Source organism: Bactrocera tryoni, unplaced genomic scaffold (genome assembly GCF_016617805.1).
Source record: "Bactrocera tryoni isolate S06 unplaced genomic scaffold, CSIRO_BtryS06_freeze2 scaffold_7, whole genome shotgun sequence".
Classification (NCBI taxonomy): domain Eukaryota; kingdom Metazoa; phylum Arthropoda; class Insecta; order Diptera; family Tephritidae; genus Bactrocera; species Bactrocera tryoni.
In genome coordinates this window covers 11304150-11448328 of record NW_024396366.1, presented here as the reverse complement: position 1 = coordinate 11448328, position 144179 = coordinate 11304150, and the positions used below count along the sequence as shown (strand labels likewise).

Sequence of the window (144179 nt, the reverse complement as noted above, 5' to 3'; positions counted from 1 at the left end):
ACAATAAAATCGCTGTCGATCCAGCAAAAATACAAGCTATAAAAGATTTTCCCACTCCTACATCACTGAAGGAGCTCAGATCTTTTCTAGGTCTCGCAAGTTATTATCGAAAATGCATAAGAAATTTTGCAGCCATTGTTAAACCATTTACCACCTTTTTCAAAGGAGGCAATGGTGGCATTTCAAAGAATCAAAGCGCAATAATTAAAATCAAATTAGATGAACCTGCAATAGCCGCATTAAGTCGAATAAAAGAAGAACTTCAAGCTCAGGTTGAGCTTTTCCAACCAAATTTCAGCAAACCTTTTGAATGAACCACAGACGCTGGTAATTTTGAAATAGCAGCTGTATTATCGTAAAATAAATGAAAAAGAGTTACTCGCAATTGTGTGGGCCTTACAGAAAAAATTACAAAACTAAAAAAATGAAAAAACTTCATTCAACAATACGGCGCTAAAATCAGTTACAAACCTGGAGGTTTTGTTGCTGATGCACTTTCCCGTCAACAAATTAATAACATATCTAATTCTGATAATTCCCAACATTTAGCACAATGCTCTCCTATACAAAAAATTTAAAGTGTAAAACAACCACTAAATTGCTTTAAAAATTAAATCGTTACAAAACAATCAAATGTAAACCCCACTGTTGATTTCGAGTAAGTTCCACGCACTCACCGTTCGGAAAATGATATATGTAAATAAGCAACACACAATTTCGCAAGAAATTTTACAAAATATTTTTTATTATATCCGCATGAACTTTATATACAAATTAAATTAAATCGTATTATAAACGGCGGATGGTCGCACAATATGCAAAAGTTGGAATTCGGTATTAGCAGAACACGGCTTTTCGATAGCGGATCGCAAAAAAAGTGACGAACGTAGTTATGAGTGATGTGGGTTGTAGGTTATGTCGAGATGAGTGTGGTGAATGTAGCGTGTTAGTGACGTATATTTTAATGCGGTGAATGTAGAGTATTATTAATGCGGGATTATTGCTGTGGTTAGGTGTTTGGTGTTGAAATGGCGCTTGCGGATTATATGTTGTGTGGGACAGGGAACTAAGGATCATTTAGCCATCCCGACCCCCCTAGGCGAATATTTCAGCCTAGGAGTCGTTGCAGTTGCTGGAGTGTGGCTACAACGGTGCTGAGGCCTGAGTTGTGGCGCGGACGCGGCCTTTGTTGCTGGCGTCGTGTCGACGTCCCATTCTGTGGCCGCCAGATACGGTATGATGATGTGGTTGGCTGTCGACGGAATCATGCACCACGGCTTATTAGCGGTCGTCGTACTGCGCCGCGGTGGTGGCCACCAAAATGTTGACCGATGTCATGTCTGGTGGTCCGGTGCAGCATGGTATGATGAGGCCACATACTAATCTCTAACACAGGTTTTCCGGTGTACACTCCTGGGTGTTGGCGTCGGAACGGGTGGCATGTCTGCATCCATGTTAATCTGTTTGGAAGAGTGCTATTTGAATTATACATTTGTTGAATAGAGTGGAAATGGGTGTGGCTGCCACGTTGTGTGGCATAAGTGGGTCGTCAAGTTGATCGACCATTTAGGTTAATTTGTTTGTTATTTTTAAATATTTATTATATCTGGTTTATTTGAGGGTTTTATCGTTTTCGTTTCAAAGGTACTGGCGGTCGGTAAAAAGCATAGTTTAACGAGCGGTCTTGTAAACATTCTTGCTTGCGTACGGAGATCGACTACGCGAGTATGACCGTCGGAAAAGTTTCTTTATGCGGCCGAGCCGCCAACCGGTGGAGGAGAAGCATTAGTCACGAATCAGGTCACAATCTCCAATCCTTGGCGCATTTTCTGCAGTTGAGAACGATTTTAGTTAATAATGTTGTGAATTCCTCATAATGAAATTTGTAGCTGCTTGCTACAATTCAAACTCTTTAAAGCTGATTCCCATAAACCAACCACTTGAAGAGCACTTGGGGTATAAATTGCCAATTGATACCTTGGGGTGTACTTTTGTACGATTTCAGGTGACACTTGTTTAAAGAAATCCACAAACTGTTTTTCTGTGGCTCGTGGAGCTCCAATAAATGTTTTGCCATTATCGCTCATGATTTTTGATGGGAAGCCACGTCGAGCGACGAAGCGAGCAAATGCCGCGAGAAAAACCTCTGTCGTCAGATTAGTACATAGCTCAAGCTGTACTGCCTTTGTAGTGAAACATACAAAGACAGCCAAATAGCCTTTCATGAGAGTGGGAGACCTTAGGGAGCGTTCAAGTATTACGTAACGCAATTTTTGAAGATTTTTCACCACCCCCCTCCCCCCTCGTAATGGACCTCCTCCTCTTGAAACGTCACATAACAATTAATTTTTATAATTTGCCCTAAAATCGCAAAAAGTTATAGTTTTTATCTTTGGTTTTAATTTAATTGCCTTTGCGGTCTATTGAAAACAATACGATTAAAATTACTGCTCCTCTGTCCACGGGTTTGCTAGCCACTCAGATTCTTTCATCACTGGCATCTGGAGTGCATACAAGGACGGTTCTGGAATTGTTAAGCCAATGGCATCAAATTCGTCTTCATCGAGCCAGTCAGCATCCTCAGACGATGTTTCATAACTACGCAGCAAGGCGCTGCGGCCGTACTCTAGTTTCACAATAGTCTTGGACAGTCTTGCCATGCACGTAACGACAGTGCATTTGAACACTCTTGTGAGATGTGAAACAGATCCCACAGGTGGGACATACTTTTTTCTTTAAGTCGGATTGTACAGATAAACAAAAGAAGTCGTAAGGCATCTGCTTAAACCCTTCTAGAGGAGGTGACAGATCAAGGGACAACCTCACAAGAAGTGGTGAAAACTTGGATGTTCCTTTGTCTAGCAAACTGGGTACTACAAGCTTGCTTGGGGTTTGAAGTATGAAGATGAGAACCAAAATGTTCATGAGGCAGAATGACGCCTGCCAGTCGTTTGCTGAGGGGAGCCATGCGACGCTCAACTCGGTTATATGCGCTCCGCCCAGGAGCATTAGTCGCTATAAACAGGGCGTCCAAGTTGTATTTTTTAAAGTGTTCAATCGCAAAGTTTTTGGCTTTGCGATAACGCGCGTTTTCGTCCGGCCCACCATCTACAAAGATGATGATCACTGGCTTCACGGTGTTCAATTCTGTCATCATTAAGGGTTTGAATGAAGGTTTTGATAAAAGTGATTCCAAACCTTAAGCATGGGTGTTCGCTGTGGAGGATGCATGTTTCCCGCTTCTTATGGATATGTATGTCGGCCCGCTGTACCCAACAGCTTCTTCCTTACCGAAATTGTTAGGTTCCACGTTGACGGCGGCATATACAGAAGGAATAAGTTTGTGCCGTTCTGCCACGACCCAGTCATGATCAGGTAAAAGTATTCTGTATTCCATATGCATTAAAAGAGGGCTTGACTTTTCACTGCCAGTAAACCTATTGGTACACGTGCCTTATCGTCTTGTGAGAGAACGAATATTTGCTGCGGTCCCAGAAGCGATTTGAGAGATTCCAATGACCTGATTGTAGCAATGCAAAATTCCCCGACCTCGTGCTTTTTGTGCATCTCGGTCTGTGGTCTTGCTAACTTTACGGGTACGGTACGTACGTGCCTTCTTCCCTCTGGAGTGTTAGAAACGCGTGGGAGTAAATGAAGATATATGCCGCTTCGAGAAATTTTGAATCCCATTAACAACAGCCTCTCATGCAGGTCGGACAGAGTGAGACAACTCCTAATCATCTCTGTTCGGCGGCGTTCATCAGCAGCGCTGCCATGAATGGCAATATTAATTATGGTCTCTAGCTCTAGGAGAGTAGGTTGCGAGTCAACTAAGGGGGCTGTCCAGAGCTAGTTCGAGGTTGTGCTGCAGGAGGATTGTTTCTCTGACGTTCAGTTTTCTCCAGTTTTTCTTTGGCTCGAAATTTTTTTGCACGCTTAGCAGAGTCTCTTTTTTTCTTTAAACATATTTCTTCTTCTTTTAACACTTTGCGTAGCTTTTTTATTTCGTCGTGAACATCATCTTTGGCTATTCCAGTATCCTTTGCTTCAGTAAGAACATTTATTCTCTGTTGCAGAAGACTAATTTTTTTCATAAGAGTATCTTGAGCCGGCTTGCTTGTAACATTTTTAGTGAAGCCCGAATCAATCAAAGTCGTGTGTGGTTCCGTAGAAGGTGTCTGCACAATTTCCTCATCAGTATTTTGACTTTGTTCATCGGCAGTGCTTTTATGTCCAGTGACTTCGACAATCGATTCCATATGAGATGAACACGTGGATGAAGCTACAACATCCGAATCCTATAGAAATCAAGAGGTTAACATTAGAAATAGGTAATATTGACACATGCGATAAAAAGGAACATAATATACAGGAAGATGCACCTGTTTTTGTTGAAGAGCAATTGAAGTCGACGGAACCTTGGGCCTTAGCGTGCCTGGGCGTGGTGCTGGCGTGCTTGATGTTTTCATAGGTAGCTAGAAATAAATAATACTTATGAACTTATGACCACTTTTTGAAAAATCAAGATTTGTATCACATATTGTAATACTTGTCATAATTACGTTTGAGAAGTAAACTTACCTGTGTAATATAACAAAGCATTGTTGCTTTCTTCTTCGTGGCCTTCACCTTCAACTGTCGTATAACATCATTTATATGTTCTATAAACTTTTCTTTATTTTTTAGTTTTTCTTTAGCCATTTTCCAAATATCGATGGCATTTTTTTGACACAGTTGCGCTGGCAAGTTAGCATGAGATCCTCTATAGGCCCAGAACAGCTGATGATACAAAACTCCCTCTTTTGAAGACATTACAGTATTCGAACACTATGAAACACCGACTACAGAAAACAGCTTCTGCATAAACACTAATGAATACTGACAACAAAAACTACATTAATTTTTTTTTTATTCAAGTTAAATTTACAATCTGTCTTAATGTTAATAGACAATAAGTAAATGTGCTGTTAAGGTACAAACAAATTGTGAGTGTTTTTTCTAAAAATTGATCAAGGTTAGTTGTTTTTACAGCATCAGCATACTAGGCCATGTTGTTTGTTTTGCTGTTGAAAAATAAATTTTGTTTTTGCAAATTTGTGGATTCTGTGGCATTATAAACAAGCGGGCTCTCCATCGTGCGTGCTTTGCTAGCATTATATTTGGTTTTCAGTGACTGGTGTACTTGACACCCGCGATAGTTAGCTGGATGTTCGTGCTGGCAGTTTGCGCATTTGGCAGGAGCATTTCTGTCTTTGGTACATTCGGTAGTGTTGTGATTAGAGCCGCATTTAACACAAGCATTAGATTTGTTACAATAACTTTTCGTGTGCCCAAACTCTTGACATCTGTGACATTGGACAATGGAATTAGTTTGCTTTGGTGGTACCACCTGAACGACTGCATTAACTAAGTATCTGATGTCATAAATGTTTTTGTTGTTCTTAGCTGGTTCAATATCGCTATGTTGCTGACTCTTCTTACACGATTTCAGATGTAGGATGAAGATTTTTAATCACTACCCGAAAAGATCGCTCTTGCTTGATCTGGTATGTGTGAAATTCCATATTCTTTTCATTCAAATATTTAACAAGAGAGCGGTAAGCTTCAATTGCTTTTGTAGTTATTCTTGTTTGTCCATCTGCTTGTGTTTTGTAGTAGAAATTAGCTTTGTTTATGACTTTGGAGAAAGCAAGAACCATTCCACTAATATTTGACACATTTGGTATTATGATTGGCGGTGGTCTGTTTGCTGATTCAACGCTCACTTCTTCGTTACTATTGGTTACATTGTTGTCATTGTTGTTGTCGCTTTCCTTATTACTAAGTATCTCAAACCGGTTTTCGTTGTTGTTGTCAGTATCGATATCCACTCTGGCTAGTTTTCGAGAAGATGAAAGAGGGTAGTTAGGGGCTGCTCTTCGTTTACTGTTCACTGCCATCCAGTGTCAATTGTCGACATGGTTAAGCTAATTGCACTGCTTATGCACTCAAACCGCAGTCTAAGACAGTAAGAAAAATTCACTATGCGCGCACTTGTTATTCGGCTCGCTGACAATACTGCACTCAAATTAAATTAAATTTATATTTCTTTGCAATAATATATTTTAAGAAATTATTGAAATTTTTGATGAGCTTGAAAATTTATTTGCTTCTGTTTTCAACGCCTATTATTTTGATCATTAACTACATTAAATGACGTACAATACAATCTAGGGATTCCCCGTGAAATACTTATAAACGAAAAGGTTTGTCAACTTGCGAGAATGACGACCAGACTAATATAATTGGTGGATTCCCCGTAAAACGTAAACGAAAAGGGTTGCCATCTTGTGAGTTTTAATTCGCTATTTTATTATTTAACAAAAGAAACAATTTTACGTAACGTGTTGTAAGAAAGGCCCCCTCCAGGCCCTGTAACACATCGTAACGTTTTACGAGACCCCCCCAAATTGCGTTACGTAATACTTGAACGCTCCCTTAGCATGGACGCCTTTACTTGAAAAGGCCCAGCAAAATCGACACCTGTGGTGGTGGAACGCAGAGCGGAATTGCAGCGTTCATAATCTGCGTTCGCATTTTTATACCCTGGACAGGGTACATTAAGTTTGTCACAAAGTTTGTAACACCCAGAAGGAAGCGTTGGAGACCCTATAAAGTCTATATATATATAAATGATCAGTATGTTGAGCTGAGTCGATTCAGCCATGTCCGTCTGTCTGTCCGACCGTCTGTCTGTCTGTATATATACGAACTAGTCCCTCAGTTTTTAAGAAATCGCTTTGAAATTTTGTAAACGTCATTTTCTCTTCAAGAAGCTGCTCATTTGTCGGAACTGCCGATATCGAACCACTATATCATATAGCTGCCATACAAGCTGAACGATCGGAATCTAGTGCTGGTATGGAAAACTTTTGCATTTGACAAGATATATTCACGAAATTTGGTATAGATTATTTTCTAAAACAACAATGTAATCTCCGAAGAAATTGTTCAGATCGGTTCACTATAGCATATAGCTGCCAAGCAAACGAAATGATAAGAATCAAGGGCTTGTATGGAAAACTTTCGCATTTGACGTCGTATCTTAACGAAATTTGACATGGATTACTGCTTAAAGTAATAACATAATCTCCGAAAAAATTTTTCAGATCGGATTACTATACCATATAGCTTCCATACAAACTGGACACATAGTTACTAAAAGAAATGCACCTGTGAAGGGTATTTTAGCTTCGGTGCAGCCGAAGTCATTATCATCCAATATTCTGTGATAGGTGTCGAATTTTCGACTTTCGGGGGCAATTATGTTGCGCATTGGCGATTGTGACGAGAATCGGGTGATTCTGTTAACCATCTGGGGCCATTCCACCTTTGGATGGTGGTGGAGAGATGCAGGTGTTTGGACCCTCTTGTACCTAGATCAGCAGGATTGTGAGCACTGGTTACGTGTCGCCAAGTGGTTGATCCTACTAGGTCAAGTATTTGCGACGTTCGATTGAAAATTTAGGCTTTCCACGCGTGCGGTGGCTTTTCTAACCAGGCTAGAACTATTTCGGAATCGGAATTTGCCATGTTTAAGTAGGTCTGCACTATGGAAGCTAGTTTTGCTAGTGGCAGAGCGCCACAGAGTTCAAGTCGTGGGAGACTTAGTGTTTTTGGGGCGCAACTTTTGCTTTTGCCACTAGTAGGTGGGTTGTAGTTGCGGTATCGCCTTGTGTGCGCACATATATAGTGGCACAGTATGCCTTTTCAGAGGCGTCGCAGAAGCCGTGTAGTTCAACTTTGTATTCGGGGGAATAGTTTACCCACCTAGGCTTATCTTGACTGACCTAGTATACATTTACAAAAATATTAGTTAATAAAATTGAAACTTTAAAAAATTAACTTATGCCAAATATCTAGAGGCCCAAAAGACCATTCAACTTTCTTGGTTCTGCACTCAAATTTATAACTGGTACAACAGATCATGACGATCTTATCGAAATAAAAACGGCAATTAATATGCTAATAGAAAATAATAACAAACAAATGAGCACTAATTCACAGTTTGAAAGAATAATTGAAACTCTCGATCCTAAACCAATAAATGAGAATTTAATTTAGAAGAAATTTATAATGAATTGCAAACAATAACAATTAACCATGAGGAGTTTTTTTTTGCGGGTGAGGGGGTGGAAAATACCTTCCGCATCATCGGTGCTATCGTCACAGCAGCGGTATGTGCCACTTGCAGGTCACTAGAAACCCCCCTCTAAGGAACCGTCGCCCCACCCTGGGACCGCATTTCCACAATGTCATCCGCGTAGCCAATTAAATATGATTCGTCTGGCATTTTTAGTTTTAATATAGCGTCGTAGCTAATGTTCCTTAAGTCTGGGCCTAGAATGGATCCCTGTGCTGCTCCTGACGTAACCGCTAGCTGTCGTGACCCTTCTTTAGTTTCATAGAACAGTTTTCTGTTGCTAAGGTAGCTCCGCACCACAGCCCTGAGGTAGTCGGGTATCTTGAAGCTTTTTTCGAGAGCGTCGATCATGTCCACCCATCTAGCACTGTTGAAAGCTTTTCGGACATCTAGAGTCGCCAGTAACACTATTCTTTTATATTTATGCCATCTACGCTGCGCTGCTTCTACGCTTTCGATGATGCATTTTATGGCTCCTATTGTTGATCTGCCGGGTTTGAAACCATGTTGTCTAGGGGACAGTCCTCCAGCTTCGTTAATAGCCGCTTCGAGTCTGGGTTTTATTAGGCTTTCGTATAGCTTTCCCGCTGTATCAAGCATGCATAGTGGACGGACTCCTTTTCCCTTACTGATTAGCACCAGCCGTTGCTTTTTCCATGGTTCAGGGAATATTCCGGTTTCAAGGCAGGCGTTGTACATGTTCAGCAGTACTGCTGGGCGCTCTGCAGCAATTATTTTAAGGATTTCTGCTGGGATCCTGTCCGGGCCGGGTGATTTGTTGGCCTTGAGCTTGCCTGTGGCTAGCTGCAGCTCTTCAAGGTTGAACAGGGGGATTTGCGGAGATCTTAGTGTTTGTTCTGGATCACTAGCCCTGCTTTCGTGTGTGGGAAATTGTGCGTTCACGATGTGATCCATTTTGACAGCGGTTAAGTTAGGTGGCTTTGCTCGAGCGCCGAGTTTCTTTATAACTACTTTATATCCGAGTCACCAGGGGTTTCTGTTTATATCCTCGCGTAGTTCGTCCCATTTTTTCTTTTTGTTGTCGGCGATGGCGTGCTTCAGCTCCTTTTTTGCTGCTTTGTATTGCTCGGCTTCTTGGTGTACGGCTCATCTGGGCCTGGATCTCGTGTATGATCTGCGAAGGCGGAGGCATGTGCGTCTGAGTTAGGCGATATTTTCAGTTTACCAGTAGACTGCTGCCTTATGTTTGCTGTGGGAAGCCTTGGGCATTGATTTTTTACAGGCTGTTGTTATATTAAGCATTGTATGCTCGAAAATTTCTTTTGCATTTTGGGGGGAGCTGCTAGATGGGTTTTGGTCGTCTATTGCAGTATTTAGCTGCGAAATGTTCCACTTCCGTGTCGCAGTCTTTTTCCTGTACTGGTTAGCGTTTGTTCCAGTATCGATAGTGAAGGAGATGTACTGGTGATCGCTGCCAGTGTAATCCTCCAGGATTTTCCATTTCTTTATTGAGCCTGCCAAGCATTCTGATGATAGAGTGATGTCTGGTGTAGTTTCCTCGCGTCCCGGTCTTCTAAACGTGGTTGCATTTCCCGTGTTGAGCACTAATAGCCATTTCTAGGATGCGCTTTCCCCTCGAGTCTGTATTTGGCATACCCCACTCTACGGCTTTGGAATTTAGGTCTCCGGCGATTATTAGTTGACCTTCTATAGACCTGGCTGTGTTCTCAATATTGTCGAGCTTTTCCTGGAATTCCTGTATGCTATCGCTTGGCGTCAAGTAGCAGCTAATTACTGTAAAAAGGTCGCATTTGGCCCAGACAAAACCATTGCCGTTCCCTTTGTCTACAGTGATGGCGTTACTCCCCGGTGGTAGCCATATAGCGGCTGTCGAGCTGCTATCTTCCAGCCAGGTACCTCTCTCTTTCTTTTTGTATTGCTCGCTTATGATGATTAACTTGTAGGCGTTCTCCCTCACCATTTGCGAGAGTAGTGCGTCAGCAGCCTTGCATCTATGCATGTTGGCCTGTAAGATATTCATTTGTTTTGGTATTTCCTATATACCATACATTTTGCGGAACCCGGAATATGGTCAACTTTTTCGTGTTTAGCCTCCACGCAGAGGCAGCATGAGGGAGGCTTTGTGCACTCTTTCATTTTGTGACCTGGTTGGCCGCATTTTATGTAAACACCTTGTCCTCTTCTATCGGGCCCTTTGCAGTCCCAGGTTAAGTGCCCTGGTCCAAAGCAGCGAAAGCATCGTTTTGGGGGTTTCTTTCAGTCGCAGCCTGCAGTTAACCCAGCCGATTTTTATGCGTGTCGCATCAGTGTGTCAGCCTTATCCTCATCGAGCGTTACATATGCTCTGACCTGCTCTCTTATATTAGGTGCTGTTATGCTTATCGTCAAGTCTCCGGTGGAGTCTTGTAGCACTTTTTTTACAGCCTCTGCTACTTCCTGCTTTGTTGAAAGGGAGTCGAGGTCTCTGATCTCTATTGTGGCTTTTGATTTAAGGTCGGCCACAGTTGCGGATCCTCGGAGGGTCGTCTTGAGTGCCTCGCAGAAACTGGCTTTTGTGAATTGTCCCTTCTCCAGCTCCAGTAGTAAAGCCCCGGCTCTTGTTTTGCGGATCCCTTTGATTTTCACCTCTGCTTCTCTTAGGTTTACCTTGCTACGGATATTCTTGAGGACCTCAGCGTAGCTGTTTCCTTCTGCTGGCTTAATGATTACGGCCTCCAAATGTCGATTGGGCCTGCTTTTTGCTCTCTGGTTTGAGACGGTATTCCTCCTTTGTTATCCGCCCTCTTTTGGGTTTTTTTTCCGTTCCTTCGGTTGTGAGTGTCTTCCTTGCTTTTTTGGGCAAAACTTTCTGCCACTGGCCGTCCTTTTCGCTTATTGGTCGCACTGTTTCTCGAGGCTCCACTGGGCTTGTCGCCCGCCGCTTCGAGGTTGTTGGGTCTGGGGTCGTGATCCGTCTGCTAAGAAGTCAGCGTCTTTTCTCGTTTTCTGCGATGAGCCAGTTTCTACGGTAACTCTTTAATACATCAAAGAGTTCGTCCAGCTGTGCCGCTCCGATCTTGACATCCAAGCTGACGTTCTTTTGCTTTGCCATCGCCGTCTTTATGATTTGTACAATACTCTTACATTTTTTCAAAGATTCCTCTTCTGCTCGTCTATGTTTGTTTTGCTGGTGGTTCCTGTGTGATAGGAGTTTCTTTTAAGGCTATCTTTTCTCCCGATTTTTCCAGTTGTTTGGGAGTGATGGCCAGTGTAGGGATAGTAGATCTAAGTATCCTACTACTTCTGCGGAACACGGTCCCGTATTCCTCGTCTTGAGCCTCTTTGTTTTTTTGTTCTTTATGTTGTTGATTCTGTTGGGGTTTTTGTTGTTTTTGTGGTGTACGCATTTTAGATCTAATGGATCTCCGCTTCAAGCCGCTGTCTCCGCACGTTGTAACAGTTGCCCTTTATGAACCCCGTGGTTATCTATGCAAGCAGGGAGGCTACGCTAGGGTTGACACAAGTCCTTATGGGAACTTGTGTTCAGAGCCAGGTTTAGGCACGAATCAGGAGCTCGTCTCAACTGAACCTGTAAGGCCAAAAAATTTTTGGCGACGTGCATTGAACGTACTTGAAGACCTGCCAGGGTTTTAACGAGACGGAGGCGAGAGCAGTATTAGCCTGCCAGCCACTTATGTAAGATGTCTCTCTTACCTACTGAGGTGATAGAATACTGCCCTCACCAGCCCTTTGTCAGACTAGTCCATTATTTGTTTCCAGTATTCCATAATCAGAACCTAACTGATGGGCGTTTGCCCAGGGTTTTCGCTGTCGTCTGTGCACTTTTGGTGCTGCTCACTGTATGGTTCCCTCATCGCTTTGTTGCCTCCCTCTCGTGGGTAGGTTCTCCCTCGGTGCAACCCCAGTGGGGGTTGTGGACGCTTATTTAAAGGCGGTAGTAGCCTGAGCTCAGCCCCACCTATCCATGAAGAGTAGGATCTTCTACTAATAAATATATTGGAATTTTCTGATATCCATATTTTTTACCTAGCATGGGCTATTTACAAATACCTATTACAAATATAGACTATTTAAAGTATTTATCCCTTTTATCACAAAAGCATGGTAAAATTAATTTAGATCCTAATATAGCAAAATGTAATGATTATCAAAGAGTTTCAAAATGTAAGAATTTTTTCAAAAATTTTATTTGTAAATCAGAACTCTCTGATAATTGTACTATCAAAATATTAAACGATAATTCAGCACATTGTGAAACAATGAAAATAACGCTGCACTCAAAATCATAGAAAACGGTTACATCTTGACATATTATGAGCATTCTTGGAATAATATTACATATTGCAACCATTAACAATAACTCAGAGAAATCATACACAACTAGCACAGTGAAAAAGATTGAAGGGTTATTTGAGATAGAAATGAACCCTTTAAGGGCGGTATTCTGGTCTAGAAGCATGAATTTCAGGTAATTTTTAAAGTGTCGTAAAAAAAGGCAATTAATATTTTTAGCATCCTTTTTTTTATCAGTTATTTGTTAATTTTAGAAGAGTACAGAAAAAAATTAAAAACTAAAAGAAGTAAAAAATTTCAAAAATTATGAGCTGACGAAGTGGGGGGTCTCTAAAAATTTCCACGTGACCATACCCATGATTTCTAGTCCTAGTTATCTGAAACCACAAAAAAAAGGTTATTAATCTAGAATAATGTCGTAATGGCCGGAACTACGTAAAAGGGGGAAAATTTTTTTTCACAAAATTGCGACTGCCTGAAAAAAATGTTTTTTGGATCACTTTTTCTGACTATTTTGAATTTTTTAAAAATAATAAAATACACAAGCCTATAAATAAGACTCTATAAACATTTCAAGTAAATCGGTCCAGTAGAACCTGAGAAATCGTGGGTATCGTTCCGAAAAAGTCAGTTTTGAGAAAAACGAGTTTAAAGTTTCGCGTAAAGTCTTTTGTTCGATTAGTTTCGGCCTAACCAGTTTGGATGCCGGGTCAAAAAAGAGCCTATATCTCCGAAAATAATTTGAATTTCGAAAAATCCTCTTGTACACATATTTTTGAATAGTTAAACTTTGAATATATAAAAAAAGAATATTTCGATTTTTTGAATTTCTAGACCAGAATACCCCCTTAAAACAACAGCAAATATCAGCAAAGTGAGGACGCTTTATTTTATGAAGGAGGGGAGTTAGCGACGCGGAAAATAGCCTAAATAAATATCACACTTAACCTAAAGAAACATGAAAATTCCCAAATCCAAAATGCAGCTGACAGAATGCGATAAGAGATAAGCTGATAAGTCTAACAAAACTATATTAGTTTTAGCATGTAAGCAATAATTTTCATAGGTATAATACCTGTAAGATTGTAAAAAGTGGTCAGTAAAGATGTATAAATAACACAGGCAACACCAAAATAAGTGCACTGCCTAAAAAAATAATATATACATTCTTTTATTCACAACAAACTAATTGTTTGTTAACTCGTGCTGCTGCCAAAAGCGTCTTTGGTCATATCTTCCTTTTGTTCCGTCGAGACGTTAGCGCAAATCAGTGTTCTAATGAAGTATGTAGCTCTGATGCGAACTGTGGCTAGAATGCTAGGGCTTGGCGACTGAATCTTTCGTTAGGAATGGTTTCTACATGGCCTGTCCCGAAGACAGAAGAGAAGTAGTTTAGAACTTGTTCGTACACAATTTAATAGCGACCAAGTTGTTTTAAAACCCACGAACGCTCACAGCCACATGTCTGGTGAACAGACGCTGCAGTTAGACCCTAGCGATCCTTTCAACCGAAAATGTCCGCGTAGTTCCGCAGAAACTTACTGTGTTTTAGCTATAAACCCAGGTCCATAATCCTTCCGCAGAACCTTTCACTCAAAAACTCGTGACTTCGACTTATCAGATGTTGTCGTCATCTATGCCTCATAACAGTCCGATGTAGCAACTGTTGCTTAATATTGTTGTTGGTGTTAATACTGGTTCCAAGATAGACGAAATTATTTATTGAGCTACACGTTCAAAGCAAGGTGCTGCAAAACAAAAAAGGGTGAAAGATGAAATTTATTTCTTATAGTGTCAGTCTAATACGTTACTGCACTCGATTCTCATCATCACCTATTCAGGACAATTCTGAATCGGTATTAGAAAACAAAAAAGAAAATCCTGGCAATTTGTGGACACCTCTCCAAGCGGTATATGACGCAACGAAGAATATGACGACCCAGATCTACCAGAAAATTTTAAATCCTTGGCTTACGCAAAATGCGAAAATAGCTTAGACTAATATGAAAAGTCTCTGATCTCTGATCAATTAAAACTTATAAAATCAATTGCACCTACTCCACAACCGAGAGTAGTGCTGCCACAAAGACAAGCTACAGAGGCAAGTTCAGGCATTCACCTTAAAGTCCCAGCATGCGACACAGATATATTTCATAGAGGTTAGGAACAGTGGCCGTCCTTCCGGGACATGTTTACAGCCGGGTACATAAACCATCCAAAATTATCACAAACGCAGAAATTGTATCACCCCAAATACAAAATCAAAAGTTCATTAAAACCCAGCTAGTAGCAACAATAATTTAAATAGAACAATATAAACAAACGTCATGCGAACTATGTAGAGGGGGGCACAAGCTCAAATCTTAGGAGGAATTAAAAATAAATTTATATTAGCCATCGAAACATTTTCTTAAGAACGGAAACACTTTATACCAGCTGTTCGTCACATGCGCATACGCTTAAAGATTCCGAAAGCAAATTTAATTGCCTATACTGCCATAAAATACATCATTCAATGTTACATATAACAAATTATTTCAGCTTACCTTAAAATATTGTTAAAAGGGTCACGGGATTAATTGCAACAGCAAGTCCTGAAACAACAAACCCAGAAAGTCACCAAGAACCACCATGCTGCTCAAATTCATTAAAAACTCAAACACTACACAGCTAGAATCAAAGTGGGGTACTACTACCCCCAACAGTCGTCTCCTTCCAACACCGATCTGCTTAAATTCAGAGCCTTAATATACCCAGGATCACAACCATCTTTTATAGCGTCTAGGGTACAAAACAGGTTACGGTTGCCAACAAAACTAGCCAATTTTGAAATCACGGGAATGGGCGGAAGACTATTTCAAAACTCAAATATAATCTGTCTCATTACCCTCATTTTCCTTCAAAGCCGATAAGCGCATACAAGCAGAAGCCATTCTCTTACCGCAATTAACAAATATATTTCCTAGCTATCATATAAATATCAAGCATTGGCAAAACGTTTCACACCTAAAGCTAGCAGATCCAAACTGCAACACCCCCGCTCAACTAGATCTTCTATTAGATAGCGATCTCATACCATAGAGAATACACGAGGGTATTTAGAAAATATCAGACATACTTCGTCCGTTGTGAACTAATTACGGAACCAGTCACAACAATGACAATTCAAGTAGAGGAAATCTCAAACGAGTACCTCAATTCACAATTGAGAAAATTTTGGGAATTAGAAGAACCCATATCAGTCACAACCCCTAAAGATCAGTATTGTGAAGACTTTTACAAAGCCACAATAACTCGGTTAGGAAATGGTCGATACGTCGTACGACTACCACTTAAACACTTAAACAAAAATTTCCTAACACACTCGACTTAGGTCACAATACAGCAGTTTCTAAAGAAAGGAAAAAAAACCTACTTAAAAAATGGGAACTCAAATCAGAATATGATGGTGTGTTAGAAGAATACCTCTATTTTAGTAAACCTAGGGGAAGAAACGGCAAATACTACTCCTTTTACTTACCACATCATACAATAGTAAAGCCACACAAAAAAACAACAAAAGTAAGAGTTGTCTTCAATGCCTCAAAATCCACTAGCTCGGGGAATTCTCTAAATGATATCCTATTTACGGGACCTACACTCCAAACAGACTTAATGCTCCTGATATTGAATTTTCGTACATTCAAATTCGCATTTGTTTTCATGTTGAAAAAATGTATCGGCAAATAGTCGTCTATAAAGACGACCAATATTTTCAACGTATTATGTTCCGAAGATCCCCCTCAAGTTCACTACGCGACTTCAAATTAAAAACAGTTACCTTTGGCGTTAACTGTGCACCATATCTAGCCATTCGAACACTCCACAAATCGGCAGAAAACAGAAAGTCAGAATTTGCTCTGACAACTAAAGTGTTAAAAACTCAAACGTATGTAGACGATATTCTGTCTGGAAGTCTCTCTCACAAGCACACGAATCTTTATCACAAGTAATAAAAGCCCTCAAATCCGCAAGATTACGGCAAATCACCCTAATATTCTCAAAAATATACCAAACGAAAATTTGTTGGACACTAATTCCTTATATTCGAAAAGGAAAATACAACAACCACGCTGGGCATCCAAAGGAATGCGATATCGGACCACTTTTCATACACGACTGAGTCTATAACCGCATTATCCGCCATAACAAAAAGACAGATTTTATCCTCGGTGCCAAAACTTTTCGACTCCGCGGAATGGCTTTCGCCAATTATGATACAAGCGAAAATCTTAATACAAGAATTATGGCTAGATGCAACCGACTGGGACGAACAAGTGAAACCTCTTCGCTTAGAAAAATGGTCCCAGTTCCCAAGCAATCTGAGTGACATTTCTCAGATAGAAATTCCATTTTTGTAAAATATTCCCCCGAACGCAGAGTCGAATTACACGGCTTCTGTGACGCCTCTGTGAAGGCATACTGCGCTATTGCTACTAGCTATGTTTGTTCAAATATATTGAACAGGCTTTTCTTCGCCAATGCTGAGGCAGTACAAAGCAAATACATAAACAAACGCATAAGGATACATACATTTATATGAGACACGTATACATTTATATGCAATACGTATGCACTCAACAATTAACAAACAAACATATTTACGTAAGATAATATATTATCCTAAGATATGCATTTAGGCAATTGAATACAAATGTGCATGTACACTTGAAAACAACACCATAAACAATGTACTACATACATATAAACATGCACACATACACATATATTAAGATAGATAAGATAGTTCTTAAAATTGTATATAAATACGTGAAAATTCTGAATAAAATCAGACTAAAATAGTTCTCGTAGAATGAAACACTTCTCGTAAGAAATATTTGTTAAAGCTTGTCTTTTGTTCAATGTTTGCACACAAAGTGACAGCGCGCCAACAAGCCACTTATTAGTAGCAAAAGCAAAAGTGGCTCCTTTAAAAACACTGAGTCTATCATGACTTGAGCTATGTGGCGCACTACTACTTTCCAAATTAGTAGCCTTGGTGCAAATGCATTTTAAGAGGACAAAATGCAAATAACATCTGTGGTCCGATTCAGAAAATGTACTAACCTGGTTAGAAAAACCACCACATGCATGGAAGACTTACATTTCCAATCGAACGTCACAAATACTCGACCTAGTGGGTTCAGCCACTTGGCGACACGTAGCCAGTGCTGACAATCCTGCTTATCTAGGTACAAGAGGGTTAAAGCCCCTGCATCTCGCCACCACCACCTTATGTGGAATAATAGAATCTCCTGATTCTTGGCCCCAATCATCCCTGCGCAACATAATCGCTCCAGAAGGTCAAAAAATCGCCACCTTTCACACATTATTGGATGAAGCCAACATCCTTGAACGATTTTCATCGTTTCGGAGAGCCCTCAGATGAGTTGCTTACATGTTCCTATTTAAAGAGCAACTCAAAACGAAAGTCACCTAGAGTTACAAAAGGCAAAGGTCGCACTAATTGCATATACTCAAGCGCGCTACTTCAGCCGCGATATATCACTACTAAGAGAATCGAAGCCGATTGATAAATAGAGCTCACTCTTAGTTCTAAACCCATTTTTGGACACGAAAGTCTGCTTCGTGCCTAGAGTCGGCTTGTTAATTCAATCCTAACCTACAAAGGACGCCACCTCATAATAATTCCAGAGAGGTATCCATTCGCCATATTATTCCTGAATTACATCCACATATTAATATATTCCCCGTCTTAAGCCCCAAATCAAGAAAAGCTTCACATGCAAGATTTACACTACGCACAAGCAGAAGATGCGAACTCAGATGATGGCAGCACTTCCACCTGAAGGTAAAGGTGGCTAAGGTCTCCCACTCTCATGAAAAGCTAGGTGGCTGTCTTGGTATATTTCACGATAAAGGCAATACACCGTAATCTATGTAGTAATCTGACGACGGAGGTTTTTCTCGCGGCATTTGGTCGCTTCGTCGCTCGACGTGGCTTCCCATAAAAAATCATGAGCGATATGCAAAATATTCATTCGAGCTCAACGAGCCACAGAAAAACAGTTTGTGGATTTCCTAAAACAGGTGTCACCCGACATCTTACAAAAGTACGTCCCCCAAGGTATCAATTGGCAATTTGTAACCCTTCAAATCTCACATCAAACGAGTAGCTGGAAATTAAAAATCCTTTTATGAAGAGTTCACAACGTTATTAAATCGAATTGAAACCCCAAAACCCCTTAGATTTCACCGCCTTAACTCCAGGGCATTTTCTTAAAGGAGCACCCATTCTGGCCATTCCATTGCCAGGCGTGGTGTCGCTATCCCTAATAAATCGATGGGAAAGAATTAAAATTCATAATTTTAGTCGTCAATGGAAATACGAATATATAAAGGATCGCCACAAAAGGTAGCGTGGGAAGACTCCTGAACAAGCGCCAAAACTTGGAGATTGTGTCCTCATCCATGATGATTGTCTGCCCCTACCGAACGGCGACTTGGTACGGAAAACGGAAAGCTAACCAGATCACTTTTGAAGCTGTGCTTTCTACTAACCTCCGATGACCGCGAGAAACACGCCAAAACCGGCCATTAAAAAAAACAAACCGTCAAAAGTAACAAAGAAAACTAACAAAAATGGTCCATCAATGCGATGACCCATTCATGCCACATATCGTGGCACGATTACCAATGTAAAATGTCTGACAGATAGGTGTAAATAACCATCTCCTTTATACAGATGGACGAAGATGATAGCAACGCCAACCGTTCCACATTGGGGTAAAATGTGTCGATTTTGGAGATTAATTCAAAAATCAAAAATCAAGGTACAAGTAAATTTTTGGTATCAAACAAAAGTAGATAAAATTCTACATCACTAACTGAACAAATATTTGGCAAAAAATTTACAGTTTTCTTGTAATATTCTCTTAAAATTGCAAGTTTATTTATTTTTGTATGCGCACAGTGATATACGTGATTGTTTTTCATTTTTCGAAGTTTTTTATTTTCTTTAACTGGACAAATCCTTAAAAAATTGTAATAGAGCCTTCTTGTTCAGGTAATTTAGTAAATACAAAAAGATTTCATTTGTGTTTTTACGTGTCTCTAAGTATTTTAATTTTTTTTTTTGGCGAAAGCCTTAAAATATTGGGATTTCGACCTTTTATGCAGACATATAGTTGTGAGTTAAGCGGGGTAAAGCAAATCTTGTTTCATTCCTGTAATCTATGACTGTTGTAGTTTCTTTTTGTAAAAAAAAAAGTTGCGCCAATACTGCGCACTTTCTCAGTATATGCATTTCTTTATGCGAACTGCCTGGTCAAATATACACGAATACGTTACGATAAGCGGCAGTTTAAATGCATAAGAACATATTCCGGATTAGTCTAAAATTCGCGTTTTACTTACATATGTATAATAATAAACATCATCACATACATTTTTGAAATAAAATTTTGATTTCTTACATTTTGTAATAATTAATTAATATGGCATAAGGTTCTTATCTAAGGTTTAGGGTATATGTAAAATCATGATAACCGACATTGTTTTTTCCCGCGCAATTTTTATTACTAATATATGACATACAAAGAGTCGAGAGAAATAACAATAGTGATGTATATTTAACTGACATGATGAAAGCGATACCGACATTGACTACATTTAAAGAGGATAAAAATATTATTATCTTCCTTATAGGAACCAGTTCTAATGTAATTTGGGTTCCTCGTCAAAGTCTTTATGACATAATGAAAAACTCTGGCTGTGATAAATTTAATGAAAAATTTGAATTTTTAAAAGAGCAATTGAAAAAGCGTATTGAGCCATCTGATGAATTTATAAAAGAGTTTGATGATAGGATAAAAACCTTTATTAGTCAATTTAAAATTCGTTGGAGCAGAGCCAATAGGCATGAATAAACCAAAGTTGGCTGGATTCTACGATAGGTTTCACCCATTCACAAGGAATGAAACGTGGCTGCAAAGAACTTTCATTTGAAGAATCAAATGAGAAAACGAAGCAAAAAAAAAGTAAATTTTTAAGAGATAGTGTGCCTTTGCCTTTATTAGCTTATGCTGCACAAACGAGTTTTAGAGCTTCAGGGCAAGTGAAAGCGTCAAAGATAGTGAAGGAGGTTGCAAGTTCACCATCGAGAGCGAAAAAATTTCATAAAAGTATTGCCAAATCATCACTATCACAGCAAATGTCCAAAGAAGACGCTTTATTTGTTTTGGTGGAAGAAGGTTATCTCGACAACAGAACAATGTTATGAGGCAATCTGCTCCAGATAGGTTTCCTTGCTATTCATATGTCCAATCAGCAAAAAAGGATTGTTATCCTAGACGTGAGAGCATGCATTTTTGCGAGATTTCAGCACAAGCAAGCTTGCGAGCCCTTTTAGACCATACCACTGAGCGTATAACTTTAGCCCAAAATAACGTAATTAAAACATTGAACGATGAGGAAATGACGAATTTATGCTTATACACCCAGTGGGGATTCGATGGAAGCTCTGGACACAGCTCATATAAGCAAGCGTACCATAATCCGGGTGCAAATGATTCATCAGTTTTCATCACCTGTATTGTTCCAATCAGGTTGATTTGTGGAAGCAAAATTATGTGGCAAAATTCGCGCCCAGCTTCTACCAGGTTCTGCAGGCCTTTTAAAATTGAATTTGTAAAAGAGTCCACAGCTGTTTCTAGAACTGAAAACGAAAGAGTTGGTATAGAAATACGAAATCTTGTGAATTTGGTTATACCTTATGGAAATAAATATTTGGAAGTTAAACACAATTTAATTTTATCTATGGTTGATGGAAAAGTATGCAACGCATTAACAGAAACAACATCTACACAAAAATGTTATTTATGTGGAGCTAGCTCGAAAGATTTTAATAAAATTGATGAAATGGTGAAGAAAGTTGTGAAAACAGAAAATTTACAGTTTGGGCTTTCAATACTTCATGGGTGGATTAGGTTCTTTGAATGTCTTCTCCACTTATCATATAAATTGTCTATAAAAAAGTGCAAGCTCGAACAGAAAGCGAGAAACTATTAGTTTCGGAAAATAAAGCACGGATTCAAAAAGGATTTAAAGATAAAATTGGTCTGATTGTTGACCAACCGAAACCTGGCCTTGGGAATTCTAACGATGGCAATACAGCTAGGCGTTTCTTTCAAAATCCCGAGATGTCAGCAGCAATTACTAAAGTTGGCATAAATTTGATTAAAAAGATGCATACAATACTCGTAGTTGTTTCTAGTGGGCACGATATTGAGGTACAGAAGTTTCGTGACTACGCTTTAAATACAGCAAAATATTTCGTTGAATGTTATCCTTGGTATAACATGCCTCCAACACTTCACAAATATTTTATCCATGGTACAGAGATAATATCGCACGCTATGTTGCCAATCGGACAATTATCAGAAGAAGCTCAGGAAGCTCGAAACAAAGATTTTAAGAATTTTAGAGAACATTTTTCTCGCAAATTCAGTATAAAAAAGCAAATGAAGACATATTTAACAGACTTTTAGCCAGTTCTGACCCCGTTATATCAACCACATGAAAATTACCAAAAAAAAAAGTGCAGGATTTACCCGAAGAAGCATTAGAGTTGATCGTGATAGAGAGTGGCAATAATAATGAAGTTGATGATGACGATGATGATGAAGGCGATGATAAAAATTCAAGCTAAGACGACAATCATCATGAATATGATTACAGTGATGAAGAAACAGTTTATATATTTTAAATAAAATTTGAAGCTTAAAAAATTAAAAATTTAGAAAGCCGATGTTCAGCATATTTTGTTTTTTAAGATATAAAAAAACAATCAAAACACTCGAATTGCATTATTTTCTTACTTCTTTATGATTAATTAACTAAAAAAAATAACTTTTTCATAACTAGAAGACTTGTGGTAATTAATCTCCATTTTGAGTACCCCACTGTGCGACGGACGGATCAGCTTCAACTTTCGTGATTTCGATACGATCTCGCTGACATCAACTTTTTTGCGTTCCTGCGGTCCTTTTCAGTTGCTATTTTCTTTGGGCATTTTTTTTCTTCAACTATAAGGTGAGTGCCGCGAAAACTTCCATTTATCATTATTTATGACTTAACAAATTACCCTCGTTTTCCAACTAAATGTATTAGCTTCAGTCAGACAAACTCCCCAAGCATTATTGTTGGACGCGATTCCCCTCATGTAGTTATATGCCGTAAACATAATTGCGACGTGCCCGCTGTCAAAATTAAAACGCATTGATGGGGATTCTTCTTCTTCTTTACTGGAGGAGAAGCGCTTACGCGGTTATAGCCGTGTTAACAACAGCGCGCCAGTCGTGTCTTCTTTTCGCTACGTGGCGCCAATTGGAGAATCCAAGCAAACCCAGGTCCTTCTCCACCTGGCCTTTCCAACGGAGTTCAGGTCTTCCTCTTCCTCTGCTTTCCCCGACGGGTACTGCGTCGAATACTTTCAGAGCTGGAGTGTTTTCCTCCATTCGGACGATATTACCTAGCAAGCGTAGCCACTGTCTTTTAATTCGCTGAACTATGTCAATGTCGTTATATACCTCATACAGCTCATCGTTCCATCGAATGCGATACTCGCTGTAGCCAACGCGCAAAGGACCACAAATCTTTCGCAAAACTTTTCTCTCGAAAACTCGCAACGTCAATTCATCACTTGTTGTCATCGTCCAGGCCTCTGCACCACATAGCAGGACGTGAATTATAAGTGACTTATAGAGTTTGATTTTTGTTCGTCGAGAAAGGACCTTACTTCTCAATTGCCTACGCAGTCCGAAGTGGCATCTGTTGGCAAGAGTCATCCTGCGCTGGATTTCCAGGCATACATTGTTGATGGTGTTTGCACTGGTTCCCAAATATGCGAAACTATCTACAACTTCAAAGTTATGACTGTCAACAGTGACGTGAGTGCCAAGTCGCGAGTGCGACGACTGTTTGTGTGATGACAGGTGATATTTCGTCTTGCCGTCCTTCACTGCCAGACCCATTTTCTGTGCTTCCTTGTCCAGTCTGGAGAAAGCAGAACTAACGGCGCTGGTGTTGAGCCCGATGATATCAATATCATGCAAATGCAACAAGACAGAGGTCCGAGTCAATGTTAGGACCTCTGAGCGCGCGCACATCTAAAACACTGGAGAAGTGTCTTCCGTCTACACAATATGATCGATCCGGTTGTTGGTTTTTCGATCCGGAGACAGACAGGTGGCTTGATGAATCTTCTTATGCTGGAATCTAGTACTACAGATAACCATATTTCGGGCCCCTGCGAAGTCGATCAGCCTCAACCCATTTAGGAATGTTTCCTCGTGGAGGCTGAATTTAACTACCGTCGTGCCAAAGATACCTTCTTTTCCCACCCTGCCGTTAAAGTCGCCAAGCACGATTTCGACATCGTGGCGCGGGCAGCGCTCATAGGTGCGCTCTGAGCGCTCATAGAAAGCATCTTGTTGCATCCACTTACGGCCACTGTAGTAAATGCCACAAGGACCTAGTCGTCTCAGTCGTTGTCTCCCGTCCATCGTATTTCTAAGACGGCGGTGATGTCAGCCTTCACTCTAACGAGGACATCAACCAGCTGGGCAGCAGTACTTTCGCAATTAAGGGACCGGACATTCCAGGTGCATGCCCTCAATTCGTAGTCCATATTTCGATTGTCATGGTCGTCATCAAAAGGGGGGTTACTCATCCGAGGCTTGTTGCTTCTTTTCACGGGGGGTGTTTTGTTACGTGACTGGTCCCAAACCCAACGCACAACCCTATGTAGGAGTTTTTTCGCCTTCTCACTTTAGCTCGCCTTCAAACGGATGTTCTTAGGCTACCCAGACGATACTTGGTCAAAAACCGGAAGTCGTGAGCTGCTTGAGCCATGTGTAAAGGAATCGTTTCTGGCCACTCCCAAGTGAATGGTGATCAGAGAACTTTCCTCACTTGCGTGAACTTCTACACATGATCCCATCCTCTAAACACAGTATAGTATAAATCGCCAGTCTGAATAAAAATTTGTTTAAATGACGACACCCCTATTTATCAAGGACCGCGTCGAATGTCATATTCTGATAAATGCACCGTGGATCAGCAAATTACTGAATAGCTCATGGAGGATATTATCCAACCCAGCAATGCCGAGTATACTGGTTGCTAAAAAGGATGGTAGTAAGAGGTTACGCTCCGACTATCGTCGATTTAATGAAAAGGTGATGAAAGACAATTTTTCCATGCCGCTTATACCTGAGACAGACATGTAGTAACAATACCATAGTAAAGGTATCATGGTATTTTGTTTACTACGTTGGTGACACACACGGCAATGAAGTAAACTCAAATACTACTTTTGTTTCATAGGCATTAAATATTTAAAAAAAATTGTAAAGAGTAAATATGTAGATGTGTGTTAAGGAGAAAATAAGTACAATTATATCAAATACTGTAAAGTTAATCTATTTTCATCGCAAAAAAGCGCTTTGGTTAAAGTCTCTCTAAAATCCTCACATAAAATGAGACATTTCCTGCTTTTCCGGAAGAAAAATTGTGAAAAATATTTTGTTTTCCATTTCAATAATTAATTTTTTAAGTCATTTTGACAGAATATTTCGAAGAGCTTTTGTGTAAAAGCTTTCAGCAAAGTTTGTTACCTGTTTTTTTAGCTGTATTTATACAAATACCACAATGATAGTATTGTTCCAGCAAAATACTACATTGCTCATATGTTATTTTGATAGTATTTGGTGACCCACATATGGTATTTGTACCATATATGGTGTTGTCACTACATGTCTGTCTCGGGTATTATCGATGATGTATTCGAAATATTGCAGAGTGCTTGCATATTCACCACACTTGAGCTAAGAAATTTATTCTTTCACGTGCCTATTGAGGAGGGTTCGATAAAATGCACTTCGTTCGTAATCCATCAAGGCCAATACGAATACTTGTTTATTCGTTTATGTTCACTTACATGGACGATCTCATTATTCCCTCTAAGGATATAGATCAGGGCATAGCGAAACAAGAAGTAGTTCTGGAAAGGCCGACACAGTTTAATTTACGAATAAAATGGGAAAAATGTTAGTTCTTGCAAACTAAAGTAGACTTTCTGGAATACATCATTGAAAACGGTACATCGGAAGCAAAGACGAAGGCGATGAAAAGCTTTCCCATGTCCACTGATAAGAAGGCGGTACAAAGGTTTCGGGGCTTAACCTCTTATTTCCGTCGATTTATCGAAGGGTAAGCAGTGGTCCCTGAACCACTACTACGCCAGTTCTGAAACTTTATAATCCTAAAGCATTGACCTAAGTTCATACTGACGCATCTATTTTCGGGTACGGTGGGGTTCTTCTACAGTGAGCAGGAAAACCAAGCCGGTCGAGAAGAAATTCCACTTTTGTGAATTGGAGGTATTGACAATAAGGGAGGCACTTAAGACATGAAGGGTTTATTCAATGGGAGTTCATTTTAAAAACGGAATAATGGAGTTCCAGTAAGGGTATCTTGTTGCGCGATGATGTCATATGATTATGAGACACATGATTATGAGAACATCGCAGTTAAGTAGAGATGTATGCATTCCATTAGTGAAAAGCAGCTAAGACCTAGGCCAAGACTGGAAGGAAGAAGGGGCTTCTAAATTCCATAGCGAAAGAGGATCGGTCATTAAGAACTTTTAACCTTGATCATGTTGAACCAATGGAGCGAACAAAGAAGGCTTATAATTATATCGTGGTTATAGTAGACCGACCGGAAAACCGCGTTTACAGTTAACCTTTTCCAAAGCTACTGTCAAATAGAATTGAGCACTTGTTAATTGCAACCGGTGCGAGGGAATACTTTTTTTACGAAGTAAGTAATCATACCATTGTTATCAAAATTGTGTTCCGAGGAACCGAGTAGCTGGTATAATCACGTAGGCAAAGTACAGTAAGTCATCAGCAACACCCCGCCGCGTAGTATAAAGCTTGGGCCTTTTAGAATACTAACTGGGGTAGATATGAGAGTCAAGGGGTTGTCGGAGTTGAATGAGCTACTTCAATATGAAATAATACAGTCTGCTTTCGATGAATTAGATTCAGAACGCGAGGAAATACGCGGAAAAGCCAGAGATAAAATTGCACCGATCCAAAGAGAAAAAAATCGTCGTTTTGACAATAGGAAGAAAAAATCAGTTAATTACAGAGGAAACAAATTGGTCGCTGTTAAGCGCACTTAATTCGATAGTGGACTTAGACTAAGTCCTACGTACATTGGTCTTTATAGAGTTTTGAGGGTTTTAGCAAAAGATCGATACGAGGTTGAGAAGATTGGTGAGGGTGAGGGGCCTGAACGAACAACCACCCATGCCGAATACAAGAAGCAGATTCGAGCCTACCGTATAGTCAGGAGTTTCGATGGTTGGATTGTTGCAAAAAAACCATAAGCGGGAACACTGACTTAAGGAACGAAACGAGGACTATGAACCGTGACAGCGAACGTGAAAAGTGAAGAAACAAAAGAATCAGAACGAGACTTGAAAAAGAGCAGTCGGCAGAGACAGACGCGCTTCAGCCGACTACTACACCTAGCCATATATTTTATTTATTAAAAAAGAAAAAATTTATAATTTAAAAATAAAACGTGTTTCTTATATAAAAAATGTAAACCCACATTTATCTGCATGAAACGGCACATAATTGCGACGTGAACGGGATTTTTTGCCTGCGGATATCTTCCCGGCGACTTAAGTTTATTTATAATTTCTCCGTTGGTTCAAAGATTTCAGAGTTACATTTTCGGTCAGTTGTGACAATTTGACAAAGTAAAAACGTGCAAAAGCAAAAAAAAAAACAGTTCGCACGTGTCTACGTATTTATGAAATTATTTAGCAAAATTTAAGTGTAAAGTGTAAGTTATAAAATAATGATCCGCTGCCAAACAATACAGTTGACGGCAATTGTTTGTCATCTAGCGCCCCAACACAATTCGACATTCCAGTCTTTATGTAAAATCTTAAGAAACAAAACAAAAGATATAGCTCTAGTTTGTGTAGATGGTCATTTTCAATCTGTCTGCTTTCTTTCCATTCATATACGTTAGGTTGAGCAACGATATGTCATGCAATTCGGTCCATAACTCGTCACAAGTGTCGCAAATTATGCGTCCAGACTAGATACCGTATGCTTCATCTCAATGTACATTTTAATTATTGTATACATCATGCTGACAATTTTTATTATACGAAAAACAATTTTCTCCATTTTCGTTTTCATTTTAAAATTATTTAAAAAAATAGTCACAACGAAATACTGACAAATTTCTCGTCGCAATTATGTTCACTCGCTCGCATTTGACGCGGGTATAAATCAGATGTCAATATTCGTCGCTCCATCACAAGCTGACCCTCGGCAATTGCCTTAAGCCATAACATAACACGGAACTCTTTGATTCCAGTTCACATTTTTTATAAAATTTGACAATGGTGCCACTGCGTAAGAAAATAAGTTTTGAGATTTTTATTGTATTTCCTGGGAATTTTTCGGTTTCCATTCCACAGAGAATTAAACATAATTAAAATTGGTTTAAGAAGCAAGATATTCCATACATAATAGGCCAAATATATGTATATATTTCCATCAAAATGAACTTTCTAAGCTCAATATAAAAGAAAATAGTTTACTATTTCAAGACATTTACACCCCTATTCTGTGCTTTTGACAAATTAATAAAATATTGACAATTAACTCAAATATTTAACAAGCGAGAAATATTTTGGTATTCTGTGGCAATCTTATTAAAAGTAAAAGCTTCAATTCGTAAAGCTTTCCCCACACGTATGGTGAAAAAAATTATGTAAATAGAAAACAGCTGATTTCTATTCAAATTATTCGTTAAAATGGACAGTTCTGCAACGTAAGTTTCCAAAATTTAATTATTAACAAAATTTATAATTTAACTTTTATTTTATAGTAAACCCAAGCACGAAAGAGCTACGCACGAGCAGCTGGAGGCATATGTGTTGTTTTGCCAAGCACACCCAGAAATTAGTACGAGGAAAAATTGCCCAAAAGCGCCTCAACGGATGAAGGAGTTGTAGCAACAGCTGGCAGAGCAACTTAATTCGTGCAGAGGACCAATACGAAGTGCTGCAAAATGGAAAGAGGTAACATTTTAGTTTATTTTTCGTTTATTTATTATATTGTGTTAATTTATAGACGTTAGGCGTTTGGAAAAGCCAACTGCGCACTCGAGCAAGGCGGTTGAAAATGACTCAAAGGCTCACAGGTGGAAGTCCAAGTTCCAAGCCGATGACGGACTTCGAAGAAATGGCTTTGTCTACATTTGGCTCGGCCGCTGTAGATGGGATGCAAAATGTACAAAGCCTAGGTTTAACGCCAATTGAGCAAACGGATGAATGCGCAATTTCATCACCCACGGGTAGTCCTCAACAATTATGCAGTCAGGTAGATGCAAGCCCAAATCCCGAACACCATACAGCAAGTCCATCGACACCATCTACGTATCTTAGCTTGGAAAACCAGGTAAGTTTTCATTATGATATAATTACAAAATACATATATAATTTTTTTTGCAATTTCTTATTACGTTTTTTTCTTTTTAGGATGCTTCAACTTTGGTGCTATCACGAAGTGCACGAAATAAGCTTATCAGCACTTTGATAGCTGATATACCAAAAAGGAATGCTGCTGAGGAAGAGAGGCGACGGGAGCATCCTGAAATGATGCAGGCCACTCAAGGCCTAACTAGTTCTATAACAGAACTTATAAAATCGTTTAATAGTAATGAAAAATAATATCTAAAGTTTAATTAAAATTGAAATAACGTATGTGTAACATTTTTATTGAATTAAGTTTAGTTTTTTGTTTTATAATAGAATAAAAAAATGGAATGGAAATTTCAATTTGTTTTCTTTTAACAAAAAGGATAAATAAATAAACAAATAATGGAAGTAAGTAGTGTATTTCGAAAGTCGAATTGTAAGAACATTTATATATGTACATAGGAATATAGATTGGCTTCTGTATATATATAACTAAAGAGTTGATATATATCTTGATCTTGTTCTTTCACCTTCGCGCACGTACTGTGAAGAGTTATAATTATTAATTGGAGAATCAAAGTCTTCTGGAACCCCGTCATCTATTTCGTTGAACGTAATGCCTGCTTTCGTCATTATATTATGCAATATAACGCAAGTACTAACAAACAAAGCGGAAGTTTCGTGTGAATAATGTAGAACTCGGTGCTTCAACAAACATCTGAAGCGAGATTTTAAAACACCAAATGCTCTCTCTATGCTGTTTCTTGCAGAACCAAAGTGCCACGTGTGTTAAAAGCCACGGTTCTAGAGGATAACCTTGATCGCCAAGAAGCCAAGATTCTCTCCGTTGTATTAGTATGCTGACGAATGAGATGTTCTCGTAGGTCAGAAGTTGCCCAAATTCCAGAGTCATGTGTTGCACCCGAAAATTTAGAATTTACAAGTGTAAAACATAATCGGTGATCGCAAACCTAAAAAGCGATACACTCAAAAATTGCATTGGCATATATGTATGTGCATGCAAAAACAAAACTTACTGCTTCAACATTGATACTGTAGAATCCTTTTCTATTTAAATATAAATTAAGAGGACGTTCGACATTATTTGATGGTGGAGCAATGATAGCAATATGCGTGCAGTCAATTGCTCCCATGGTGCTTTTTATTCCAAATTTTCTAAAAAATCTGAAATATATTTCAAATAAATTAGCATATTATTATTTGTATTACAATAATACTTGCCCCGTTTTTATAAAAGTTTCTTCCTCTATTGAACTGGGAAACTTTATTTCTCCTCCCTTCACCTTCACAATAAGTTTTGCTACAGCTCGCACACTTCTCGAAAGGGATGACTGACTCATGGGCAAGTTGACGTTGTTACCTACACATTTCTGATATGAGCCGTGTCCAAAGAAGTTCACAGCTGCTAGAACCCTTACAGTTAAAGGTAGTGACGTTTTCTGATTATCATTTGGGGCCAGTTCATCAATCAGGCGGCGGCAAATTTCACGAGTTAATCTAAAATTTTGCACAAAGGTATTCTCGCTCAAAGAAAATGGATTGCTATCGTCGCGTAAACTTTTTAAATGCCGCGCGCGATTCCTATTCTCACAATTTTCATCTTCGTTTAACAATAATAACAAAAGTAAAATATCTTCCATTTTCACAACAAGATGCACAATCAAATATTTAATTCATAACGAGCACTGCTGTCAAGAGCATTTGACATCTTAACAACTTATTAAGAAAAGAGCTTTTTATTTCAGACACAGATTACCAAATGCTTGATAAATGTAAAACTTTGACAAATTAGAAATATGTTGAATTTGTCAAGTGCACAGAATAGGGGTGTTACATGTATTAAATAATCTAAGGATGAACCTTACTTCTTCCTCAAATATTTAATGAACAAATATCGTTTGATAATTTGTTCGGAAGTCAAGGTCTAAATAACATTTGCGGTCAATTCCAACCAAAATATGTATACACACCGACATTTGATACTGCAAAGTTGCACAATACTCTGCGCCTAAGTAGCAGCTTTTTCTTAAAAAAAATTTTGAATATTTGGGTGCCCAACTAATTGAGAAGCACACACCTCTGTATTTAAGTTACTAAATAAAACGCATTCTTTGCTAATAGGAAAGACGTTATAATTTATTTTTAACACAAATTCCGGTTACAATAAATGCCAAACTTAATTAAACGAAACAAGTGCGGGATCGATGCGAAATGAAGGGATGTTAAAATAGGAAGGATCACGGCTGATCCAAGGTTATGTAGAAGCGTTTTGAACTTTGTATCAAGAAAATTGTATAAACTTCTGTGGCGATAAAGAGCTTAGGCCCGTAGACGAATCGAAAGTATCTGCCCGGGTGTGTATAACGAGGTGTGTAAACGATTGTCTTTTAGATGAATGTTGATGTGCTGTTGAGAAGACGTGTAACGAAATATGTCTGCTTTCTAAACGATGTTATTGCAAACGCGCGGGATGGGTGTCTCAAAACGAAAGTGGTAAAATGAATGTTTCCCGTTTTCCATCCTTTTTGATGAGTTTGTTGTGGTATAGGCATGGTGTTGTTGTGTTGTGGTGTTCTCAGCTGTGGCGAACTAAGCTGTCTTATTAGGGTGCATCAGTTTTTCTGGGTAGAATGGATGGATGCTTAACTCATTTAAACAAATGTATTAAATCTCTTTAAATAAAGATTGTTAATATATATTAAATTCAAAAAAAATCGGATCTCTTAAATTACTCACTGATTTTGCAATTTGTTTCTGCAGGGTTATTTGATTCTTCTTTGTATTGCTTGTCGTCTGTCCAGTATCCCATAACATTTCAGTGCTGCCAAAGCACAACAAGCCCATGGGCTCTCTCAACAAGCAAAGAGTGCCTTTTCGGATCAATTTATAGGCTAGCCAGTCAAAAACGCAGAATCGTGGGTCGTGTCAGCTGGCACGACCTATCTTATGGGCGCGCAATGTAACTGCACAGTCAAAAACGCTACTCCCTTCTCTCTTTGACGTGGGATGACGTGAGAATTCACGACATTTGGATTTTTGCCGTGGAAACGTGTCAGCTGATTGCTCTCTCACAACGCAGGGTTGCCAATATCGATACACTGTAGTAATTATCAATTTTTATAATTCAATCTGTTCAATATGTTTCAATATGTTTGAAATTTTCATAAAATAACTCAAAATCAGAGTCGAATGCTATTATTTATAAATATATAAACTATGATAGTTTGTTTTCAGTTTTGGTATTTTATATTGTAATAAATTGTAATTGAAAACAAAGATGTGCTCAAAACTATATATGCGCATTGAGCAATGGCAACATTCTTCAAATGTTTACAAACAAAGATGGCTGATTTCTGCGTTTTTACCACGTTTTTGACTGTGCACACATTTTGCCGATAAGGAAGGAAACGGAAGGAAGGGAGTAGCGTTTTTGACTGGCTAGCCTTTTATCCATGAGTCTCCTAGCAGAGATAAAGAGATCTACAATTCATCTTTCATTGGAAATAAGAGAGCAATCGCTAAACGTTATTCGTTTGATAAATGTGTAATTATGGCAACACTTATTATCTGTCAACACGGAACACTTTTGTTACTGTGCATGTAATAAAATTTATGTAAAATATAAAATACTTATTTTAAGCAAATATCTAAATAATTACTGAAAAATAAATATGTAGAAACAATGTAATAAAGTGAAAGTGTATAAAAAGTCCGTTATATGAAAGAAATAATTACTAGAAATAGAGAAATTGCAAGATAAAATTTGCAAAATTTTCAACTTTAAATGCAAATATCTCTACAACTATAAGATAATTATAGCAAACATATACATTTTCTTAATCAAGAGCATCAGCCCTATCCAGAGATGAAATGATGTTTAACTCCTCTCTCACTGGAAATGAGAGAACAATTGCTAAACGTCAAAACCTCCTGAACTTTGACCGTTGATCGAGTTCAGAAGGTTTTGACGTTTAGCAATTGGAAACGAGCGATGGCCAGATTGAAATCAGAGATAAAGAGATGTTTAACTCCTCTCTCACTGGAAGTGAGAGAGCAATTGCTAAACGTCAAAACCACCTAAACTTTGACAGTTGATCGAGTTCAGGAGGTTTTGACGTTTAGCAATTGGAAACGAGCGATGGCCAGATTGAAATCTTACCAAAAAAATATGTAAACAGAGGGATTTGTTGCATCGTTCAAGACTACTTGTAAAAAATGTAAAACAATGAAAATTAAATAAATTTGTGAAATTTAAAGGTTTTTGATGAAAAGTTTTGTAATTTGAAGCATCTTGGTAATATTTTCAATGGAAAATTATTAAAAACATTTAATGATTGAGAGCTAACAAGCTTAAATCCTATTATTGGGCATTGAAAGGACAAAAGTCAGTTGTTATAATATTCTTTAAAAAGATTTAAATAGTTTCTCCATATAATAAATAACCACTATATAGTAATTTTTATTCATACTAAATGTTGGGTGTTTTAATTTAAATGCCCAAAAATTGTAATTTTGTTCAATCTGGCCATAATTTAAAATGTTATAAAAAACGCTAATTTTGAGGCGCTCTCACACTGGAATAAGTTTAACAACCCTTTATTCCTGATTGAAATCTTACCAAAAAAATATGCAAACGGAGGGATTTGTTGCATCGTTCAAGGCCACTTATAAAAAATGTAAAACAATGAAAATTAAATAAATTTGTGAAATTTAAAAGTATTTGATGAAACGTTTTGTAATTTGAGGAATCATAGTTTTATTTTCAATGGAAAATTATTAAAAACATTTAATGATTGAGAGCTAACAAGCTTAAATCCTTTTATTGGGTATTGAAAGAAAAAAAGTCAGTTGTTCTAATATTCTTTAAAAAGATTTGAATAGTTTCTCCATTTAATAAATAACCATTATTTAGTCATTTTTATACGTACTATATGTTGGTTGTTGGGCTGATAAATACCCAAAAATTGTTATTTTGTTCAATCTGGCCATAATGGAAAATGTTATAAAAGACGCTAGTTTTGAGGCGCTCTCACACAGGAATAAGTTTAACATCCCTTTGTTCCTGGCCCTATCCAACCATACCACTTTTAACCCTAAAATCGTATGATGGTACACTAAAGTTTCCCCAAAAACATTTATTAATTGAGAGCTAATAAACTTAAATGCTTAAATAAAATTATTATCACAATGGAAACGATAATTTTGCGGTGCTCTCATGCTGGAATAAGTTGGACATTCCTTTAACCCTACCCCTAGCAGGACATGCTATAACAATTCCATTGAATGTACGAATATCTTCATACGATTTTGGTCCACTTAGAGCCTTATCACACACGGCAACTTTTGTTGCGGCAACTCTTAGTTTATAGGCGAGGGGGCGACGAGGAGAGGAGAATCGCACCGAGTTTCCAGTGTTCAGCAACTCGCTTTGTGTTCTTATTCGTAACAGTTCGCTGTGACGTTTTTCGGCATTCGTGTTCTTTCTTTCGTAGTACATAGTTGCATTTGCGTATATTTTTTTGAAATTAATATTTTGAATATATATAAAAAATTTAATTTCATCTTTTGGTAAGTAATTTGCAAATATGTATACAAATATACATAATATAATATAAATATTTTAGTAAATGGAGTATGACGAAAAAATCTTATTAATTAAAGATATTGTGAAATGTATAGAGGAAGCCATACAAATTGATTCAGACGATAGTAAAAAGGGTGATATATGTTTGTTTTAATAAATAAAATGTATTTCTTAATTGACAGAGCTAATTAATATATGTGATAGAGTGGCCCAAATACCTATAAGGAAAAAGAAACGACAATGGGTTAAAGTAAAGAGTAGACAATGGGTTAAAGTAAAGTGAAAGGGAATGAGAAAAAAACTCGAGCAGAGTTGCGCAACACAAGTTGCTCGTGTGAAGGTAATGGGCGACAGCAAAAGAGAATCGCCCGAGAATTAGCAACTAAAGTTGCCGCATGTAATCGCAAACTTACACGAAACAAAAGCAATCTTATACCATGTTCAGACCGACACTTAATCACACGATTTCGGCTGTTGAATGGATTATCCCACTAATCTTAAAAATTTATCAAGATTTCGCCATACAAAAATGACAGTTCCAAATCACTTCATTGAAATGATTTGAAACTGATCCACGCTAAATCTCTCTGTGCGACTCTGATTTTGCGCAATCTACTTGGCAGCACTGGAAAACTGTTACATTATCACAGCTGATTTAGACACTACAAAGGGAAAAAAATGTAAACAAACAAATTTTTTTTTAAGCAATAAATCTAATTTCATCTGAAAATCGACTTAACAAATGAAAAAATGCTTCCATTATTTCTATTATATGGAAAATATTAAAAAAAGCCGTCTTTTTATTTCAAAATACCATATGACAATCTTTTCGATTGATAAATATTAAGCGATGTGAATTCTTGAATGACAATAACAGCTTTTTTTGATATTTCTAACGGCAGTGAGAACACTGTTGGGTTATGAAATGCTTAAATATAATCAAATCTTTTAAATTTTCGGTCTGAACATGGTATTAAATGGAATCGATCGATTATTTTGGGAGACACCATTTACATCGAAGTAATAATTTTATCTCCTCCTCGTTGTCCTTTAAGTGCTGAACACATAGAGAGCGACAGACTGCAAACGTTATCTGTCAAATATTAAAATACACACGTTCTTAAGACCACAGTTATTTAGACAGCTGCACGACTACAGCTTAGGGTTTTCTACTGCTTGCCGTTCTTGTGCTTCGCGAAATATAATATTATGTGTTTCATCTACTTCATTTTATACTTACTTGCTGTACATTTCCGTTTGTATTTTCACTTTGAATTGAAACAATTCCACAATCGAAATCCTTATACAATTTTCGGACCGGCATTGAAAACATCTTGAAAACACATTTGTGGGTTGCGGCATACATATAGGTCGTTCGGACCGATAATGTATGTTTTCGATGAGTCTTCACTGACAACTCAAAAATTTATTTGTTTTTTTACATTTTGAGCAACGGGAATGGTATGTTTTGGATGCCTTAATATTGGCCCGCGAAGAGCACTAATTTTGTTTTGCCACAATTCTATTAGTAGGGTTGCCCCCCCCCCATTACTCCACAATTTTTTTTTATTTTCTGTATTTTTGCTTTTCCATTTTTCAAGATCAAAAGAGGAATTCTCTTGGTCTTGCAAGATTGCACGATGACACTTCCTCAATAATTTAACGACGAAATATTTATTGCACGAAAATAAACATAAGTTTTGGTCTGACATATTTTACAGCCATTGCTTATAATTTTCTGTGTGGTTTTAAATTTTTTTTTGGCATTTTTTTTTAACGACCAATATGGCCAGAATATCGTGCACAAATTTTGAGTCAATTATAGTCAAACTAACGGAGTTACAGACCGGCCGTGATCCTTGACTTTGAAACTTTTGAAACTTCAAATCGATTTTCCGGAAAACGTTATTTTTGAAGTTCGCGCACCAGAGAACTGCAACGAGTAATAAATTTTTGTTTATACTTAAGTACTGATCCGTTACTCTGTCTGATTCTGCCAGTTCAGTTCATGTACACGAAGCGAACTGTTTTATTCAAATCAGCGATAGAGAACAACTTTGTATCACTAGCGATCGGCTTATACCTGATTTGTTTATGAACGTTCGTATCAGCAGAAAATACCCAAAGTGATGCAAGCTCATGCATCAATGATTGAAATGATCGACAGCGTTCGGTTTGTATTTCATACCCTAAACACTGATTTTCTCTAGTGCACTTCTGTTCTATTTCTATTTGTATACATGTATGTATGTATATATATATAAGTATGTTATATGTAAAAGGGAAATTCCATCGAGTACATACATACCTACAACAAATGTATGTATATATGTATGTATGTACATATGTACGTATTCGATGCAATTTCCATTGTTTACGCTTCAAAAATTTGTAACACGCGCACATTTTCAAAGCTGATACATTTTTTGCCACACATGAATCAAATCAGTGACATGATACGATTGAAACCGAAGCCAGCCATACGTTTACACGATCGTGATTGCCGAAGAACAGATTGTTCGTGTTGCATCAGGTCAGTTGACGCTGGCAGATACACGAATTGATTAACAATGTTGTCTATGCTGACTGAATTGATTTGATTGTGTTTTTGGCACGACTGATTGTTCTGATTTTATCATACTCGTTGCAGCTCTCTGGTGCCCACACAAAGCGATATTGCAACTGCAAGCCACTTACTAGTGGCAAAAGCAAAAGTTGCGCCTCTAAAAACCATAAGTCTACCACGACTTGAACTCTGTGGCGCTCTGCTACTAGCAAAGCTAGTTTTCATGGTGCAGACCCACTTAAACATGGCAAAATACAAATTATATCTATGGTCTGATTCCGAAATAGTTCTAGCCTGGTTAGAAAAGCCACCACACGCGTGGAAAACCTATATTTCTAATCGAACGGCGCAAATACTTGACCTAGTAGGATCAGCCACTTGGCGACACGTTGCCAGTGCTGACAATCCTGCTGATCTAGGTAAAAGAGGGTCCAAACCTCTGCATCTCGCCACCACCACCCTATGGTGGAATGGCCCCCGGTGGTTAACAGAATCTCCCGATTTCTAGCCACAATCGCCAATGCGCAACATAATTGCCCCCGAAAGTCGAAAAATCGACACCTACCACACAATATTGGATGATAATGACATCCTTAAACGATTTTCATCGTTCCCCCGAGCACTCAGAGTAGTCGCCTATATTCTCAAATTCGCAGAGCGACTCAAACTTAAGGTAAAGGGAGCAACTTGCCCCCAATGCGATACATTGACACACCAAAGCAAAGGTCGCTCTTATCGCATCAACCCAAACGCGCTACTACAGCCGCGAACTGGGGTTACTAAGAGAATCGAAGCCAATTGACAAAAAGAGCTCACTCTTAGTACTAAACCCATTTATAGACACGAAAGGTCTGCTTCGTGCAAACGGCCGGCTTGCTAATTCCAGCCTTACGTATAACGAACGCCACCCCATAATCATACCTGAGTAGTCTCCATTTGCCACATTATTCCTGAAATACATCCACATATTAATGCTACACGCCGAACATCGCCTCATGCAACATATGGTACGACAAGAGTATTACATCCCACGTCTGAAGCCCCAAATCAAGAAATGCATTTTCATGTGCAAGATCTGCACTATGCATAAGCAAAAAATGCGAACGCAGATTATGGCAGCACTTCCACCTGAACGCTGCAATTTCGCTCTGCCCTTCACCACCACAGGTGTCGATTTTGCTGGGCCTTTTCAAATAAAGGCGTCCATGCTAAGATCTCCCACTCTCATGAAAGGCTATGCTGCTGTCTTTGTATGTTTCACGACAAAGGCAGTCCACCTTGAGCTATGCACTAATCTGACGACAGAGGGTTTCCTCGCTGCATTTGCTCACTTCGTCGCTCGACGTGGCTTCCCATCCAAAATCATGAGCGATAATGGCAAAACATTCATTGCAGCTCAACGAGCCACAGAGAAACAGTTCGTGGATTTCTTTAAACAAGTATCACCTGACATCGTACAAAAGTACGCCCCCCGAGGTATCAATTGGCAATTTATACCCCCAAGCGCTCCCCATATGGGTGGTTTGTGGGAATCAGCTATAAAGAGCTTCAAATCTCACTAAAAGAAGATAGCTGGCAGCTACAAATTTAATTATGAAGAATTCACTACATTATTAACTAAAGTCGAAGCCGTTCTCAACTCACGGTTCTCTCGCAAGATCCCTCTGATTTAACAGCACTAACTCCAGGGCATTTTTTAAAAGGAGAACCCATTCTGGCCACACCTGAGCCAGGCGTGGAGTCGCTATCCTTACTAAATAGATGGGAAAGAATTAAAATTCTCCATCATAATTTCAGTCGCCGATGTAAAGAAGACTATATCAAGGACCTCCACAAGAGGTACCGTTGGAAAATTACAGAAAATGCGCCAAAGATTGGAGATTGTGTCCTCATTCAGGACGAGTGTCTCCCCTCTACCAAATGGCGGCTCGGCCGCATAGAGAAGCTTTACCCAGGCTCCGACGGTCATATTCGCGTAGTCGATCTCCGTACTCAATCCGGGAAGTTAACAAGACCGCTCGTGAAACTATGCTTTTTACCGACAGCCGATAACATCGAAACGTAAACGAAAAACCCATAAACCCGATATAATAAATATTTTAAAATATCACACAAAACAATGTAATGGTCAATCAACTTGACGTTCCACTTCTGCCACAACGTGGCAGCCATACCCATATCCACTTCATGCAACAAATTTTCAATTAAAATAACACTCTTCCATACAGATAAACATGGATGCAGACATGCCACTCGCTCCGACGCCAACCATTCGCTCGACTATCCACGTGCCACGCCCAGTGGCAGCTCCAGTTGCGGCAGCCCTAGTTGCGGCTGGCCCAGTCGCAGCTCCCCGAATCACCACATCAACGGGTCCGCGTAGTGGAACGCGAGCACTGCCGTCAACGCTCATATCAGCAGCAGAGCCGCAGTGCACCTGTGGATGCACTGCGCCATTTTTAAAGGTTTGCCACCACAGCAAAAGCGCGTCGTCCAGGCACACGGCCACTGCCTCAATTGTCTGGCACCTACCCACACTACCCAGGAGTGTACCTCGGCAAACGTGTGCCAGATATGTATGTGGCCTCACCACACCATGCTGCACCGAACCACCAGACCCGACATCGGTCAACAATCTGGTAGCCACCACCGTGGTGCAGTACGACAACCGCCAATAAGCCGGAATGAACGATCGCGTCGACAGCCAACCACATCTTCCACCCGTATTTGGCGGCAACAGAATGGGACGTCGACACGACGCCAGCAACAAACGCCCCGTCCGCGCCGCACCTCAGGCCTAAGCAACGTTGTAGTCACGCTCCAGCAGTTGCAACGACTTCTAGGCTGAAATATTCGCCTAGGGGGGCCGGGATGGCTAAATGAGCTTCAGTCCCCTGCCCCACCTGACACATAACCAACACCGAACACCTAACCACAACAATAATCCCGCATCCAGAACACTCTACACTCACCGCATTAAAATATACGTCACTAGCACTCTTCATTCACCACACTCATCTCTACACCACCTATAATCCACATCACACATAACTACTTTGCCACTGCATTTTTCACCTCAATCAAAAGGGAACAAAAGGGGCGGAGAAACAAGTTCACCACTACTTCTTTTTGCGATCCGCTAACGATCAGCCGTGCGAGTAACCCCGAGCGACAACATATTGTGCGAACATTCATTTTTTTATAATTCGAGTGAAATCTATAAATTGTACATAAAGTTAAAGTAAAATAAAATGTTTGTAAATTTTTGGCGAAATTGAGTGTTGCCTCTTTTTTATATAAGGTTCCGAACGGTGAGTGCGAAGAAATTAACTGAGAAAAACACCTTTACTATTCCCAAATGTGGATTTTCCTTGACACGTTCATATATCGCATATCCTATGATAAATACATTTGTATTTACCCTGCCAGCCATGGCTAACCACTTTTCTCAAATATTTAAATACAACTACAAATTTTTTCTCTGTGCACTAACACCAATACACATGTTCTGGTTATTTTTTTTTTTTTTTGTATACCTAGGTGCGATGAAAAAGTTTCTTTCATTTCTTCATTTATTTGAATGAGTGCGAATGAGAAAACATAATTGTCAATAGTGCCAAAATAAAATCTCAAAAAGGGTAATAAAAAAACGATAGAAAGACGCTCGTGCTCGTACAACAAGAAGGTTAGTGAATGGATTTTATGTGATTTTTTTAAATAATTTGCAAATAATTACTTCATTTGTTTTATAGCATTGGAAATCAGAATGAATTGGAAACAGCAGCAGCAGCAATATCATCAGAAGCCGCAAATATAAATTGTTAAGTAAGTATGTGAAAATAAATGTGTGTTGTTTGAAATTGGACTGGGCAGTCTTATATAATACGCAAAAATAAATACATACATATGTATTTTATGCGTTTAAGGCGGCCTGCACAATCCACTATAATATGTGAAAACAAATGTTTGTTTTACATTTTAAATTATCAGATATTGTTAATATTTCTTTCAGATATTATTATCATTTTTATATAATTAATCTTTTCTCTCAGATGCTATTATTATTTTTATTTGATTAAACTTTTTTCAGATTTTATCACCATTTTTATTTAATTAATCTTTCTTTCAGACATTATTATCACTTTATACAATTAATCTTTCTTCTGTTTTAGATATTATGTTTAAATTTAATATAATTAAATTTAATTATTCTTTATTTTCAGATATTAATAATTTTTTAATTGAACATATTTGTAATTCTGTAAAAATTGTTTATTAATAAAGAAAAATAAAAAAAACTTAAATTTAACATATTTGTTTAGAATTCTACAAAAAAATTCAAATTAGGAATCAAAAACTGCAATCCTGCATCAGCTGACGATTAGGGTAATTAGAGTAGTTCAGCTATATTTGTACATAAATAATTTATATGACACTGCTGAATGAGCGCAACAGAGATGTATGATCACATGTATACGTACGTGTGAGGGGAAAAGTGGTTAGAATCTTCACGCGGCCTATGGCGCGTTAAGTACTGGCGCACTTGTCAAAGCTAATTTTAGTTCTTCGACTGCCAAAAGCTCTTCGTCACCCATTTTAAACCTAACGCTCTTCCGAAACAAGTCCGTAAGCGACCTAGCTTTCGATGCGTAATCCGCCACAAACCTTCGAAAATATTAAGTTAATCCAAAAAAACGCTCAGCTGACATCACATTATTAGGTGTTGGTAAGTTTGACACCGCTCGTATTTTCTTCTCTGAAGGCTTCATAGTTCCCTCTTCTACTAGATATCCCAAGAAGGACACTTTTTTCTTTAAAAACTGGCATTTGTCCCAACACATTCGTAAACCATATTCAATATTATTATTATTATTCAACTTTCTGCGTATTAGTCTCCTCACCTTTTGCAAGCACAACAATATCATCCATATACACAGGAGAATTCGAAATGCCAAATGGGACGTACATATAAAAATTCATATTGACCGTGGTGTGTAACAAATGATGTAAACTTTTGAGCCTCGCGTGAAACTGGCACATGAAAGAATCCATTGGCCAGACAAAGGTTGTAAAAATCTTTGCGGTCTGTAATCGTTTTTTCACTACTTTTGAGGGTTTCAAAACCTACTGTTTCACTAGTTTTTTCTCTACTTTTGGCTGGCAGGTTACCTCTTTTACTTTACCACTAATACATATTCATGTGTAACTTTTTGTCTTGAAATGGAAAACTCTTTTGTAAGAGAAGCAACATTCATCATACGAAATTGTTTAATGTGACGCACATATTTAGAGATTTTACATAGTCTCATTAAGTTATAAGTTATAACAATCCGGAAGCATAGCGTTCAGAGTTATATTTGCGTAAACTTATTTTAGTATGCAATCCAACAACAAATTTTTTAAACTAGTATACAAATTTATGATTTGATGATTTTACGATGCTTTATGACACGTTGTGAGTACTCTAATTGAAATGAAATGTTAAAAAATGAATCGCCATTGAATCGCCATTCGAAGAAAAATTTTAAGCATCGTAAATGGTTTGAAGAGTGTCAAGTAAATTGGAAATATTTTATTCATTACAATTAGAATCCTTTCAGAACAAGAAATGATGGAAAGAAGATTGGAAGAAGAAATTTTTAATATATTTGATATATTATTTAAACTTTATGCAGCTACAAATATTTCGTCGGTAAATCTTATAACTTGCACCAGCAGTCAATGTACATGCAAAGTCAATGTACGAAATTGCGATCAACTCAAATCTGCCACAAATAGTAACAGATTCACAGGTTAGTTCAATCAGAAAAACTTAAAGATGCAATTAATGGCGTTATTAAAAAATCGTGAGATTTGTATGCTGTTAGATTTGGGGGAGCCTTTGTGTGAAATACTCGTACAGCGCAGTCGAATGGTTGATTGATGATTCGAGTTTACAGCAGGCATTAGGAATCTTGGCGAAAAGGTCGCGCAGAGTTTGGGTGAACCTGCTGCGCAATACCTAAAATAACTATTTATTTACTTAGTGTTTTTTGGGTGCTTTTAGATCACCCTTTCCAATATGCTGGTGTGAGGTCAAATAACGTAAGACTGTGTGCTTATATAAATACTTGATTATATGTGCCTAAACAATTATTGAATTGTTCATAATTACAGATAGAAATTGTGATGTGTGCAGGTGTATAGAATGTGCATCGCTTGGCCAATTACACTGCATTGGTAATGCCTTTGCCCGAATACGATTCAACAACACCATGCTTGCATATTATGTATATATATTATATTATACTAATTGCTGGTTTAATAGTCATATATAAATAAAGCACAGTGGCTAAATGAGTAGCGACGTCCCATCACATTCACATCACTTCACCACACCGAAACACACCAATCACCACAAAATCAAAAGCACGCATTAACCTCATCACGCGAGAAAACACTATACATTAACACACGCACATGCATCAAAACGCGATCCAGCATACCAATTATAACAAAAGGGAACGAGAAAGGATCTCGCGCATTTTTTGTCAACAATAAGGTGAGTTTTTTACATGGTCCTTCGAGCCATAAAGAAGGGCACTGTGGCTAAATAAAGACAAAAAAGAATTAAGATTTCGAAAAAAAAACGAAATTTTACTTGTGAAAAAGTGCGGTAATAAAACACTAAAAGTTAATAACAAGTGACAAAACCAAATCTATAAGCACACTCTCGGATGAGAGACCCCCCTTTTGATGACGACCACGGCAAACGAAATAAGGACTACGATTTAAGGGCATGCACCTGGAATGTCCGGTCCCTTAATTGGGAAGGTGCCGCTGCCCAGCTGGTTGATGTCCTCGTGAAAAAAAAGGCTGACATCACCGCCGTCCAAGAAATGCGATGGACGGGACAAGGACAAAGACGAGTAGGTCCTTGTGACATATACTACAGTGGCCATATAAAGGAGCGCAAGTTTGGTGTGGGATTCGTGGTGGGAGAGAGACTCCGTCGCCGAGTACTATCATTCACTCCGGTGAATGAACGTCTAGCCACAATCCGCATCAAAGCGAGGTTCTTCAACATATCGCTGATCTGCGCCCACGCTCCGACGGATGAGAAGGACGATGTGACCAAAGATGCCTTTTATGAGTGCTTGAACGCACTTATGAGAGATGCCCCGCCACGATGTCAAAATCGTGCTTGGCGACTTTAACGCCAGGGTGGGCAAAGAAGGTATCTTTGGCACTATGGTCGGTAAATTCAGCCTCCACGAGGAAACATCCCCAAATGGGTTGAGGCTGATTGACTTCGCCGGGGCCCGAAATATGGTTATCTGTAGTACTAGATTCCAGCCCAAAAAAATTCATCAAGCTACCTGGCTGTCTCCGGATCGAAAAACTACCAACGAGATCGATCATGTTGTGATAGACGGGAGACACGTCTCCAGTGTTTTAGATGTGCGTGCGCTCCGAGGTCCTAACATCGACTCGGACCACTATCTTGTTGCAGCCAAGATTCGCACTCGCCTCTGTGCAGCAAAAAACGCACGCCAAAAAACACAAGGAAGGTTCCACGTCGAAAAGCTGCAATCACAACAGACTGCCGAACGATTTTCTACTCGGCTTGCACTCCTGCTCTCTGAGAGCACTCATCAACAACTCGGTATAAGGGAACTGTGGGACGGCATTTCAAATTCCTTACGTACAGCTGCATCCGAAACCCTTGGTTTTCGGAAAGCGCAAAAGAACAACTGGTACGACGAGGAGTGCCGCGCCGCAGCGGAGGGAAAACAGGCTGCCTACCTCGCAACGTTACGATCGACCACAACACGTGCGGGATGGGATAGATACCGAGAATTGAAGAGGGAAGCGAGACGCATCTGCAGACAGAAAAAGAAAGAGGCCGAAATGCGTGAGTATGAAGAGCTTGATAAGCTGGCCGACAGGGGTAATGCTCGAAAATTCTACGAAAAAATGCGGCGGCTTACAGAAGGTTTCAAGACCGGAGCATACTCTTGTAGAACCCCAAAGGTGATCTAGTGACCGATGCCCAGAGCATACTTAAATTATGGAGGGAACACTTCTCCAGCCTGCTGAATGGCAGTGAATGCACAACGCCAGGAGAAGGCGAACTCGATTCCCAATCGATGACGATGGAGCAGACGTCCCATTGCCCGACCATGAAGAAGTTCGAATAGCAATTACCCGCCTGAAGAACAACAAAGCGGCGGGGCCGATGGATTACCGGCCGAGCTATTCAAACACGGCGGCGAAGAACTGATAAGGAGCATGCATCAGCTTCTTTGTAAAATATGGTCGGACGAAAGCATGCCCAACGATTGGAATTTAAGTGTGCTATGCCCAATCCATAAAAAAGGAGACCCCACAATCTGGGCCAACTACCGTGGGATTAGCCTCCTCAACATCGCATATAAGGTTCTATCGAGCGTATTGAGTGAAAGATTAAAGCCCACCGTCAACAAACTGATTGGACCTTATCAGTGTAGCTTTAGACCTGGAAAATCAACAACCGACCAGATATTCACCATGCGCCAAATCTTGGAAAAGACCCGTGAAAGGAGAATCGACACACACCACCTCTTCGTCGATTTCAAAGCTGCTTTCGACAGCACGAAAAGGAGCTGCCTCTATGCCGCGATGTCTGAATTTGGTATCCCCGCAAAACTAATACGGCTGTGTAAACTGACGCTGAGCAACACGAAGAGCTCCGTCAGAATCGGGAAGGACCTCTCCGAGCCGTTCGATACCAAACGAGGTTTCAGACAAGGCGATTCCCTTATCGTGTGCGACTTTTTCAACCTGCTTCTGGAGCAAAAATAGTTCGAGCTGCAGAACTTAGTAGAGAAGGTAAAATCATCTTTTATAAGAGTGTAACAGCTGCTGGCGTATGCTGATGATATTGATATCATCGGCCTTAACACCCGCGCCGTTAGTTCTGCTTTCTCCAGACTAGACAAGGAAGCAAAACAAATGGGTCTGGCAGTGAACGAGGGCAAGACGAAATATCTCCGTCATCAAACAAACAGTCGTCGCACTCAGCGACTTGGCTATCTCGTCACTGTTGACAGTCATACCTTTGAATTTGTAGATAATTTCGCCTATTTAGGAACCACAATTTAATACCACAAACAATGTCAGCCTGGAAATCCAACGCAGGATTGCTCTTGGCAACAGGTGCTACTTCGGACTGAGTAGGCAATTGAAAAGTAACGTCCTCCTTCGACGAGCAAAAGCCAAACTCTATAAGTCGCTCATAATCCCCGTCCTTCTATATGGTACAGAGGCTTGGACGATGTCAACAACTGATGAGTCGACATTGCGAGTTTTCGAGAGAAAAGTTCTGCGAAAGATTTATGGTCCTTTGCGCGTTGGCCACGGCGAATATCGCATTCGATGGAACGATGAGCTGTACGAGATATACGACGACATTGACATAGTTCAGCGCATTAAAAGACAGCGGCTACGCTGGCTAGGTCATGTTGTCCGGATGGACGAAAACACTCCAGCTCTGAAAGTATTCGACGCAGTACCCGCCGGGGGAAGCAGAGGAAGAGGAAGACCTCCACTCCGTTGGAAGGACCAAGTGGAGAAGGACCTGGCTACGCTTGGAATATCCAATTGGCGCCACGTAGCGAAAAGGAGAAACGACTGGCGCGCTGACATAGTTCAGCGAATTAAAAGACAGCGGCTACGCTGGCTAGGTCATGTTGTCCGAATGGACGAAAACACTCCAGCTCTGAAAGTATTCGACGCAGTACCCGCCGGGGGAAGCAGAGGAAGAGGAAGACCTCCACTCCGTTGGAAGGACCAAGTGGAGAAGGACCTGGCTACGCTTGGAATATCCAATTGGCGCCACGTAGCGAAAAGGAGAAACGACTGGCGCGCTGTTGTTAACTCGGCTATAATCGCGTAAGCGGTGTCTACGCCAATTAAGAAGAAGATAAGCAAACAACAAAAACATATATGCCAAAACCGGTTTAGTCAAGCAGCAAGTGCAGTGACCAAAAAAAAATATGGTACATACATAGATATGTATGTATATATAATATATTCTGTGCTACAAAAAGTACATATTTATAAAAAACGGTAAAAATATGTGGGTTCAATGTTATTAAAAAACGTACTTTTTTCTTTTAAACGTTTATTTTAAATATAATTATACCAGTCACATAAACATTCGTTGTTTAACTTAGAAACTATTTATCTGATTTCTATTTTAAGCTAAGTTTTCTTTTAGTAAGCGAAAAGTGTTTTCCATACTACACGCTGTTTAATAGGTTAAATCCAAAATTACACACTTTGTCCATTTCCTCTCGGTACGCCTGTTGCTGTAAGTAAGTGCTGAATGTCATTTCCTTTGCAATACTCTGCGAACGCTTCTGACGTGAACGCAGTCCCTGTCTGAAATTATTCTCCTCGGGTTATCAAATATAATTGACAATTTTACTAAACAACCAATAACTGATACACTATTTGTTGCGGAACAACTAAACAAACTTCGAGAATCTGTCGACCACAACTAATATATGTTCGTATTTTTTAGTGGTTTATTCGATCGGTCCTACATGGTCAATGCGAAAAGTTGCTAGAGATGTGTGTTTTTTATCTATTGGTGAAAGAAACCCTTCTTTTTCACCCATTTTGCTTTCACTGATAATACACTCAACGCAATTCTAAACCACTTTTCCACCTTAGAACGCAAATTTGGAATAATGAATTCTTTTTCCAGACAATCTTGAGTTTTTTATACCATAGGGCCCTTTTCTATGAGCTAACCTAATATTTTCTTCCTCCATTCCTGTTGGTACTACTATCAATTCTAATACTGGGTCTTTGTACAATAAATCATATTCCACGAAAAAGTCCGTATATTCTTCCTTCTCAAGTACTTTGCGGATTGCTTTTACCCACTCTATTGAGCTACTTTAAACTGGTGTCTTATGGAGTACTCTATCATTAAGCGAGGAATTCGACTCAAAGCATCTACGTGCCTCATTTTTGTTCCGGATCGGTGCTCGATAGTAAACGAAAAGTCTTGAAGAAAAATAGCCGATCTCGAAACCCTTAGAGCAGTGGTTTCCAAACTTATATTGTCTACTGCCCACTTTGAGAATAAATATTTTTTTAGCGCCCCCATTTTTGCACCTATTTGACAACCACTAGAACTTTAAATTAATTATTGTGACCTATATATGTATATGTCGAATCGCTATTGATTTTGTTGAAAAAAACAAGCGGCATGTGCCAGTTTTGTCGTCTCTAGTAGGACTGTCATCTCAATTGAAATATTGGCATCTCTGTTAAATAAAATGTGTATACCATTTTTGTCTCATCCTTTTTATCTCCGTCTTCTGTTTATTGTAAGAGCGAGTTCAGCAAGAGAGCAATCGCGGCGAATTCGATCAGTTGCGTTTCAGACAATGCTTGGATGATGCAATATTGTGAAGTAATCGAGGAGTAGTTGCTGAGCGTCATAGAAGAGTGGTCACGAAATGTCACAGCCGAGGAAATGCACAACTCGCAGCAATATTTCAGAGGCGGCTTTAATAATGGATAGCCACAACCCCATTCCGACATCAGAAGTGGGATCGCCTCAGCCCCAAGTCAATCCTGATGACCGTTTTTGCGCCTTGCTGGAAATGCAGCACCGCAATCTAATTGAAGTACTTAGTGCCGTGAAAAATGCGCAGGCGGCACCAAGCGCGTCCAAATCAGTTACGTTCCCGTAGTTCAACCCTGATTCCGCTGGTTCCAGTGCATCTACCTGGTGTTCTACGGTGGACCTTATTGTAGGGGAAAACCCTCTGGACGGCGAATGCCTGGCGCTGTATGGAAGCCGATTGGTGACTACTCTTATGGCAAAATGGAATACAATGACACCAGAAGAAATTGCAGTGTCGGTAGCCTTATCGCATTCGGCAACCATAGATGCTCGGTTGCAACGCACGTTGTTTGCAACCACTATTAAGACGCGCAACGAGTTGCAAAATGAGCTAAGGACATTTTCGTTTGCTAAGCGAAAGGAGCATTCCGAACCGGAAAATTTTGTAAGCAAGAAAGTGCGCCTGCAGACACCTGTTAAATGTCATTTCTGCGGAAAAATGGGTCATAAAATAGCCGACTGCCGCTCCAGGAAAAATAACATGAAGCCACAAGGACCAAGTTCGAGTTCTGCACGTTCATCCGAGTCAAAAGCTGGACCAATTACTTGCTACAGATGTGGAAACGAGGGGCATATTGCATCAGCGTGCCTTAAACGACAGCCGATGGGAAGCCAAAGCAAAACGGACGAAAAACGCGTTAACCTATGCCATGTTGCTGAGCCAATTGGAACATTGGTTTCATCCGGTGAGTCGTATCCATTTTGCTTCGATTCTGGAGCCGAGTGTTCACTCGTAAGGGAATCGGTGTCTATGAAACTCTTAGGCACACGAGTTAATAACATCGTTACATTAAAGGGTATTGGAAATAATACTGTCACTAGTACATTACAAATTTTGTCAAAAGTGATTATAAGTGAATACTGTCTTTAAGTCCTTTTTCACGTAGTACTTAACAGTTGCATTAATTACAATATAATAATTGGTCGAGAAATCTTAAGTCAGGGATTTAGTGCTACGATAACAAATGATGAAATCAAATTATGTAAGACTAAGTCTGTACATACCCTTTCAGCTTTGAAAAATAATGTCAGTCTTGCTAATGTGGATACCGAATTGTGTGATGTAGATAAAGAAAATTTGTTAGATATTTTAAATGAATTTTGTTCATTCTTGTACGATGATGCCCCTCCATGTGTTTGTGTGCTTTGTTGATGGTCTGCTGTTGCTATGTTGTATATATATGTAGTTGTAGGTAATATGAGTCATACGTGTATGGCTGGGTGTTAACTCCCTCAATTCGTAGTCCTTATTTCGTTTGCCATGGTCGTCATCAAAAGGGGGGTCTCTCATCCGAGGTTGATTGCTAATTTTCATTGGTAAGATTTTTACGTGGCGGGTCCCAAACCCAGCGCACAACCCTGTGGAGGTGATGTTTCGCCTTCTCACTTTAGCTCGCCTTCAAACGGATGTTCTTAGGCTACCCAGAGGATACTTGGTCAAAGACCGGAAGTAGTGAGCTGCTTGAGTCATATGTAAAAGAATCGTTTCTGGCCACTCCCAAGTGAATGGCGATCAGAGAACTTTCCTCACTTGCGTGAACTTCTACATATGACTCCATCCTCCAAATGGAGCTAAAGAAATAAAAATTCTTACTGATCACCAGCCACTGACGTTTGCACTAAGCAACAGTAATAACAATGCCAAGTTAAAAAGGTGGAAAGCAAGGATAGAAGAATATAATTATAAACTAATCTACAAACCAGGAAAAACAAACGTAGTGATAAAGTTTCTACACTATTTCACTGTACCAAAGACTTTGGTCATGGACAATGATGGCCCTATTTAGAAGGGTTAGGAATTGAAATCTATCCAGCACCACCTCAGAAAAGCGAAGTCAATGGTGCGATAGAACGTGCTGAAATAATCAGATGTCTCCAAGTGGAATATCCTGATTACTCTATTAAAGAAATTGTCAACATTGCAGTTGACAGATATAATAACACGACACATTCAGTTACGAAAAGGAAACCAGCTGATATTTTCTATGGAAGAACACAGAGAATCCACTACCAAGATTTAACAAACATTAAGCAAATAGCTAATTCTGACCTTCGAAATGAAATAACCAGAAACCAAAACAGTACACTAAATTATCACAACAAAAATAGGTCAAAAATAAGGAATTACAAACGTGGTGATACTATATTTAAAAAGAACAAACAAATTAAAGGGAAAACGAAACCCATTTTTAAAAAAGAAACTGTCGCTAAAGACAATACCGTCACAATAACTACTAAAAATAACAGAAAGATTCATAAATCACATTTAAAAAAACTAACTGACATTTACTCTTTCGACTCTTACCTTACTGGACAACTGCAACAGTGGACACCTACGAATATGACAGACCGCACAATTAAAACATCAACTTTCCGAGATAGATAGCTTATTAAGCCAACTGCGAACAAAAAATGCAACTATTCAAAACAGATCAATCAATTGGATAGGATCTGCTTGAAAATGGTTAGCATTGTTACTTTATATGTTTCAAGTCCACATTCTGTCTCGTACACTAATACTCTGTTTTCAAAGTAGCTTGCCACAATTCGGATAAGGTAGTACGGGACCTTTAACTCTGTCAGTTTTTGATATCCAGGGTAATGACAACGCAGTACTCTTTGTCACCCCAACGCCATCTACTCCCTTCCAGTGCTTTTCCCGCTATTTTGGTAACCGCATTTATCGCATCCACTGTGCTTCGTCCTTTCCGGAAACCGAGTTGCATTGGATTCAACCCAGAATTTCCTTCAGTATATTTCTCCAGCCGCTTACAAATAATTGTTTCGAAAACTTTTCTAGCCGTATCAAGCATACATAAGGGCCGATATGACGAGGGTTCTTCTGGAGGTTTATCACCTTAGGGGTTGACGCTTCCAACATTTGGGAAAGATCCCTTCCTTCAAGCAGCTTGTGTATGCGTTTTGGAACAATGTTGGCTTTCTTTGGATGATGCGCTTAGTAACGAAGTTGGGTATTCCGTCCAGGCCGGGTGCTTTGCCTATCTTGATTCTCTTCACTGCATGTTGTATTTCCTCATGGGATACTTCAGCAATTTCGTCTGGGTTAATTTGGAGAATTGGGACTTCTATAGGTTCGCATCTAGGAAATAAACTATGGACTATCTTACGTAAGATTGCGGGCGATATAGGTGGGGTTCTTGATCTACCTATTTTCTGCATTACGATTGGGTAAGCATTTCCCCAAGGGTCGTTATCTACCTCTGAGATAAGTTGGTTGAAGGCATTTTTTTTGCTGTTGGCTATGGCCCTATGCAGTTCTTTCCTTTTTTCCGGAACTTCATAAGGAGTTCCGCGAAATCCCCTCTTCCTCTAGCCCAGTGGTTCCCAAACTTATTTTGTCTACCGCCCACTTTGAGAATAAATATTTTTTTAGCTCCCCAATTTTTTCACCCATTTAATAACCAATATAACTTCAAATTAATTATTGTGACCTATATATGTATATTAACGGAGAATGCTAAACGAAACTTTTACTATAACCAGAAACTTGAAACCTGAGCGCAGTAGGTAACATACAACGGCGCTTAGGTCTCAAGTTAACTCTTACGGGCTCCACCTGCCAATAAGAATGATTATTCAAACACAACTTTATAGTATCGAAACAGAGAATCTTTTATTAAAAATAAAAATAAAATAATCGATCCATATATAAAAACTGATGCTGTTTAATAAGTTTGTTAATATCAGGTTCCAATTTACTCAAGAACAGTCGCAAGTCGCCACGTTCGGTAACAAGCAAACGATTTCTATTTTTAGTAAGCAGTGTTGTCACAGCACTAAATCCACGTGCACACAAATATGACGATGGGAATGCTATCAAGAATCGTTGAACGATTGATCACAATCCAGGAAACAATTGCGAGATCGGTTTTTGTAGCCAAAATTCTTGGTAACCATTTTTGAACTTGATTTTTATTTCCTCGTTTGTTGTCAATTCTATAAGTTCTTCTTCCAGCTGAGGTGACATTGCTGTGTTGACATTTGAAAACGGATCCAACACCCAGTCTGATATTTCCAAGTTCAAAATGTCCTGGTATCGTTCGGTGAAGTCAATGTGGAGGTTTTCCAAATGTTGGCAGTAGGCAAACAATTCGTCGTTACTGCATGATACTGATAAATTCGGAAAATTGTGAAACTCACGTCTGTCCAGATTCTTTTTGTGTAGAAGCAGTTTGGATGCGAAAGCAGCAACGACGTTTTTTGTTTTAATTAAATTTAGTTTATCGCCTTGCAGTTGGAGATTCATGTCGTTGAACAATTTATACAGATCTGTCATGTAAGCTATATCATTCTGTTTGAATTATAAAATCAAACTGTTTGATTTGTAAGATCAAACTTTAAAAACTCAATGAAGATTTTATCAAACCTTACCACTGGTGGGGGGAAATGAAAAGACCTTCACTGAGCTGAGAAATATTTCATTCTGATTTTATTTAGAATTTTTACTTATTTATATACAATTTTAAGAACTATCTAAACTATCTTAATATATGTGTATGTGCATATGTTCATATGTACTATATGTAGCATATTGTTTATGCTACATGGTATGGTATTGTTTTCAAGTGCACATGTTGTGTGACCTTGGATTTGTTTTAATGTGAGTACATTTACAGACAGTTGCTACAATGTATTCTAAGAACCCATGGGTTATCATATGTAAACATCTTATCCTTTGTAATGTTTGTGTTATTGTCTGTTGAATGCTATTGTTTTTTGCATGACAATGCATTTTTAGTATGTGTTTATGTTTATGTGCATGTATGTTCAATATATTTGAACATAGATATCTAATAATAGTGGACTGTATCAATAGTAAGATTTAATAATATATAAACGTTTTTAAATATAATGTTGTTGTCCATCCTTTGGCAGCAACGAACATGTTCAATTTTGAACACATTCTTTGATGTTATGAGCTTGTCTTGAAATTCTGTATCTTTAGTTTCCAAGAACTATATAACAGAGTCAAACAGGTTGTAGAATCGAGTCAGACAATTGCCTCTTGATAGCCAACGAATTTCAGTATGAAACAACAAACGATTGAAATCCTCGTCATTAGTAACACAAAGCTGATGAAATAATCTATCATTCAAAGAGCTGTTGCGGATTTTATTGACTGCTTTGATGACATATTGTAGTGATTGAAATAGTTTTTCACTTAAGTTTCTAGCAACTAAATGTTGTCTATGAATAACGCAATGTACACCAAGGACATCTGGAATTTTATTTTTTAAGTACGCTATGAAGCCTTTATGGCACCCTGTCATAGCCGGAGCGCCATCCGTAGCAACTGAAATAATAGTTTTCATAGGAATCTCTTTTTCATCGCAAAACTTTTCCAATATATTGAATATGATTTCGCCTTTTGTATCGGTCTCTAAATTTCTATCAAATAATAGTTCTTCACATATTTTCTCATCTTTAATAAAACTCACGTAAGACAACAACAATGCTTCATTAGTTGGTAAAGTGGACTCATCCAGCTGAATTGAAAATTGACTTGACCTCAGGTGATCGCACAATGATTTTTCAATATTTTCAGCCATTTCATCAATTCGTCTTTGAACAGAGTTATTACTCAAAGGAATTTTTCGGATAATATCTGCGGCCGGTTTATGAAGCACGGTAGTTATTACTTCATTTATTGCTGGCAATATTAACTCTTCTCCGATGTTATGTGGTTTGCCTTTTTGAGCAATTAACAAAGAGATATTGTAGGAAGCTCGAAGTCCGTCGTCATCTTGCTTAGCAGCCGCCGAAAATAGTTTTGCTACACTTGGCTTAGTATTATGCTTCTTTTCTAGGTCTTGAAAATATGCTACACTCTTGTCTCTCTTATCTGGATGCATTTTATTCAAATGATCTTGCAGTCTTGAAGGCTTCATTGCTTCATTCGAAAATGTTTTAGACATAGAAAACGCAAAGGCGAGGATGGGTTTGTGGGATTTTCAATGAATCCGAATTTAATGTATTCGGCACAGTTTTGCCGTCTCTTCTTTTTTACTTCCGACATTGTTTTACTTTGAGAAATATGTTTAACTTCGCGAGTAGTGTAAAGGAGGCGTAAGTAATGCTCATCTATTGCGCGCAAAACCACAAATGAATATAAAATAAATATTACATTGTTTATATAGGAATGCTTAAGCACAATTATTATATAGTAGTCCAAAAATATAAATTCTTATTCTTCCTAGAAATACATTTGTAAAAAAGGATCTTTCTCCTTGTCGTATTATCTTATTTTTCCCAGAAATACATTTGTAAGAAAGGATAAAGATCCTTTTTTTATTTTCCACATAAAAGATTTAAGGAAGGAATTTAAGCTCGAACCTACCTACCCTACACCTTTGCGCAAATGATTATATTATGATAGCAAAGCTCACATACAGATTTGGCAATGACATTAGCAATACGTTTGGCAGTTAGTATTCTATAAATTCTATCCTGTCGAGATGCCCCGTGATTATTAGGTTTGTATAACCGCGTAGGCAAAACGAATACCGTGTATATTTCTTTGTAGATCAGTGGTCGGCATTTCATAGCAAAATTTTGCAAACTAACTGCACACGTACGCTTACGCTCTATCGTTCAGTCGTTGTCGAGCCAGCAACGAATTAACATCACGCAACACTATAGCGCAAAACCAAATATGCCCTGCAAGAAATATTTTATGATTCTAAATGCCTTTGGTGCCATGCAATGCCTTTTATGTTCCAAGTCTTTTAAAGATAATAGGGAATATATCCTTAAACGACATTTTGTTAATTTTCATTATACTATTAATTATTTAGATTAGATGCTTAATTTTAATTCCAATTTCTCACTGGGCTACTTTTTTTTCGTGCTAACCAACACAGTGACAGATCCTCTTATGCCGACCACTAATATACATATATGTATATTTATATTTGCGCGCTCAGAAAAGAGCGAGAAAAGAAAATTAACAATGTGCATGTCAATATCCTCTGGACTTACGGGGTAGCAAGCATATGCCTCAATGTATTAATATTTATTTGAATGTTTGTTTGTATAAGTTAGCACAGGTAACCAAACATCCGGCAAAAATATCACTTGCACCGAATTCGCTGACGGCGCGTCTGCAACTTTACACGTTAATAATGGTCATTATGCTGATCGAACACTTTTAGCCTTGCGCGTGACAACAACAAAATAAACGCAAGACAGCAAAGAATTGGGTAAACAGTTGCTAGTGTAAGCAACTAAGAAGTCACGCGGCCAATAACTTGCAGCAACTAAAGTTAGGGCAAAGTAGTGTAGGTATTTAGACGCTAACGTCGCTCTTATGTAGTCAGTTATTTCAACTCTTCCGCTGAGACCGGCTGCCCTTGGGATTGCCAAGGGAAATAAAATTTTCTAAAAGCAAATTCTAAAGGAATTGTATTACTGGCGCCCAACGTGTGGCCAAACAAAAAAACCTTATAAAAGGACACGCGAGTTTGGCCGTGGGTTCGGACCCCACCTCCTTACTAGTTTAAATAAAACCATCAGTGCCACCATAGAAGTGCCACCAAATATTATTAACAAAAAATTTTTAAATAAAACTATCAGCGCCACCATAGAAGTGCCACCAAATATTATTTTAAAACCATCGGTGCCATCATAGAAGTGCCGCCAAACATTATGAACAAAAAATTTTAAATAAAACCATCAGTGCCACCATAGAAGTGCCACCAAATAATATGAGCTACAAATTTTAAACCATGAGTGCCACCATAGAAGTGCCACCAAATATTATTTTAAAACCATCAGTGCCATCATAGAAGTGCCACCAAATATTATGAGCTAAAAATTTTAAATAAAACCATCAGTGCCACCAAAGAAGTGCCACAATAAATAAACCGCCAAGCATTGCGAGAAAATTGTTTAAGTGAAATCATCACTGCCACCATAAAGGTACTACAGTAAAAAACTACCAAAAAATTTTGTTTGGCGAAACCTGTAGATAAGAACGTTAAGCACCACAATAAAATCATCAATAAATCATCAAGCCACGCAGAAGCGTTACTTTCGAGGGTCAATAATCAAGCATCAATCATCCACTGAAGACCGAAAGCAACTTAACATGAGAATATTTATGTATGTAGAAAGTTCAGCAGCTACTATTCTGAAAATTCCATTCGAGAGTAATATAGTATTCGAATCAGATAATTTGATAAATCTTCCACTGAAGACCGAAAGCAACTTAACATGGGAATATTTATGTAAGTAGAAACTTCAGCAGCTACTATTCTGAGAATTCCATTCGAGAGTAATATAGTATTCGAATCAGATAATTTGATAAATTGTTAAAATAAATACAATTACAAATACAAAATCAGAGATTTTTTTTAAATTCTAAACGATGGACTCCCAAACCCTCTAGATCCTTCTTAATACCGCAATCTGTACGGCAACGGAACATTCAAGGCAGGAATTCCAGACCCGCATAGATGAGTGGACAAACAGGCTAGCCAGAATTGAAACTCCAACCTAGGTCGTCCAATATGAACCAGTCACAATCCAACCAAACGTAGTGTGTGACGAATCTTTGGATCTGATAAAAACCATGCCAGAATTCAAGGGCGACCCTACCCGCTATGTATCTTGGAGGCAAGCCGCTCACACTGCCTATAAGGTTTTTGAAAATTTCCAGGGTAGCTCTTGGCACTACCAAGCCGTGGGCATCATCAGGAATAAGGTGGTAGGCGCAGCAGATGGTGTTCTGTCGTCCTTCAACACCATTTTAAATTTTCATGCAATTATTTCACGGCTAGACTTCGCCTACGCCGATAAGAGGCCTATCCATTTGATAGAGCAGGAACTCTCCACTTTGAGGCAGGGTAAACTTTCAGTGATAAGATTCTACGATGAGGTTGAAAGGAAACTGACCCTAATAATAAACAAAACCATTATGACCCATGGTGGAAATGCCACCCTAATAGAATCACTCAATAATAAGTATCGCGAAGACGCTCTTCGTGTTTTTATTTTAGGACTCAATCGTTCTTTGTGCGACATATTGTTTTCCTCCAGGCCTAGCGATCTCCCCTCTGCATTAGCTTTAGCACAAGAGCTTGAATCAAAGCAAGCTAGGTCAATGTTTGCCCAGTCCTTTAACAGGCAAACAATTCAGGCTCCCAACCAATTTTCATATTTACCACAAAACCGAACGATTCGGCCTGACCAACATCGACAAACTCAGGCACAAAGGGTGAATGTAGATCCATCGCTCTCAAGGTTCAGACAAAATGGACCCAACCAATAAACAGGAATGACGAGAGGGTCCATCAAGGAGCCTATCCAAGGGCTCCTCGTCCGGGTATTGGCAACCCCAGTGGCTTGTCCAACAGAAACACCACTCAAACCTTCGGAAAACAGGTACCAGATTTTTTGAGTAGGGAAAGGCCACTCTCAAACGGATGAGTATATATAAGTATATATACATATACGTATGATAAAAATAGTTATCTATATTAAAATATATACACTTGTATGAATGTAGCCAGTAAAGAAGAAGATGTATGTATGTAGATGAGCACTAATTCCGGTATTGCACTTGCTCTTAACGGATGAGTATATACATTATATGTATATACGTAAGATGAATATTTAAGTATATTAAAGCATATACATACATATATATTGAATTAGTGCAAATATGTAAATATGTAAATTTTGATTTGGTTTTCTTGACCTTTTCTCTTTTTTTCTATGTAGGTATATATATATATATATATAATTTTTTTTGTTTTTGCCTTTACTTTAGCTTACTTATTTAACCCTCATCGAGACCCTCGGGTCTGGCCAGGCATTTTGTTTTTAAATGTTATTTAAATATATTTAGAGTGTAGCAAACGACTTGCGCTTCCAGGTAGCTTCCTAGAATTTTATTGTCCATAGAATTCAGAAAAAAAATTCAAGGATATCGTATCGACAAGGACAAAAAAGGATATTATAATATTACGCCTTAGTGCACCAATGGTGCTTGGCAAGACTCCATATATTTTGTATGAAAATATATGAACTTTGGTATGTGTCTATCACTTCGCACGGTTGATTTATCTGTTTTTATGTTCGTTACATGTCAAAATTGGTTTGTATGTTTATCTAGGTCAAATACTTTAGCCACTAGAGCGTTTTAAAGGTTAAGAAAAATGTAATTTTTCTCAAAATGTTACATTTTTTGTGAACGCTATTGCCACGCCCCTGGTATGGATAGAAGGGAGGTTGAGGACTTTCATGAAAGCCCCAGGTGTGAACTAACTCGCAAAGTGGTTTTGCTCCCCCCCGATCCCATAACCCCCCCCTCCAACTGCAGTGAAACAAAAGGGTGGACATGGTGAAAACCCATTTTCGCCTATTGCCACGCCCCGGTGGAGCCTTAGGGGAATTATACATTTCCTGAAAGCTCTTTAAATTACCTAACCGATGCAATTTACTTGACCCACCTAGGTCAAATACTTTAGCCGCTAGAGCGTTTTAAAAGGTTAAGAAAAATTTTATTTTTCTCAAAATGTTACATTTTTTGTGAACGCTATTGCCACGCCAAGCGTGAACAAGGCAGTCAATTTGATTTCAACCAAATCGAGAGGTAAGAAATTTCAAAAATGGATCTATATTGTACATATATGAGCGTAAATACAACACGTATTTCCATACAAATGTATGTAAACACCACTTGGCCTAGCCAAGCACTATTGGTCTCGACTAAGTGTATCAGACCCTTGGTCTGGACCAGGGTTAAGGCAATCATGCAAGTGCAAGTAAAATACTTGAATTTTTGGTTTTTTTTTATTTGTTTGGGGATATTTTGTGTTTTGATACACGAAGGTAAGCAGTAAATGGCAATTAAAAATATTTATATATTTCGATATACACATACGGTATATAAATAAATAAATGTATTGTCGGTTATACCAAACTGTTTTCTTTGCAGTATTTCCGTTTTTACCAAAAGTTACTTATAACTGTTTGACAACCGGTATTTTTGTTTTTTGCAAAATCAATAAAATAAAGTGAAAATAACTTGATGAGTTACTCTATGCAAGTTAAATCAATTTGTCACAAAATTTTCATCGCAATAATATACATATATGCAGAAATTGAGAAATGAAAAATTAAATACTAAAAGGAATCGATACGACTCACTTTGATATCCGTCATGGGATTTTGGGGATTAGGGTTAGCCAATGTGCGGGTCGGTAGGTTTGTGTCCCTGTAATCCTGCCCTGGAATGGTTCGCTGGGTTCCTTGTGCTTGCTGGCTTGTTGTTATTTTTGATTTTATTCCACGCCCAATATATGTATTAATATGTAATTAATTACATATATGGCTTTTTGATGCGCGCCGGTTTTCTTTTGATTATATATATATATACTATATACATATTATTTATATTTCTCCCCGATTTGTTTTGTTTGTTATAACTGCTAATTTTTGGCACCGCACTGTTAATTATATATGTAATACGAATGATTTCTATATGTATGTATGTATATATTTTGGCTGTTTTTTTTTTTTGCACTAAACTTCGCTGAAGGGTTTGCGCCAACACGCAGTTATGACTTTTTTTTATTGATTTTCTGTACTTGTGGTATATTGCATGCACTTTACCTTTTTTTTCTTCACTTACAAATATATCATATATGTATATATATGTATATTTTTTTTTCTCCACTATGCTCTTTTTCAATTTTCGAGCATTTTAATTATGTGTTTTCTGTTTCACTGCACTTGTATGCTTTCCACTTGCGCACTTTTTCGTTATTTATACAATTATTTTGTTTTTTCTTTTTGTCACCATTTTTTTCTTTAATATTTCACCTTCTCTTTTTTTATATTTTTAGTTAAACTAGTTAGTTAGTTTTCCACAATAGTGCCATTCAGAATGGCTCGAAGGACCATAGTTACTTTATCACTTACTCACGTATGTAGATAGATAATTTATCACTTACACCTTAGCACCCACTCCGGAAAAAAGCTTTTTTTTGTTATAGAAAAATGATTGCCTTTTAATTCGTTAAGGTATTTATATACACAAGTTTTACTAATTCGTTCACAATGTCTTAAGTAAAATGTTAAAGGAAAAATCTCCCTTTTTTATAACATTTTCCATTGTGGCCAGATCGAACGAAATAATAATATTTGGGCATTTAAATTAAAATGCCCAATTGCACTTTCCACACCACCCAGGAAGTAGGCAAAACGGCGCGTTACCGAAGTTACCGAAGTTCTCAGACGGTTTCACTAAGTTGCATTTCACTATTTGAATTAGATACATGAAGATGAATTCGTCCGAAGGAATTTCATCTCCTAAATATTGTAAAGGCAGGGAGCATGTGTGCAATTTGAAAATTTTTAAAAGAAAATAGCCGCAAATAAAAAAATAATTGGTTGTGTTGCTTTCTTAATCATCTACGACCCGAATAATTTTTAAAATTTCTTCAATCTCATTCAAAAACTCTAACTGTTCAGGGGAATCTACAAACACTTTTTTAGTGGTACAACAGCCCCAACGAAACTGCTATATAAAATATCAAAGAATTTATTAAAAAACGAAACGAATTCCGCGGTATTAATAAAGCTCCTACTATTCGAGCTTAAGGCTCCCGAGCTATATGGGGACAACATACCAGAAGTAATACGGTCGACTCAATACTTGAGACGCGAATTTAACCTTCATTTTTTGGAAGGTATTTGGATAAATATGAGCATCGGTTAATTTATGCGCACACCGATAACTCGAGTTAAAGTCGGTTTCATAAAAGTGAACAATATCCGACCAAATTACGCAACAATTAAAAAAAAATGCTTTTTTTTATAATTTTGTAAACAGTTACGACTACGTTTTATCAAAAGGGGGCTATCGTAAAAAAATATATTTCCTTGCCATTAACATTAAAAAAAAAGGCCGTGACGCTGAAACACCTAACGAATTAGCGAAATTCTGAAAGTTGGTGCCCTGGTCGCAAACAAAATGGCAAGGAATTAGTCCTATATTTTGCAGTTGGGTAATGGCTTCAGGAATGTATTTCTTGAGGACATTCCCTTTGCAGGAAACTTTTACGAAAAAATAAGACAATAGATGGGACCAAGGCTCTCAACCTATACCTTGCACCATTATGATCATTGCAGTTGTTGCTAATCTTGAAGTTAAAGTAATCGTTTTAAAAAAATGTTCATATTCTAAATTGCGTCGACAATTTGCTGAACTTAACAAAATATGTTGTAATAATTATATAAAGAAAGTAAAAAATAATATTATACGTAATCCAAAATTGTTCTATAGTTTCGTCTACTCCAAACACAAGATTTCTAATTTTCCGTCCGCTATGAATTATAAGTCTAGAATGTCTACAAAATCTCTAAAAAATGTTCCGCATCAGCACAAGTTATGTCCGATTTCTGTCATAATGCACCTACCATTTCCGCAGCAGACGTCTTATAACAGTTAAATAAGTTAGAACAATCATATAATTATGGCCCAGATGTGGTTCCCTCATGCTTTCTTAAAAAAATGTGCCAAATATATGTATATACCAACCCCTAACAAAACTATTGTTGTCAACATTACCTAAACTTTTTGAAGCAATTACAATAGACGACATAACCTTCCGGATCACCCCACTAATTTCTTGTTCTCAGCACGGTTTTCGTAAAGGGAAATCTACCATAACTAATTTGCTTCAATTTGTATCACATATATCAACGGGCTTTAGAGAGAATAAGAATACTGATGTTATATACACACATTTCAGTAAAGCTTTTGATAAAGTAAACCATTCAATTCTTTTCAATAAACTTGATCTTCTTGGTATTCAACCAATCAGGGGTGTTGTCCAGGACAGAATTGCTTAGCTGTCAGAATTGCAAACCAATTCTAATTTAAAATGGTGTCACAGAATCTGATTGGATTTTCGTCTTTTCGAACATATGTAAAACCAATATTTGAATCAACTGTTTACTTATATGACAAATATTGTGAATGCAATTTGAATAAAATTTGAAATGAGTTCGGCAATATTAGCTTTCCTTTTATTAGAGAAAGAATGAAATGAAAAAAATAAACGTAAGATATTAAGAGATCATAGTAACCCACTTGATGCTCCAGAAGAATCGTAAGTATAATTTATCTTGTATTTACTTGTGTGTTACTTTACCCGCTTACTTTACAGATTCATATCACATTATCGGCTGAATAAAGACACATTTATTATGGTGTTAAATATAATAGAACCACATTTGCAGCCTTCGACCATTCCACCGATAATTCAATTGGCAGCAACACTGCGTTTTTTAGCTGAAGGAGCTTACCGTGATTTTTGTATCAGTTTGACAAGAAGCACGGTGTCGCAGATTTTAACAAAAGTGATGTGCCTCTTAGAGAATTACATTTTCGGTCAGTGGGTAAAACTTTCTATGGATGAAAGCGAAAAATTGATTTCAAGAAATCACTTTTTTGGAAAGTACAAAATACCCGTAATAGTCGGTTGTATAGATGGAACACATATAAAAATAATAAAACCACCTGATAATGAGCATTTATATTTTAACAGAAAGGGATATTTCAGCATAAATGCGATGATAGTAAGTATAAACAATAAATTAATATTCAAACATATTTATAAACCTACTTATATAAATTAACGAGACGGAGGTTTATTTATTAATTAATTTTATTAGGTCGGCACTATGTGCCTATTTTATTATCTTAAAATTATTTATGTTTTTTTAGCGGCCTTATGCGCCTGTTGAGTCTACTTACTTAAAAAGGCTAACTACACTTAACTTTAAAGTTTATAATCTAACCTATGCTTGAGCCGGCCTACGTGACCAAAGATACTTGGTCAGCAAAAAGGGTTTGCGCGTGTAGCGCTCACCTGCAGCTATTTGGTTTTGGGGGAGAAGATATGGTTGCGCGTGTTTCGCTCACTTAAGAATTTAGCGGATGCGCGTTTAGCGCAGTTACACTTTTGGTTGTAATAGGACTCCAAAGTATGCAAACGGTTTGTATGTTTCTAGCATATAATGTGGGAATGGAATTTATGTAGTAGTTCATAAAATATTGTGTTAACTCCTCCCTCCGAAATATCAATCGTCCCCGCTTGATTAATTAAAAAAATGGGATGTCGTTAAGACTTCTATGCTGCGTCCTTTTAATTACTGGCATTTGAAATGATTCCGGTTTGCTAATAATTATTTCAGGCTTTACGCGCTTTTTGCATCTGAAAATTGCAATTATGGTAAGTACTAGGGCTAATAGCCCAAAATGACTGAATAAACTGGATTTCACTAAAAGATTCGGAGAACTTATTTTTTTAATGTTTTTTATATTAAGCTCTTTCATAAGTTTTAAGGATAGAACTTCCTCGAACTCTGAATTTGAGTTTGAATGTTGGATTAAAGCAGGCAGTGGTCTCAAGCTATGTTGTTCTAAAGTTGTAAAATTCATGTTATTTATTCTTATAGCTTCATTAAAGATTCTTATCAAATATGATCCGCTTAATTTTCTAGTATTATTATTTGTAGTAATATTTCCTTCGAAATTATTTAAAAGTATTAATCCATTATTTATTTCTACAATATTTTTAACATATTCCGTATTTGTTACAGTGCACTTATATGGTTTATTCCTTATTAAATTTTTTATACAATTTTCGTTTTCCAAATTAACAATTTGGGTTTGTTTGCAAATTTTTATTTCATTTATTATTTTACAATCTTTTTCTATACCATAATATTCTTCATTACATTTCAGTATTTTTTCAAAATTTATCTTTAAAATAGTTTCGCTTTTACTTAAAGGCTTAATTATCATAGATTTGCAAATTTCTTTACCGGTTTTCGGTATTTTTATCATATAAATTAGTTAGTTTTGTTTTGAGCAATTGCAAAATTCAGAGATTCTTCTAACGAACCAAATTGCAGATTCTCTTCGATAAAAATTTTATTTATTCTATGAGCTTCTTGATTGTTAATAATAACTGAGTTAATAATGTTCGCTTTAGTTAAATGAATTGCTCTTTTAATATTTTCTAACTCATCTTTGATTATGTCAATTTTAAATTTATATTTAAGTATTAGGGCGGTTTAAAATCCGTTACTACTTCCTAGAGACTTTATTATTGAGTTGCTAATTTCTGTTGTATTGTTTATTCTTTCTAAAATGTTTTTGTTGATTATTAATTGTTGGTTGTTATTCTCGATTACTTCTTTAAATTTGCTGTTGATGGCTATTAAATCGTCATGGTCGGGGTTGCCAGCTATCCATTTCCAGGCTGATCCTATGTAGTCTAGTGATCTTTTATTTTTGTATTTAGGTAAAATGTTATTAATTGTTATGTTGATGTTACTGATTTCGTCTGTTATAAATGGGTAAAGAGGGTTGTTAGCTGGAATGTTTCGTATGAAGTTTCTGTTCAGTTCCCGTAATATTGTAGAGTATTATGTTATGTTTGTCATGTGGATAATCCGGTAGGTTCCTGTTTGAATTTTGCCAATTCCTTCCTCCATCATAACGATTTCTGACTGAGTGTAATCTAACACCTCAACCGAACCATCGCTTAAAATAAAGTTCAGGAAAAAGAGAGAACTAAAAATAATAAAAATGTTCTGAGTTAGTTTCGTATGCGGTCCTTGTGAACTATTTTCCCTGATTCTGTTAATATTGTGGAGTTCCTATTTTCTTTTACAATTTCTTCTTTGTATCGTTTGCAAAGTTTGGTACCTAGTCTTTTATTTTGTCTAACGAAAACTTTCTGTCCTGGCCTGTAGTCTATAGTGTCCTTCTTATTTCTATTATGGTATTGTAGGTCCCGTTCTTGAGCTTTTGTATAGTGGTGCAGTGAAAATTTGTATGTTAAATTCATTTTCTAGCATGAATTTTTTTGGTTGTGAACTAAATGTCTTTTCGTTGTCAAAAGCCATGCATTTGGGTACTCCGAAGTAAAATATTATGTCTCTTAATGGTTTTTTTATGTTTTCGATACTTTTCCCGTCTATATTTTTTATTACACCTAATTTTGAAAATTTGTCAATAGAAGTAAGTACTTTATGCTTGCCTGTCGAAAAAATGTCTATATGAATGGTATGTCCTGCGTACTCTGGTAGAGGTGTAGCGCCGAGTTTTGGATTGTTTGGATGTCGGTCATATTGGTTCTCTTTACATATTCTGCACAACTCATTTAGTGCAATCTGGTGGAAACCACTTTTGAGGTCAATGGTGGAAAAAAATTTATTTTTCCCTAGGTTGGACAGAATGGTGGTAATATCCGGAATGGGATATTTATCTGGGATGGTTTCTTCGTTTAACTTACGATAATCAATTACCATCCGATATTTTCTCTGTCCCGAATCATCCTGTTTCTTTGGTACTACCCATACAGGGGAATTGTATAGGATATGGGTAAGTTTTTGAGTAAATGGGCCTTTCATTTCTTGTTCTAACTTCTGCTTTGTTATTAGTGACGAAAGTCAATTTCTTGTCGGGTTCGGCGAATAGGGTTGGACATGAACTTATAAGTTGCTTTAGTTTTTCATTATCTTCAGGATTCAAGTGATTAGTCCGTAGGGTTGTATGTGTAATTGAGTTTATTGGAAGCTGTTGGATGGGATATTTGTATTTGTTAAGTAGAGTGAAATAATTTTCGTTTGTAAAAATTACTGCATTTAAATCTTTCAAGGTGTCGTTACCTATAATTGCATCAAAAGTTTTTAGGCTTGGAATGATATGAGATTTAATTTGTCCTATTTCATTTTTGAAGATATCGATATTTGCGTGATGACTTATTTTGACGGGTCCTCCAACTGAATCTGCATAAAAGGGTTGATTTGGAATAGGATTTCGTATGTAAGTCGGGTTAATATAATTCTTGTTCGAACCTGTATCTAACAATAATTTCAATTCGTTACCATTCCTCATCCTGTAAGAAAAATATGGCAGCGAAGAAGGCTTTAATCTAAAAAATTAATGTTATCGGTAGCATAGTCTGTTTGTTCGTTTTCAGAATGTGCCGCTTCTTGTTCGTAGCTAAGGTATTGCGGGTCTTCGTAGTAATATCCCTCAACATTTTCAATAGTCTCGTTTGAGTTGGATGCTGCAGTAGGATCCACAGCTTCTGTATTATAGAGTCGTTGAATTTTATTGGGCTGTTGTAAAGTTAGCGAGGGTGGGCGTTTATGAAATGATTGGGATTGTCCATTGTTTGAATTTCGTTGCCCCGGATTATGAAGTCCTTGGGGTTGTGGCCTATTCTGATAATTAACCTGTTTGGTTTGTATGGACTTGTCAACGTCCATTGGGACTGGTGGTTTGAGTGGTAGTTGTGGTCTGTAACCCTGTTGAGAATTTCCGTAAGGCGTATTGTACGATGTGGCGTATCGATTTGCTTGTGGTGTGCCGTATTGTCGATATTGTGGAGTCGGATTTGAAACGGGTTGTAGTACGACATTCCGTCCATATTGTAGGGGAAGGTTTAGACAATACCTTTGTGGAGGTCTAGGGAAAGATTCTTGCCCAAAATTGGCAAGCTCTGGGTAAAACGATCGTCCTTGCGTCTTTGCGGGGTATGTTCGTTGTTGGGAGTGGTTTGTCTGGTTTTGATTACTTATCATACGGGAAATGTTGTTGGCATGGCTTGTCCGATAGTTCATATTGTCCAATTTAAGGCACATGTGAAGGGCTTGTGGCAAGCTGGTTGGTTCCCTCACACTGAGTAAACTTGGCAGTTGCCCATTGAGACCACTAACGAAGGTGTCTAGTGCCTTTTCTCTATTGGTATTAGCCATAGCAGACATGGCTTCCTCTCCTAGCTCTAGACAATCAATCTTATCTAGGATGAGAGAGAGACACCTGTAGACCTCGTGGTAGAATTCCTCTACTGTTCTACCCTGTTGGACAAGAGTTGTCATTTGGTACTCTAATTTACTGACGTCTCTTTTATCCGAGTAATGAAGCATTAGGCACTTCTTGATCTTACTCCAATTCAATGGAGTCCGATATGACTCGAGTGCCGCGCCGGCTTCGCCTGTAATTTTGTGTCTGATTGTGTGAAGAATTGAATAATACTTTGGCGAATCCTTGTTTTGACCATGCATCAACAGTATCCTATCTACGGATTTCCTCCACGAGCTAAACTCTCCTGGTCTTCCAGAAAATTCCCTCAAAGACTTCACTACATCTGGTATTCGGTCCAATGACTCGGTATGCCTACTGAAGTCCACTCTATGTTCCTCTTCTTCTACTACTCTAGGGTGTAGTGGGCGGTAACTGTCTCTGTTATTAAGTTTGAAAGCTCTCTTCTCTGGCTAGCAGTAAAAACAGAGGGTAAGGAGGAGGTACCTGAACTGTTATAATTTCCCTTCTTCTTGCGCCATTTTGTTAACTTGTTTATGATTATTTAAATTAATTTTTTTTTTTTTTTCAGTGTTAACTTTTCTTTTGTTATAACAATAATTATTTCCTTTCACATAACCATACTTACTAATAATTTTAATATCAAACTTACATAAATATCATTTGCATTTTCCTGTGTTGATAGTGTTTCCTCCTTTGTGTGATTAATTTAGATTTCTCCTCTTGTAGTGGTATTTGTTGTATTGGTTCTATTTGATGAATTAATTTAAATCTTTCCTCTTGTAGTTGTATTTGTTGTATTTGATGAATTAGTTTAAATCTTTCCTCTAGTAGTTGTATTTGTTGTATTGGTTGTATTTAATGAATTAAATTAAATCTTTCCTCTTGTAGTTGTATTTGTTGTATTTGATGAATTAGTTTAAATCTTTCCTCTAGTAGTTGTATTTGTTGTATTGGTTGTATTTGATGAATTAATTTAAATCTTTCCTCTTGTAGTTGTATTTGTTGTATTGGTTGTATTTGATGAATTAACTTAAATCTTTCCTCTAGTAGTTGTATTTGTTATATTGGTTGTATTTGATGAATTAATTTAAATCTTTCCTCTTGTTTAATTTTACACTTGTTTAATTTATTCTAAATTTCCCCGTCACGCACTTTCCGTTCGATGTATTTGTATTTAGCTTATGCTTTTCGTTTTCGAAGGGTACTAAGTGGCCGGGTACGAAATGTTATTTAGGTTTCGTCCGCGAGTATTAAAAATATTATTATTTTTTTCTTCACGGTCCCTGCTCGGGCGCCAATTAACGAGACGGAGGTTTATTTATTAATTAATTTTATTAGGTCGGCACTATGTGCCTATTTTATTATCTTAAAATTATTTATGTTTTTTTAGCGGCACTATGTGCCTGTCGAGTCTAGTAACTTAAAAAGACTAACTACACTTAACTTTAAAGTTTATAATCTAACCTATGCTTGAGCCGGCCTACGTGACCAAAGATGCTTGGTCAGCGAAAGCGTGTAGCGCTCACCTGCAGCTATTTGGTTTTGGGGGAGAAGACATGGTTGCGCGTGTTTCGCTCACTTAAGAATTTAGCGGATGCGCGTTTAGCGCAGTTGCACTTTTGGTTGTAATAGGACTCCAAAGTATGCAAACGGTTTGTATGTTTCTAGCATATAATGTGGGAATGGAATTTATGTAGTAGTTCATAAAATATTGTGTTAACTTATATATGTATGTATTTAATTTTTCAAAGAATTTGTGAGATTTGTGAGAACGAGAATACGTGCGGTTGATGCGTGGTATCCCGGTTCAATTCATTGTGCTTTCATCTGGGGTATGAGTCACGCTAAACAATATTTCCGTACACAGTACTCGTATGAGAGTGGGCAGCGTTCCGTCATTATATTATCGCCCTGAAAAAGTGGTTAAAATTGTAAACGTCTGTTGTGCCTTACACAACATCTGCTGACGTTATAACATTGAATATAATCAGGAAGTAGTAATTCTTGCAAGTGACACTGACAATGACAATTTTTTCCAATCTGATAATGGTTCACTGCAGAGCGAAGGCCGGAGAATAAGAGAGGCAAATACTTTGTAACTCAATGGATTTATTTCTTATCTTTAAATATAAGTCTTCATAACTAAACTAAAATCAGTCTTATAAATTCAGGTACTTTAAGTATATTTCACAACCAGGATCTTTAATTAAATAATATACTTAATAATTAAGCTTTTTTTGTTTTTTATATTTTGTTGCTCTGGCGATGAGGAAGACAAATCTACATTCACCCCTGCAATTGTTATATTTAAATTCTCATTGACGGGGTTGGGTGCCAAGAGAAACGCCTGGTATGCCTTCTATAGTTTGAGAAATGCCACAAAGACGCACAATAGTTTCTTCGTGTGGAGCGAGCTGATATTAAGAAAATGGACCACCTCCTGTTGCCCGACTCTCAATTTTGTTGTGAGCTAATTTTCTTTTGATTTCGGTCTTCCACTCAGTTATAACCTATAGAAATAAGTTTGTTTTAATTGCAGTTTAATTTTCACTGAAATTTACTTACCTTTTTCCACCCGTTCACATCTTTGTGTGGAGGACCTGCAGCATTAAGGGATTCAGTTAATTCCTGCCATAACGAATCTGTTGTCGGTTTATTGCGTTTCGTATATCCTCTTAAGATATCTGGATTTTTTTCCATAAATTCAATAATGATCGTATTTTGCGTTCTGTTCTTATGTTTTCCCCTACAAAAATAAAGTTAATTACTTCGTAACAATAAAATAAATAAATTTCTTAACTTACATTTTGTCAACCGTCTAACAACACAACAATATAAACTGAGTATTCAAATCTGTTGGCGATTATCTTATTGTTTTATTTCTGATAGCAAAACCGACAAAATTGGTTTCGATGACACCCAAAACTGATACAAATTCTGTTTCGAACATCAAACCAATAATATCTAAATTCATGACACCTGCTATTTTTTTGATCGGTTTCAATTCTGATTCTGACAACTATCAGATTCCACAACACCCCTGAATATTTCTAAAATGGGTTGCTTCTTATCTTAGTAATAGAATTCAATAAGTCATATCTAGCGATACCATCTTGATATTTATTAATGACATTTCATCTGTTGTTAAGTATTCAAGAGTTTTATTATATGCTGATGATGTAAAACTTTTTAAAACATATACATACTTTAAACAGCGAAAGATGTCAGTTGCAAACAGACTTAAACAACCTAGTTTCTTGGTGTGTTAGAAATGACATGCCATTGCACCTGAAAAAATGTAAAACGATGTGCTTTTCACGTAGATCTGTAGATCCTACTTCATACGCAAGCAAGTATGCAGTTTTGTTGATCTGGGAGTAACTATAGACCCCACTCAATTTTAATCTTCCACGGTTTTTAGAGCTAAAGACGCTCTTAGTTTAGAATTTAGAGATCCGCTTACCACAAAAATTATTTTTACTTCTTTGGTGAGGCCTAAATGAGAGTATGCTTCTGTGGTTTGGAACCCTAGTTACCAAGTCCATTCGGATAAGTTAGAGTCCGTTCAAAAACAATTGATACTTTTTGCCTTAAATCATTTGCATTGGTATTCCAATTTAAATCTTCCCCCTTACAATAACCGTTTAAAACTTATAAATCTCTCGACACTCGCTAGTCGTAGGGAGATGCTTGGTATAATATTTCTTGTAAAACTCATGAATGGGCCAGTCTGTAGCCCATCTCTCTTATCTGATATTAATTTTATCGTTCCCGCTTTTGAGTTAAACGAACTATTCCGCCGTATATGTCATGATTTCAATTCTCATTCCAGCACATTTGATCTAACAGACTCACTCTTTACCATTAAAAAAATTATTTTATCTACTCTTAACAAGTAGCATTTAATAATAATAATCTTACTTTAATCTAATTCTTAATTTTGGATGTTGAAATTTATGTTTCTGTACCTGAGCAGCTTAAGATCGCAACTCCTAAAACTCTCTTGCCTTTTATGACTCGGCTAATTCCGCTCTTTCGCGGATTGCGCCCCTCGCGTCGGTTGGGATGGAGGAGGGTAATCGTTGGGTATTATTATTATTTTCATCTAACTTTTTTTTCAAAACCCTATTTAAGTCCCTCAATTTCTTCTTCTTCTTTGTACATACCTGCCTTGTTTCATCGGAAACACCTAAACGGTTGAGCCAACATTTACGCCTATTCAAAAGAAAAAAAATTATATAAAAACATAAAATAACTACATACATAAACAAGTTCAAAAATACCAAACATATAAACTTATCAATTCAAATGAATCAGTGTATTCGTTACATTTAAATATTTAAAAAATTCAATTTCAAAATATCAAAATTTATTTATTTTATTTATAATAATTCATATAACAAAAAGAGTTTTATTATATAAAAACATAAACGCAGCACTGGCTACGAGGCCTTCAGCCGATATCGAAATTTATCGGAACTTTTTCTTACACTTTTTTATTCAGCTTAATTGAGTTTAATTATTTAAATAATACATACAATTAAATATTATTTAAAAATTGCTATCAATTTCTCATTGAAAATACTTAAATGAACTGTGTTAACGTTATATTTATATATTTAAGAAATTTAATTTCAAATATCGAAATGTATCTTTAATTCTTTTCCTGTTTATTAAAAAAAGTTTTAACACCGGATTTTATTATTTCTTATTTGGTCACTTTTTGCACTTCGTTTGGAAATCTAAAAACCGCACTTCCCTCATTGCAGCCCACAATGCATTTTTTCCATATCGGTGTTTTCGGCATTTTTGGTGTAAATTAAAATGTGTTTTATATATAATTATGGTCGCAAATTACTTTAAGGCTACTTACATTTATATTTGCTGATTTATCCTTTTATTTTCAGTGATATATTAAAAAATTTCAAAATTTCACTACCTACTTCACTTTTCACTTAACACTTTTTGCTGATTCTTTTTTCTTCGAAGAAACGATGTCCGCTACGAATTCCTCCATTCTAATATTATTTTGGCGAGATTTCAATCCGGTCGTCTCTTTTCTACCAATTGCGAAATGTCAAAACCTACCCAATCCAGTCAACCGTCAAAGTTCGGTAGGTGAGCAGCTCTCACATTTCTAGTGACAGGAGAGTTGGGCATCTCTTCATCTCTGGAAAAAATATTGACAAGTAATGACTTAACATAAAACAATAATAATAAGCTAGATATAATAAAATTTCTCAAATAGTTCTGGCTACCCTACTTGCAAAAAAGAGAATAGTTCAATCGCTTTTATTAAATAGCAGACATCTCTAATACTAGTATTTCCCAAACCGAAACCTTATACTATGTTCCCACCAAAAATTGAAACTGATTAGATTACATTTAATTTTTTCACTTATCTAGCCGTTTTCACTGCCGTTGGACAGATGATAAAATTCAAGAATTCACATCGCTTAATCTATATATATAAAATTAAGTGGCAAAACTTCCTGTTCGCATACTCCTCCTAGACCGCTTGCCCGATTTCAATGAAATTTTCAGGGGCGATTGGGGTCTGCTTGGAGGGTGCACATAAGAAATTTAATGTGTGTATCATTGCACGGTTTGCAAAAAAAAAAAAAAATGATACATCCCGCCTATACAAATTCTCATGAAATAAAGTTTTGCCGCAAGATTGGCAGTCCTGTCAAATGCCTTTTACCAGAGAACGTATTGACAATGAGACGAAGCCGCGAATTATAAAGTGGAATTTCTAAGTGCTTTGGAGAGGCTTTGTATGACACCGCATCATTTGCGTCTCAAAGTTGGATCTGTCGTTATTATGTTTCGCAATATGTTTGTGATGCACCTATCAAATACATGGGGCAGAATGCTTGATTCTACGGATTTTTTTTGAGTTCTAACGATTTGCCATTTCAGTTCAAACGTATTCAGTTTCCAGGGAAAATTGTGTTTGAAATGACAATCGACCGGACACAAGGGTAGTCGCATAGTGTGTGGCATAAATTTGGAAATGCTATAATTTTCACACGGCCAGATATACGTGGCGTGCTCACGAGTTGGAAAACCATCTTTTCTGTACACCGGAACAGAAACAAAAAATTGTTGTTTATCAAGCTGCGTTACATTGAAAAACAAATGTAGAAAAATCTCAAATAAATGATAATCGACACAATATGAATTTTTGTCTTTTCAATTCAAAAGACATAATTTCGCGCAGGACAACGTCTGCGGGGTCGGCTAGTATTTATTAAAAGAAAACATCGTTATATAGTATTTTGTTACAAATGCAAAATACAAATAATGGACGAATTTTTTTTATTTTGGAAATCGATTTTCAGATGAATTCAGATTAATTGCGTTTAATTAATTTTTTTTTTTACATTTTTTCTCTTTGTAGTGTCTAAATCAGCTGCGATAATGTAATAGGTTTCCAAGGCTCATAGGTAAATGGCGCAATTCAGAGTGCACCAAGAGATTTAGAGTGCATCAGTTTCAAATCACTTCGATGAATTGGTTTTCGAGTTAACAACAGTGCGACGCCGCGGCGTCGGTCGTTTCTTCGTTTCGCTACATGGCACCAATTGGATATTCCACGCGATGCCAGGTCCTTCTCCACCTTGTTCTTCCAACGGAGTGGAGGTCTTCTTCTGCTTCCCCTCGCGGATACTGCGTCGACAACAGAGCTAGAGTGTTTTCGTCCATTCGAACAACATGACCTGGCCAGCGTAGCCGCTGTCTTTTAATTCGCTGAACTATGTCATCTTATAAAGCTCATCGTTCCATCGAATGCGATATTCGCCGTGGCCAACGCCCAAAGGACTATACATTTATCGCAGAAATTTTCTCTCGAAAACTCGCAACTCATTAGTTATTGTTATCCTCCATGTCTCTGCACCATATAGCAGGACGGGAATAATGAATGACTTTACTTCCCAATTGCCTACTCAGGCTGGTTCCTAAATAGACGAAATTATATACAACTTCGCAGTTATGACTGTCAGCAGTAGTCGCAATTGCGACGACTGTTTATTTGATGACAGGAGATATTTCGTCCTGCCCTCGAACGTCTCGAAAAGATCCTTCCCGATCCTGATGGAGCTTTTGTTATTGTTCAACTTCAGTCCACATAGCCGTACTAGTTTTGCGGGGATTCAGATATCGCGGCATAAAGACAGCTCCTTTTCGTGCTGTCAAAGGCAGCTTTGAAATCAACTATAAGGTGGTGTGGGTCGATTCTCTTTTCATGGGATTTTTCCAAGATTTGGCGCATGGTAAATATCTTGTTGGTTGTTGATTTGGCAGGTCTTAAGCCACACTGATAATGTCCAATCAGTTTGTTGACGGTGGGCTTTAATCTTTCACACAATACGCTCGATATATAGAGGATCACACTTAAATTTCAATCGTTGAGCATGCTTTCGTCCGACCATGTTTTACAAAGAAGCTTATGTATGCTCCTTATCAGCTCTTCGCTGCCGTGTTTGAATAGCTCGGCCGGCAAACCATCTGCTCCCGTCGCTTTGTTGGTAATTGCTATTCGAACTTCTCCATGGTCCTGCAATGGAACGTCTGCTCGTCATTGATTGGGGAAACGGGTTTGCTGACTCCGCTGGTCCGGTGACTTGGATGACGAGCATTACGTGGAGCTCGTTATTAGTTTAAGTAAATATTTGATTATTTTGATGTTATTATTAAATAAAGCGAAATAATAAAAAAAAACCTGAATTTCATTTAAAAGAATTGAATTTGCTAGAAGTAACAAATGGGTAACAAATAATCTTGTTACTGCTTATTCCTACTAACATGTTTATATGTTATAGGTAACAAACTGATAACGAAAATAATAACACTAACAGATATTCGGGTAACAAATACTTTTTGTTATCCATAACACATAGGTAAGCTTTGCGCTAACAAAAGAATTGCTCGTAACTACTGTGAAGAGATTTGCTAACATATGTGTGTATTCTGTTAGAACAAGGCAGCATGCGATATTTGCCATTGGTTAGATCGAGATAACCATTGAACATTAAATAGCTATGTGTTACTTTTTTCTCACTCTCTGAACAAAAGTAACAAATATTTTAAGGAATGAAAAAGTGAACAATAACAAGTCGCTTAAAGCGCCCATACACGAGCACACAAGTGCGTTCGATCGGTATGTGTGCGCTTGCGGTTTATCGTGTATGGGCTTGTTCGCGTACCGATCCATGTTCGCGAAAATGTTTGATTTTTTACGATCGGTGCGCGAACATGTTTATCGTGTATGGCGTTGTCGGCGCACAAAATCTCATTTCTCTCGTGTCGCCGAACAGTGAAGATCGCGGACAATGCCATGTGTTAATGGGAGAGCTTGCTTTCGAGGCTGCAAAAAATCGATTTTTTTGAGGATTTTTTTGGGAGGGAAAGAAATAATTGATTCAAGCGAAATTTCTAGGCTTTATAGTTCTATATTTGAACATCTTTCACAAATATTTTGGATACGAAATCTTTGATATTCTGCCTTTGGGAAGCAATTACCCGATGCATCTCGCATGTACATTTTTCGGACGGCGGGCAGGATGTAGGTCGCAATTTCTAACGGAAACAAAGAGATTCATATTTTTTATTAATTTATCTTCTAGTTAAACTAAGAAAATTCCAAAAAAAAGTGTAAAATTTAAAATTTTATTAAAAATTGAATAAGTAGTGGCTTTTCAAAAGAATTTTATTTTATGCTGTTTAAAAATATACAATTAAAACTTGACTTTTCTTAATATTTTTTTAGTTTAAATATAAGATAATTTTATGCCAATGAAAATAATTCCATACGATTTAGTTTTTTTTCTATCCTGCCCGCCAATTAAGAATAATCGTAAAAATGAAAAACCGAGAAATCACGATTCAAAGTTTTCGCTTTTTGCCTAAGCGCTCATACATAGTGTAAGAAAAATAAAAGTTGGAATAACTTATTAATGAAATACAATGAAATAGATAAAAATGCTACATTAGAAATAAATTCCAAGAAATGTTCCGCTTGCCTGTCCCACATGTTAACTCTGTGAAGAACGAACGCAAAATGGATTTGTGTGTCGTGTATGGGGAAACGATTTCATACCGATCGAACGCACTTGTGTGCTCGTGTATGGGCGCTATTACATGTTTTCTAACAGCTACCCGTCTTGTAGGGAAGCCTTCGTTTTGAGGGTTGCTTCGCAATGGTGATAAAATATGAACAATCCAGCAATGTGAACACTGTTGTATGTAAACCATATTTAATCGTACGTGTACAGCATGGTTAAGGTTTTATAAAGAATTTGAACATGGAATGGCATCTCTAAAAGTATGTTTTAAGGTTGCCTGTGCCTTGCGCGAGTCGTTGTCGATTTGGATTTAGATGCTGTGCAATTCCATATAGGAAGGATAAAGTTTTTTAATCGTTTTGTATCTTCATTTGGAGATAATAAATAATCGCTAAGTTGTTGAATACTTCTAGCAATATTTGTGTGTAATAACCACGAATAGGTAAGTTTTTTGTAATCAGTACCGAAAAATATTTTTTTTGGTGCTATTAGCAATAAAATTGTGGATTTATGGCCATTATACATTATGGCTAATATTTAAACATGTTTTTTTACAGTTTTTAGAAAAAACTGAACCTGATAAATATAGTTCCAAGAATTTAAAACCTAATATTATTCCAATTTTTAAGTATTAGGGTTACTGTTAGAAGAGTCAACTTATTTGAAAGGGTTGAAAGAAAATGATATCAAATTCAAATAAAAATGGAGTTACTGCATATGATATTTCAATAAAAACACTTCTGCAAATGGACTGTGCAGGGATTCAATTGGCGGTCGTCGTTATTTGCGTACATAATTGTCATAAAAACTTTCGATATGGATCTGTCGGGACCAACTTAGACTGCAACTTCAGAAATATTTTACACAATTTCTTCGATCAACAACATTTGAAAACCCCTTAACATAATTTGCTTCAAAATAGTTTTTTAACGACAGCATATATTTTCAACGTAGTTACTTTGCTTTTGAACTAAATCGGAAGACTAATTTTCAACGAATCGGTTAAATTCGAAGAGATTGAAAGAAAAAAAGGCTGCGATTTCGAATAGCATCCCCCGATTTCGAGGTTAAAATGGGTATATACGGATAGAGAAGGTCCTCCAGATCTAGAATATATAAATGTACATATAGTTGCCGCTGACTTATGGTTTTTGAGATATTTGCATTCAAAGTACAAAAAATCAACTATTTAAAATGCGTGTTTCTCCGATTTATAATTTATTTTACACTTATATTTTATACTTTTATATCCACTAACACTTCACTAATTCGTTTCTAATCATTTATTTTATATTAAATAGTGCAAAAATAACTTCAATTTCATATCAAACTGTAGTTCAAATCCATTTATTCATAAAATAAGAAAATGGTTGTAAACAAGCAAAACATTAGTGTTATCATATTTTGTAATGGAATAAAAATAAAAAAGAAAGATTATGATGTCATAACTAAATTCATTATCGTGTGTTAAGTTATGTAAAATCTTTCCGAATTCTCTTTATCTTGTTAAATCCCTGTGTTGGTTCGCAAAAAGGTGTTCAACGCAAACAAACTGAGCAGGCCCAGGTGTTGGTCCGACCAAGGGGTATTTTTTTGAAACGCGGCCGAAGGCCGCCAAAGCAAGAAGAAGTTCAACTCAAAAGAACTGAGCACGCCCATGTGTTGATCCGACCGAGGGTTATTTTTTTGAAGTGCGGCCAAAGGCCGCCAACGCAAAAAAGAGTTCAACGCAAAATAACTGAGCATGCCCAGGTGTTGGTCCGACTTAGGGCTATTTTTTTTGAAGCGCGGCCGAAGGCCGCCAACGCAAAAAGGAGTTCAACGCAAAAGAACTGAGCACGCCCAGGTCTTATTCCGACCGAGGGTTTTTGTTTTTAAGCCGGTCGCGCTGCCGAAAGGAATTCTATGCGGAAAACTAATGTGTTATATATTTCCTCTCATTGGGATATTGGGTGTGTTCTTTATTTCTCTCAGTTCTGTAAAATATGAACTTAAGGTAGCACTGGTTAATAGGTAGAATGCAAACCTTTTGTTATTGTATAAACAAAAATAAATGAACAAAAGTTAAATGTTGAATAAAAGTTCTTTTTGCACCATTTAGAATAAAATAAATTATTAGAAACGAATTAGTGAAGTGTTAGTGGATATAAAAGTTAAAAATCTAAGTGTAAAATGTGAGAAACACGCATTTTAAATAGCTGATTTTTTGAACTTTAAATGCAAATATCTCAAAATCCATAAGTGAGCGGCAATTATATATACATATGTATATAAATTCTTGATCTGGAGGACCTCCCATATCCGTACATACCCATTTTAACCCCGAAATCGGGAGATGCTATTCTAAATCGCAGCCGAAACGACTTATTTTACGCGGTTTAGTATGCTCTCTACCAAATTTTTAATAATGCCTTTCAAATTCGACTCCATTCTGTCGTCACGATCTTAAACGTTGCCCATGTTTGTTGGAGCTGTTTTCTTTTCACTATTGACCAAAGATTTTCAATTGAATTGAGGTCTGGGTTATGTCCTGAAACTCCGTAAGGGTGAATTTTAAAATATCATCCCATAAGGATGATATGGGTAAATTTTAGAATAACATCCGCCGGTTTCGGACTTAAAATCGCTATGTCCGTATAGAGGAACTCCTTCAAATAAAGAATATATATATTTTTAATTATCGCTGACTTATGGTATCCACGAATACTTCACTAATTTTTTTCTATCCATTTCTTTTGCAAAAATAATAAATAAATAAAAGAAATAAAACAATACTCCCAAGGCAATAGCAAATTATCGGTTTTTCGTATAGAATTACTTTCTGCTTTGGTATATTCAGAAAAAAAATACCCTGGTTGGTCCAACATGGGGGTGTTGGTGGCCTTTGTCCGCCCTTAAAAAAATAATCCGATCAGGGCAGCGCTTATTTCATACGTACTTTAAATGCAAATATCTCAAAAACCATAACTTGGCACGATTGCGATTACTTTGGCGGAGGGTAAAAAAACCGAATTTCCATATAAATGGGATATGTGCGGATAGGGGAGCTTCTCGAGGGAAGAAATATCCAAAAATAATATAAAAATAACTTTTATTTTTTAAAATATTCACGATTAAAAGTTAAAAAATTTGCAATAATAACACATGGTATTTCTCTATGTTTCACTAAACTTTTTCACATTTTTCACTCTGTATATTTAAATATTATTAAACATTGAAATAAGTTCACATTTCACTTTTAATTTCTTATATTTTACCTAATATTATTAATTTAAAAATCACTGAGTTGAAAGGGTTAGATTGTTTACAATTATGAGGAAAACGAGCTTTGCCACATTTTAAACAGCAAATATGTAGGATTTTTAACAATTTTTCTTTGTTTGTTTTTTCGCGTGATTCTTTTTTCTGTATTAACTATAAAAATAATACTTTCTACGTGATTTATGTGACTGAAGTACTTTCGCGTAGTACTCCTTTCTGCGTTGGCGGCCTTTGGCCGCGCTTTAAAAAAATAACCCTGGTCGAGCGAATACCCGGGGTGACTGAAGTACTATCGCGTAGTAATCCTTTCTGCGTTAAAATAAAAAAAAATATATTGAGTTTCGTTATAAAATGGTTAAATTTTGGTTATTATATCTGTCAGCGCTTTCCATTTATTTTTGATAATACGTCGTTTTGTATATTAAGTGACAATATATATAATATTATTATATAATATTATTGGTAAATGTTCAGGAGAGCGGCTTTTCCGAAAACGTTCACCAATTTTCACGGGAAATGCCTTAAATTTAATTCCAATTTTCGAATATATATGGCTAATTTTATGTTTTTTGATTTTGCACGATATTTACGCTATAAATGGCATCATAGTTCGAAATTCAATTGGGTACTAGTGATTCATGCACTGATCGGTTTCGAGATATCGATACTCTCGATATTCGAGACTAAACAAGAATTGATAAAATTGAGAAACTCATAATAGAAAAATAATAATAATTGGAAAAATAAAAAGAAATTAAAATATCGACATTCTCAATATACATATGAGTCTGAACGAGAATTCGTAAAAATGAGAAATACATAATAGGAAAATAATAATAATTGGAAAAACAAAAAGAAATTAAAATATCGATATTCTCAGTATTCGGGTCTGAAAGAGAATTGGTAAAAATGAGAAATACATAATAGAAAAATTTATAATTCATTATTATTGCATAAAGAAGAAGGAGTTGGACACAGAAGAATTATGAACGCCGGGGTGTTGGACCGACTAGGGTTATTTTTTTCGAACGCTCGAATTCAATTCTCGTTCAGTCACGAATATCGAGAGTATCGATAATTCGAAAACGATCAGTGCATGAATCAATAGCGGCCATTCGAATTTATAACAGGGATGCCGTAATTTCGAACATAACCTTGCCATATTCGTTGAAGTGAAGTGATTGTGAAATTTTTCATATTTTTATAAAAATAACATAAAATCCAATTCCTCTTATTAATTAACTAAACAACATCAATAAATACGTGTATATAATTGATAGAAAATATATTTTTAGCATCTAAAAACGTGTTAAGTGTAAAAGTGAATTTTTAAATTCGGGCAATACGATGTTTTTTTTTATAAAAACAAAGAAAATATTGTTTTCAAAGACACGCGCCATACATATTCGTAAAGTAGAATTAAAAACGAGTATTTTAAGACATTTCCCGTAAAATTGGTGCACGTTTTCGGAAAAGCCGCTCTCCTGAACATATACCATATTATTATATAATATTACTATATAACATGATTATTTGTTTATTAAATTAAATAAAGAACATATCCATATGAATGGATAGAGGAATTTTTGGGAAAAAAGGAATTTCAGCGAATTTCCTTATTATCCCATGGCAACGCTCCATTTCGTCGTAATTTTTAGCACACACATGATGTTCACTACGAGTGTAAAATCTAATTTTTAAAATAAAGATTTCTTCGGTAAAAAAAACTGTTAAAAGTGTAAAATGTGGATTTATTTAAAGGTTTATAGTTTAATTTAATTAATTTGAATTGAAAAATGTGAGTAAAGTGTGTTTAATGCGGTAAAATAGCTTGTTGAAATGTTCGGATTTTGGGAATTTTTGAACTTTAAGGTCGAATATCTCGTAAACTAAGCGTTTGCGGTACTATACTAAGCGTTTGCGGTACCTATATTTATTTTTTAATCAGGAGGACTTCCTCTTTCTAACGGTATCTTCAAATCGTGGCGCCAAAGAAATCGGAATTGTGCCCATAACTCAGCGGCAACTGCACTCCCGCTCAGAAAAAAAAATCGATTTGACTTAATAATGTTTACATGGTAACTTTTAATAAAAATTAATCAGGGGTCGAATCGTTACATCCGTGAAGGTATCACTCGTCGCGGAAAAGCCTGTATTTCGTATTATGACATACATATGTACGTGATCGCAACGCTTGTATTGTAATCTGGTATGATGACATACGTAAACGAGTATATAAACGCATCAGTTCGTTCGAATCGTCATTGGAACGCAAACTACCAATCGTAATAGACAAATTTATGGAAACGTGAGCAAATTTTTTTAAATAAATTTTTTTTTTTTTTAATTTTTAGTTATAAAGAACAAGAAACAAGAAACCAATGAATTTAATATCTAATTAAAAATTAAAAAAAAATGTATTTATATGAACAAAATTCTTGTATTTTAAAAATAAAATTATTTACAAGGTTAAGGACAGATACATTTTTGAATTAAATTAATTAAATAATACTTTGGACCATTGCGGTGAGGTGGTTACCTACCCCAGTGTCCATTTCTTGTATGTGGTAAGAATCGCAATTTTGAGGGCGTAATTTATTGTAAATTGTATGCAGATGTTATGTAATGCCTCCCCTTTTTTGGGTTATACCTTCCTCTCTTGCCATATCCTAAAATTCTCCACCGTCTTGTTCAACGATACATCTACACAATTTTGTTAATGAGGATTCATAATTTGTTTTTTTTTTTATACCTGCGCTATTGCTACGATCTCGTAGCTATCTTTGCACTATTTTTTATCCCCATCACTTTCACTAGAGCTCATAATGCCAATCACCGCTTACGATTGACGTATCAGGTAATTTTTATACCCTGAACAGGGTATATTAAGTTTGTCACGAAGTTTGTAACACCCAGAAAGAAGGATCGGAGACCTTATAAAGTATGTATATACAGTTGTCCACAATATAATAGGAGTGTAATTTTTTAAATTACATGTAAATGACGTGAAACAATAACGATACACATAACGGGATACTAGCATTAAAATACAAAACAAATTTTTATTGTGATTACTGCTATTCTACTTCTGCTTTGCTGGTTCTCGGAGACAATTGTTATTGCTTTCCACAAAATAATAGGAGTGTTAGATATTTCGTTTTCAAAATAGTCCTTGACATAAAAAATTTTCACAAAATTAAAAAAGTAAGTATAGTTCCATAATTTAGCAGCCATTTAAATTAGTTATTATTTTATTTAATCATTGGGTTTTTCTCCAGTGGGTAGAGGAAATCATTGTACAGAGGAAAAGCGGAAAACGATAAAAAAAAAATTGAGAAAACTAGGAAAAACTTATAAAGAGATCCAAAAAATCATAAAATACTCTCCTCAAATAATAGCAAATGCCTTAAGTTATAGAAACAAAAATGAAACTAGTAGACAAAAGCGCAAAACATCCACTGCAGACGATCGCAATATAGTACGCCACTGCAAAATTAATTCTGCATCCATGACGAACTAAATTTGTCAGTTAATACTGAAACTGAACTTAGGCGTTTTGGGCAGAACAAATAATTTTCCCGAAGGCCAAGAAAAGGACACACATTAAAAAGAAGCACAAGGAAGCCCACATACAATTTGCAAAGGAGCATGGCTCCTGACCCGCGTCTAAATGGCGAAACATATTGTGGTCAGACGACTCCAAAGTTAAGTTATTTGGTAGTACAGGCTCTAGGAACTTTGTACGACGTCCTCCTAACTCAGAATATAATCCCCGGTTTACCATAAAAACCGTTATATATAACGATGCCAAATCATGGTACGCGTTCGTTTTTCACATTGTGGTGTTGATCCGATTCACTTATTTGAAGGCATCATGGACCGAAGGGCATATGTCAAAATATTATATGAGGTAATGTGTGTGGCATGTGTCAGCCTTATGGAATATGCCATTGATATGGGTATATCAACAGGATAATGACCCTAAACATACAAGCAAGTGCGCAAAAAAATGGTTTAGGGCCAACGGAGTTGAGGTTATGCGGTAACCTGCTCAGTCTCCTGACCTCAACTCCATTGAAAACTTGTGGACAGCTATCAAGAAGAAAGTAGCTGAAGAGAAACCAACCAATTCGACAGATTTATGGCAAGTAGGGAAAAAGGCTTGGAAAGGAATACCAATAACACTTTGCCAGGATCTCATAGACTCCATGCTTCGAAGGTGTGATGCTGTGTTAAAAAAGTCGAGGTTATTCATCGAAATATTAATTATTTTAATATTCTGTGAAACTTTAGAAGCATTATTTATTAAAATTATAGAACGGTCTCGTATAGTCCTATTTTTTTGTGGAACATGGAATCTGGAAAAATTAATAGATCTTAAGCAAATTACATTGTGCAAAAAGTTTGAAAAAAAAACATTTATGTTAGTGAAAATTAACAATTCGTTTTTCTCATGTGGTCAGTCCTATTTTTTTGTGGACAAATGTATATAAATGATCAGTATGTCGATCTGAGTCGATTTAGCTATCCGTCTATATGCATATATACGAACAAGTCCTTCAGTTTTTAAGATATCGTTTTGAAATTTTGCAAACGTCATTTTCTCTTCAAGAAGCTGCTCATTTGTCGAAACGATATCGGACCACTATAACATATAGCTGCCATACAAACTGAACGATCGGAATTAAGTTCTTGTATGGAAAACTTTCACATTTCACAATGTATTTTCACAAAAGTTGGGGCAGGTTATTTTCTAAGATAATAATGTAATCTCCGAAGAAATTGTTCAGATAGGTTCACTATAGCATATAGCTGCCATACAAACTGAATGATCGGAATCAAATGCTTGTATGGAAAACTTTCACATTTGGCAAGATATATTCACGAAATTTAGTACAGATTATTTTCTAAGGCAACATTGTAATCTCCGAAGAAATTGTTCAGATCGGTTAACTATTGCATATATGTAGCTGCCATACAAACTGAACAATCGGAATCAAGTTCTTGTATGGAAAATTTTCACATTTGACAAGATATGTATATTTACGAAATTTGATATATCGGGTGATTTTTTAAGAGCTTGATAACTTTTTTTAAAAAAAAAACGCATAAAATTTGCAAAATCTCATCGGTTCTTTATTTGAAACGTTAGATTGGTTCATGACATTTACTTTTTGAAGATAATTTCATTTAAATGTTGACCGCGGCTGCGTCTTAGGTGGTCCATTCGGAAAGTCCAATTTTGGGCAACTTTTTCGAGCATTTCGGCCGGAATAGCCCGAATTTCTTCGGAAATGTTGTCTTCCAAAGCTGGAATAGTTGCTGGCTTATTTCTGTAGACTTTAGACTTGACGTAGCCCCACAAAAAATAGTCTAAAGGCGTTAAATCGCATGATCTTGGTGGCCAACTGCCCATGCATCCCGAAAAATGCACTGTTTGGTGTGGTTTGTACGCTGGTGGAATCATTGGACCGTAGTTTTTCAAAGATGCTGTTGGACGCAACGTTACGGTGAATGGCGATCGCTATCGTTCGATGCTAACAAACTTTTTGTTGCCAAAAATGGAAGAACTGAACTTGGTTGACATGTGGTTTCAACAAGATGGCGCTACATGCCACACAGCTCGCGATTCTATGGCCATTTTGAGGGAAAACTTCGGAGAACAATTCATCTCAAGAAATGGACCCGTAAGTTGGCCACCAAGATCATGCGATTTAACGCCTTATTAAATAATTGTTTGTTAGCGAAAATTAAAATACGCTGTAAAAAATAAGTTTTCTAATTTAGAAATGTATATGGAAAATGGAGAAAAAAAACAAGTTTATAAGCAACAAAACGGATTTAAATACTTTTATTTAGTATTTAATACCTTTAAAGTATTTTTCTTATATTTTTATTTGACACAAAAATTTACTTCTTTCCTAATAGTGGGTGTAGCCGCCTTATGACCTTATAACACTTTGTAGCCAAATTTGTCGAAAATTTTCTATTATTCCTATTTTGAACTGTCACTATTTGCTCAAAATTCACTATTTGTCTTATTTAGCTTTTTTGTCATGTGACTACATTATTTTACCGATAGTCTCCGCACTGTTTATTACAGTATTTGCCGTATTTTCTTTTGAATACGATGTGAAAACCAGTAACGTTGAACATGGTGGTGTCAACAGAAAAGAAAGCAGAAATCGTAGCTTTATGTAAAATAAATTATCCAAATGTCAAATAGCTCCTGAAATGGGCATAAGATATTGGAGCGTGCGTAATATAATTAAAAATTATACGTATTTTAATTGATTAGCTCGAAAAAAGGGCAGTGGACGTCCGGAAACAGTAAAACCTCGTCACGAACGACAAATTAAACGGATGTGCAAAAGTGATCGCTTTCAATATGCTGGAACAATCAATGCAACATTTAACGAAATCAATGGGGTAAAAATGTGCTGAATAATCTTGGATTCCGAACGCGACGTACAGCCAAAAAGCCACTTCTCATTACACGAATGAAGAAACAGCGATTAGAGTGGGTAAAGTTACACAAAACTTGGACTACATCAGATTGGGGAAATGTAATTTTTTTCCGATGAATCCAAATTTAATTTGTTGAAACCGGACGGAGATGCCACAGAGCGTCGTAAGAAAGGGGATCGTTTTTTTTGGAAAACTGTGTTTTGCTCACCGTAAAGCATTCGCCTTATTTAATGGTGGGTGCAGCTGTAACCAAGTTTGGTGTTGGGCCCTAATAATTCTAAAAGGATCTGTGAACGCCGAAATATAAATTGGAATTTCGAGAGAAGGCGTTTTGCCAACTATTGACAGCTGTCCGAATACGCCCAAAAAGTTTATTTTCAGGATATTTCATCCCCTGGTCATAGCACCAAATCGGCACCCAAAGCATAAAAATACAGTCTCTGACAATCTCTCGCGCTGGACAGTTATCTTTTTCGCCTACAAGTGTTCGTATTTTGTTTTTGTTTTGCAAAACCGAAGTGCTTTAATTACTACTGTGCACACAATAAAATACTATTTTCTTAGACAATAATCTTATAGTGCCACATATACAGTCCGTGACATAAAAAAGACAGGCCTCCGAGTGCCTCCAGATATTTAGCCGGGGTTTACCCCCCAACAACAACAATGTTCGACCAACCAATTTTACCGCCGGCCGGGAAAAAGAATGCTCAACCATTAATTAGTTTTAACCACACAAAAACAATTCAACAAAAACATGTGGCCCTAAGTATTTGGTTATGTGCAGAAAATTAAGTAACGATACACTCGCAAATGTGTCGCCTTTCTTAATTAAAAAGGTAATCGATTATACCGCCGGTAGTGAAGTGGAAACTTGCAAAAAACTCAGAAATGGTAACATATTAATTAAAACTAAAAACTACAATCAAGCCGAAAAATTAGTGAAATTAGTGGCACTCTCGCCCACTATACACATTGAAATCTCCGAGCACACTTCACTTAACTCAACTAAAGGGGTCATCTACTCCAACGATTTGCGCGGTATAAAAGAAGAAGAAATCCTCGATGAATTGAGAAACCAAAACGTAACAGAAGTGAAGAAAATACTTAAAAAGGAAAACAACGACTCACTGAAGGAGACTGGTCTAATTATACTCACTTTCTCTTCAATATCTCTGCCAACTGAAATGTCAATAGGGTACGAAAAAATCAAAATCCGACCTAACATTCTAAGGTGTAAAAAATGTCGACGATATGGACACAGAAAAAATATGCAAAACTGCCAAAATATGCCCTAACTGTGCTAACGAATTTCATACCAGCGAAGACAACGAAGAATGTGTAAACAAAAAGAACTGCGTCAACTGCAAAGAAAACGACATCCAAACCTACAACCACAACTCATACGACAAAAAATGGCCCATATTCGTACGTGAGAAAGAGATTCATGCGATCATAACATTGGAAAAGGTTGACAGAAGGAAAGCAATATCCACATACAAAGAGCGAAACCATCATAGCGGACCATCTTACTCAGCTGTCACCCGTAACAACTCTGCTCTATACGCACAAACACAAGAATCGCCCGCTCAAAGTAGCACCGTCACCAAACCAATAAATCAGCAACGGCAACGAAGAGAACTAGTAAGTTATGAAAGCTTACCTTCAGACGACGACGTCACTCCTTCAACATCGAAGCCTTTGCCTAAACCCACCACACAGCGTATAACCGAAACAAAAATTAAAATTTTTCCCAGAGGTATTTCAAACAAAATGAAAGCTATACTGAAATTACAGCACTCTGCAACTAGCAATTCCAAATCACCAAAACCAACCAAACATGAGCTCGACGATTCATCCGAATCCACAACAATGGAACTACAACATGAGGAAGTCCTATAGATATATATGTATTACGCTAAGCTATTATTGTGTTCTTTCTAAGAAAACAATTTATTACTCAATATCATCATTTATATTAACCCTCTTACCTAAATTGATCACAAATACCCAAAGAGTAGTCACATTACACATAACATCAAACTCTTTTAAACGGCAAACACTCTTTAACCTATGTTTTCTATTAGCATACAGTAATAATCAAACCTATCTCAATTTACCAGTAGCCAACACATACCCACACATCTCCAACAGCACCTACCATCCTCTCACCTCACAACGCAAGCTCTTAAGCTACTCTCGCAATGACTCTTAAAATAATGCAATGGAACATCAACAGCTACGTTAACACTACAACGAACTTCTTATATTAATTAAGCGATACCGACCACTCTTAATTACTTTACAAGAAACTCACCTCCATACGACACATAACATTCCAACTCCCGTCAACTATATTATGCTTAACAAAAATCAAGCAACAACAGCTTACGGAGGAGTTGCACTTCTAATACATAAACAAATACAATATGAACCCCTGAACACCAATACACAATTCGAAACAATATCTGCCATAATTCACTCTAAAATAAAATTTATCATTAACTCTACCTACATATCCCATGCCACCAGACTGGCGTCACCACTGTTGCTAGAAGCTTTTGAACCCACCCGTTTACCTCGTTTAGTTACTGGAGACTTCAACAGTTGGCACAGAAAATGGGGATCTTCCCGTAATAATGCCAGAGGGAACTTGATTTCAAAGTTTTTAGATAACTCTCATTACACCCTACTCAATGACGGCACTGCCACTCACTTCAACACACACAACACCTTATCCCATATCGACCTCACCTTTTCTTCACCTCCACTAGCTATCGACGCTAAATGGAAAGTAAATGACTACCTCATGGGGAGTGATCATTTTCCCATTATAACAACTCCATTCACCTCAAACAATTTCACGTTCAACCCCATTAAACCGAAATTCTTAACTAAGCTTGCCAACTGGGGCCTTTATTATGAGATTTCAGACCAACTTACTAGAGAAATAGAAGTAAGTGAAAACATCAACAAAGAAGCCGCCAATATGCAAAGAATAATATTAAGAAGCGCACACGTATCCATTCCCCAATCATCAGTTCGATATTTAGAGAAATCTGTCCCTTGGTGGAATCAAAATATAGAGAACTTAAAGACTCAAAAGAACAAGCTTTGGATTAAGCTGAAGCGGTCTATTACGAACGAAAGCATCTTGAACTACAAAAAAACCGCAGCCAAACTAAAAAGGGAAATAAAAATCACCAAAAGAACTTCTATATCCACATTCACATCCGCTATCAAGCCTACCACCCCTTCCAGAACAGTGTGGTCAAATATAAGGCGTTTCTGTGGCCTCAAATCTCACACGAATATACATTGCATAAGCTCGGGCAAATCCACTATCACAGACGATTTCGAAATTAGTAATTTCTTTTGTCAGCACTGGTCCACACAATCACACGACTCAAAATTCCCGCAACAGTTCAGATTAAAGAAAACATTACTTTACACCAGCGTAGCCGAATTTAGACCTAATGAAAAGGCTAAAATAATTGAGAAACCCATATCAAATATTGAATTGCATATCGCACTAAAAAAAGCAAACGGGTCTTCCCCAGGCTTTGACCGAATCACTTATGATATGGTTCATCACCTCTCTCCAAGTGCAAAATCAAGGCTTACTTCTTTTTACAACAAAATTTTTGACAACTATATACCGCAGCTATATAAACTAAGTACAATAACTCCAATACTTAAACCAAAGGCAGACAAAACCAGCATACAATCATACCGGCCTATATCTTTGAACCCTGTGTGCGCGAAGATTTTGGACAGAATTATAGCTAATAGACTATGGTGGTTTGTTAATTCAAACAAGCTACTCAATAGCCACCAAATGGGATTCAGAAAAGAGAGATCTGTTACTGACAGCCTAATTTTCTTAGACTACATGATAACAGATTCTCTCTCAGAAAAAAAAGCATATCGCAATAATATCGCTTGACTTTGCAAATGCCTTCGATAGAGTAGGAATACACTCCGTAATAGATCAGCTTATAGAATGGAAGATCGGTAAGAAAATAATAAGCTATATTATAAATTTTATGAGAAATAGGCATGATTATTTGGCTGCCCAACTTCGTAGGATGCAAACACTTGAGCTTAAATTTTAAATATTTCACTTACACTCTCGTTATGTCCTATATATGTATATATAAGTGAAAACACGGTTAATTTTGATCAAAAGGATTAGTTTATTTTAATCATAAAGCTGACAATCATTAATAAGTTAATAAGAATGTACATACATATATGCGAATAAACATATGTGCGAAGCGGTTTAACCACCGAATCAGCTGTACAAATGATATTATTGAAAACACGCCGGATGGGTGTCGCGAAACGAAGAAATGATAAAGTGAATGTTGAGATGCGAGCGGTATGTGACGAATTGTGTTGAGATCTGGCGGATTTGTCGCCGGAGTTAAAAATGAGAAATATGTACTTATGTCGACGCGGCGCAGTGTGTAAGCGAATTGGTCGCGAATTGACCTGTCGAATTGCTTAGAACGAATTATATCTGCTTTCCCGCTGTCCATCCTTTTTGATCAGTGGCTGCATAGGTATGGTGAGTTGTGTTGGTGTCATCAGCTGTGGTGAAGTAAGTGTACGGTGCCATCGGATGTGGTGTATTATGCTAACTTGCTAGGGTGCGCCAGTTTTTCCCAGGTAGAGTGAGGGGATGCTTAACTCATTTAAACATCCTGGGCCCCCTAGGCGAATATTTTGCCTAGTATTGCGTATGTATGTATATGATGTTGCATGTATTTCGGCGTACTGCTGGTAGAGTTGCCGAGGGCGCAGAATACATGCTGTAAATCCTGAAAATGCCTTTGTTTTTAAACATGATATTTGTTATTTATTTATTTTTAGTTGCGTATGGTTCGGACCTATATTTTGCGGGTTTATCCGACTTATTGTTATAGTAAACATGTGTATGCATTGTTTGCGTTTATTCATTTCTTATTTCGTCGGTATGGGGTACCGGTTGCATGCCTTTTACCTTTCTATGCTATCGGCTTATAAAGGATAGTAACCCCACGCCTGGCTCAGATGTGGCCAGAATGGGGACTCCTTAGCTCTAGATTTAGGACTTTGAGATTCGAGGATCTTGCGAGAGAATAGCCGAGAATGGAAAGTTCTTCGCAATTAATTTGATGCTTTGTATAGCTGATTCGACTAAATGTTGCGTCAGTAATCATAAGTGACGAAGGCCACCCTGGGGTCGAAAAATGACAGATATTTGAATTATTATTATTGTCAGATTGAATTCTGACTTTGGTTTTCTACCTTTATGTGGGGTATTAGAAAATTGTGGCTCTATTGGTTGTTGTACGACATACCGGCCATTATTTGATCGAGTAGTTGTGGCTTTAGAAAAGTCTTCACAATACCGATCTTCTTTAGTTTTGTTTAATATTTGGGGAAGTTTCCCTATCTCTTGAAATTTCCTTAATTGTGAATTAAGATATGGATTTTGTTGTTTCTCAACTTGAGTTGTCATGGTGATAATTGACTCTGCAATTAGTCCACTTTGTGTTTCGCTGTGCAGCGTTTTAGCTTTATGTGCCTTTGAGCAGCATGGTGTCTCTTGGCAATTTTTAAAATTTTGGATTTCGGGATTTGCTTTTGCTAAACCCATGGCTCCTTTTGTGTAAGCGCTTCTTTGGCGTAAGTTAGGATATATGCTGTAATGAAGCATTGAATGGTGTCTTTTGTGACAATGGAAGCAATTGAATTTGCTTTTGCAATTTTTATATGTATGCGCATGTGACAGACAATTTGTGCAAAGTCTTTTTGACCTGACAAAATTATTTCGTTCGTTAACTGTTAAGTTTTTAAACCTCTCGCAAGATGTAAGTTTATGCCCTCTTTTACATAGTTCGCATGACGTTTGTTTTCTTTGTTCTGTTGTGAACGTTTGTGTTTTGTAAAAGCTTTTGTTTAAATTTTTGTTGCTTCTAGCTTGGGGTCTATTTAAGCTTCCATTTTGGTCGTGTTTGTTTTTAGTTTTGTTTACTTTTTCTTCTAACCTTTCCGCAATTTCATATTGGGTGGTGAGAAAATTTTTCATTTGTTGCCACGTTGGGCACTTTTTTCGTGATGAGAGCGATTGCTCCCATAGAAGTAACGACTTTTCTGGTAATGCGGCGGTGCAAATGTTTACCAGAATGGGGTCCCAGCTGTCTGTGGGAATATTTTGTGTCGACAGAATCGACAAACAATTAGAAACAGTGGATTGTAGTGTTACAAATTCTTCACTTGCTTCTTTCTTGATTTTAGGCAAGTTTAATAGTGCCGTTACTTGCTTATCGACCAGTATTCTTTCGTTTTCATATCTAGCTTTTAGAGCTTCCCAAGCCAAATTGAAATTATCGTCGTTAAGAGCGAACTGTTTTACAATGACGCCTGCTTGACCTTTTGTCTTGTATCGGAGATGATACAGTTTTTGTGCTTTTGATAGTTCTGGATGGTTGATGTAAACGGCTGTGAACATGTCCCGGAAGGACGGCCATTCTTCATAACCTCCATAGAATGTTTCTGTGTCACATGCGGGCACCTCGAGGTGGATGCCTGAACTTGCCTTTTGACTGTCTACGAGTATTTGTGGCAGCTCTACTCTACTGTGGAGAGTAGGTGTAATTGCTTTAATGAGCTTTAGTTGATCGGAGATCATAGCTTTTGTTTCTTCGAACTGGTCTAAGCAGTTTTCGTATATGGCGTAAGCAGATAATTTAAAATTTTGTGGTAGATCTGAATCGTCAGATTCTACAATGGCGTCATGAGCCGCTTGGAGGCGAGTCCAAAAATTTTTAAGATTTTGACTTTTGACTTCTAGTAGCGATTCCGAGTTTTCGTGAACCGGTGAAGATGCAAATCTAGCGCAGTATCTTAAAAAACTGTCACTTTCTGAAATAAATTTAGCAACCTGTTTAGAGCGTGTGGCTCCTGCAGGTGCATTTTGATTTTTATTATTATTCATTGTTTTTACTGTATGGTAAAATATTTGTCAAAATTAGTTAAATTTTTCTTAGTGTAAACCGAATTCTCTTTTCAATAAATAAGAGTTTATTTCGTATAAAAGAGATTTATTATTATTACCGTTTCTTATTTACTTGCGGTTAAAATATTTTATTTACATATATTTTATTATAAAAATATTTTTTATTTAATTATTCCGATTGTAATTAGTAAGTTCTTAATGTAATTATTTAGAACCGCTCTGTTATTTACTTTATATTTCTTAAGTCCGAATGTTGTGTAATTAGGTACACCCTAATACGTGGACTTGTAAATGTGACCTGTGTTTTGTGCGATTGAGAGCTCGTTGAAGAGATCAATGCGCTATTTACTTAAGTAGGCACAACTTGTTTGTGTGTTTATGATTATTCTTAAGCAATTGAGAGCTCGTTAGAGAGATCAATTCGCTGTTGTATGCAATCCTGCTTGTTTTTGTTTGCCAAAGAACAAGGGGTATTGCCGAATAACTGCCAATATGGACTTTGAATATGTATGGGTACAAATAGTATGTACTAATATTTATTTTCTATGGTTCTCGCAAGTTCTATAAATTTCGTTGAACGTTTTTGTTTTTTTTTTGTTTTTGAGATTTTGTGTTTTGTGTCACAGGCAGATTTTGCCGTATGTTTGTTTATAAATAATACTTTATTATTTTGAAAAGGAGAGTGAGATAATACCGGAGTTGAAAAAAGGATTTTTTTCTTGATAATTTGGTGTGTTTTGAGAACACAAATTAGTATTTTTCTTTTTGATAAATTTTTAATAGCCGTTTAATCGGATTTCAATTACAGGTATATTATTAACTACGACTGTAATTTTAGGCATAGACATGCATATGTGCATAAATTGAATAAATAATGAACATAATACGCTCACTCTGTTTTCCAATAAGGGTTTTTTGGGGGTAATGTGGCTGTATATGTATGTATATATGTGTGCCTGCGGGTATTCAGGCCGTTGATGCTCATTCCTTCTCCTCCGCTTCCAGTAGGTTGTTCCCCTGTTGTTGCTGCTTTTTTTTTTTATTCTAGTTTAATTTAAATTCGCGCCCCTTTCTTTGTTTTTATTTATGTTTTGTTTTGGCGTTTCGCGCGCGATTTTCTGAGTGTTGTTCTCTGTTTCTTTTTTTTTTATATATTTGTAAATGTGTTTGTATATATTGTATTGGTAGATTTTTCACCTACGGTAATTTTCTTCTTTCTGTTTGGGCAACTGCACTTTTCGTTTTTTAATGTTAGCACACTGCGCTCTTCTGGCTTGATTGCTTTTTTGTTTGTTTTGGTTTTTGCTTTTTAATTGCACGTACTTACTTTACAAAATATTGCATGTATTCGTTTTGTATTTTGGAAATTCACCGCACATTTTTTGTTTTTTTTTGTAAAATAGTGTATGGTTTTAATGTGGCAATCTAATTTTGTAAATAAATTAAGAAAACTATATGCAGCAAAGTCGTTTCTAATTATAAGACCACCACTGTATATATATTTCGGCAATTCACTGCACCTTTGTTTTTGTTGTCGGAATTTTTTCCTTTTGTTTTATGTGTGCATTTATTGTGTTACTGAGCATTTGCTTTGTTTTGTTTACCGCACTTTTTAAACTTTGTCACCACAACTTATGTACACATTTATATACTTATGTTCTTTTCACCGCACTTTGTCACTGTTAAAAAATATACTTATGTAAATTGTTTCTGTTTCTGTTTTGGTTTTGTGTTTTTATTTATTCATTTATTTATTTATTTTATTAAATATCCGAGGTGCCTTTCCGAAAGGCTCGAAGGACCATGATTATTTGGCTGCCCAACTTCGTAGGATGCAAACACTTGAGCTTAAATTTTAAATATTTCACTTACACTCTCGTTATGTCCTATATATGTATATATAAGTGAAAACACGGTTAATTTTGATCAAAAGGATTAGTTTATTTTAATCATAAAGCTGACAATCATTAATAAGTTAATAAGAATGTACATACATATATGCGAATAAACATATGTGCGAAGCGGTTTAACCACCGAATCAGCTGTACAAATGATATTATTGAAAACACGCCGGATGGGTGTCGCGAAACGAAAAAATGATAAAGTGAATGTTGAGATGCGAGCGGTATGTGACGAATTGTGTTGAGATCTGGCGAATTTGTCGCCGGAGTTAAAAATGAGAAATATGTACTTATGTCGACGCGGCGCAGTGTGTAAGCGAATTGGTCGCGAATTGACCTGTCGAATTGCTTAGAACGAATTATATCTGCTTTCCCGCTGTCCATCCTTTTTGATGAGTGGCTGCATAGGTATGGTGAGTTGTGTTGGTGTCATCAGCTGTGGTGAAGTAAGTGTACGGTGCCATCGGATGTGGTGTATTATGCTAACTTGCTAGGGTGCGCCAGTTTTTCCCAGGTAGAGTGAGGGGATGCTTAACTCATTTAAACAAGGCAAATCAAAGTTAAAGTCAATTTCAAACACTCCAGCACATTAAACCTTTACAACGGAATCCCACAAGGATCCCCTCTCTCCGTATTACTATTTTTAATCGCCTACAATAAACTTGCTAACATATCATCAATACGCAAGGAACTAGATTTTTGCGCATACGCAGATGACTTCCATATCATCATGAAACTTATCAACATAAAAAACCAAGCGATAAATATAAATTCACTAGTCGATGAAATATTAGATTGGTGCGAGTACTCTAGAGCTGAGTTATCTCCGCATAAATGCTAACATCTACACATTTGTAGAAAACGTAATTGCAAGTGTACCGTACAATTTGGAAATATTCGGCTGAGCGATGTAGACAATCTCAAAATTCTAGGAGTAACCTTCAACTCCAAATACCGATGGCAACCGCATGTTGAATCACTTTTACTCGCCCTTGGCCATAATCTCAACATAGTCAAATGTCTCTCCAGCAACAAGTTTAATTGCAACATTAGCTCCTTCATATCCGTTATAAAAGCATTAATAATCTCAAAAATTGAGTACGGCATATTCCTCTACGGATGCACTGCCAAAAGTACCGTCAATAAACTACAGTCTGTTCTTAATGCAACGGTCCGCATAGCGTTTGGCGCCTTTCGAACCACTCGCATCAGTAATCTAATGTACGAAGCCAACATAAAATCAATCGAGACAACTAGGGACTACATCACCGCAAAACTTTCCAAATCCTTTCTCACTTGCGACACTCCAATATATGAGCTTTTATCCACTGTCACCAATCTTAATACAAAACAAAAGGTCGAATCCGTAATTTCCAAAACAATAGCCAAATGCTCTCTCTTACAGCTTCCTTACCTTTGCGACTCTTCAACCACACACAAATTTCCACAATGGGATTTTCCCACGTCCTCCATCAAAGGTTCTCTACGAACATTACCCAAGCCCTTTACCTCCATCAGAACGTACCAAGAACTTTTGAGCAAAATACAGGACTATACACTAATTTTTACGGATGGGTCTAAAACCAGTTACTCAACCAGTTACAGTGTTACAACAAGTACATCGGCTATATTCAACTCCCTCCTACCCGATTACTCTTCAGTCTTTACAGCGGAGATTATTGCAATTTTTAAAGCTCTAGACTACCATATACACAAGGAAGGAAAATATGCTGTATGCACGGACTCGCTCTCCTCAATAGACTCCATCTCCAATCCTATAAATAGTGAATATTACTCCCACAAAATCAAAAATATCCTAACGGAATACTACCCTAAATTTCTCCTAATATGGATTCCAGGACATTCAGCCATCCAAGGAAATGAACTGGCCGACCACGTTGCCAAATCAGCTCCCTCCCGTCCCCTAACTTCTACACAAAACTGGAACTTAAGAGACATAAAGAGGCATATTACACTACACTACAGACAGATCCACAGCAACAAATTTCTTGAAACATCCACATGGTACCAATCTATCAACAGCGATCATACAAATATACAAACATTTACCCAACATATCGACGATATCATTAACCGGCTAGACTTAATAAAATTCGAACGTCTACGTTTAGGATACACAAACATTACGCACAGTTACCACATCACAAATACTCCACAATTATACTGCCACTTTTGTAACCAAACCACAAACATCAATCCATATCCTAGTAGATTGTACAAGTTTCCAATCCAATAGAACCAAAATCTTTGAAGGCAACAATCCTTTAACTTTCTTGTCCACTCCAAACACAGGTAATGTAAAGAAAATCAAAGCATATCTCAAATCCACCCGGCTGTACTATAAAATTTAATTTATTTCTTTCCTTACATAAAATCTAATATATTACGCGAGCTGAAGGTCTTTGCTACCATTGCTCCTATCTTACTACTAGCCTATAATTTTAATTTTAAGTTAGTCATGTATGTATAATAATAATAATAATAATAATAGCATAAAAATATTGAAATCGATTTTTCAATAATTTATTACAAACACTTACTGGTTTCAAAACAAAAAGTTTTTTATGGAATAGAGTCTGTCACTTGGTCAGGAAGCAGACCAGATCTTAATCCAATTGAGAACTGCTGGCATTATATGGGCAAAATGATAAGAGAAAAGCGTCTTAAAGAAATGGAAAACATTATTGAAGCTGTGCGGAATGAAGAAATTAATAAAAATCATCTTCAACGCTTTTTTTAAATCCATGCCTAAACAAATAACCGAGGGTATTAGGAGGAGGGGTGTTCTACAAAATACTGAAAACTTTTTTATACAAGATATGCTATTTTGATTTGTTATGTAATCTATTGGTAAAAAAAACCATTTAAAACATAAAATATGTAAATAACTTGTTTAAAAATTACATTATTGTTCATAACAAAATTTACTTCTGTGATTTGTTATGTGTGTGTTTTTACATTTTTCACTAAAATAAGTGTCAAACTATAAGTTTTTTATATAAAAATGCTTGAAACATAAACTAAATAGAAGTGGTTGACCCTTAAAGAAAAATGTTTATCTTAGGATATTATGAACTAAGTTATGCGCTATATAAAACCACTCAGTAGAGTGCGTGGGGTTTTTTTCGCCGAGTGTAGGTCTGAAGAAATTTCACTATACGAAGTTAATTCAACCATGTCTTTGAATTTTTAAATTCTATTTGGCTTGTCGTGTGCTGTTGTTGTTTTAGCGGTTTCTCAATCCCCGATAGGATGGCAAGGGTTATCTGTGTTGTCGTCGACGTCATCTAACAGGAGGCCCAGAAAATGTGCTGTTTCGACGGGATTGGACCAAAGGGAAAAGGGTGTTAGATGAGTAGGGTTGGTAGCGCATGCAAAGAGGTGGTCAGTGTCATGCGGAGACTCCTTGCATGCAGGATATACATTGGGTATGTCAGGGTTTATTCTGGATAAGTAGGAGTTTAACCTGCTACAATATCCAGAACGAAGTTGCGCTGGGGACACTCGCGTTTCTCGCGGCAACTCGAGCTCTTCGTCTGCGATGGGTGGTGGTTTGACTCCAAGAACGCCATTCACTGGAAGGTCTCAGTGAAGGTGTTGATAGCTCCACTGTGAATGGCGGTCAGTACCTGTCGGAAGTTAGTTGCGTCCGAAGTTCGGTCGGCGTATTGTTCGATGTTGTCGACGTAATTGAGGAAACACCACCTGATGTTCTTAAGAGGTGGTTCCGCTCCAAGCAGGTGGCTGCAGGGGTGATTTCTGCGAAAACATCCCAGCAGGAACGTGTTAAACCATCCCTTTGATAGATTAAGCCCTTTTGAACAATGTCCCAGAGAGTGTTCACAAACTTGCCTCGCGCCATTATGACAATGTCGTCAGCCTACCCCTGGCAGCGAATCCTGTTGCTAGTGAGCAACTCAAGGAGCTCATATACTACCAGGCTCCATAGCAGGGGGGATAGTACTTTACCCTGTGGGCAGCCCCTTGTAGTGCCAAGACGAATCTTGCTGTCCCCCACAGTTGTTTCAGCTAGTACGAAGTAAGGTTTCTGTCCATCTGCATACTGGAGACGTAACATTCTTTTTCTCCAGTGCTTTGATCACGCTTGAGAGAGACGCATTATCAAAAGCATCCTCAATGTCAAGGGAGGCGCATATCGCAACCTCGCCATTATCCAGCGAATTCTATAGTTGGGATGTGAGTTTGTACAGAGCATTGTTAGTTGATCTGCCTGCTCTGTACGCGTGCTGGCTGGCATGTAGGGGTGCGATTTTCAGCGCTTCTGATTTTATGTGGTTTTCTATTGTCTTTTCCATCCCTTTTAGCATGAAGGATGTGAGACTAATCAGCCAGAATGATTTGGTCAACGAGTAGTCTCTCCTACTCACCTTGGGGATGAAGATTACCATCGCAATTCTCCATGGTTCTAGGATATAAGACATCGCCAGGCTATCTCTCATCAGCCTTAACAGGTGTGGCAAGAGAACTTGCATACATGTTGCAAAAGAGCTGGAAAGATGCCATCCGCCCCTGGTGACTTATAGTTCAAGAAGGAGACCAGTGCCCACCTGATTGAGTCTGCAATGAACAAATTTCTTGCTGTCAGCCAGTCCAGGTGATCTGGCCTACTTCCGAGCAATGGTGGAGTTAGGTCAGCCTGAACCATCTCAGGGAAGTGCGCTTGCAGGAGTGCCCTTGGCCTCTCCTCCGCGCTAGTCGTATAGGTCCCGTCCTGTCCTGTCTTTTGATGGATAATGCCGTGTCTGTCTTGCCTTCTGACAACGCCTTGTGGAGTCTAGCTGCCTCTGAGGGTCGAGTAGACGCTGCCACAGAATTTCCTAAAACTATTTGACTTCGCGAACCTAATCTCCTTGTTGTAGGTTGTTAGGTGTTGCCTATATTCTTCCAAGTTGCTCGTGCGCTTGGCTTTATTGAACAGCCTGCGCACCGTTTGGCTAAGTACCGAGAGTTTGTTAGACCACCAGGAATAGGTTTGTTTCCGGGTTGGCACCTTTAGTGGACAATCGCGTCTTCCATAGAAAGTAGGCTGATGCAAGGACGAAGTTGGAAGCTTCTTGTCCTTCACCTGCACTACCACAAGATCCAGCGTTAGAAACTCTGAAATACAAACAAGTCTAAATCGCCTGTGGTTGGTTCTCCTTTACTCTCTTCGACCTTGGCTGCTCCTGAGGGGTTATCTGGCCACTTTTCCTTTTTGCGGACCGACTTGTGGCATCTTGAGGTACAGCCCTTTTGCTGCTCCGTCTCTCCGATGAGGTTGCGTTCTCTAGGCGACGCCTCCGATTCCTAAGAATTAACCTTCTGGCTGCAAATCATCCAATGGACACGAAAGTCGCATAACACCCTGGATTAGGAGGTGGCACATGCGGCTTCTGCCAACCCACAGAAAAGGTGCCATGCAGCACCTCTCATGAAGGTTGATTCCAAGACGTTCTCCAGAATTGGGACTGCCTCAAACCACAACCTGGCGGTTTTTGAGAAAGTATTTGGACTTGAATCCGTATAAAATTGATTTCACTCAAAAACTACCTTGGAACAACTTGAAAACGATAACGATTTTTCTTTAAGAAATTCATCTCCGATGAGGCTCACTTTCGTCTGAGAGGTACGGTAAATAAATAAAACTGTCGATTCTGGTGCAAACAAAATACACAAATTATTTATTCACTGTGACATTGAATGGCGAAGTTGTGATTTAACACCGTTAGACTACTTTTGGTGGAGTTATTTGAAGTCATTAGCCTTTAATAATAAACCTGAAGTCAATATTGACTTACGCCTTGATTTATTTATTTATTTAATAATTTTACGCCAATCGGCATTATACAACATATATGTGACCTGGTCTACGAAAAGGGAGCTAACGTGCGAAAACTAGTTTTCTGGGAAAAGCTGTTAAAAATAATCGTCAGTTTCTCGTTATCTCATTAATTATTCTCCTTTTTTTTGACACCTAAGCCCCCTTTCCGTAGACCAGGTCACATATAAAGAAATATAATATAAATTGATTTAGACGGGAAATATAAAATTATGATATAATTATTACATTGAAATTATAGTACAGCAAGTAAAAAAAAAGAAAATTAAATTTGTCTTGACTAGGGGAATTTTAATAGACGTCGTTTTATATCAGGGATGAATGCGTTGAGTGAGCCGTTGTAGAAATCCACTTTCGTATGCAGCGAGTTGACAAGCAACGCGATGCGATTGGACCGTTGAACACGTAGTTTTTTGAGGTTTTTAGCAGGCGGTTGCGTCTTAGAAAGATACTCGTCGGTGCCAACTCGAAACAGCTGGTGATGTCCGGAGCATCAATTAATCCATTCACGACTTTAAAGAAGAACATTAGGTCAGCTACCTCACGACGAGCATGTAACTTGTTGAAGCGGTCATAGATATCTTCAGTTGAGTTGAGACCACCAGAAACATCGTGACAGTACGCCGGTAGCCTAGAAGTTTACATAGTTTCGCCCGAACTCTTTCAACACGGTTGATTGCCACGTCAGTGAAAGGTGACCAAATTACACTACCATAATCCAGGACTGGGAGGACCAGCGAGGAAAAAAGACTCAGAATGGAGTTGGGATTCTTAAAGTCTTTACTTGTCCGAGTTATAAAACCAAGAACTTTGAAAGCCTGATGTAAGATCTTGTCGATGTGTTTGCTGAATGTCAATTTGTTGTCGATGAGTATTAGGTCATCTGCATAAAGCAGATAGTCAGATCGGAAGAAATCACCGATATCATTAACAAATATATCAAAAAGAGTGGGACCCAAATGCGAACCTTGCGGCACCCCAGATGTTACGTCATGCTTGATAGAGAGGTTACCATCAACTTTCACTTGGAATTACCTGCCAATCAAATACGACTGTAACCAGTTAAGTGCGTTACCTTGGATGCCATGCTTGCTTAGTTTACTCAGTAGGATGTTGTGATCCACTCTATCGAAGGCTTTGCTAAAATCTGTGTAGATGGAATGAATTACTTTATCTTTGTTTAGAGATTCAAGCAGGTAATTGACGAAAATGAACAGGTTGGAGGTAGTGGATCTCCCACCGACGAATCCATGTTGTTACTGGTGATGATGTTTGAGAAGAAAGCAGTCAGTTGAGGAAGAACTATATTTTCAAAGAGTTTGGCAAGAGCAGATTGAATGCAAATTGGTCTATAGTTGGAGACATCTGCCCTTGGGCCGTCCTTATGAATAGGACACACAAAAGAGACCTTCCAATCAGTTGGGAAAGTGTGAGATGTGAGATGTTTACTGAGGCTGGTGGCACAACTTTTGAGAAAGATGTTTGGTAGGCCATCAGGACCAGCTCCTTTCTTGGTATTCAGAGACAATAGACATTTGTGGACTTCATTGATACTGACAGCAAACTCATCTAAGATATTAATAGCTGCAGGCTCATTGTTGGGTGATGAAGAGCTCTGGCATGGAGCCAGAATGTATACACTTTTGAAGAACGATGCGAACAGTTGTTCCAGGACATGGTTGATGGGAAATCGCTGCTGCATCTTCTTTTGTTCTTGACAAAATGCCAGAAAGCATCAGTGTCCTCTTGGACCTCTTGGACGTTCGACTTTGTTTATGTAGTTGTTGTAGCATTCAGCGCTGAGTTGCTTTCATTCACGCCTGAGCCCACTAAACATACTATAGTTCGAACTAGTATTGTGTTTCTTATAGCTAGTTGACGTTGCAGTGATAAAATCACTGAGCTTGGTTCGAAGACCTCTTACGTTCTGGTAATGGACTTGCAGACTAGGTTGGGTTTCCCTTATCGATGATCGAACGAAAAGTTTTATCTACTAATTTAGGAACACCATTGACACACTTTATTGTCTTAGATGTATCACCATTCTTCGTTAAGGTATCTAACTGCGCCCGGAGGTTCTTGAGGTGGTTTAGCTGAGATGGAGTGAGATCAGATTTAAAGATCACTTTATTAGATCCAGCAGCGGGTTCCAGCGGTTTAGATTTGAGTATTGCACGCGCTACAGTTGGAGATGAAGTTTCAACGAGAAGTGGACGAGTGCGCCCGCGCGATGGGCGGCCCAAACGACGAATCTTAAACTGGTCCACGTTACCAGTCAAGTCCGGAGGCAGAACTGAGAGGATATTAGGTCTGTCCCCTTCAAGACGGTCTTTACCGTCTGCTTTCGTTGATTCAGTGACATTTAACAAGACGACGTTCGATTCACGTCTCTTACGTTCAGCGAATTCAGCGAAGACGTCTTCTGCTGGATCAGGAACATTAGAGAAGGTTTTGAGTTTACCTTCAATAGTTCTCAGTCTGCTTTCAAGCCCAGTACATTTGTCATCCGTATGCTTGTGCTTCTTGGTTAGGTTCGAGACATCGTTCCTGATGTCAACAATATTTTTTTCGATGGAGGACTTAAAACTATTACATTTGCTATCGAACGAGGCAGCAAAAATTTGCTGTCGAACGAGGCAGCAAGTTTAGAATATTGAGCATCAAGCAGACTTTTTAGCTTACACATAGTTATATTGTCATCATCATCGCTATCGGATTCAGGGTCGTCTTCGGCGGCAACACTAACCTCTAATTTACAGGGGTCACATTTCCATTGGAAGCCTTGCAACTTGATATTATTAGCTAGTTCAGTGAATTCAGGTCTAGTGAGTCCAGTGCATTTAGAATGAGTCCATATACGGCAACCAATACATAATACACTTGGTGATTTAGCATGAACGATGGAATTGCATTTGTCACACATGTGCGTTGGCTGTGTGCTTCCTTTAGGAGGCATGTTGGTCATAAAAACTTGAATTTTCGGTAAAGATCCGTTATAAAGCAGCACAACACCACACTAAATATCAATTATGTTGTGGTTATATATTTTTGGTTAAGCTGCTGCCTGCTCCATTTACTTAGTATTTTCCTTATTTGTAGGTCCTTAGTTAAAGGTCCTCTAAGTTTTTGGTTGGCTGCATTTTTATTTTTAAATCTTATTAGACACAATAAAAACAAATATATATAGCTTTCAAAGCTTTTATAATGCTTTAAATCACTTTTGATATATATTTTATTCTTTGTACAATTTTCTTTAATCTTTACAAAAATTTAGTGAAAAAGTACTCGAAAATTGCATTTATCGAATTCGTTTTTGCAAAAGAAGTTTTGGGGGCCATTTCAATGATGTTATAATGAAGAATTGTATCGATTGTACTTCACATAAAAAAATCTTTTGAATTTCCTAATTGGTAAACCCTGTAGTTGCCGCTGATATGGTTTTTGAGATATTTGCACTTAAATTCAAAAATTCAACTATTTTAAGTACGTGTTTTTTTTATATTAAATAGTGCAAAAAACTTCTACATAAAAACAGCAAGAACTTATGTAGTTCATCGAGCATGAATGAGTTGTTTATAAGATTGTTGGTTGGGTTGTAGATTGTACAGATACAATGATTCTTATCATGGATTCGCTCTTATTTTGCTGTTTCTCCAATATTTATAGAATGCCAATAATCTTGGTCGTCTTTTAATTTATTTATTCAAATATGCAGACGCTAATCGGAATTATACAACTAAAATAAGAATTTATAAAATAGGAATATGAGTAGGTAGGATTATCTTAATTAATTACGGCTGTGTTCAAAATAATAGGAATGCCCCTGAGGAAAATATTTATTCCAAGCACTCTTCAAGAAATATTTCTAACGGTATTCTGCGAGTAAAACACAAAGCATAAACTTCAGCTGTTTACAGTATTATCAATGTTATTAGTTCATATCTGCGTCGGTCACTGAATTACGCTGTTCACAAAAATAGGAGTGTGAGCTACCTAGTGGTATAATACATTTTTATTTAAACAAAATCTATAAAAAACTAAAAAGCAAGTGCAAAAAAATAAAAACGATGGGATTTCGTAAAGGATAAGCCATTTATTTTAATTAATAGGTAGGAGAAAACACTGCAACGACAAAAAGCATGATATCATTAAAAATCTTAGGAAAAAACGGGAAAACTTCTAAAGAAATTAAAGAAAGACACGGGTGCTCTGATCAAATGATATCAAGTGCCCTGTCCTACAAAAATAAAGCCGAAACACGTGGACGAAAACGCAGAATTACTAAAGAAATCGATCGAGGCATATTCCAGTCGTCTAAAAAAGATCCCAAAGCGTCTAGAGAAATAAAAAAGCGTCTAGATCTTGATGTTAGTGTCGTAACAGTTCGTAGACATTTACTCGAATATAATTTATTTGCGCGGAGTCCGCAAAAAGTTCCGTTGTTGACAAAGAAACATATGGAAGCGCGGTTCCAATTTGCCAAGGGAACATGTGAATTGGCAACCGAAGAAATGGAGAAATATTTACTGAACAGACGAATGTAAGGTAGTTTTATTTGGTGGCACAGGGTGTAGGCAGTACATCAGTGGTCCAGCAAATACGAAATATAATCCATAATACACTCTTAAGACCGTCAAACATGGGGGTGCAAAAGTGATGGTTTGGGAAGTCTCTCGTACAACGGTGTAGGACCAATCCATCTGATAAAAGAAAGCATGTATCAGTATGGGTATGTGGATATATTGAAAAAAGTTATGCTGCCATACGCGGAATGGAATATGCTATTAAAGTGGTTGTTTCAGCAAGATAACGACCCGAAACATACAAGTAAATCTGCAAAGGAATGGATTCGGGTCAATAAAATTGAGGTTATGTCGTGGCCTGCTCAGTCGCCTGATCTTAATCCCATAGAAAAATTATGGGCAGTTATTAAAAAAGGTGTTGTTGACCGTAGACCATCAAATACAAGGGAATTATGGAGCACAGTCCACGAGGCATGGCAGCAAATCCCGCTGAAAAGTTATCGTGATCTGATCGACTCCAAGCCGCGCAGATATGCTGCAGTAATAAAAAGTGGCAATTATTTGACTAAATATTAAAGAAACTAACTAATATAATTGTCATAATGTACAATTTTTAAACTTATTATTAGTTTTATTGAATTTTGTGATGTACTCCTATTATTTTGAACACCGAGTTATTGAGGTTTTTATTTAACTAATTTATTTTCTTTTTCGTTTAAAAATGCATAAAAAGGCTACATAAAATAAACAATTCGTGGTAAAAAAAAACAAATGAATTAAATTCTTGTTTTTGTTAAAAACATAACTTTGTATTTTATGATGTGACACACTCCTATTATTTTGAACACAACTGTAAATCGTCAATTAAAAATTTATCCTTAGACTATATGGGTACTGTAAGCGAAGTAAATTGATTTCTGGAATAAATTCACTGAGCGAGCCACTAGAGAAGTTCACTTCTGCCGCTACAATAACAAAAAGTCTACATCGTTGTGCAGAGAGTTAACGAAATTGGCGATGCGGTTATGAGGGTCGTTGTATACATAGTTCTTTTATTTTGTCCGCAGGCGGGAATTCGAAACAACTATTGATGTCAGGCGCGTTAATATTAATAAGGAAAATATTAAGACAACTAGCTAACGACATGCTGAGATGATGACATTGGAGTGAGTGTAGATGTCAGTTGGCGGTAGTAATGAGTTGGTAATATGTTATTTAAGGTGATGCCAAGGTCCTTTTCGAGCTCTAGTTCACTTATTGTCTCCTTGTTTAGGTTTCCTTGTCTCTTTTCCATGTGCTGCCGGCTAGTGGCTTGAGGATTTATTTGCGGTTCTGTACCGTGGCAGTTATCGATGTCGTATGAGGAGTGAAGAAGCACGGGCTGACTAGTGTCTCACCTGAAATCTTAGGATTATTGACAGTCGATTCCATTGCCTGACCCTCTGTTGGTTGAGGGAGTTTGAGTTTTCAAGTTTTCGCGCAATTGTATCTATTTTAGGCTCAATGAAACACTGTTATGAATAATACATGTTCTGCAATTTTCATTGAGTTGGCTCAAATATTGGCGGATATATAAAGCATAAAGTCACTCATAAGTTCTAAAATCTTTATATTAGGTATATGGGGCTCACGAAAGTATTAACCCGATTCAACCCATTTTTGACAGAATGAAATAATATTGCCAGAAAAGGACTCTGTGCGAATTTCAATTTCACACATCGGTCAAAAGTCAACTATTGATATCGGGTCCACATGTTCGGTTACCAGGCGCTTGAACAGTTTTGGATGGATTTGGACAATTATTGGTCAAAAGGTGGTTAACTTTAAGGGAATTATTAAATTTTATTCCATTATATTAATTAATTCTTTATTTGTGTACTGGAAAGTGAAAGAATCAAACGAAATTTTAAATTATGTTATATGGGAAGTAGGCGTGGTTGTAGTCCGATTTCGCTAATTTTCACAGAGTAACATAGGAATATGAAAGAAATGTTACGTTCCAAGTTTTGTCGAAATCGGTCAGTCTGGTCCCGAGATATGGGATTTCACCAGAAAGTGGGGTGTGCCCCGCCCATTGTCCAATTTTCACACCGGCTCCGATAGAACCCCCTTATACCATCTATATACCACCCGTATAAAATAATTTAGCAGGATTTCCGTATTTAATTAAAAAAAAAATAAACAAAGCAGTACTCATTTTATGCAAGTGACCAACCTAATTCAATGCGCTTTTTTTTTTTTTAAAGAGGGGAAAGACGGGGAAATGTTTAAGTTTATATGTTAAGTAGAAACCCTGTAGTTTACTAAGAAAAATAATTCAAAGCTCGACTTCGCCCGACACTATAACAAAACACTAATTTCTAAAACAAATTTTGTTTTTTTAATGATTTATTGTTTTCCCGAAAAAAAACAAAATAATACATTAACTAATTTAATTTTTATATCATTAATATTAAATACATACCATGTTGTCCAGAATCCATAAAAAATATTTTCCAAAACTCACTTCACGCAACACAAAAAACCACTTGCAATTTCGAGAACAATAGAGAGTTTCGCGAATAAACACGAGCGTTCTGAACGAAATCTAGATTCCGATTACTTGTGTGACAATATACCGGGCTGAAGGTCATTCATTCATTCGGTTTATTGTAGAACGTAACTTATGTACTAAAAAAATCAATTTTGAGTACCATCGCTGAAGTTTGTGATTTTAATTTTTGTCCGGTTTTTGAAGGAAAATGCTCCAATGTGCACCGTGAGGACAAAATAAAATTAGAAAATGTAAAGGTGATCCTTCCTGATCCTTTCAAATCCTCACGCGCAATAATGGTCGAAGTCATTGCAGAATTTAGCTTAAACATGTCAAGTAGACTATTGCGGAGACGTTTAAGTGAAAATAATATGTTTGGACGTTTGAGCAGGTTTCAACGCAATCACTACTGTCGAAAAAGAATATTATAGTCCGTCCGAAAAAACGTTAACTTCTGCTGCCCCGAAACTATAATATCCTAAACAGGTGCATTTCTTATGGCAACGACATATATGCATGTATGTACTCCTGTGTTGTATAAACTCCTATAGAGTACATTAAGCAACTATGAATTGAAAGTCTTAACTTTAACATGATCTGATAAATAGTACAACTTATGTAAACATCAAAATGTTAGTAAAATGTGGAAGGTTTGAAAATAACGGCAATTTTCAACTGTAAGCACATGTTTTAATGAAACATAATATAATTAGAGAAATCAGAAATTATTTTCACTTCTAGCGGAAAAATACGAATATGTATTTTAACCAACAAAGTAAAAGTGAGTAAAATTTTTGTTATTGTGGTATTACTGGGATTAAATTTAAAACGTATTTTGTTATATTGGGCTTTAGTGAGGCGAAAATATGAAAATTTTACACCGATATTCAACAGCTTGTCTCATCGTCGGCAAAAATAATTGCAAATGCTATAGTTTTTCAAGAAAAAGCGGGCGGAAAAAAAGCTTGTGGACGACCATACCCTTTTCCGACCCTTTTCAATCGGCGAGTTAGATAAAAGCTGAACCGATAGATTTACGGTTCGTGATATGACTGTTCGAAGGCTTTTAGAAAGAAACTTAAGTGTCCGAATTCCAAAGAAAATGCCGCTATACGCGAAAAAAGCATAGAGCTAATCGAAGATAAAAAAATAGAGTATTTGAAAATGCGTAGAGATTTGCATTTCATTCTGAAAAATAGGAGAGTAAAAAGAGTACTTTTGACTCGACCGAGGTGTCAGGCATACATATAATTCCAGATACACCACGTTAAGCACGGCAAACCAAAGCTCTTTGGTTTTCATTAAGATACCTCATAGATTGACTGATAGTTTCGGTAAAAAGTCAACCAATCGGCGCTTGAATACTTATTCCAGCAATTTCCAATTTGGCATAATGATATATAATTAAAAAATCCTTTTTGGTTTTCATTAAGATTAAAAAGAGTACTTTTGATTCGACCGAGGTGTCAGGCACACATATAATTCCAGATACACCACGTTAAGCACGGCAAACCAATGCTCTTTGGCTCATTAAGATACCTCACAGATTGACTGATAGTTTTGGTGAAAAGTCAACCAAAAGCGCTGAGGTACCTGGGTCTAAAATGCTCTTTGCGTGCAGAGGTTTTTGATATATGTTTTGTTGTTGTTGCAGCGGTTATCTTCTAATCCCCGCTTGGGTGGTAAGGTTCAGGAAACTAGCTGTTTCGACGGATTCGGATGATATAGAAAAGAGTGTTTCATGAGTGGGGCGGTTGGTGTCATGCGGGGACTCATTGCATTTCTTCGTTTTTATAAAAATTCTGTAGTATTCCATTGACTGATCAGATGCGTCGACTCCGCCCATTTTAGCGTTGTAACGCTTCATGATTTGAGGGCATGGTACATTAATGTGCCTTCGTTCCTTTTTGCTCCACCTTTGTACCACTCCAACTGGGTCTTTTCCACATTCTGTGGATACTAGCGTAACGCACTTGCTATCGCGCCATTTAACTGCAACTACATTACCTTTCACAAACTGGCTTATTCTTCTATTCATATTTCGTCCTAACGGGAAATCCATCCTCTGCAAAGGAAATCGGTTTAAAGCTATGGTCCCAGTAGCCTTGTAGCCGAGTTCCGAGGTAAAGTACCGATCAAAACAGAGAAAACTCCCTTTCGGCAAATGTTTTTTCAATCTGATGACAATAGAGGGTCCAACTCCCAAGCCTGTGTCAGAAAAAGTTCCTGCTCCTTGGAATATTTCGAAATCGACGACGAGCCCGTTGAAAGTTGCAACAGCAAGGTTCTTAAGAGCTACAGGTCTCGGTTTATTTTTAACGTATTGTCGCATGGACGCCCTTCCTGTAAATGGGATCATTTGCTCATCAATCGAGTATTCCGTCATTTATGTTGCTAGTGCTTGGCATCGAGATCTGACGCAGTCTATAACCGGCTGAATCTTAAACAGTTTGTTTGTCGGAGGCTGTAGAGTATCAACAAAATGGAGGCTTTTCCTTAATGTAAAGAATTTATCTCTAAACATCGCGTTTCTTATTTGTGCTAATCCGGACACTGGGGTAAGCTAGGCAATCCATTATGATATGGAGTCCATAAAGATTTTTAATATCGGCAGCAGTAGCATTGAGGACACATCCATGCTGAGATAAGTGATACTTATCCGTGAAAAACGCGGCGTTTTGAAAATGATCTTCAGGAAAATATTTCTGAAAATACTCCATGGGTGTACCAACTAAAATATTTCCTTGATGACTTGTTTGTTGCGGTAGCGTCGAGTCAACAAAACCGACGCTCTTCCAGACTTCATCCCGAGCAGATACGCTTGTATTTACATGACTTACAGTTGGGTCTTGATTAGCTGGAAGTAAAATTTCATCTTCCGAAGAAGTTTCATTACAATCCGACTCGGATGAACCGCCCATTTGCCTATTTGGTTGTTCCCAGAGCGCGTCATCATTTGAGTCATCCGAAATAAAGTCAGCATCGGAATTTTCCAATATTTGGAGAAGTTGAAGCACGTCCTCATCAAAATTCAAATTTAAATGACCTGGAATGACACAATTGTGCGGGTAAATGAAAATGCGAGGTCAAAGCCTGAAGCGTACAATTGTGTGGTCCTTTTTTTAAACTTGTTCAAAACACTTAATTTAATTATAATTTTTTCACAATAAGACAATATATAGTTTATTTTTTATTTTTCAATACACATTTTTGCAAAACATCACTAAACTAAAACACTGCACAAAATTTATTTCAATTTACCTTTTTCCATTCTTGACAACACGGCTGAACACCTCAAAACTTTGCAAATTGTGACAAATATATACAAAAAATCAAAGCAAGCGTTAGAAATAAATGGCATAATCATTGCTTTCGGGTCTTAACACGTAGTAAAGCGGAACAAATTTTTTAACATATTTTTAGTCTTACCCGCACAATTGTGTACTGAAGGTCTGAAAGGGCTAAGAGGTGTTTAACTATTTCTTTATTATTCACTGATGGTAAATTATAAATACAAATGATTTCGGTCCTGCAACTACATAAACAACAATGAACTTTTAAAAATTTGCAGCATTGAAGATTTAGATAAAAAAATATCTGTGCCACATCAAATAAATGAAGACCAGTAAGGTGAACGACTTTTTGATGAAGAAACAAATTTCTCTCATCTTATGTTAGAAACTTATATCGGGGTACCTTTCACCCGCCAAGCGTTGAAAGTAGCGAATTAATCAAATTATACCATATATTGAAACAAAAGGTACTACTCACTTGTAGTACAATTCGGCGCCAACAGCCCTTCTGACAATTGCGCTACTCTTTTTTCTTGAACAAGGAATTTGGTCTAAAATATGTAAAACAAAATATGGTAGCATTGAAGATAGTAACTTTAAAGAGGTAACCGTATACTCTCTTGTGCGAATTCAGCTTGATAATTTTGTTATTACTTTTGAATAAAATCTTTTGGAAAAAAGAGTTGCGTGCAAATTTGACGAGCATAGAAATGGGGAATCGAAGATAGTTATTATGAGAGAAAAATTTCTCTGATATTCTTACTATGTTCAGCAACTTAACACATTTGACTTTAAGTTAGAGCGAAAATTGATGTGTTACTGATACGAAAAGGTCGTCGTTGTCATTCAAATCCATTAAAACTTTCTAACGCTAAGTAAGCCAAAGTCCCAATGACAATTAACTAGTTTTTTTGTATTGTTTATTGCATACATCGGATTCATAAGTTTGTTTCATAAGCTCATAAGTAAGTGTACGGAATTCTTCTTGCTCTTGCTAACGATGGATCGACTCGTCTTGTTCACAACATTTCCCACAGTCCCTTGGCTTAGTTGTACTACTTGGCTTACCTTGATAAGTTTCGAGATTTCATAAAATTTTATCATTTCTTGTTATTTTATAACCTTTTTATATCCTGAACAGGGTATATTTATCAAGTTTGCCACGATGTTTGTAGCATTAAAAAAGGAACGTCGGAGACCCTATAAAATTATATCTAAATGATCAGAATATCGAGCTGGGTCGATTAAGCCATTTTCGTCTGTTACCATGTTATACTGCATTTCTACTCGGTTATAATTTATAAGAGTAAGGCCCTTTTTAACAATGTATAGTTAAGCGCGTAACCAGAACTTTATCGCAACATGTTGAAAACTCTTTTTCTCAACATCTGGCTAACAACCATCTGTCAGTTAGTTTCTAAACAAAACATGAAATGTCAGCTGTAAAATCTATTAGCATAGGCGAAGTTTAGACGGTGACTCATCTGTCGCACATTATTATTATTTTTATGCACATTAGCATTCCTATATGCATATTACATAAAAAACGGGTAATAACATTTAAATATTCGAATGTCATGTAAATATTTCTTTGAGACCGAACGCTGTTGCAACCATGAAACAGATTTTAAAATAAAAATGTACGCCGAATTGCATAGCTAGTTGTTGCGGAAGAGAACACAAAGCGTGCCACCCGAGTACAAGTGGCGCAATCTCTGCATCTTTCCTCGTCGCCCCCTCGCCTCCGGAAACCAGTTTGGACAAAAAGAGTTCTCGTCTGAGATTCCCAAATTTATTTTTGAGTCTGCAGCGCTCTCAAAATTTTTAGTAAATGCCCTAAAAAAATTATGAAACTCATATGAGCTCATAATATTGATAATAACCCGTGCCGCAACGACGATTTATTTCCCATTTAAATAACATGGGATTTTCGTATTTTTTGCGGTTCATTTTTTCTTTGCAAAACCAATTGATACATTGCTGCGGCACCGAATTATTTTTGTAGGAAATTGAACGTTCTACAAAAATTTCTCTGAAATATTAAAAAAAAATCGAAATAAATCGAAATATTTTTTTTTTTTGGACAGTCAGTGATATCTGTGTCAAATTTCACATCAAAAACTTTCAGCTTTGACCTTGAATAACTTTGACGGAAGTAATTTTTTTGAAAAATTTCAGAGAAACTTTTTGTAGAACGTTCAATTTCCTACAAAAATAATTCGGTGCCGCAGCATGTATCAATTGGTTTCGCAAAGAAAAAATTAATTGTAAAAAGTACGAAAACCCCATGTTATTTAAATGGGAAATAAATCGTCGTTGCGGCACGGGTTATTATCAATATTAAGAGCTCATATGGGTTTCATAATTTTTTTTAGGGCATTTACTAAAAATTTTGAGGGCGCTGTAGACTCAAAAATAAATTTGGGAAATAACGGACACCCTAATGCGCATACATGGCTTATGACGTTTACAAATTTTTGCGTGTTTACAATGCAAACTTTGTGAATTGATTTCCCCATGCAATCAAATAATAATCAAATTATATGTAGGCACGCAAACTACAACTTGGTGAAAACCGTTCTGTCAATTAAAGTCATCACCTAGTTCAGCTACCCGTCGTTGAAAAGAAATTTAAGCAAACATTGTGAAAACGGCCATAAAGCTTATAAGCATAAACGGCTAATATTTTACTCGTGATGAACTCTGAATGTATTTAATCTGAGAGCTGTCACACGAAAATTTTTACATTTCGAAATGTTTTCAATATTACCAAACGGTAGCTTCATGTTATGGTACACTTATTTTATATTTCTTTGATTCAAGTTCATCACATTGACTTTTAATTAGCTGTAAAATTTTCGCAAATAATTACAATTTGTTTGAATAACTTTCTAAAAACAGCTGACTTGACGTTCAACTTTACGGTAAAGCCGTTTATGCCCCCGAGTTAACACGACTACATATTTAAAGATTTGTATATTCTAAGCGAGTATACCATTTAACTCGTGGCCAAAATGTTTTTATGCAAGTATGTTGAAATTACGTTTAGAATATAACCAAGTAGATATGAATCATAAGCATGGTATGTCTGTCCGTCCGTTTGTATGTTCTAGAAATAGTCTTTCAGTTTTTGAGATATCGATCTGAAATTATGCATACTCTCCATTTATCGGTGCCGCCAATGTAGGACCACTAAAGCATATACAAATGACATACAAAATTAACGATGGAAATCAAATGCTTGCTTGTTGTTTCGTTGTAACATCAATAAATATAACCACAAGTTTGATAATGTATGTAGATGTTAAATGTGCGGGGCTAGGGGGAGCAAGAAGTGGTGTTTCGGTGGGACCAGGCCTTTTTGAAGGGCCGGGAAGAGGTCGCTGATGAAGACCGTGCTGGGAGACCTGCGACTTCGAAAGACACCGACAATATGACTCGTGTGCCCAAAGTTCTGAACTCAGACCGTCGACTAAGTATTCCTTTAATTGCCCAAAGGTGCGCACTGACGATCAGAAATTGCGTCTAGTGAAAGTGTGCCAAGAAAATTTGAACATGTGTGAAAGTAACCCCCAATTTTTGAATAACGTAACAGGTGACGATCATGGATCTTTGAATATGATCCCGAAATGACCGATGAAAAGCAAGCATTTTGAGACGACGAGGAGGATGCCTGCCGTGACGCCTTCAATGCTTGAAAATCGCGCTGCATCGACGCAGAAGGAGCCTATTTTGAAGATTTTTAAATAATTGAAAGGATTGGTTCAATAAATTTTTTTTAATTGACCCAGGCCTCTTATTTTCCATACAAACCCTGAATTATCAGATAAAAAGCCCGAGTCATTCATAGCAGAGTACTGTATTCTCGTACAAAATCTTCTTGTTTAAAAAACGTTTCTAAGTAATTTAAATATAATGAAAACATAATATAAACCAATCAATATTTGCAAAATAGTTAAAAATTTATATATTGTCTTTTTTTTCTAGATTGAGAAGAACGAAATATACAAGCAGCCGTTCAAAATGAATCCTCAAGTTACTCTTCATTTGATTAGAGTCTTGGAAAAAACTGTTTCGCCAGGTATGTAAAATCCAAGACCAATGGAATACGTCAATCTTCTATTACGTCACAAAACCCGATGGTAAAGATTTTGAAACTTGTGGGGGATTACTTCTTAATATGGTATACACTAGGGGCCACATAATTAAGGGCAAAATATAGTAAATTAAAGCTCTGAAATTTCGCCTAGAGATCCACTCTAAACTGCAGATTATATTATAACTGTGCACAAAAATCTAGCACGTGTTTAAGCGCCTAAGCATTCAAACTTTTACTGAAATTCTGTTTGCTGTCTTTATTGTATTTTATTGATTGTAATTTTTTTGATGGAATTTTTAACATTCGGCTTTTTTACGACTTGAGGTACATATGTATGATATTCCCTGGCGGTAAAAAAAATTCTTACAATTTTCAAACGAACAAGACGCGTAAGTTGGTTTTCTTAATATCTGCAAATATGACGTTGCTGCTCCGATTCGTGCGAAACAATTATTTCGGCGTCAGCAACGATCGCACTTGTTAATCACACACCCCATTGTAGGGTAAGTTAACTATTTTCGGTTTTTATTTATATACATATTTTTTTTCGTGTTTAACGTGGAAATATGTTGTTTACCGGTAATAATTTAACTAAAACATGTATCAGTTAGAGGAAGAAGACTTATTACGAGCACTGACTGGAAAAGGCGATGATTGTGACACTCAGCGATCTAACTTCGTGATTATGACTCTGAGTCAAAACAAGAATAGGATGGTGATGCAGATTACATCAGTGCTCAAAGCAATGCGAATAGTGCAGCAAATGCCGACATACTGTCTTCGTATTCAGACAGTGAATGCTTACCTTTCTCGGAGTTGCAACAAGATGCTAATTTTGTCCTATATTAAAAGATAAGAAGATTAGGCACATTTGTAAAACTTGATATTTTTGATTTTAATAATAAATTCCGTAGTTATATAGGGGATAGGCCAAGTTTTCGCTTAAATTTATCTATTTTAGGCACAAAAATACACTGTTATGAATAAAACGCTCTCTCTTATTTTCATTGGGATAACTAACATATTGGCCGTTATATGCGGTACAAAGTCGGAAGTTCGAAAATCTTTATGTTAAGTATAATGGGGCTAAGGGAAGTATTGGTCTGATGCAACCCATTTTTGACATAAAGACATACCATTATAGAGGAAGAATTATCGCTTAATTTCAGTTATATACATATATCACACATTGACCGACATTTTCGATCAAAAGTCAATTATAGGTACCGAGGTCTCAATATTCGGTATCTAGGGGCCTGAAAAGTTATTGTTGAACTTAAAAAAATTTTGGTCATAAGGTGACGTACACTAAATACATTATTCGTTCAAAGTTGTATCTCGTTATATTAATTGTTTCTAGATTTGTGTACTGGAAACTGAACGAATCAAGTGGAATTTATAATTACACATAACTACATTAGTATATGGAAAGTAGGCCTGGTTGTCCATTTTCACAATGTGGAAAAAGAATGTAAGAAGAATGCCACATACTAAATTTTGTCGAAATCGGGTGATCAGGTCCCGAAATATGGAATTTCAGAAAAAATTGGGCGAAGTCACGCCCATTGTCAAATTTTCATTTCATTTATATATAATCCTATATCTATCTCGATTAGTTGAAGGTGATACGTACAACCGTTAGGTGAACAAAACTATAATACACTTTAGTAACTGGTTGCAATAGTATAAAAATCATTAGGGCAATTCAGAATCTGGTGCAAATGGTCTTGCATCTTTGTAATTGCAAATTAGCGAGCATATTTTTGCTTTTACACTATCAAAATGTATAGCGATGCACCTGCTACACCCTTGCAAATAAGCAACACTAAAACACCATTGTATTATTTGCAACACTGGTTTGCAAATTATCAGCTGCTGTCAAAAATAAAAACATTGTAAACAAAGAGATTAAATGAAGCAAACCGTGTTGAAATGTACACTCAATATAGTGGGGTGCAGCTACCACCACGTTAATTAAAATGAAAATGTCCGTTTTTTATTTGTAAACACTTTATTTTTTCAACAATTTTATTTACATCACTGAATGAATATTTTAATAATATATATAGGTATATATAGTTTGTAAATATAATCCACGGGAGGGACGGCGATTATATTACGAGAGTTATTTGCCGACGTTGGCGATCGAGTTGACGCTGATTCGTATGTTAGCGAATATGTACATACATATGTATATGTATAAACAAATGGTAATATGCGAAAAAGATCAGCGCGAAGGAACCGTGTGGTCAACGTTTCTATTCGAAAGTATAAGCGAGTGTGTCAAAAGCAGCGATGATCCAATCCTTTTGTTAATTAGATAGTTGTCATCCTGCTGTGGTGAAATGCAAGTTGTCCCCAGGTGTGTTGTATTAGTGCATGCTGTTTTCCGATGTTAAGTATGGTGTTCGTCTCAGGGGAGTTGAGTTGTGCTAGGGTCCGCCAGTTTTTCCCAAATAAAGTGGGGGAGGCTTAACTCATTTAAACATACTGGACCCCCTAGGCAAATATTTTGCCTAGTATTACACGTATGTGCAATATATGAGATTGCATGTATAGCGGAGTACTTCTGGTAGTGTACCCGAGGGCGCAGAATACCTGTAAATGTTATTTATGAGTTTGTAACTGCTTTTCATAGTTGTTATATTTGCGGTTGTTTCTTTGATAGGTTTATATTTGTTTCAAATTTCTTTACCATCTTGTTAAACTAGTTTTTTATTATTTGGCTTTTCTGCGTTATCGGCTTATGAAGGGTGGTAACTCCACGCCTGGCTCAGATGTGGCCAGAATGGGTACTCCTTAGCTCTTCAGTTAGGACTATGCGATTCGAGGGATCTTGCGAGAGAATGGCCGTGGATGGAAAGTTCTTCGCAATTAATTTGATGCTTTGTATAGCTGATTCCCATAACCCACCTATATGAGGATCGCTTGGATAGATGCGATAAGAGCGACCTTTGCTTTTTGTAAGTGTAGGTGCGTCACTGTATCGCATTGAAAATATGGTGATCACTTAACTTTCTTTTTGAGTTTTTGCTCATAATTTGAAAGTTTAGCTATCAAGCAATTGAAGATATAAGCGATATTATTTTTATTTTACCATATTGAATTAGTAATTAGGTTGTGTTCGTGGTATCGCTTTGTGTGCGCAATATAGATATTCAGAAACCGTATTGGCTTGGTATGTGGGGAATAGTTTACCCCTCGCTGTATTTATATCTGCGAAACTGTAGTTCGGTTTTATTTGTTCGTCCCGTAAATCTTGCGTCAGTAATCATAAGTGGCGAAGGCCACCCTGGGGGGTCGAAAAGTGACAGATATTTGAATTTTTATTATTGTCAGATTGAAGTCTGACTTTGGTTTTTCTACCTTTATGTGGGGTATTAGAAAATTGTGGCTCTATTGGTTGTCGTACGACATACCGGTCATTATTTGATCGAGTAGTTGTGGCTTTAGAGAAGTGCTCACAATACTGATCTTTTATAATTTTGTTTGTTGTTGGAAGTTTCCTTAACTTTTGCAATTTCCTTAATTTTGAATTAAGGTATTTGTCCTTAACTTGAGTTGGTATGGTGGAAACTGGTTCTGCAACTAGTCCACTTTGTATTCCGCTGTGCAGCGTTTGAATTTTTTGTGTCTTTGAGCAACATGGTGTCTCTTGCCAATTTTTACAGTTTTTTTCGGGATTTGCTTTGGCAATTAAACCCGTGGTTTTTTTAATATGCGCCCTTTTTTGGTGAGATAGGGGATAAGTGCTATAGTGAAGCATTGTATGGTGTCTTTTGTGACAATAGAAGCAATTAAATTTGCTTTTGCAATTTTTATATGTATGCGCATGTGACATACAATTTGTGCAAAGGCTTTTTGACCTGATGAAATTGTTCCTTTCGTTAATATTTAAGTTTTTAAACTTCTCGCAATTTTTAAGCTTATGCCCTCTTGTGCATAGTTCGCATGACATATGTTTTCTTTGTTCCGATGTGAACGATTGTATTTTGTTAAAAATTCTATTTGATTTGGTTTTGCTTCTAGCTTGGGGTCTATTTAAGCTTCCATTTTGGTCGTTCTTAGTTTTGATTATTTTTTCTTCTAACCTTTCCGCAATTTCATATTGGGTGGTGAGAAAATCTTTCATTTGTTGCCACGTTGGGCACTTTTTTTGTGATGACAGCGATAGCTGTCAGCATAGAAGTAACGACTTTTCTGGTAATGCGGCGGTGCAAATGTTTACCAGAATGGGGTCCCAGCTGTCTGTGGGAATATTTTGTGTCGACAGAATCGACAAACAATTAGAAACAGTGGATTGTAGTGTTACAAATTCTTCACTTCTTTCTTTCTTGATTTTAGGCAAGTTTAATAGTGTCGCTACTTGCTTATCGACCAGTATTCTTTCGTTTTCATATCTCGCTTTTAGAGCTTCCCAAGCCAAATTGAAATTGTCGTCATTTAATGCGAACTGTTTGACTAATATGCCTGCTTGACCTTTCGTTTTGTATCTGAGGTGATACAATTTTTGCGCTTGTGGATGGTTTATGTACACGGCCGTGAACATGTCCCGGAAGGACGGCCATTCTTCATAACCTCCGTAAAAGGTTTCTGTGTCACATGCGGGCAACTCGAGTTGGATGCCTGAACTTGCCTTCTGACTGTCTTCTTGTGGCAGCTCTACTCTCGGATGTGGAGTAGGTGCAATTGCTTTAATGAGCTTTAGTTGATCGGAGATCATAGCTTTTGTTTCTTCGTAATGGTCCAAGCAGTTTTCGTATATTGCGGTAGCAGATAATTTAAAATTTTGTGGTAGATCTGAATCGTCAGAATCTACAATGGCGTCATAAGCCGCTTGGAGGCGAGTCCAAAAATTTTTAAGATTTTGACTTTTAATTTCTAATAACGATTCCGAGTTTTCGTGAATCGGTGAAGAGGCAAATCTAGTGCAGTATCTTGTTAAACTGTCACTTTCTGAAATAAATCTAGCAACCTGTTTTGAGCGTGTAGCTCCAGGTGTACTATGATTTTTGTTATTGTTAATTATTTTAGTTGTATGTAGAAATATTTTTTAAAATGAAGTAAAGGTTTCTCAGTGTGAACTGAATACTTTTTTAAGTATATAAACTTTTTTTTTTTTCGTAAAAGACGGATTATTTGTTTTATTAATGCCGTTACTTGTTTATTTGCTATTTAAATTTGTTTTTATTTTAATATTATTTTTATTTTATATTGTTTGTTTTCAAACCCCAATATTATTTTTAAGTATTTTCTATATAGGTATATAGGCACACCCTAATAATTGGTTTGTATGTACTTGGTTTTGTGCAATTGAGAGCTCGTCGAAGAGATCAATATGCTTTGTACTTAAGTATGCACGATTTGTTTGTGCTAATGCATGTGGGCAAAGAATATGCTGTAATGTTTTTTTTTTCCAATTCCCCTTTGACAAAGAACAAGTGGGATTGCAGACTAGATGCCAATGTGGACTTTAAAATAATGTTTATGTTTAAATATATAAGTATGTATGTTTGAATGTATATTATATTGTTCAAGTTAATACTTTTTTGTATACCCGAGCTTTTTGTTTGATTGTGTTCACAAACTTATGTATATTTAGTGAAAATGATTTTTTGTATTTGTTCCAACAAACGTAATTTGTGAGTTTTACTTAACCGTTATTTACGCAGGGTTACGATTTCCTTTTTAGAAAATGAATTAAAATTAATATTTTTAATAATTTGGTAGCCGGTGTAGGGTGTAAAATTACTGGCAGATTCTATGCTGTATGATAATATGTATGTACAAATATTCGCATATACAAGTATGTATGATCGCACTTCGAAGAGAGCGCGAAAGCGAAGTGGATAATGTGCAGGTACATATGCTCCCGTATGCACTTTGTTATTATATTTTTTATATGTACATATGTAATATATCTACACTAGGTAAATATGCATATACATATGTAGGTATGTATGTTTTGTTGTTTTATATACATATATATATATATTTGTTTTTTGCGTTGCTTTTACTTATGTTATAATTTTAATGTTTGCCTTTGCTTATTTTGTTATATGGAATCTGACTTGCTGCTTTATTAAGCAGAAGGGGTATTGCCGGAAAATTTTCGTAAGTAAATGCTTGAATATTAGTTTTTCTGACTGCTAAATTGTTGGGTTTGGATACACAAAGTTAATCATGCAAGGCTATGACTTTTATGTATATATAGTATATTTGGAAATATATGTTTATATTTTATATTAGCATTTTGATCTTTTCTAGAAAGCGTAAATTCTTACCGTTTGGTACTAGTTTCGTTATTTTAACCAAACGGATTTTTTATTACAGGTTTTATGTATGATTACATAAAACTGTAATTTTAGTCATACATACATACGTGCATAATATACAATAATATTAAATGGAATCGATACAACTCACTTTATCATCCCGCAAGGGGTATTTTGGGGGTATAATATATATGTTATATATTATATATATGTGTAAATGTATATAAGAGTTTTATCGTCAATTCCTGTTATCCTCTTCTACTAGTCTTCCAATTGGCTGGCTTCTTCGTTTCTCTTTTTTCTTTGTGTTTTCTCTTTCGGTGCTCCAGCTCCTCCCGTACTATATTGTTTGTATACTCGTATTTTATTTTATTTTATTTTTTGAATAAAATAAGCCTAAAACACGAAAAGGCGAATAAAAAGTGGAGCGGAAAAGAAATCCAGAGTATACTGGATTTCTTGCAGGAAGCTCCAGAAATTTGTGCTATGGGCCGCATAAAAATATTCCTTACCTTCAATGTCCATAATTTCTTCAGCAGCTTCATCGTTAGTTAATTTTTAATGAAAACTTTTTTCGGAATATTTTCCCATTTGTGCGAAAATTTTGTTTACAAACAATGCTTTTCTTCACCGATCAGCTGTGAATTAATGGTATTTGCAAGGGTTGCACAGAAACCACAAAAAAGACGTTCATTGTTGATGGTAAATATTTGCAATTGCATAATTTTGCAAACTCGGATGATTCTGAATTGCCCTATTATGATTATATTTTTTTATTCCAAGATTACAAAGAAGAAGTTATTTCATAACTTTTATTTATTGCTAACTAATGTCATGGGATGAGTTTTAAATAACTTACGTAATCAGAGCTGAAGAGTAAACTTTTTGGTTTGGGAATTGAAAGTAATAACAACATACGAGGATGCAAGTTAAGCCACAATAGTCCAGCGGGCACCCTCGTAATCATTTCTGTTCTTCACTAACACCTAACAGCATCGCCAACACTTGCAAAGCAAGAGTAAGTTGATTGCTGGGAGAGCGATCTGTCTGTATGACAACGTAGAGCCAACAAGTAACTTTATTCTTAAGCTAATAATGAAGTTTAACATTTGCGGTTAACAAGTGAGAGAGTTCTTTGACTGGTATGTTGAGCAGAGTCGGATAACGTAACTTGTGAGTTACCTGGAAGAGCAAGGAACGATCACCTGATTCTTATTGGAATTGAATAAGTAACTACAGTTGCGAATAACACAGGAGACTGAGTAAGCGGTATGACTATTCTTGTTGGAGGTTTTTCTAATTAGAATAGCGTTGCAACTGGATCACGAAGGTCGTACTACGATAAATAAATTAAATTTATATTAATAAAAAGTTTAAGACTTTTATTTACTGGCGCCCAACGTGGGGCACGGGAAGTTACGAATAATTGAAATTAATATTCTCGTCGGAAAAACACATCCAAGAACTTGTTAAATCAGACTGAACGCTGCAAACTTAAATAAAATAATAGCTTCGGACCTTTGCTGATATTGGAAAAAAGGGACTTTGGAGAATCACCAGGCAATGGTGGTTAATTAATCAACACGTCTACCAACTATATTGAAGAACAAAACTTAAACAACGGAAATTATCACTACATATTTTGTGCTACTGTAAATAAAATCGGTGGAGTACAGCACTTTAACCTGAGATCGAACGGTGTAACCTTGGTTGATATCTAAAGGGCATATTAACTACTCATATAAAAAACCACATTTAACTGAATACAACATTAACAAACAAAAAAATAGTTAACTAAAAAAGGAGATTAAATATGTAAGTGATATGCTCAGTTATTTTACGAAATACTAAAATAATTCAAAAAATCATTAGCCTATTTCAATACATATATTTGTGAATTTTTGGTGAATCTTCTCCCTTCTTGAACTGTTTTCCCAGTTATTTTCCTATTAAGCCTGTTAAGAATTCGCTTATACAAAGGAAACCCTTTTGAAACCGCGTGTTATATTTTAAGTTTATGTGCGACCTTGAATTAGCTAACCTTTTTGATACGCTAGTTTTAGAAGGCGAAAGCGAAGTAAGTATGAACTCTAATGAGTTGACGGCTATAGTTGCTGCAGCGATGTCGGCTGCACTAAAATCACAAAAAGAAGATTTTGATGCAAAATTAGAACAAATCACAAAAAAGTTTGCTACTACATTATCTGAAAACGTAGAACCATTTGAAGAGGTTAGAATTGTAGGAAATGTCCCATGTGACGAAACCCTTGACCTTGCCAAATCGTTGCCCGAATTTGACGGCAAACAAGAGCATTATGTTTCATGGAGGCAGGCTGCGCACACGGCCTACAAACTCTATGAGAGGTATGAAGGAAGCGCAAAACACTACCAAGCGGTGGCAATAATTCGGAACAAAATTAGGGGTCAGGCAGACAATGTTCTAGCTTCCTTCAACACTGTGCTAAATTTCAAGGCCATTATAGCTAGGCTAGATTTTACCTATGCAGATAAGCGACCTATTTATTTGATTGAGCAGGAGCTTAGTACTTTAAGGCAGGGGAATCTTACGGTTATACAATTTTATGATGAAGTGGAGAGAAAGCTCATACTTCTTACTAATAAAACCATAATGACCTACGAGGGCAATTTAGCGAACTCCATAAATGAAAAATACAGAACGGATGCGTTACGCGTCTTTATTTCTGGCCTCAGAAAACCCCTTTGTGACATTTTATTTTCTTCAAGGCCAACTGACTTGCCGTCTGCTTTGGCCCTTGCCCAGGAGCTAGAAGCGAATCATGAACGCTACACCTTTGCGACATTTTTTTCAAAGCGTTTTGATAATAATAGCAGGAACCAACCTTCTGACAGAAGGTCTCTTGAAAACACCAATAGTCAGTTGGAATATTTTAATACCCATAAGAATCCACATTTCCAGCATAATTTCAATAGGCAACAAAAACGTAGTTTTACTCAAAACGGTACGCAGGAAAGACCTGAACCAATGGAAATAGATCCGTCAACGTCTCGCTTTCGTCGTCCATCAAACTTTGAGCTCAAAAATTCGCCGAGCGATACTTTAGATCAAACCAAAGCCAATAATTTTCAAGGGTCTAGGCAAAGACAGTTTCCCCAAAATACTGGTAACCTAGGACAACAACCTAAGCGTCGCTCTGATTTTGAAAGGAATACCGGGCCTAAAATGCAAAGAATTAACCATATTACCCAAGATAGGGCCGATAAATTTTCTTACGATGACTTGGTAAAGAGCGAAGTTGAGGATATTGAGGACGAGATAAATTTTTTAGGGAAAGGTCACTGCTGCCTTGGGTTAGCAGAACAATAGGAGATGAGAAAAGAATTATAAAAATGTTAATAGATACAGGGGCTTCAAAAAGTTATATAAGGCCCTTTAAGGAGCTAAAAGGAATCCTACCTTTAGCCAAACCATTTTTAGTTAAGTCAATTCATGGCGAAACTAAAGTAAGTGAAAAATGTAAGGTACATTTATTTGGAATAAATTCTGATTTTGTTATTTTGCCAACATTAATAAATTTTGATGCGATAATTGGGCTTGACTTACTCACGCAGGTTAATGCCATTGTGGACCTGAAAAAAGGTATTGTTACCCACGACTTTGGGATAGAAAAGTTATTATTTAGTGAATGTGAAAACATAAATATTATACAAATTAAACATGAAAGCGTACCCCTCACAGTGAAAGATGAGTTTTTAAAAATGATGCGTAAACGATCAAATGCGTTTGCTGATCCAAATGAGTCTTTACCATATAACACTAATATAGTCGCAACCATTCGTACAAAACATGAAGAGCCCATATACTCTAGGTTATACCCTTATCCACTAGGCGTAGCAGATTTTGTGAAAAATGAAATAAAAGAACTTTTGCATAATGGCATTATTAGACCCTCTAGATCTCCCTATAATAATCCAATTTGGGTGGTAGACAAGAAAGGCTTCGATGAGTTAGGGAACAGGAAAAAACGCCTGGTGGTAGACTTCCGAAAGTTAAATGAAGTTACCATCGATGACAAGTATCCAATACCTAATGTAACGTCGATCTTGTCTAACATAGGTCAGTCGCAATACTTTTCAACACTTGACTTAAAATCGGGCTTTCACCAGATCGAACTCGCAGAGCGAGACAGGGAGAAAACAGCGTTTTCCGTAAGCAATGGCAAATATGAATTTTGCAGACTGCCATTCGGTTTAAAAAACGCTCCTAGCATATTTCAGAGGGCCATAGACGACGTACTAAGGGAACGAATAGGCAAAAGCTGTTATGTTTACGTAGACGACGTAATAGTATTTTCGCAAACAAAAGAGCAACATATTGAGGACGTAAACTGGGTTTTAAAGAGCCTATATGATGCCAATATGAGGGTATCAGTAGAAAAGTCTCATTTCTTTAAAAACGAAATCGAGTATCTCGGGTTTATCGTTTCAAGAGGAGGTATTAAAACGTGCCCAGACAAGGTACATACAATGCTGAACTTCCCAGCCCCCGAAAATTTATACTCTCTTAGATCATTTTTGGGACTGGCAAGCTATTATAGATGTTTCATCAAAGACTTTGCCAGCATAGCCAAACCTTTGACCGACATTCTAAAAGGTGAGAATGGAAAAGTCAGCGCTAATCAGTCGAAGAAAGTAAAAGTAACATTAGATTCAAGACAATACCAAGCTTTTGATACTTTGAAAAGTATTTTAATATCCGAAGATGTAATGCTCGCCTATCCTGATTTCAAAAAACCTTTTGATTTGACAACCGATGCCTCTAACCATGGCCTGGGTGCTGTTTTGTCTCGGAATGGCAGGCCAATCACCATGATATCTAGGACCTTGAAAGGTAATGAGCTTAATTTTGCAACAAACGAAAGGGAGCTCCTGGCCATAGTATGGGCATTAAAAAATCTCAGAAACTATCTCTATGGTGTAAAGCACTTGAACATATTCACAGACCACCAACCACTAACATTTGCAGTTTCCGATAGAAATCCGAATGCAAAACTCAAGCGTCGGAGGGCATTTATTGATGAGCATAACGCAAAATTGCACTACAAACCGGGAAAGGAGAACAATGTCGCAGATGCTTTGTCGCGACAGCAGGTTAACTTGGTGGAGCAGGATTCGAATTCCGATTGTGCAACAATTCATAGTGAACGGTCTTTGACGTATACCATACAGGCAGTTGAAAAGCCCATAAATTGTTTCAAAAACCAGATTATTATTGAAGAAGCTGAGAACCCATCTAAACGAACTTTTATTGTATTTGGAAATAGGACAAGACATGTTATTCATTTTCGTTACAAAAACACTCTGTTAGGAACTATTCAAGACCTTGTAAACACAAACGTAGTGAATGCAATTCATTGCAGCTTGCCTATTCTAGCCCATATCCAACATGATCTTGTACAATTATTTCCAAATACCAAGTTTAAATATGCTAAGAAATTTGTGACCGATATCTTTGATCCAAATGATCAGATGGAAATAATAATAACAGAACATAATCGCGCTCACCGCGCAGTACAAGAAAATGTAAAACAAATTTTAAACGATTACTTTTTTCCAAAACTGGAAAAGAAAGCAAAAGAAGCGGTAGGAAACTGCAAAATCTGTTCAAAATCAAAATATAATAGACATCATCAACGGCATAAAATAGCTGAAACACCAATCCCCTCATATTTAGGAGAAATATTGCACATTGATATATTCTCAACAGATTCAAAAATTTTTTTAACATGTTTGGACAAATTTTCCAAATTTGCAGTTGTGCAAACTATACAATCTAGAACTATTGTGGATATTAAGCCCCAGCTCATGCAACTTTTGAACATATTCCCTAATGCTAAGACCATTTATTGTGATAATGAGAAGTCATTTAATTCCAATACTGTCACATATCTCCTTGCCAACAGTTTTGGTATTGAAATTGTTAATGCTCCACCTCTCCACAGTGCATCTAACGGGCAGGTGGAACGGTTCCACAGCACTTTGATAGAGATTGCTAGATGCATTAAATTGGAAAGGGGCATTGAGGACACGCGGGATTTAATTTTGTTGGCGACTATCGAATACAATAAAACAATTCATTCGGTAACCAACCAAAGGCCAATTGATATATTTCGACCCATGAATGAAAATACAAATATAAGCACGGAAATACCGGCACGATTAAAGCATGTACAGCAACTAGAGCTAAATACTCATAACAAAAAAAGAATAGAACGTAAATTTCACCCAGGCGAAAAGGTACTGGTAAAAAGAAACACCAGACTTGGTAATAAATTAACCCCCCTTTACGCTGAACAGATAATAGAAAGAGACTTGGGAACTACAGTTCTTATTAAAGGGAGGGTGGTTCACAAAGATAATTTGAAATAGGTATAAATCTTACCTCAATCAGAAACACAAAATTTGTCTTTATTGTTAAATTATTAAGATAAGTGTGCTTTATCCGGTCTAAAGCCACAAAGTAAAATTAAAATCAACGGCACAAAGCTGAGCATTTCACATTTTTGTTTTCATTTTAAAATCATTTAGTATTTCATTGAAAAGAGTTTAATACATATTTGGTACTCAACAATTCTGTTATTTAACAAATAGTGTAAGGTATATGTAATCTAGTAAGTAAGGAAAATTGTATGAAACCTCTACCGCTTACTCCACTCACTTATGATTTAAAGCAATGTACTCAATGCATACGGGTATATCATTAAGAGATCTCGCGGCGTGACGTAGGAAACTTTGTTAGCTTTGCATCCAGTTTTATTGGCCACATTGAGCTGCTACCCCCTCATACGCATTGGAGGCAATATGTCCTATCAGATTGTGGAATTAAATTTTTGCAACACAATTAAACTATGTCGCATAAATACATTACTTGTAAACGCAAATCAACACACAAGATATCCAGGACCGAGGACGTCCCTCTTTAAGAAGGGGAGGAGTTAAGCCACAATAGTCCAGCGGGCACCCTCGTAATCATTTCTGTTCTTCACTAACACCTAACAGCATCGCCAACACTTGCAAAGCAAGAGTAAGTTGAATGCTGGGAGAGCGATCTGTCTGTATGACAACGTAGAGCCAACAAGTAACTTTATTCTTAAGCTAATAATGAAGTTTATCATTTGCGGTTAACAAGTGAGAGAGTTCTTTGACTGGTATGTTGAGCAGAGTCGGATAACGTAACTTGTGAGTTACCTGGAAGAGCAAGGAACGATCACCTGATTCTTATTGGAATTGAATAAGTAACTACAGTTGCGAATAACACAGGAGACTGAGTAAGCGGTATGACTATTCTTGTTGGAGGTTTTTCTAATTAGAATAGCGTTGCAATTGGATCACGAAGGTCGTACTACGAGAAGTACTTAGCGACACCAGTATATGTGATTAATAAATTAAATTAATATTAATAAAAAGTTTAAGACTTTTATTCACTTGCATAACAAGAAAAACCGCAAGTGTCAAACAAACACTTAAAGCGCCGTATTCAATTTGGAGGAGCATTAGGTATAAAAAAAACAAGTTATGAAACCTCATTAACAAAATTTTCATTGTAGATTGGAATCTTAAAAAGCCGGTGGTGAATTTTAAGATATGGCAAGAGAGGAAGGTATCATCCCACAAAAATGGAAGATTTGCTAACGTTTGTGCGGCATTACATAACATCTGCATAAAATATAAATAAGTTATGATTTCAAAATTGCGATTCTGATCACACAAAAGAAATAGCCACCGGGGTAGCGAACCGCCTCACCGCAATCCGCCAAACGATAAGAAACCAAATAAAGTATTCTTTAATAAATTTAATTTGAAAATGTATATGTCTTTAACCTTGTAAATATTTTTTTAATTTAAACTGAAATACAAAAATTTTGTTCATATATGTAAATTTATTTTTATTATTTTAAATGCGGTATTCCATTCACTGATTTCTTCTTTTTGTTCTTTATTGCTCAAAATTATAAAAACCATATAAAATTAAAAAAAAGTTACTCACATTTTCATAATTTTGTCTGTTGCGCTCACAAATATCAATTCTTACTACTAAAGGTATAACAACCAAACAACTTGGGAACGTTGCATTTAATCACATCATACCATACTCCTGTACAACGGTATAGTTCAAAAGTACAACTCAGGAAGGAATAAATATAGAAAGGTTTATAGTACTATATATGTATGTACAACGTTTAAAAGATATTAAGAGTTTAAGTTTGATTATTTTTTGGAAAATTTTTTATTTCTCATGAATTTTATAACTCAATGAAAAAAAATTATTATGAGTGATGAAACTCACAGTTTTGTAGGAAATTTACTGCTCTATAAAAATGGTCTCCTATGATTTTTCGATTGAGTTAAGCGTTTACGAGATATTCATCGTCAAACATCAATGCATATTAAGGTGGATCAAAAAAAAATTTTTGTTTTTTCGTTTGGTACTCGGAAAAATAGGTTTCTAGACACCTCTAAGAAAGCCTCTCCAAAAACCTATTCATAATAATTTTTTTTCATTGAGTTATAAAATTCATAAGAAATAAAAAATTAAAAAAAAAAAAATTTCCCAAAAATAATCAAACTTAAACTGTTAATATCTTTTAAACGTTTGGGTTTACGAAAAAATCATATTAGACCTTTTTTGTAGAGCATTCAATTTCCTACAAAATATAAGGAACTAGATATTTTTTTAAGTAGTTGGAAGCGAGATATAAATTTTTCTATCTGATAATAAGAAAAAATAGAAAATTGTATGTAGGAGGACCTTCCCGTTACAATTCAAAACTCCTATTTTTCCGAGTACCAAACAAAACAAAAAAACTTTTTTTTTTGTAATCACTCTAATGTATATGTTGTCTTTTATTTTTCAAGAAGATGTACAATCATAATATATTAAGTTGAGTTTGAAGTCATTGATATTAAGAAAAGAAAATAGGTTCCATATCTGTATATATCATCCCACATTTATAAGAGAAATTTGTATAATGTTTGATTAAACTTTTTAATTAGTTGGTTTACAAGAAATTATCAAAGTAATCTAAAATGAACAGTATAAAACAATTACTATAATAACTCGTTACTTGAATTGTTACTATACTTCTTAAAAGGCGTAATGTAACACCTTAAATGACTAATAGACTAATTGAATTGAATATGATGGATCATATTAATATCCATATTATGAATATAAATTTTCATATTTTGACAATATGTCATTACGTACTATTAATGAAATAATTTTATTTTTACCATTTTCAATCTAAGACAAAAATGAGCTTCTATCAGCCAAAAATTTCTTGGAACAGGCGGCCGAAGAAAATTTACCCGAATTCTTAAAAGCATTGTCTGACATATTAGTCAGTATTAGCAACAGCCCAGTAGCACGTATGGCTGCAGGATTACAACTTAAAAATCATTTAACAAGTAAAGATGAAACTGTTAATCAACAATACCAGCAACGATGGCATCAGTTTCCTGAAGATACACGCGAGTACATAAAGAAAAATGTATATTGTTTATACATATTAATATTTATAAATACATAAATCATATTATTTGTTTTTCTAGATTCTCGCGGCTTTAGGAACGGAAAATACGCGGCCTTCTAGCGCTGCGCAATGTGTTGCTTATGTTGCAGTAACAGAATTACCGTCAAAAGGTTGGCCAGTTCTAATTCAAACGTTAGTCAACAAAGTGGTTGCAGATAATTCCAGTGAAATAAATCGGGAAGCTGCTCTTGAAGCTATTGGATATATATGTCAAGATATACGTTATGGCGTTTTAGAACATCAGTCCAATCAAATTTTAACTGCTATTATTCATGGTATGAGAAAACAGGAGCCTAGTAATCATGTTCGACTCGCTGCAACAACCGCTCTACATAATTCGTTAGAATTTACCAAAGCAAATTTTGAAAAAGATCTAGAAAGAAATTTTATTATGGAAGTAGTATGCGAAGCAACACAATCTCAAGACACCCAGGTTTGCGTTGCCGCTCTACAATGTTTAGTTAAAATTCTAACTCTATACTATCAATATATGGAGCCTTATATGGCTCAAGCTTTGTTTCCCATAACTTTAGAAGCAATGAAATCTGAAAACGATCAAGTTGCTCTACAAGGTATTGAATTTTGGTCTAATGTCTGCGATGAAGAAATCGACTTAGCAATAGAAACTCAAGAGGCGAATGATGCAGGTCGTGCTCCTATTCGAGTATCAAAACATTACGCAAGAGGTGCTCTGCAATATTTAACACCAGTCTTAGTCGAAAAATTAACCAAACAAGATGAATGTGACGACGAGGATAACTGGAGTCCAGCTAAGGCTGCGTCTGTTTGCCTGATGCTCTTAGCAACTTGTTGTGAAGATGAAATTGTTCCGTATGTTTTTCCCTTCATCAAAGACAACATAGAGTCACCTAATTGGCGTTTCCGTGATGCAGCTGTTATGACATTTGGATCCATCTTGAGTGGCTTGGAAACTAATACACTTAAACCTTTAATAGAACAAGCAATGCCCACACTTATACATTTAATGTACGATGAGTGTGTAATAGTTCGAGACACAACTGCATGGACATTTGGACGTATATGTGACGTAGGTTTTTAAATTCATTTATTCTTTAATTAGTTTTCAACTGCAGACATAACAAATTTTTGTTGTAGTTTCGCGTATTTATTAGTTCAATTTCGAAAAATTTAAGAATTTTTCTTATTATGTATTGTGGTCAGGGTTTTCATTTACTACTCCATAACAGCAAAATTTCTAGAATTATTGCTATGCCATAATTGCCGCTCTCATTTTGACGGGATCCATAGCAGAACAATGTAAAAGTAGATGTAGCAATAGCCAAAAATGAAGTGCTGTGCTCTGCTCTTTTGGTTTCTTCCAAAACAAAATTGAGCTTATTGAAAACATGATTATTAATTACAGTATTTTAGTAAGTTAAACTATGGTCACTATCTACGTCAACCTTATAAGCCGGATGATATAAGAGGTGAAGTCGGATCTTCCAAAAAAATAAATACAAATTTTATACGTTAAAAATACTAGCTTCAGCAGTACCTTCTTTTGGACAGACTTTTGGAGATTTTCTGATATACACTTATTACCATAGATTCTTTATAATACTTAACTGCTGATATTTTGCAGAATTATTTCTAAACGCATACTTTTTACTTTACAGATTGTTCCAGAGGCAGCAATTAACAAAACTTATTTGAATACCCTTCTCGAATGTTTTATTAAAGGCCTGAAAGCCGAACCACGTGTTGCTGCTAACGTCTGTTGGGCATTTATAGGTTTATCAGATGCTGCTTATGACGCAGCTGAAATTAATGAAGGTGAAACTCCAGAAACCTATTGTCTATCTCCATATTTCGAGTATATTATTACTCAGTTGCTTGAGACAACAGATAGGCAAGACGGAACGCAGGCGAATCTGAGAGCTGCTGCTTATGAAGCACTAATGGATATGATTAAGAATTCTCCTCTCGATTGCTACTTAGTTGTTCAGAGAACTACTATTGTTATTTTAGAACGATTGAATCAAGTATTACAAATGGAATCCCACATTGCAAGTCACAATGACCGCCACCAGTTTAATGACTTACAATCTTTACTTTGTGCTACCTTACAAAGTGTTCTTCGTAAAGTTCGTGAAGAAGATGCTCCACAAATATCCGATGCTATAATGACTGCACTTTTAACAATGTTCAACTCAAGTTCTGGGAAAACAGGAGGTGTTCAGGAAGACGCATTCCTAGCTGTTTCAACTCTAGTGGAATTACTTGGTTACAAGTTTGTTAAGTATATGGACGCGTTTAAACCATTTTTATTTATGGGACTGAAAGCTTATCAAGAATATCAAGTGTGTTGTGCTGCCGTTGGTTTAACTGGAGATATATGTCGGGCTCTAAAGCAACTTATAATTCCATACTGTGATGAAATAATGACTTTGCTTCTTGCAAACTTATCGGAGCCAACACTTCACCGCAGTGTTAAGCCACAAATTTTATCAGCGTTTGGGGATATGGCTTTAAGCATTGGTAGCGAATTTGTGAAATATTTAAATGTTGTGTTAGATATGCTCAATGCAGCTTCGCAACTTCAGGTGAATATAGTTTAAATTTGTATAATAACGACTATATCTCATATTTTTTATTTTAATTTTTAGGTTGATTCAAGCAGTTATGACATGCTCGAATATTTAAATGAATTACGAGAGAGTGTACTGGAAGCTTATACAGGAATAATTCAAGGATTAAAAGGAGTAGAACCGCAGCCACACCCTGATGTATTCCATTTAGAGTCTCATTTAGTAAATATAATTGCATTTATAAAACGCATAGCTATAGATGGAGATAACTCAGACTCTATGATAGCTAGTGCAGCAGGATTTATTGGAGATTTATGCACCGCGTTTGGCCCAAGGTTATATCCAATGTTAGAAGATGTCACGATAACTCAGTTCTTAGCCGACGGCAAAAGATCGAAGGCAGCACGTACGAAATCATTATGTAACTGGGCAACAAAAGAGATTAAAAAATTACGTGACGGACAAGGAATTTCTCAATAGAATGGAACTAGGTTAGATAAAGTAAGATTATTTAATTATTAGAATAAACTATTCCATGATATGTAAGAATTTCTTATTGCGCTTTCGACTAAATAAGATTTTGTGGATGCAACTTTAAGCTGAATCATGTGTTAACAATATTAATATTATTTAGGTAGTTACTATGCAACTAAATGCAATTATGTGACTTCATGTAATCAATAATATAAGGGTGGAAAATGTGAGTACTTTCGATCCCAATTGGTCCATAGTTTTCCGAGTGATTATATATACATAGTAATTTAAAACGCAGATAAAAAATTCCACCTCCATTTATCTGAAATTTCTCACCATACATTTTTATATTGTTATGTATGTTTTTGCTATATTAAACGAATACAGCCCATACACCTTTTAATGCTCAAGGAATATTATTCCAAAATTATTCGACGTACCACATATTTCCATTATGCTATTGTGAACTTCGGCAATTTGTCACGCGTGGTTTTGTTTTAATTTAGTAGCATTGAAAAAACTTTATAAATTTATAAAGCCGACTATGCGTCTGGTTTAGCTTAAAAGCGTTTTTTTTTTTTCATTTTCAATTATATACATATACTAGTGGATCCGGCCACGCGTTGCTGTGGTTTACATTTTATACTATTATTCATATAATAAACTATTCAGTACAGGGAAAATTTCATTTACGAATAAAGGTGAACACGTTTTTGTTGGTATAAGAATCCAGGGAATTGTTCTTGAGATTTAATTTTGATATGTTCATACTAATGAATGTCAATGGAAAATATAACATTATAAATATTTTTTAATATTTATAAATTAGGTTAACAGCATCTGTCAGATCTAGTTAAACAAGTTTTTTTTTTACCGAAAGAAGGAATCTTGTTAAGTTTAGCAGAACTTAACTGACAAATGGCTGCTAAACAGATATTGAGAAAGATTTGGCATTTTACTGAAAATTATAATTACGGTTGAACTTTCCTAACTCGCATCACCATAATCCAAAAAAAAAAAACTTCGAGATATGAGATATTAGCAATTTGACGTCTATTGCTAATTCAAGAGTTTGAGTTAGGGAGAACTTCGAGTTATAGAAGTTTGAGTTATGGAAGTTCAACTCTATTATATTTTTTGGTGTATTGTGAATACATGCGTATGTTTAGAAATATATACAGTAAAATCTCTGATAAACAGACACTGACGAATCAGCTTTTCTGTCCAGTTATTACAGTTGTCCGCTTAATAGATTATACTTAATAAATATCAAGAAATTATGGGACCTACCAATATGTTAAGGGATATGTTCCCTTAATAGAGCGTTCATTTAATACAGCTTTCACTGCATTTCTTATTTATGACTTGCTTTGACTATCCTATATTCTAAGTTGCTTCAAACTGGACACAGTGTGCTAAATTTTGCTAAAATCGGTTCAGTAGTTTAGGAGTCCATCGCGGACAAACAACGAGACACGTAATATTTATATACAAATATTTTTTAATCTAATTAGACCGGTTATTGGGCTGTAATTTTGAGTTGGTTTAGCAATATTTCAAGTTGAAGGTCCGTATGCAGCGCTTAAGTACTTGCTCAAGAAAAAAAATCCTTATTTCTTGAACTGTAGTCAAGTAATTTTGACAGCTGGTTACGCATTGGGAATGATCCACATTAGAAGAGCAAGAGAAAATAAAGAAAACAAACTTATATGTGTAAGTATATAAATATTTTCAGTGCGATTTAAGGAATATGAATGAAGATTGGGAAGTTTTATATAAATTTCAAAATGAACTATATTTCATAATAATGATTTAACTAATTGTAGAATGCATTTAATGATTACTTTGAATTTCCTTCAAGAAACAATTAATGTAATTGTAGAATGCATATAATGATTACTTTCCTTCAAGAAACAATTGCTGATTTCATGTTTCTTCGCAAAACAGCATTGTCATATTCGCACTTTATTGAAAAAAATGTATTAGAAATTAGTACCAGATTTCTTCAGAGGTGCATGCTGGCAAAATAAAATTCTTCTTCTTCTTAATTGGCGTAGACACCGGTTACGCGATTATAGCCGAGTTAACAACAGCGCGCCAGTCGCTTCTTTTTTTCGCTACGTGGCGCCAATTGGATATTCCAAGCGGAGCCAGGTCCTTCTCCACTTGGTTCTTCCAACGGAGTGAAGGTCTTCCTCTTCCTCTGTTTCCCCCGGCGAGTACTGCGTCTAATACTTTCTGAGCTGGAGTGTTTTCGTCCATTTGGACGACGTGACCTAGCCAGCGTAGCCGCTGTCTTTTAATTCGCTGAACTATGTCAATGTCGTATATCTCGTACAGCTCATCGTTCCATCGAATGCGATATTCGCCGTGGCCAACGCGCAAAGGACCATAAATCTTTCGCAGAACCTTTCTCTCGAAAACTCGTAACGTCGATTCATCGGTTGCTGTCATCGTCCAAGCCTCTGCACCATATAGCAGGACGGGAATTATGAGCGACTTATAGAGTTTGGCTTTTGTTCGTCGAGAGAAGACTTTACTTTTCAATTGCCAACTCAGTCCGAAGTAGCACCTGTTGGCAAAAGCAATCCTGCGTTGGATTTGGAGGATGGAGTCATGTGTAGAAGTTCACGCAAGTGAGGAAAGTTCTCTGATCGCCATTCACTTGGGAGTGGCCAGAAACGATTCTTTTACACTTGGCTCAAGCAGCTCACAACTTCCGGTCTTTGACCAAGTATCCTCTGGGTAGCCTCAGAACATCCGTTCAAAGGTGAGCTAAAGTGTGAAGGCGAAACATCCCCCACATAGGGTTGTGCGCTGGGTTCGGGACCCGCCACGTAAAAAACACCGCCAATGAAAAGGCAAAATAAAATTTACCGCAGGAAATTTTCTTGACCATTTCTTCTTTTTATTTGAAGTTTTTACTTTCCTTGAGAGCTGGATACTTAGCTTAACTTTTTAATTACTACAAAATTTTGAGACTGTCAACCATGCGTTTGAGAAAACATTCTTAGTAATGCCTGGGGGTTTTCAACCCAACTGCATTTTAGTCGAAGTTTAAAAAATAAACTTCAACTGCTCAATAGTAATAGTAGTTGAACATTCGTTCAGTAAAATGCAAAAAAATATTTAAAAAAATGGAGAATGGGTAAATTAACTATTTTAATTAATGTTAAATTCATTTTTATTAATTTTTTTTTTATAAAGTTTTAGAAAAAATAAAGTTCGAAAAATTGGTGGAACTAATGGAGTATCCAGAAGTTGGAAAAGGAAAGGCACAATTTGGAAGCAATGAAGTGATATTGTTTTTCAATGATATTATTTTAATAAAATTTAAAAATAAGACATAATAAATAATACATTTGAAAGAATAAATGAAATTATTTAGAAGGAAGCTGTAATAGTATTGTCGATTATTCGAGCCGCATCCTCTTCTTCTCTTTCTATGCCCAATATATGGGCTTTTTGGGTAATGCAGAAATTTCTGGGAACTTTGCGCAGTTTGCACAGCTGATGTTATGCCAGCTGATGCTGTTGTATGATGCTTATTCGAAACTGTGTATCGAAATATTTGCATTTCTGAAAAAAAATTAGCTAAATATTTTTAATCAGTACTTGATGATGAATTGGAAAATAAAATGGAACGCTTTTTCTTATGAAGACACAAAAAGAGGATGAACCGTTCAAAAATGATAAAGTTATAGTTGGCGAAAAACTTTAAAGCTAAACGGTTGATTCCAAAAGTAGCGAACTACTTCAAAACCATAGAAAGTTACCCGGATGACGTCTTTTTTACCCATTTTCGAATGTTGTGCGACTCCTTATATAAAGTAAGTTCATGAATTTATAAAAAAGAAACTCATACATCTTTCCACAGGTAGCACTGTATATATACGACTGCAACGACATCTATTGACAAAATACGAAAAGACTTTTTCGACTACCTAATTGCAAAATTAAGCTCACCCGCATTATTATGGAATAGGTGCCATTTCGATTGTAATAACTAATGGCATTCTCCTTTGGGGTTTGGTTTTTTAAAATGAGTACCATCTATACACCCAATTGCGAACGGAAACAGTTTATTTCTATACTGTTCTGAATTCTTTCCTTTATCTCATATTGGCATACAGTGGAAGGCCACATTATTTCTTTTCTTAACGTTAAACAAATAATACCCACGATGACAAAAAATGTTTTATGAGCTGTTGCTTTAGATATGTGAAAGCAGTGGCTTAAGGGATAGTTGTCGTACCAATACTGATGAATATGTTTTCGTTGTCTGTCATCACTTCGGTACAGTTCGGAAATACTTGGCATAATACTTCTTCGAATATTTCGTGAAAATGTCTTTTTGTATCAAGTTTACGAAAATATGCATATTTCGTATGTCTATCAATACATGACAAGAAATTTCTGCCGTTTATGTAAAATATATCTGCTTGTATAGATGTACCTGGTGCCTGCGGTGTTGGTGTTTTACCTAACAATTGTTTTACTGGATGTCTTTCGTATTTATTCTCTGTACAGTTAGTGCAATTCTTTACTACGTTTTCTGTATCTTTCTTGAGTGTTGGCCAATAGCATGTTTCTAATATCTCTTTATAGTTATTAAACGCGTTTCTATGTGCTCTTTTGTGCGTAAAGTCTAAAATGTTCTCTCTATCTATTTGTTCAGTGATGTCATGCAGTTTAGTTTGTGTGAATACTTTGAAGTAGGTGGAAAATATGTTAGCTATTTTTTCTTTTATGTTATGCCACGTGTCTAGGTTTGTGTGAAACGCTGTCACTATTTTTGGTTTCATTATTTGTTTTAACGTTTGTATCATATATTCTTCGGTATTATATTTTATTTCAAAGCGCTTGTGTCGCGGAAATATGGTTGTCGCGGTTTTTTCATTTACCTGCGTGATAATGCGTCAGCTACCACGTTTTCGTGTCCTGGTTTATACTTTAGTTTCGCGCCGTATTCCTCTATTATATTTTTCCATCTCTCTTATTCGGATTTTTTTCCGATATTGAAAATATTAGGGATTGGTGACCTGTATAGATGGTTAAGTCTGCTATACCGTATAAATAGTTCCTTAATTTTTATAATGCCCAAATTATGGCTAACATCTCCTTTTCGTTAGTGGAGTAATTTTGCTCAGTTGTCGTTAATGTTCTAGATATAAAAGATATTGGGTTTTTTCCCTGGCTCAGTACTGCTCCTATTGCATAGTTACTGGCATCTGTAGTTAAATCAAATCCTTTCTCAAAGTCAGGTTGATAAAGTTCTATTTTTTCCTTTAATTTATTTTTTTATTTCTTCAATTGCTCCTAGTGCTTCTTTGTCTAAGTTAATTTTCACTTTGTGCTTTTATTTTTCGATATACTACCGTTTTCTCCCTTTAAGTAAATCGTTAATGGCTTGCATATATGTGCGAAGTTCTTCACGAATTTCCTGTAGTAGGAGGCTAATCCTAAAAATGACCTTAATCCTTTTAGTGTTTCCGGTGTTTTAAACCTATCTATAGCGTCTATTTTCCCTGGGTCTACTGTTATTCTACCATTATTTATAATATGGCCCAAAAATTGCGTTTTAGTTTGGAAAAAATTTAATTTTTCCTCCGAGATTTTCATATTGGCTGCATTTAGCGTATGCATAATATTTGTGATGTCTTTAATATGTTGCTCTGGGTCAGCAGAGTAAATTAGAACATCGTCGATATATACATATGCATATTTTCCAATAAATGGTCTCAGAATATCGTCCACACATCTCTGAAATGTAGCTGGAGCGTTCTTTAGGCCGAATGGTAGGCGAAGGAACTCTCTTTTGCCCCATTGACTGAAAATGCAGTCTTCTCCCTGTCTCCTGGTTTAATCATTATTTGGTGAAATCCGGACTCTAGATCTAATGTTGTAAAGTATCTTGCCTTACCTAAATTCTGCAATGTCATTGTTATATCCGGTATGGGATATCTATCTGGTATTGTCTGCTTGTTTAAGTTTTGAAAGTCTATGTATAACCATTCTTTTATTTGGTTTTCCTTCCTCATCTATACCCTTTTTTGACACTGTCCATATTGGTGAATTATATGGGCTTTTACTTTCTCTAATTATTTCATTCTTTAAAAGTTTTTGTATTTCCTTCTCGACAAACTCCTGATCTGCATATGGATAGGGATATTGTCGTACCCAAACAGGTTCTCTGGTTTCAGTCCTGATCTCTGCTTGTATTGTGGTAGTAAAGGGTAAAATTTCATTATTATAGTTATTTTCCATTAACTCCTTAATTTCTTTTTCATAAGTTTTGTCTCCTATCGTATAGTTTATTTGTTCCTTTTTTAATTCTGCGGTTTCTTCAAAAGTTATTGAATACTCAAATAAGTCTAGTTTGGTTTTCATTTTTCGTAAAGCATCTCCTCCTAATATTATGTCGAATTCTTTTAAGTCTTCTGTTTCGTAAAAATCTATGTCAAACCCTACAAGATGGATTTCCCTCTTGTGAGTAACTGTTGATTTTCCATGCAATGTATTGAATCTAATGGGTTTTGTTAATTTAATTCTTTCCGCAAAGGGATAACTTTTATTCACGTAACTACTGGTCGCACCTGCATCTATTAAAATATGCACGAATCTTCCATCTGGTGCAGTACGTCTAAGCGTTGGAAGACCGTGGTATCTTATCAAAAAATGATTTTGCACCTTACGACTATTATTTTCATAACTTATGCTGGTGCTTCGTTGTTGAGTGATTCTGCATCATTTTCCTGTGCGTCGTTTATATGGTTCACGCGTAATGTTTTCCTTTGGTGTGCATTAGAGGTTTCGTCTCTATCCCGTTTAAACTGATTACCAACTCTCTGCATTGCTGTTCTGAATCGGTTTGGTGTTTGCCTTGGTTCCTGTTGTATGTGTTGCGGTGCAGGATTATACGGTTGTCTTCTGAATCTTGTAGATGAAAGATCTATCTCCATATGTTCTACTGATTGCATTACTTGTTGAGGTTGCATATAGTTTGGCTGGAATCTTTGTTGGTTTTGTGGGTTTTGCCACTGCTGTTGTTTACGTTGTTGCACCCTGGGTATGTACTCTAGTTGATGGTAGTGTGAATCGTGTTGCATAGTTCTGGCTATGCCGTAGGCTTCCATCAGGTTTGTACAGCTTCTGGAGTACAGCGCATTTTTTGTGGCTGAGCTCCTTAGTCCTGCAATAAAGGTTCTTACTGCTTTCATCTGGACTTCCCTGGATAGAGCACTGATCACATATTCGTTTTTATGTGTCATCTCTATTTTGGACAAAACTACATTAAGTGCCTGATTTAGCTGGTCGTAGTATATGTGTAGAGGTTTCTCTGCTTGCCTGATTCTCATCATATCTTCCTCGAGGACATAGAGTGGACGTTGGTCGGCGTAAGAATCTTCCAAACGATCTATGATCTTCTCAAAATTTAGTTTGGTATTATTGTTGATGAGGATTTGTGCAGCTCGTCCCGTAACCTTTCCTCTAAGCAAGATTAGGGCTTCTGTATAGATATTCTGGCCGCGAAATATCTTCACATTGTTCATTAATGTTACTGCTAGCTTTCTCCAGTTCATGTATTCGTGATAATCTCCGCTAAAGTTCGTTAGGGCTGACTTAAAGAGTCCTAAGTCGACTTCCTTGGGATCAGTGTACGTACAGACTTCGTCCTGTGCCTCGATTACTGGTGTTGTACTAATTTGGGTTTCGGCGAATTTCCTCTGAAAATCAAGTTCTATCGCTTGGAGTGCTTGTATCTCTGCTGCTTGTTGTGCCATTTTATTTTATTTTTGAATTCACTGTTATTTCTTTATTCTCATTTCTATTTCTTTGTCGCGAAGGATTTTTTACCGAATCCCTTTATTGACCGGTCCCTGCTCGGGCGCCAATTAAGTATAATCTTTAGTTATTCTTTAAAAATATATTTCCCTTGGATTCCTCCAAGGTTTCTTTATTTAAATATATATATTGTATGTTTATACAATAGACAATATATTACTAGCTATGCCTATGATTATATTTAAACTGAGAACAAGTGTTATATACGCGTCACTCTTTTACAGCAGTGCAGTCAACTCGTGTCGGCTTCCGATTGGCTAACTCCGGTGGCGTGGCATCTTGGATAATGTCATGTTTGTTGCTGTTGGTCACGTGGTGGCTGTTCATTCTTGTACGATGATGCCCCTCCATGTGTTTGTGTGCTTTGTTGATGGTCTGCTGTTGCTATGTTGTATATATATGTAGTTGTAGGTAATATGAGTCATACGTGTATGGCTGGGTGTTAACTCCCTCAATTCGTAGTCCTTATTTCGTTTGCCATGGTCGTCATCAAAAGGGGGGTCTCTCATCCGAGGTTGATTGCTAATTTTCATTGGTAAGATTTTTTACGTGGCGGGTCCCAAACCCAGCGCACAACCCTGTGGAGGTGATGTTTCGCCTTCTCACTTAAGCTCGCCTTCAAACGGATGTTCTTAGGCTACCCAGAGGATACTTGGTCAAAGACCGGAAGTAGTGAGCTGCTTGAGTCATATGTAAAAGAATCGTTTCTGGCCACACCCAAGTGAATGGCGATCAGAGAACTTTCCTCACTTGCGTGAACTTCTACATATGACTCCATCCTCCAAATGGAGCTAAAGAAATAAAAATTCTTACTGATCACCAGCCACTGACGTTTGCACTAAGCAACAGTAATAACAATGCCAAGTTAAAAAGGTGGAAAGCAAGGATAGAAGAATATAATTATAAACTAATCTACAAACCAGGAAAAACAAACGTAGTGATAAAGCTTCTACACTATTTCACTGTACCAAAGACTTTGGTCATGGACAATGAAGGCAGCTTTATAAGTCCAATAACTCTAAACTATTTAGAAGGGTTTGGAATAGAAATCTACCTAGCACCACCTCAGAAAAGCGAAGTCAATGGTGCGATAGAACGTGTGCATTCCACTATTATGGAAATAATCAGATGTCTCCAAGTGGAATATCCTGATTACTCTATTAAAGAAATTGTCAACATTGCCGTTGACAGATATAATAACACGATACATTCAGTTACGAAAAGGAAACCATCTGATATTTTCTTTGGAAGAACACAGAGAATCAACTACCAAAATTTAACAAACTTTAAGGAAATAGTTAATTCTGACCTTCGAAATGAAATAGCCAGAAACCGAGAAAATACACTAAATTATCACAACAAAAATTGGTCAAAACTAAAGAATTATGAACCTGGTGATACTATATTTAAAAAGAACAAACAAATTAAAGGGAAAATTAAACCCATTTTTAAAAAAGAAACTGTCGCTAAAGACAATACCGTCACAATAACTACTAAAAATAACAGAAAGATTCATAAATCACATTTAAAAAACTAACTGACATTTACTCTTTCGACTCTTACCTTACTGGACAACTGCAACAGTGGACACCTACGAATATGACAGACCGCACAATTAAAACATCAACTTTCCGAGATAGATAGCTTATTAAGCCAACTGCGAACAAAAAATGCAACTATTCAAAACAGATCAATCAATTGGA

The 144179-nt window shown here is 36.8% G+C and overlaps 2 protein-coding genes and 2 pseudogenes across 2 annotated transcripts; 2 read left to right on the top strand and 2 right to left on the bottom strand.

Moving 5' to 3' along the window:
* Positions 1-28061: 28061 nt before the first annotated feature.
* On the top strand, positions 28062-29310 carry LOC120781657 (annotated as a pseudogene).
* A 90-nt stretch (positions 29311-29400) lies between these two features.
* Positions 29401-32029, bottom strand: LOC120781483 (putative nuclease HARBI1). Its single transcript, XM_040113701.1, has 4 exons — positions 31791-32029; positions 30276-31726; positions 30071-30218; positions 29401-30004 (listed from the first exon to the last, which is right to left on the bottom strand). The coding sequence occupies exons 2-4, from the start codon at positions 30692-30694 to the stop codon at positions 29786-29788; spliced, it is 786 nt and encodes a 261-aa protein (XP_039969635.1). The 5' UTR covers positions 30695-31726; positions 31791-32029; the 3' UTR covers positions 29401-29785.
* A 38035-nt stretch (positions 32030-70064) lies between these two features.
* Positions 70065-70449, bottom strand: LOC120781778 (annotated as a pseudogene).
* A 6636-nt stretch (positions 70450-77085) lies between these two features.
* Positions 77086-134761, top strand: LOC120781758 (importin subunit beta). The gene is made up of 6 exons (XM_040113992.1): positions 77086-77259; positions 115650-115743; positions 131325-131566; positions 131628-132656; positions 133246-134172; positions 134236-134761. Exons 2-6 carry the CDS (start codon positions 115686-115688, stop codon positions 134635-134637), a joined length of 2658 nt encoding a protein of 885 aa, XP_039969926.1. The 5' UTR covers positions 77086-77259; positions 115650-115685; the 3' UTR covers positions 134638-134761.
* The last annotated feature ends 9418 nt before the right edge of the window (positions 134762-144179 follow it).

Coding starts and splice junctions, on each gene's coding strand:
- LOC120781483 (XM_040113701.1), bottom strand. CDS start 30,694: ATGGAAGATATTTTACTTTTGTTATTATTGTTAAACGAAGATGAAAAT. Junction 30,219..30,275: donor GAAACTTTTATAAAAACGGG/GCAAGTATTATT, acceptor AATATATTTCAG/ATTTTTTAGAAAATTTGGAA. Junction 30,005..30,070: donor ACAGTATCAATGTTGAAGCA/GTAAGTTTTGTT, acceptor ATCGCTTTTTAG/GTTTGCGATCACCGATTATG.
- LOC120781758 (XM_040113992.1), top strand. CDS start 115,686: ATGAATCCTCAAGTTACTCTTCATTTGATTAGAGTCTTGGAAAAAACT. Junction 115,744..131,324: donor GGAAAAAACTGTTTCGCCAG/GTATGTAAAATC, acceptor TTTCAATCTAAG/ACAAAAATGAGCTTCTATCA. Junction 132,657..133,245: donor CATTTGGACGTATATGTGAC/GTAGGTTTTTAA, acceptor TTTACTTTACAG/ATTGTTCCAGAGGCAGCAAT.